At 33.7% G+C, this 121,896-nt stretch overlaps 2 protein-coding genes across 3 annotated transcripts; one reads left to right on the top strand and one right to left on the bottom strand.

Moving 5' to 3' along the window:
- Positions 1–895: 895 nt before the first annotated feature.
- On the bottom strand, positions 896–40,131 carry LOC132751348 (uncharacterized protein YfbL-like). Of its 2 annotated transcripts, none has more exons than XM_060741508.1 (8): positions 39,982–40,131; positions 30,794–30,981; positions 29,853–29,961; positions 27,905–28,033; positions 20,888–21,060; positions 17,449–17,740; positions 3,771–3,920; positions 896–1,623 (listed from the first exon to the last, which is right to left on the bottom strand). In XM_060741508.1, the coding sequence occupies exons 1-8, from the start codon at positions 40,025–40,027 to the stop codon at positions 1,541–1,543; spliced, it is 1,170 nt and encodes a 389-aa protein (XP_060597491.1). In that variant the 5' UTR covers positions 40,028–40,131; the 3' UTR covers positions 896–1,540. The 2 variants fall into 2 exon arrangements, with proteins under 2 accessions (XP_060597491.1, XP_060597493.1); XM_060741510.1 differs by lacking the exons at positions 896–1,623; positions 3,771–3,920 and adding exons at positions 14,201–14,316; positions 14,913–15,062.
- Positions 40,132–56,635: 16,504 nt separating this feature from the next.
- Positions 56,636–81,537, top strand: LOC132751347 (thiamin pyrophosphokinase 1-like). The gene is made up of 8 exons (XM_060741507.1): positions 56,636–56,746; positions 69,159–69,239; positions 69,929–70,006; positions 70,687–70,829; positions 72,361–72,450; positions 72,979–73,128; positions 76,892–77,003; positions 80,189–81,537. The coding sequence occupies exons 1-8, from the start codon at positions 56,683–56,685 to the stop codon at positions 80,350–80,352; spliced, it is 882 nt and encodes a 293-aa protein (XP_060597490.1). The 5' UTR covers positions 56,636–56,682; the 3' UTR covers positions 80,353–81,537.
- Positions 81,538–121,896: the final 40,359 nt, after the last annotated feature.

Genomic DNA, 121,896 nt, shown 5'->3' with positions numbered 1-121,896 from the left:
TACACTCTTAGTGTGTTAATCAATCTGATTAAACTCAGCTCCTCATTAATGATCTGACGGTCACAAATAGGAGTTCACTTTCTTGCAGTTGTGCCCTTTTATAGGCGAACTTTCAAAACTTTGAAAGAGATACGATTTCTAATTTTAAACGCTGAAAAACCAATACTGAGTAGGTAATTTTCACAATTCTAACTAAAAGAACAAACATGACGTTGTCCATATAGCCAAAAGGTAAACTGGCAAAAATAATCTTGCCCATTAAAAATTGAGTCTATTATTTCGAGACCTTTTTCTTGCAAATTACTTCAAACATTCTTTCTCTTATAAAAATCAACAAGGACATCGAACACAATAGTAAGTATACATAGAACGGATACGGTATTTCGGTCTAACCTACGCATGTAAACAAATAGTAATTTAACGATGGGAGTTTTCTACTAAGTTTATTCCAATGTATCTACTCAAAGTCCACCTAAATTAAGTTAATTTAAAAATATAAATGTGAACAGTTCATAGTTATGGTGGTAGAAACCGAAAGTACAACATATGTACAGTTGTCATTTATTTGGATATGTTTATAATTGTAAATCAGTGAGCATTTTTATATTCATTATGATTGTCAGACATCTTTTCAAAAACTATTTTAGCGAAATAGACTTAAATTTCCTATGGATATCAAATACATATTTACATTCGTTAAACATTATCAAATAGTACACTCTCTGTTTTCGTTTAAATCTAAATCCACGTTGCAGAACAACTTTCGATCCGTATTAAGTCCGAGGTTGTTATGAATAATAACCAAGTCGTTCCGATTGAATGCATGGATAAAAAAAACATTCTCGGGAAATCCGAATCATAATAAAGGCGATAATCAGAAATAACTTAAGTCAGATTGTCGTGTTCATTTATATGAAACATATTAAGAAAAGTATAAAGAGCAGATGATACAAGACACAAAGGCTTAAAAAAAGATTGAAAAATAACATAAACACAAAAATAATTAACGTGCATCATACGATTTCAGACGAATGTGTAAATGTGTAAAGCTTTCACGAATATTATTATTGACAAATTGACATTAGCAAAACAATACTCTTGTACTCTGTTGTGTTACATCAAAAATATGTGACAAATGTTTAAATGTAACAAAGCTTTCATGAATTACTTGTATTGAAAAATGCCATAAACATATCGTGTACACACTCTTTCGTGTTACATTATAAAATATGTGACGAGTGTTTAAATGTATAAAACTTTCATGAAAGAATAGAAAAAATTGTCATTAACACAATGACAAATCATATGCTCTTCTCTTTCGACTAATGTAAAATGTTTAAATGTGTATAGTGTGGCAAAGGATTGAGAAAGAAATGTAAATTTAATAAACGAATCTACCATACATAATACACAGGTAACTTAAAAGCAAAGCGTCATATTTTTTACCATTGATTATGCTAATTAAACAAACATTCATCAGTAACAGCGTTTGCAACGAACGCTATACTCATCACTTAAATTACTTTTTAATTATGTATGATCATATTATAAAACAAAAAAGGCCAACACCATCAAAAACAAAAGTCACACGGCTTAGAAATGCTCCGGTACATCCACTTGTATCTGCAATAAAAAAAGAAATGTTTTAACTCAAACTTACAAACTATTGAAAGTTATAAGAATTTAGATTTACACATTTTATTTTTGATAACCTTTTATAAAGACAGAGATTAAAAACTTGATGGCCCACAACTTGAAAGGACTCCTCTAAATTTAAAATTTATACACACAATTTATGACATTTTATACCACTTGCGTTTATGTACTGTTCAATAATTCAAAAATAACTGCTATCATATTTTCGTGTTGTTCAATCTTTTTCTCTCAAAACATATAATATTATTCAATAAATCCTATGTTTATTTGTTAAAGACGTTTTCGGTAGTTTTCTGTGCGCATCGTTATGCGCATCCAAGAAAGATAATCACGGATAATTACTCTTCAAATGAATGTAAAGTTGAATAGTATTCGGATAAGTGTTTAAATTTCGGCTATAAGCAAATAGTGAGTAAATAATACAGAATAGATATTTCTAAATGTTCAAAAGGAGATTGGTTCAAAAGAATAAGAATGTCGTTTAGACAACATCACATAAAGTATTTCTCCAAGCATTAGTACGAAAGCATTGATGATAATTCTGCGCGCGTTACCCCACCCACTTGTGGTATAGTGACAAAAGTGCGTCGCGACTTGATTACTGGCAGACAACTTGGCAAAGAAGTTTAAAATGATATATTTTAAAAGTGTTGAATGAAAAACAAAATTAATATCCAAGAAATGTTCAGAATTTCATTATTTTCTTTGTAAATTTCTGAATACTTGCTTACTGTTCGGGTACATGTTAGTCGAGTGAAAAAAATAATATGGCCCTAGATATGTTTTAAAAAAATATTCAGTATCATTTTCTTAATGTAACATCAAAAGAAAAAGAAATTCTTATTACAACATGTTTTATATTTGACAATACATTTAGTATAACACTGATATTTCTTAAGAAAGCGTGGTAATTTTGTCAGTTGGCATACTGTATGCGGTAACCATGGAAACTGCCCGTTTACAAAAACTAACACTTCAACATATATACTTATTTCTATTCTTGAATCCACAATCAAATGTTACTTGATATATCAATAATCTATAAAATTCTATAAAAGAAATTTCTTGATAGCTTTAATTTTTTACAGAAAATTTTCATGTTTATTTTTCTCATTTTTTTGTTTAGTTAAAAAGCATGAAAACTCATTTTTTAAAGAAATATGTCCAAATTATCGTTTGTTTTTATACAGAACCCTAAGATAAAGCAAGCTTTGTATAAAATTATGTTTATTGTGAGTGTAATAAGCTATTTTATACATTATTATAATACAGTTTGGATATTTTGACAATTTTGAGATATACGGTTACCATGGAAACTGCCATTTTTCAAAAAATCCAACACGCCAACATATATTTTTCTTTTTCTTTTTGAATTTGTCATTAAATTTTACACAATATACAAAAAAATTAGAAAATTCTATGAAACACTTTTTTCAATATCTCTAATTATTCTTAGAATTTATGTTCATTTTTCTCATTTTTTATTCGGTTGAGGAACATGGAAAACTCATTTTTTAAAGAAATATGTTCAGATTATCATTTGTTTCATACAGAATCATAAGATAAGGTTATCTTTGCATAAAACAATGCTCGTTGTGTGTTTTAAGCTATCTTATACATTTTCTATTCGTAATAACACAGTTAGGCTATTTTGACAGTTTTTAGAAATACGGTTACCATGGAAACTGCCATTTTACAAGAAATCCAACACGTATATTTTTTTTTTATTTTTAAATTCGTCATTCAATTTTACTCATTATACAAAAAATTTAGAAAATTCTATGAAAGGATTATTTTTTCATAAAACTGTAGAAAATGTCTTTAAAGGAATAATTTACGTAATAGTCTTGATTGTATATTTCATGTTTTGTAAAGATAATATTTTGCTTTGTGCAATTTCAAAATAAAATCACAGAACATCATCTATCGAGAGACATTATTTCGGTCAATGTGATTGTTGTAAGAGAGAAGTGTTGGTTTACAAAAGTTAAATATTTGCTGACGTGTATTTAAGACGTGAAAAATTAATACAGTTGCCGTACAGAGGTTATTGGTCGACCTCTTCAGAGATAACATTGTGACTACCATGTTCTCCTTAAGTAAAATAAACTTACCGGGTTTGGTTGGCTCTGACAATTCATTGATTGATCTTGCAATGGCATCTGATGTCTTCCCAAGGAAGTTAATGTTGTCCTCAGTAAGCATCGTAGCTAGATCATCACAAGGATTGTGGTAGCATTCCACCATATCTCCACGGAAATTTGCTGTATAAAGAAACCATTGCACAATGATATAAACAAACCGCGATGCAAGTAATAGTTTGTGTATATCTCCCTAGGCAAGGATGTCATCAGTATTTTGAGCTTTGTTAAAAAAAATGACAATAGTGATGATGATGTTGATTATCATGATGATGATGATGATTTTTGATATATTACCATGGAAAAGTCCTGCACTAAAACATCAAATACGTAAATATAAAGCAAAAGGTAGGTGGATAAATTCCTAATTTGTAGCAATTCGAATTTACTGGTAGGACTCGAGTTCGCGGCCGTAAAGGACAAGTGATTCGAAGACGACTACGTTGAACACCTACCGTGGAGGCAAAACCCAGTAATTTGTCTAAGATTTTTTGAATAACAAAACAAATACTACATTGACATTGCGTGAATGATTTCCTTCATGTAATGTTTTATAGCTATACTTTATTACTGAAGTGTTTTTTTCTAAAACAAATAATACCAGAACAAAAATCAATTGAAATAGCTCTCTTAAAGTGTAAATCAAATAAATTCGAAAATTTCTCAATTTTTTTTTTATTTCGCACGCCTCCAAAACGTTTAAAAAATAAACAATTTTCAAAAACGGTTCAAGAGTTTTAAGAAATATGTAAATATTAACAATCCACATAACCTGGGTGAAGTGTGACTAAATTTAGATTTAGTATATTTACAGTGCATATTTTATCATATGTACATGATGTCATGTCATACTTATAAGCCCTTTATGCTAGCTTAAATTACTGTACAAGTAGGTTAAAATATATAATAAGGTTTATCGGACCCACCCAACCACTTTATTAAGCTGAACCTGTATACTTATTAACTAAATTTATTTTTCAAATTCTACCTCAAATTAATTTTGCATATTTTTATGTACATGTTATGATCATGTCATAAAACTTGTTGCTATTAACATGAATAAATAAAAGGATATTGGATAGTATAAAATCAACAAACTACTTTTAAACGTTTTATCTTTAATTTAATGCAAACAACTATGGTGAAAAAGAAAATAAAACACTGTTCATTTTTACTGTAAATGTAGATATTTAACTTAAGAAGTAACACTAATATAAATTACATTTGACAATTTCTCTCTAAAATATCGAGACCTCTAATAACGCTCATCATCTTGAAAACCTATCTGCATGAAAATACCGATATACATTATATAAAAACGTCCGAACTCAGTAGATTATGTTCATTGTTCATGATATTATATGATAATTGATGCGTTCAATTGATTTGAATCTCGTGATTTTCATGCATACATCTATGAATATTAATTAAGCACATATTATGTGCACATGAATACATCAGTATAAGATACAGGACAGTTTCATTTAGACACATATCTACAATGTTTTCAAGATCTAACTATCAAATGCTATGTAAATTGTGGTAAAAGTATATGCAGCAACTGAAAATTTACACACGTAATTTATTCTGTCATTATAAAACAAACGCTGAGCTAACATATCTACAACGGAATAATCTAATTATGCAATTAAAAGCAGGTTTACTTCAGATTAAAGATGCTTGTCGTTATGTACTGAATGTCATTTTAGATTTAACAAAAAACTTAAACAATTATAGTTTAATCAAAACGAAATTTGAAAAGAATGTTCATAAATGCGAACGGTTTAATGGTATAATAAATCATAATAACTTCAACGGATTAGCAACACATACAGAGGGAAATACTGATCAACACTGCAAATAAAAACAAGGAATTTCATTAATTAACTTTCTCATGAAATATTATATTGTAACAATGGACAGAAAAATCAATGAGGGGTTCTCAATCTTGACAAAACGGAGCATTGTGAGATGTATAAATGAACCTTCATTAAGTTAACTTAATTTCTTACAACATCTATACGCAGGCGATAGGCAATAATATTTATAAATACTTGATTAATATGCACAGTATATAAAAAAAACTTGATTAATATCCATAAAAATATGAAAATTATGAACAGTATATCATTTGAACACATCAATGATCATATTATACATGCATATTGAACACCATACATGTATACTGAGGGTACTTGATAAGCACGGATGTTTTTGTGTGTTTGTGCATGAGTAGGATCGGTGGTCTCCTTATTTTTGACAAGATTAATAAGTTCTTGTTTAAATAAACAAACTTCTTACGTCACTAAAATATGTACTAAGATATAACACTGTGGGTAAGCAACTTTGGTCATGTGACCACAAAAGTCAACGTACACGGCCAAAATAGCTCGGCTAAGGTAAGTTTTTTAGTGATTATTTTTCTGTCAAGCCTTTTTAAAGTATGCTACATAGCCTACCGACCGCGGCTGTTCCGATGCTTTCTAAAAATGTATTTAGTTTCGTCTAACGTTTTGTATTTTATGAGAACATTCAAACAATATTTGCAAATTGTCGATGACAACGTACACACTATTGTGTGAAAGTGTTGATGAAAACTTAATAAACGATACGCTTGTCAGTTCTAAGCAAAATTTCAGATCTTAAAATATATAAGAGGATTTTTAAATAAAAAAAGAAGTGGTTTCCTGCTGTCATGTTTTGTATTTATTTAATAATTGACCAACTTACAGAAATGTCAACGTACACATACAGTCTAGAAAATGTTAACGTACACACTCCCAATTTAGTTTGATAGTGGTCTGAACATGAGGCTGCAACTTCGGAGTAGGTAGCTTTTTCTTACAAAAGTTGGCTTTCAAATTTAGATTGCCCTCTCAAACTGTATATAAGTACAGGTTTTTACAAAGGAAAAAAGTTGCAAGTATATTCATATCATCACAAATAAGCTTAAACAACCTTTAACTTTTTTATAATGTTATTTATTTGTTCTTTTGTGATTTTCTTTTAGAAGAAAAACTCCAGTTACTAAGACAGGCTAATGATTTGCTGAAACAGCAGTTTTATATACTGTATTAATTTAGATAATTTTACTGTCATTTAATAACGAAAACAGCCAGGATAAGCGTCTCTTGTTCAACCAACCTAGTGCCTTCTGTAGCACCAAACGTTTCCGTTGACAATGACGCCGAGTGAATTACCGGTATTTCAGCAGTTATGTCACTTTGACCCTATGATTACATCACGAACGTTCTATTAACATTATATTTTCAATAATATATCTCCTTGCACTAGTTATGTAATTGCCACATGTTATTGACATAGTTATTTAATACATGGGCTAGCTTAATAGACATGATATGTATTTTTGCATTTTCTTTGCCCTTTTAGTTTAACTGCAAATTTTGCAAACCATGTCTGCTAATTTACAAGTCTATAATATCATATGTATTCAACAAAAATGCTCAAGTGCCATACATTTTAATAATTTGCATTGCAATCAAAATTTTAAATTCAAGCAAACCATTTTATTTGAGCAAAATATCGATAAAATGTCTGCATTGTAACAATCATTTCAATATATATTGTGGCATTTCTATGATTACTAGTAGGTCATATGACTGTTGTACTTGATATAACTTTTTAAATGTTTAAACAATGTCATTGATTCATATCTATAGCTCATACATTACGCACAAAATAAGATATGTAAATTTATAACTAGTAACCATTTTCCAGTAACTGGTTTCTTGAGCAGTAAAAGCATTTTACTAGAAACTTGGTACTAGTAACTAACCATTTAACAAAAGAGTAATTTGTTGCCTTAATCAACTTATAAAATTGTGAATTGTTTATAAGATATTTTTTCATAAGTGCAAGTAGATATATTCTTGATGATATAATAACCATTTCTATTTTAAAAAGGGAATGTCCACTCATTCCCAATTCACGTACCAATTATGGCCAAATTACACTACAAAAAGGATGCCCTTTTTTACCATTTTTGAGAAAGAAAAGAACAAAGACAAGCAAAAAATCAACATAAATGTATTTGTATCTTTTAATTAACAGTGATTTAATTGACATAACTCAGTGTTAAGCCAGCTTAACAAAATCAAACAAGCTCTAACCTTGACAACAGTAATTTAATTATGAAGAATTGTTAAGCTGGCTTAACAAATAATAAAACAAAGCTACATACTAATAAATTTGTGAAAAAAACACAACAATAACTCAACTGATGTTAACTGAAGAAAAATGTTACGCCGGCTTAACAATATCTTATACGATATAAATAACAAAATTTATCATTTCATAAGATAAAAATTAACCAGATAAAATGTTATGCCGGCTTAACATTATCAAAAATCACTTTCACAACATAAAGAAAATGTTACGCCGGCTTAACAATTTCTCAAATCAAATAAATATTTCAAAGAAAATTTCAAACTGTGAGACAAATTGTTATGCCGGCTTAACAAAATGGAAAATATTTTTAATTGTAAGATAAATAATTCCATTAGATGAAGAAAAATGTTACGCCGGCTTAACAAATATTGAAATCCAAGTGGAATTACAACACAAAATTTCAAACTGTAAGTTAATTTGTTACGCCAGCTTAACAAAATCAAAAAATCATTTTCATTAGATGAAGAAAAATGTTACGCCAGCTTAACAAATTCTCAAATCCAAGTGGAATTACAGCACAAAATTTCAAACTGTAAGTTAAATTGTTACGCCAGCTTAACAAAATCAAAAAATCATTTTCATTAGATGAAGGAAAATGTTACGCCAGCTTAACAAATATTCAAATCCATGTGGAATTAAAGCACAAAATTTCAAACTGTAAGTTAAATTGTTACGCCAGCTTAACAAAATAAAAAAATTATTTTCTTTAGATGTAGAAAAATGTTACGCCAGCTTATCAAATTCTCAAATCCAAGAGGAATTACAGCACAAAATTTCAAACTGTAAGTTAAATTGTTACGCCAGCTTAACAAAATCAAAAAATCATTTTCATTAGATGAACAAAAATGTTACGCCGGCTTAACAATTTCTCAAATCAAATAAATATTTCAAAGAAAATTTCAAACTGTGAGACAAATTGTTACGCCGGCTTAACAAAATGGAAAATAATTTTATTTGTAAGATAAATAATTTCCATTAGATGAAGAAAAATGTTACGCCGGCTTAACAAATTCTCAAATCCAAGTGGAATTACAGCACAAAATTTCAAACTGTAAGTTAAATTGTTACGCCAGCTTAACAAAATCAAAAAATCATTTTCATTAGATGAAGGAAAATGTTACGCCAGCTTAACAAATATTCAAATCCAAGTGGAATTAAAGCACAAAATTTCAAACTGTAAGTTAAATTGTTACGCCAGCTTAACAAAATAAAAAAATTATTTTCTTTAGATGTAGAAAAATGTTACGCCAGCTTATCAAATTCTCAAATCCAAGAGGAATTACAGCACAAAATTTCAAACTGTAAGTTAAATTGTTACGCCAGCTTAACAAAATCAAAAAATAATTTTCATTAGATGAACAAAAATGTTACGCCGGCTTAACAATTTCTCAAATCAAATAAATATTTCAAAGAAAATTTCAAACTGTGAGACAAATTGTTACGCCGGCTTAACAAAATGGAAAATAATTTTATTTGTAAGATAAATAATTTCCATTAGATGAAGAAAAATGTTACGCCGGCTTAACAAATTCTCAAATCCAAGTGGAATTACAGCACAAAATTTCAAACTGTAAGTTAAATTGTTACGCCAGCTTAACAAAATCAAAAAATCATTTTCATTAGATGAAGGAAAATGTTACGCCAGCTTAACAAATATTCAAATCCATGTGGAATTACAGCACAAAATTTCAAACTGTAAGTTAAATTGTTACGCCAGCTTAACAAAATAAAAAAATTATTTTCTTTAGATGTAGAAAAATGTTACGCCAGCTTATCAAATTCTCAAATCCAAGAGGAATTACAGCACAAAATTTCAAACTGTAAGTTAAAAGACCATTAGTGATGTAATCACAGCTAGGGATCAAGTGACGCAACTGCTAAAAAAACGGTAATATAAAATTGTAACTCGGCGTCATCGTCAATCTTGGACCCTTTTGCTGCCTCGGAAGGCACTACGTTGGTTGAGCAAGAGACCCTTATCCTGGCTGTTTACGTTATTAAGATGACTGTAATTACGATCTATATTGTAATACGATCTATATTAATCCAGTATAAAATATAATCAAAGGGCTGCAAGCTCTGTGGTATTTTCTGATCTTTGCAATCTAAATCGTACTGTATATCTGTATTTGTTTTCCTGTATAAGTTTATTTTGGCGTCCTCGGCGCGGCGCCTCTTTTGGAATGAGAAAGGGCGACAGCAACTTCTCGAGCCTTTTAGTCGGACAGAATAAAAGCCGTTCATTCCGACCAGTATGAGGGTGCTTGATTCCCTGCGGTCTGGAGACCACAGGGTATTGGTACGCGTTTAACTTTTGAGGCATGGAGGAGCACGTGACCTGTTTTCGGTACATGGAGGAGCATGTGATCTGTAAACCGTACATGATTGGTTAATTGACCTTTTCGGAAACCTGGATAAATACCGTTTGCTGGTACGTTACGGATAATCCTCTAGGGAATTAGACACCTAATTAAGAACAAAAAAACTATTACGTGATATTTTTAATTTTCTATAATTATGTTACCGTTTAAGGTGGAAAAACTTGAATGATGTGTTTGAAAATTATCAATGTTTATTTAATATGTATCTCAAAATGTTACAAACAATAAATTGTTTATACTGAAAATCTACAAAATTAAAATATTCGTAGTGGCATCTGCCATCATAAATACTTGTGTGTTTACTTTATTATTTTTTTTTCTCGGAATTATTCATAAAATGGTAAAAATAAAATCGCCCCCCCCCCCTGAAAATAGTTAAATGAAATATATTTATATCATTAAAAACGTTCCCCGCAGGAAACCATTTTACTTGTTATTAATAAAAAATGAAATGTCGCGATATATACAATGAATAGCGAACTGGAGAATTTCGCAATGCAAACATTTTCAAATGAAATAACCTTTTCCGTCAATAAATCGCGCTCTTCGGGGTATTTTTATTTATCATTTTGTAGTACACAATTGGTTATTATGGTTCATGTATCCGAAAGCTGAATAGAATGATGAGTTGATGACCTAAATATTCCGAAAATCTATTTATAGAGGGATGTACTCTTATCGGTAATTCCCGGTCTCTCCTGGTCTATTTTGACCGGAATTTACTAGTGACCGGTGAATAGTACCACACGTTTATTGTCCGGTCTCTCCCGGTTTTCGAGTAGATGTTTGATATCGTTACAGAACAGAACAAATATTTACAGTTATATAAGTTTTTTTTTTCAAAATGAATGTTTGTCACTTTAGTTTGGTTACAATAATTAATAAACAACAGATCAACTCTCAAAATTTATTGATAATTATTATACATAAACATACAATTCGAAAAAAAAAACCCAACAACAACAATAACATGTTTTATAAAACATGATAAAACACTGATGCGTTTGTATCAGATAAAAACATAAATATGTACAATAATTGAGGAAAAAAGGTACATTTTTATGGTATTAATATGACACTATCAACTTTGAAACATTTTATTTAATTTGTTATTCGTGTTTATTAAAGATGCCCAGGAATTATTCAAAGTTACAAATTAGATTTTATGAATTATTCAATTGATTGATAATTAAAAAAATGATAAAGAAAAATACAAATGTACATGTATTATATGATTTAAGAATAAACAATATTATATTATATTAAAAGTTTAACCATAATTTACTGACTTTTTTCAGTTAAGTTTTTACTTAATATAATCGTCGGTCAATATGACAATTGAATTCTTAAAATAGTAGTAAACGTAAAAACTCAGTATTAAAATAGCACATAAAACACAAAAAAGAAAAGAAAACAATATTCATAAAATCTGTATTTTTTTATTACAATTATTGTATAATAAACAATTATGCTCAACATGATCAACATGGTAATGTAACCAGTGTCATATTGTTAGTAAGTGTGAACAAGTCTTCGCTAATAGTGATAACATATTTAAGGGACAAGTGTGATGTTGATCATTCATTACACATATGGATTATAAATGATTGTATACATGTATATCCGTTGCTAAAAAATCATTTATGTTCATTTTTTATGATAGCCACACTTTATCCTTGCATATCGTGGCTATTTCCAACAAAGACACTAAAAAAAGAATTTAAAAAAATGTTGACTCGACTGGGATTTGAACTCCAGACCTCTCACACGTGAAACGAGCGCGTTACCCCTGCACCACGGAGAAGTTTTAAATATATTAGCTGAATAAAATCAAGTTATTCGTAATTTATAATTTCCATTGCATTTCGGGTTAATGTAATTTCGAGGTATTTTGTTCAGGGTAAACCTGTTGTTTAAAATTGAAGTAAATAATTTAGCAAAAATCTTCTCGCCCAAACAGTCCAACATGTAGAAACTATATATTCTACTACTCGACAGTCAGATTTATTTGTGTAGTATTCGGTCATCGATATCGCTAAAAATAGCATTTTCATTGATTAAAATCATATTCATCCGCGTAATTTGTGAGTGTGCATTTTTTGACAATTCTATAAGCCAACGCTACTTTTAAAGTTTGAATGTGTAGTAATTTGTTGGACACTTGTAACAAAAATTGTTCTTTCTTATAAATTGCTGGTTTTTAAGCAGTTTTGAGTGAGAACTACATTGCGTTGTTAAGACTGTTAGGAAATGTTGTGTCAGACCGTGGATGTGAGCTATGTATTTATCGGATCTTGCGATCAGAAAATACAAAAACGGCTGTTTCAGCTAATCATTAAGCAGTTTGAGTAACTGGAAATTTGTCTTCTAGAAAACATAAGTACATAAATAAAAAAGTTAAAGGTTGCTTAAGCTTATTTGCGATGAAATGAATGCACTCTAAACTATTTCCTTTGTAAAAATAATAGTAATTATATACAGTTTAAGAGGGCAATCTAAATTGAAAGCCAACTTTTTGTTGAAAAAGCCACCTATTTCGAAGTTGCAGCCTCATGTTCAGACCACTATCAAACTAAATTGGGAGTGTGTACGTTTACACTTTCTAGACTGTATGTGTACGTTGACATTTCTGTAAGTTGGTCAATTTTTAAATAAATACAAAAAATGAAAGCAGGAAACCAGTTCTTTTTTCATTAAAACATTCTCTTATATATTTTAAACCTGAAATTTTACTTAGAACTGACATGCGTATCGTTTATTAACATATTATCAACACTTTTACACAATAGTGTGTACGTTGTCATCGAAAATTTGCAAACATTGTTTGAATGATCTCATAAAATACAAAACGTTGGACGACATCAAATACATTTTTAGAAAGCATCGGAACAGCCGCGGTCGGTAGGCTATGTAATTAATAATTTGAATTGGCTCGATAGAAAAATAATCACTAAAAAACTTACCTCAGCCGAGCTATTTTGGCCGTGTACGTTGACTTTTGTGGTCACGTAATCAAAGCTGCTTACCCACGGTGTATAAACGCAGTGTAAAATGTCTTGTGGGAGGAAGAATTGTTAAACAGAACTTAAATTTCTGGAAACTTAAAGAACTATCCTGCACATTTCATTTTAGAACCACTCGTGACATTTTATTTTATAAAGGCAATAGTTATCTTTTTTATTTTATTTTAGAACTTTCCTTAACATTTCATTTTTGAATGTTAAAATCTATCATTAACATTTTATTTTAGAATGGCCAAAGAGATTCCTAGATTTCAGTGTGTACTTTTAAAATGACCAATGAACCCGATTTTAGAAATAACCCGAAATAATTAACGTGCATCATACGATTTCAGACGAATGTGTAAATGTGTAAAGCTTTCACGAATATTATTATTGACAAATTGACATTAGCAAAACAATACTCTTGTACTCTGTTGTGTTACATCAAAAATATGTGACAAATGTTTAAATGTAACAAAGCTTTCATGAATTACTTGTATTGAAAAATGCCATAAACATATCGTGTACACACTCTTTCGTGTTACATTATAAAATATGTGACGAGTGTTTAAATGTATAAAACTTTCATGAAAGAATAGAAAAAATTGTCATTAACACAATGACAAATCATATGCTCTTCTCTTTCGACTAATGTAAAATGTTTAAATGTGTATATTGTGGCAAAGGATTGAGAAAGAAATGTAAATTTAATAAACGAATCTACCATACATAATACACAGGTAACTTAAAAGCAAAGCGTCATATTTTTTACCATTGATTATGCTAATTAAACAAACATTCATCAGTAACAGCGTTTGCAACGAACGCTATACTCATCACTTAAATTACTTTTTAATTATGTATGATCATATTATAAAACAAAAAAGGCCAACACCATCAAAACAAAAGTCACACGGCTTAGAAATGCTCCGGTACATCCACTTGTATCTGCAATAAAAAAAGAAATGTTTTAACTCAAACTTACAAACTATTGAAAGTTATAAGAATTTAGATTTACACATTTTATTTTTGATAACCTTTTATAAAGACAGAGATTAAAAACTTGATGGCCCACAACTTGAAAGGACTCCTCTAAATTTAAAATTTATACACACAATTTATGACATTTTATACCACTTGCGTTTATGTACTGTTCAATAATTCAAAAATAACTGCTATCATATTTTCGTGTTGTTCAATCTTTTTCTCTCAAAACATATAATATTATTCAATAAATCCTATGTTTATTTGTTAAAGGAATAATTTACGTTATAGTCTTGATTGTATATTTCATGTTTTGTAAAGATAATATTTTGCTTTGTGCAATTTCAAAATAAAATCACAGAACATCATCTATCGAGAGACATTATTTCGGTCAATGTGATTGTTGTAAGAGAGAAGTGTTGGTTTACAAAAGTTAAATATTTGCTGACGTGTATTTAAGACGTGAAAAATTAATACAGTTGCCGTACAGAGGTTATTGGTCGACCTCTTCAGAGATAACATTGTGACTACCATGTTCTCCTTAAGTAAAATAAACTAACCGGTTTTGGTTGGCTCTGACAATTCATTGATTGATCTTGCAATGGCGTCTGATGTCTTGCCAAGGAAGTTAATGTTATCATCAGTAAGCATAGTAGCTAAATCATCACAAGGATTGTGATAGCATTCCACCATATCTCCACGGAAATTTGCTGTATAAAGAAATCATTGCACAATGATAGAAACAAACTGCGATGCAAGTAATAGTTTGTGTATATCTCCTTAGGGCAGGATGTCATCAATATCTTGAGCTTTGTTCAAAAAATGACAATAGTGATGATGATGATGATGATTATGATGATGATGATGATTTTTGGTATATTACCATGGAAAAGTCCTGCACGACAACATCAAATAAATATAAAGCAAAAGGTATGTGGATAAATTCCTAATTTGTAGCAATTCAAATTTACTGGTAGGACTCATGTTCGCGGCCGTAAAGGACAAGTGATTCGAAGACGGTGACGTTGAACACCTACCGCGGAGGCGAAACCCAGTAATTTGTCTAAGATTTTTTGAATTACAAAACAAATACTACATTGACATTGCGTGAATGACTTCCTTCATGTAATGTTTTATAGCTTGACTTTATTACTGAAGTGTTTTTTTCTAAACAAATAATACCAGAACAAAAATCAATTGAAATAGCTCTCTTAAAGTGTAAATCAAATAAATTCGAAAATTTCTCAATTTGTTTTTTATTTCGCACGCCTCCAAAACGTTTAAAAAATAAACAATTTTCAAAAACGGTTCAAGAGTTTAAGAAATATGTAAATATTAACAATCCACATAACCTGGGTGAAGTGTGACTAAATTTAGATTTAGTATATTTACAGTGCATATTTTATCATATGTACATGATCATGTCATACTTATAAGCCCTTTATGCTAGCTTAAATTACTGTACAAGTAGGTTAAAATATATAATAAGGTTTATCGGACCCACCCAACCCCTTTATAAATCTGAACCTGTATACTTCCTGACTGAATTTATTTTTCAAATTCTACCTCAAATTAATTTTGCATATTTTTATGTACATGTTATGACCTTTTCATAAAACTTGTTGCTATTAACATGAATAAAAGGATATTGGATGGTATTAAATCAACAAACTACTTTTAAACGTTTTATCTTTAATTTAATGCAAACAACTATGGTGAAAAAGAAAATAAAACACTGTTCATTTTTACTCTCAATGTAAATATTTAACTTAAGAAGTAACACTGATATAAATTACATTTTATTATTTCTCTCTAAAATATCGAGACAACTAATAACGCTTACCATCTTGAAAACCTATGTGCATGAAAATAACGAAATACATTATATAAAAACGTCCAAACTCAGTAGATTCTGTTCTTAAATGATAATTGATGCGTTCAATTGATTTGAATCCATACATCTATGAATATTAATTAAGCACATACTATGTGCACATGAATATATCAGTATAAGATACAGGACAGTTTCGTTTAGACACATATCTACAATGTTTTCAAGATCTAACCATCAAATGCTATGTAATTTGTGGTAAACGTATTTGCAGCAACTGAAAATTTACACACGTAATTAATACATTGTACTGTCATTATAAAAATGCTGTCATTATAAAACAAACACTGAGCTAAAATATCTACAACGGAAAAGTCTAATTATGCAATTAAAAGCAGGTTTACTGCAGGTTAAAGATGTTTCTCGATATATACTGAATGTCATTTATGTTTTTAAAAAATACTTAAACATTTAAAATTTAATCAAAACGAAATTTGAAAAGAATGTTCATAAATGCGAACGGTTTAATGGTATAATAAATCATAATAACTTCAACGGATTAGCAACACATACAGAGGGTAATACTGATCAACACTGCAAATAAAAAAAGAATATCATAAATTAACTTTCTCATGAAATATTATATTGTTACAATGGACAGTTAAATCAATGGGGTTCTCAATCTTGACAAAACGGAGCATTGTGAGATGTATAAATGAACCTTCATTAAGTTAACTCAGTTTCTTACAACATCTATACGCAGTTGATAGGCAATAATATTTATAAATACTTGATTAATATGCACAATATATATAAAAAAAACTTAATTAATATCCATAAAAATATGAAAATTATGAACAGTATATCTTTTGAACACATCAATGATCATATTATACATGCATATTGAACACCATACATGTATACTGAGGGTACTTGATAAGCACGGATGTTTTTGTGTGTTTGTGCATGAGTAGGATCGGTGGTCTCCTTATTTTTGACAAGATTAATAAGTTCTTGTTTAAATAAACAAACTTCTTACGTCACTAAAATATGTACTAAGATATAACACTGTGGGTAAGCAACTTTGGTCATGTGACCACAAAAGTCAACGTACACGGATTTTAGACCGCTTTAGGCCGACAAATATGTATAGTTAATATTTGAAAAAAAAATATGATTTCATTTTGCGTTTATTTAAAGTTGCTTTCATTTGAAATATATGCATGGCTGTGTGAATTTTTATTTCAATTAATTACATAACATACCTGAATCTGTCAAAAATATCGCTGGTATATTGTCAAGCCAGAAGTTTCTGTGGTCACTACGGAGGAAATTTCCAAACAAACTCATCAAGGTCTGATTCAGGGAACTTACATCTACAAATGGTAAAGGAAACGATTCTATTTCAAACTGAGGGCGCTTCTCAGCTGCCCAGGACTTTGTCATTGAAGTTGCCAGTGAGTCATCCGCGGTTCTGCGATATATCAAAGTCAGAAAATCTCCTTGGAAGTTGTCCGAACTCATACTTTCGAACGCCTTTGGAAATAGTTGATGAAACTGTAAATTTGAAATAGCAACGTCATACATATATGAGTTAAAAATTACCAATCGATATATAAGAAAACAGTAGTAATGTATACCGGCACCGTAAATTTGAAAAATTTTAATTAAAGGGTTTAAACGCGGGGAAAGGGGCGAAAAAAAACCATTTTTTTCTACGCCCATTTTTTCATAGAGGGGCTTGTTTTAAAGTGCAGCCCTTTATTTGTATTTTGTCAACTTTTTGGGGAAATTTCCCAAAAAATTTTTAATTTTATATGTATAATATATATAAAAAAGTCTAGATGAATATAAATTCGGCTGCAAAGCAGTTGAGTCTTAAATGCTTTTGAATAAGACGCCTGATTTACTGAGGAATGACACGATTTATTGTGCGAGTTGTCCATACAAACACAGGTACATAAAAACATTTGTATCATAGTTTGGAGACCTTTCTGTTGAAAATATGTCAGGGTTTAAATCGTATAACATATACATGCACAGTGGCGTTAACTGGAGTGCGGGTATTAGTTTACCCGCACTCCAGAGCAATGCCCATTGATTGGCTCATTTTTTGCTGGGGTTTACATATTGTGACGGCAGAGAAAGGGAAAGCGACAGAAATATCATATTCAGATGTTTGTTCATTGGTCCATTTTTGCCGGGGTTTCATATTGTGACAACAGGGAACGTGTTTTTATGTTTGACTATGAATCAAAAGAGAAAGAACACCAAAACACTCGGCAATCTGATTAATACTCGTACAAATCAGATAGCCTCGTTTTTCGGTGCTCTTTTTACTACTAAACACATTCACATTCATCAGCTTTAAACTTCATGGCCAATTTCAAATTTCTGGCTTTGTTGAAAAACATTTGTACATGTATTTTCATTTTCTTCAAATGGAAAGACAATGGTTTTTTTATCTCCCAATATAAATAATGGACTGTGCATTTGTTTGTATTTTACCGAGATTTAATATCGTGGATTCACCAGGCTAAAATTAAATCATTGGTAAACACGTGGTCACCACCTTTAGTGGAACTGATTCGCATTTAAACAAAACGTATTTTCGTTAATCGTTAAGAATGTATGTAATATTTCTTACTTTTGTGTAAATATTACATACTTAACGATTAACGAAAATAAAAGCATATGTCGTGCTTTGAGGGTACCTATGTGTTAAAAATGAGAGGGTACCTGTGATTCAAAATTCAAATGAAGAGAGGTAGCCCGTGCCGCTGCAAAACCGAAAGTAGGGTGTTTTTATGAATTTTACATTCATTTTTGACAATATACTGCCATTTGTCCGAAGATGATATGTATATGAACATATTGAATATGTATGATGCATATATAATCAAGCCACAGGTTCATTTCAGCCCGAAAAATATGTCGAGGTGATGGGCGAAGCAAGACATGTCGATTTTTTGTAGCTTATTGTGAAGTTGCAGTACATGAAAATCGGGTACATGATAAATCAGCACATAAATATAACATTCTAGTGTTCCGTGGTCTTTTCCACGTGTCATACCTCCTTTCCTTATTACAATGAAATTTTACTGTATTGTTATTCATCGCTGGTTTGTTTTTAGCAGAGAATGACCTGTGCATGTTCAAAGAGGGTACCGTTTGAGCAGATTTCGCAAAGAGGGTGCCGATATGGATATGACCCGTGAGTCATTTTACGCGTGCGTAAAACCTCGCTTGTTTGTTAACTTTATGTTTATGTTTATACAGATTTGGAATGCTAATCGTATTGAATTAAATGCATATTCGTGAATAAAAACAACAAACTACAGACATAATGATACTGTATTCATTAGGTTGAAGTTGTATCTTATGTTGCTTTGTCATTTATTGGTTGCTTTGAACAATTATTTGTTTATTATTTACAATATACATGTATCATTTATTATGCATTTATATACATATATCATAAAAACATAGCAGAAATCAAACAATAGTTATCAGTGACAGTGATTTACCCCTATAACACGTCTCTGAACATAACTTAGAATTCTTGGCCGAAAAATGCAAACATTCTGTCAAAATGTTGGTCGGTGTTATAGAATTTGTACAGTGATATCGTACACAAAGATATGTGTCAAATTTCAATCTTATAAAACAGATTGGGTAGTTTCTAAACTCACAACAGAGGTGTGGTACGCGCTTAAATATTACTCTTTATATTATATGTACAAAAGGCCATAATTCTGCCAAAAATTTGCACAAAACACCAACAATATCCCTTGATATCAATGCTTTTGTAAAATTTTAGTGCAAAGCCATTGAGGAAGGCAGTAGGAGTTGAGACAAGAAAGGTATTTCTCTGTTGTTGTTGTTTTTTCTTTCTTTAAATGAGTGGCAAAAATCCCGCCAAAGGCAACAGTTTTAATCATAAAACCACGACAAAGTGCACTAGGACACTTAATGACAAAGCTTAAAAGAAAGTTAAAAGTAGGAGGAGTTAAAAAAAAGAATGGTATTTCTCTGATGTTGTTTTTTAAACAAAGGGTCATAAATCCACCAAAATAATCTGAATAAAGAAAAATCTGAAAATAAGCCGAAGTAAACTAAATGACATAGATGTTGTGAAAGTATTGTCAAAATCGCTTAAAAATGCGTTTCTTTGTGGGTTTTTTTTTGTGGATTTATATGAATTATTTTTAAACAAACGAATAGGGCCACTAGTCCGCCAAAAATGTTTGAAACGTAAAACACCGATAATTTTCGCCACGACACTTGATAACAAAACTTCTGTGAAGATGTGATCAAACTCATTTAAGAAATGTAGGAGGAGTTGAGCACAGAAAAAATTGTACACGCCCGCCCGCCGAAAATACTCCATTCTTATACCCAGTTTTTCCTTCGAGAAACCCCTTGTTTATAAAAATAGTAATTTGTTCCACCTTTGTATTGCGTATTCTTCTTTCTGTTCTTTATTGACTTTATATTGTTTTATACAGTGTTCTACTTTTTAATGGTAAAACCTTAACATGCATACATCCTACTAGTTAAAAATATCATAGAAAATACTGCTTTTACTATTTAATAGTATTTATCTATAAAGATGTCTTTTAGCCTAACCTTGCAAAATAAAAGCCTCTTTTTCATGACAGAACGGCATTGTTACTTTAATCAGAAAATGAAACATGAACCTACAGCAGCCTCAGCTCCAGGAGGTAATTTCTGAGAATTACCGGATGTATTATATTCCATTACCGTGTCCAAAATAATTATTCCATGAGGCTGTATGGATTTGGCCGCTTCATTATAATGTTCGGATAGCCATGGATCCAGCCATTCAGTTATAAAATGACTGCTACCTATTAAACCTGTAAATGTATTTGTACATTGTATATTTACTACTTTTATAAACTATAAATGTATATTATCTTCCTATAATGATGTAAATGTTAATTCGCTACTTACGTCGTATATGACACGTACATATATATTTGCTACTTATATAATCTGTAAAAGTATATTTGCTATGACATGTAAATGTATACTTGCTACCTATATCTTATGTAAATGCGTATTTGCTTCACAAATAACATTTAAAAGATAATGTCGCTACCTATATATATTGTTAATTTATATTTGTGACATAACGAACTGGTAAATGTACATCGCTACCTAAATAGCCTGTAAAATGTATTCGCTACCTATATAGCTGGTAAATGTATTTTCGTTACATATATAGCTTGTAAATACATGTATATATCGCTACCTAAACAATCTATGTAAGTAAATTTGCTTTATCCGCTACCTATATAACACGTAAATGTTTATTCACTACCTATATAACCTGTATAAGTACATATGCGCTACCTTTGTGACATGTAAATGTATATTAGCTTCCTATATCTTGTGCAAATGTATATTTGCTACCTTTTGTACTGTTAATGTTGTAGCGCCGATATATGTCCAAACGTCGAAAAATGTCCAAACGACGATAAATGTCCAAAAATTGACAATAAATGTCTCAATCGCCGATAAATGTCCAAAACTCCTTTAACGATAAATGTCCAAAAATTAACGAAAAATGTCGCAACAAATTAGGTGCTCATAAATGTCGCAAATCGTTAACGATAAATGTCTCAACTTTTCAATATGTTAATTGCACTTTATTTCTATGATCAACAATAATGCATCAGCAGTTATAAAGGTTTCCAAAGGGATTAAAAGTACCGATTTAAGTAGCGTTCTCACCAGCATCCCGGCAAAGCCCAGGACCAACGCCCAGACGATCCGGGAATGAAAAATATTGGTTGCAGTCTCAATTACCCCCGCGGCGTAAAACTACGGCGATACCCAATTTCCATACTTATAAAACCAGGATGAACTCCGGGCATCCATGCAGAGTCCAGTTGAAACTACGGATATTACAGATAGCAAGTGGACGACGGATGACCTAGACACGATATTCAAACGCTGTTAAGTCTTCGATCAAAGAGATCATAAAAGCTGAGATCCATGCTAGCACAGCCCCGGATGATGTCGGCAGAGTCCCGGTACGGTCAGATAGAGTGCCGACAATCACCAGTAGAGCCCTGGCAGAGCCCTTGATCATCCCGGACGTTGCCGACAGAGTTACGGACGTACCCCGGTCGTTCCTGGATCACCCGACCGGCCACCGGGACTCTAGCGGGATGCTTGTGAGATTGTTAAAAAGTTTAAAAAATGTATGTATTTGAAAATAAGTTGAATGTTGGATACAGTCTATCTCCCTTACTATTAAAAGGGAAAAAAATAAGTTAAACCGAGGTGCATTGTACTGGTGCTTTACACCGGGCACTTAAAAGAACCAGGGTCGCCTCTGTAACGGGGCGTCTTCTGTATCATGCACTATCCCCCGAAAAATAATATACTAACAATCTTCAGGGGACGTTGATCATATGGGCACCCGGTACCAACGATAAAAAGTCAAATACAATAAGTTATTATGCCCCCCTTCGAAGAAGTGGGGGTATATTGCTTTGCCCATGTCGGTCGGTCCGTCGGTCCGTAGACCATGCCATTTCCGCTCAATAACTAGACAATGCTTTGGCTGATGGTCCTCATATTTGGTGTGGAGGTTGGTCATGACTAGTAGATGACCTCTAGTGATTTTGGGGTCAGTAGGTCAAAGGTCAAAGGTAAAGGTCACAGTGACCTCACCATGAAAAGCTTGTTTTTAGAAGATATTTTGTGTGTAACATTGTCTCATTGACAACTACAGGGTTTACTCAATTCATGGACCCATGGGCCATATTGGTTCTGCCCCATGGCAATGATATACATGTATTCCATAACAAATTTACTATGCATTTGTTATACACATTTAAAAATCTAAAGTTATAACATTAAATTGGCTGTGTTTAAGGGGGCATACATGCTTGTTAACATCTGCATTGCGCTACTCTACACTTATAGCTATATTCAGTCAAGGTGAACTCAAGTGTAGAATTGGTATTCATATTTGAAAGTCTTCCTCGACTTACCCGAGGAAGGTTTGAGTAGCAAATCACCCGTAAAATCACTGTTATAGGTGATCTGTTCAACATAAAATATACAATTATACATGTAATTACATAATTCATTATGTATATCAATTGGATTTCCAAGATAAGTATTGATTTGAAAGTATCATAAATATGAGTTTGGTACAGACAGTCATTTTTGTACATTTAGTACTTTGAAAATGATTTCCAGAATAAAACGTTGACTAATGAGCAAGTGGTCTGTGTACAATAATAGTTCATCTATATTTAAATTATATTCTTGCTTCTACCATCAAATTGCTGAAGTCTATCGACAGAATTAATTTATTCTACGTTTTTTGAGAATGAATAATTTAGGTTTTGAGTTATTTTCACGACTAAAGCGCAGTTTGATTAATAGTGAACACTAATATAACTTGAAAATGTGAAACATTTTTGGACAGAAAATGAGATATGCTTATTCTAAAAACCGTAATTCATTTATTCAGTTTGATGCACATAAACTAATAATTTTCCTTAACAGTTGATGAATTTGTCTTTACGTACAAAAAAGGTTGTTACTATTACATGTATTAGATTGGTACTTTTTTTGAATATTCATAGAATTGTGTCTTGAAATCTCTTCTGATGATGCTGAAACGTCAACGACACTGGGATGCACAGGGGGGTACATATCATATCGATTATATATCACATACGTTACACACAAACACCTATTATTCATTGACAACATTGTGGATAATTTCAAATAACGTTTGTCGAATGGAGAAGAAATGTTAAAAGTTTTTGTTAACAGATTAAAAATAAAATGTTACACAGTATTCGAATAGTAAACATTATAATTGCTATATGATGGTGTCATTTATATTATTATACCCTCAATATATCCTTCAATGTAAAACTCCCATAGGGCTAGCAATGTGTTCTGATCGAATATCACCCTCCTAGAATATATTCCCCGGGGGAATATTTCTTATATCACCTTGGAGCACAAAAACTCTTACGTAACTCATTCATAAGGGCGATAATGCCTTTGTACCCAGTTACATAATTATTATTTATTTCCTAGTCTGTCTGTCTGTCTCTTGTTTTATATATATACATTATAACTATTTTTGTGTATATCGAACATTTACAGATCAAAATCGCTATAATTGTGAGATGATGATCTGTATTTTCTTTCAGGCAAAGACTGCTGACCTAAGAGGTTTTTTTTTCGGTATAATAGAAATAAATAACACATGGCTGTCGGGGTGATAGAGGATATTGCCAACCCTTGAACTGGCATATTACCCTCGGCTGCGCCTCGGTGTTATATACCAGTTCTCGTGTTGACAATATCCTCTATCACCCCGACAATCATGTGTTAATTATATATTATTATACCTCAATATATCCTTCAATGTAAAACTCCCATAGGCCTACAATGTGTTCTGATCGAATATCACCCTCCTAGAATATATTTCCCGGGGAATATTTCTTATATCACCCTGGGGTACATAACTCTTACATAACTCTGTATTGATAAAAACGATAATTGCTTTAGTAACCAGTTAGCATAATGCAAAATGACAGCCATGTGTTATTTATATAATATTGTTAAGTTAATATTTGACATATAAGTAATTTTTTTTAAATGTACATGTTTGTATCCAACCAGCACAGCAATAAAACATACTATTACGTCAAGTGTCTAATTAGCGGTGGCACAGATGTGACACATGGGTGTCTTATTTATCTTGTTCACAAACGAGAATATTATCTTGTTCCCACAAGATATTATCTTGTTCCCACGAGATATTATCTTGTTCCCAAGAAATAATTTATCTTGTTCCCACGAGATAATATCTTGTTCCCAACGAAATAATTATCTGTTCCCCACGACATAATTATAGCCAATCAGAAGCTGTAAAATGGTAATATAGCGTTACTTTTCCCCTTATTAAATTGAAACATTTACTTGATTATAGTATACATTATATTCATGTATAACCCATGTAGGTTGATCTTGAAAGTGCCACACTGTAGGGACATACAAAACCTTAACGACCCAATTACTGTGTTTAATAGCGCATACCCTCATCTGGTGACGCATTTTGCGTGCAAACTGACCTGGGTCGACACTGGAGGGATACATGTAAGTAGCCTTTCAAAAACTCTGTATTTATAAGGTGGTGGCCCCACAGTGGCGTTCAGTCCACCACGCGCGAATGAGTAATAATCAAATACAAATGTCTTAAATCAATGTAAGCATGAGAAGGACCGTCTTCGCAGCTTAAGAGAAAAGTCACAAAACCCATTTAACACGTGTTGCGTATATGCTTATAACGACCATTGTCGAACCATATCCCCCGACAAGCAAATGCGTCATCCTGTCAAGGTCGGCACTTTGAATCAGTAAGTCAGATTTTAACTATCAATGCAGTTAACCCCTTGATTAGCTCACATGGTTTATAAAGGTTAACTGCTTTGTTTGCCAGATAGAGTTTGCATATTTTTCTTAACTTTTGTCCACTTGACAGTAAAGGAATATGCAACTCTGTCCACGCCCCTATACCGTTCACAAACTTTCGGGACGGACACTTAGTCACTCGGACGGACAATGGCAACGCTATATGGGGTACAAAAATATTGAAGAACACAAACAATGCTAAAACGTATTGCTTCGGTGAGTTAAGGCACATTACCCCCGCGCCCCATCCGGATCTGCAACTGGCCATGCACAATAATGTATGATACATTTTACGTCGGGGGTAAACCAGGGTTAGTTGGATAGACTGTTACAGTATCCAATACAATAAATTACAAATTAACATATGAAAAGTTGAGACATTTATCGTTAACCGATTTGGACATTTATGAGCACCTACTTTGTTGCGACACTTTTCGTTAATTTTTGGACATTTATCGTTAAAGGAGTTTTGGACATTTATCGGCGATTGAGACATTTATCGTCAATTTTTGGACATTTATCGTCGTTTGGACATTTTTCGACGTTTGGACATATATCGGCGCTACAAATGTGCATCGCTACCTGTATAACCTGTAAATGTATATTCGCTACCTGTATAACTGGTAATTAACCTATAGCTCTTCAGCGCTTCTTATGTAAAATTCTTCCAAGTATAATTTCCAATAAGTAATAGATATACCATTGCTGCGTTGAAGATTTCTGGGTTTGCGTAAATTATACCATAATCACGTGACCTTTCTTATGCCTTAACCTCACGAGACGAAGTACATCGCTACCCACATAACCTTAAAAGTATATTCGACGTAGTTGCTACCTATATAACATGTAAATGTATATCTGCTACCTGTATAACCTGTTAAAGTATTTTCGCTACCTATATATTCTGTTAAAGTATATTCGCTATCTATATAACGGTCAATGTGCATCGCTATAAAATAAACAAGTATATTCGCTATACCTGTTCGTTATCACTATAATCTTTAAATTAATCAGCAACTTGTTTATTGGCTATTTAACACCGGTATGGGGTTTTGCTGCGTACGAACTGATCACGCAGGCCATTGGCCTGACTGGTTTTTTTGCATCAAATGGTGTCCTTTATATTATTATGTTTTTCTACAAAAAATATTTAAAATGTAAAAGAAATGTGTATAGGGTTTTTGTAAAACCTAGGATATTTTCACACGACCTTTTTTTTTTATCTAATCGGAGCAAGTTTGTAAGAAAATACAGTGGAATCCCTCTATTAAGACCACCAAAGGGACTGGACCAAAGCGGTCTTAATTGCAGGGTGGTCTTAATTGCGAACATTACCATCAAAGCATATATATATATATTTCATGACCACTCTATTTTAATTATTGTGCATAAACATGTTTAAACAATTAAATTATAACCTTCAAATATTACTAAGTATAAACTATTGATATAATATTTTTTCTCATTTGAACATAAGTCTGAAGAAATTCAATTATTATATTAAGGAATAAATTTTCGTAGGCCTTGTTTCATGTAAATAATTCACCTATTAGACAAGAAATTAATTCTCCAAAAAATAAATGTGCTGAAAGTAACATTTAACCACTTGAAGTTTATTTTCTCACCTAATTTTATACAACTCCACAATCATAACAGTTTTAACACCTTGTTTCATCAAGTGCCATGCTTAAGAGCATTCAATCAGATAGGTAACAACTAACTTGTGATCTAAAAAGGTGTTGACTGGACTATCAGTGATCTAAATAGTTGGGTAAGGTAAAGAATAAAATAATGAATTGGGACTGAAACTGGTGGATAATTGAGGTGATCTTAATTGTGGATCATGATACCTCTAGCATAAAGGACAGAAAATTTCGTTCTTTTAAAAATGGTCTTAATAGAGGGATGGTCTTTATTCCGGGGTGGTCTTAAGTAGGGATTCTACTGTATATCATTATTATGCATCGCATATATATATATGAGCCACTTATGAAAAGATACGAAAGTGTTTAAATGTTTACATTACATTGGTTTACTTTGTTTTCTTGTTTTAATGCACTTTGATAATTCAAAAATTATAATTATTTATACATTTTATCACAGATAACACTTCTTGTACTTTCATACTTTGATATTTAAAATTTTTTCACACAGTATAACATGAAACATTTTTATTTCACCAGACTAACATTAACTTTTAATCATTTTCGAACTACTTGATATGAAATAAAATGATTTTACCTTGTTCCTCTAAGTCAAAAGACACAAATATAATTGTGTTTTTGCGCTTCACTCCTTGTTTGCTTTGGCCTGTTTGTTGCTTAGCAACTTCCAACATGGCGGCTACACCGGCGCCATTATCATCAACCCCTGTGAATTAATATGTATTTAAATTTAAAACACATTGTTTTTTTTATCCGCATTCAAATATTCAGTCTTCAGTGAAATTTTCAGTAGACAGTGAAATTTACATTTTATAATTTCACTGTCTACTGAAAAGCATGTTATAGCGAGCTTTACGGTAACGCGAGTACCTGCTAGATAGTGATGGTTTTGAAAACTTTCGTCCGAAGTACTGAATTGACGCATCGCAATTTTTCGAATTTCGATTACGATAAAAACAGATGTATTCTGATTGAAAACGGAAGCGTGGACTGATGTCCTGCGCACTTATTTGGGAACCATAATACGAGAGCAGGTACGTAAATATACGTACCTGACGAGAGGGAAATAGAATAAACGGAAGCAGTTCATAAAATACCGAATGGCGATTTTAAAACTGAAAATGTAAAATAAAATTGAACGATTATTTTATAGTATTTCACGGTAAAAGAAAATCGTGCTCGCTTTGAGGCTTTGCCTTTTTGGTTTAAACAGAATTTATTTTTGTTCGATTGTGTATGAAGCTATAATCTTATAGACACATTTTCGAATCTGTTCCTGGCACCAACCATTACTGAGCATTGATGGCAAAGTTTCTTGCTCAAGGAAACAACTATTTGACCCTGACAGGTTTTGAACCCATACGGCTAGCGATCATTAGATAACTAGTCCGACGCATTAACCACTCGGCCATGCCGCCACTTTGCCTTTTTCATATTAATATCACATATTGAAAACATTTTCAAAGAACAGCGAAAGTATTTCTGCTAAAACCTGAAAAGTTCCATTTCAGTGTGTTAAAATATTGTAGAAGCAGTTTCCTTTTACTAATTCATGACATAGTAAAAGTAAATATGAAATATACAATACAACAACAACAACAACAATACACTGGGATTCAGGTGTTGATATTTTTGTGCTTATTCATAACATACGCGCTATTTCATACTCGTTCATGTTTTTGATAATATCAACACAGAAGCACATAAAAAATTGACAAACTGGAATCCAGGCTAGCATATGGTGTGAATCGCCTTCAATTCTTACAAAGCTATCAGCCATAGCTAGGTATCTATGGCAAACAATAAAGTGACGACCCGGTGTTACGTTAATTTCGCACGCGTGGTAATATTACGCCCGTGTGATTATTACATGACTCCGGCATATATAACACACCTGCAGTCTGACCAGACACTTTTTACAGGCGCCTCCATGGCCGAGTGGTTAAGGTCGCTGACTTGAGATCACTGGTCCCTCACCGCTGTAGGTTCGATCCTCACTTGGGTCGAAATCTTTCATGTGAGGAAGCCATCCAGCTGGCTTACGGAAGGTCGGTGGTTCTACCAAGGTGCCCGCTCGAGCCTGAAATAATGCCCGGAGGGGCACCTGGGGTCTTCCTCCACCAATAAAAGCTGGAAAAAAATCGACGAAAAAATCTCGGCGGGACGCTCTAGGATGGCCCGACTTGAGTGTACGGTCGCCCATATGGGCTTTCCGGCGGCGACCTTAAATAAACGCATTAAAAAAAAACCAGACACTTTAATCACGCAGACTCATGTTTTATTATTTTTGAAAGGCCGAATTGTTAACGTGTTAAACTAGTATTAATCTAAGTTGGTTCAAACCCCGTCAGTGACAAGCAAGTGTTTCTTGTGAGCAAGTAACTTTACATTTATTGTTTAATATTGGTTGGTTCCAGGGACTTGCTCAAGGGTGGGTCTATAAACTCACAGCTTCCTAAACAAGCGAACTTAAATTCTGTATAAACTACATCCGACAAGCTTCTCACATTAATATGAAATATTACCTTTCGTCTGTTGCACAGTGTCATAGTGAGCACCAAGTCCGATAATTTTATCACTTGCTTTTCCAAAGTTTGTACCCTTTAGAATGCCAATGACATTTGCAAATGGTTCCTGAAAACATGGAAAAAGAATATATGTTGAAATCTTTGCAATGTCATTTTATTTGAATGATTGTTTTATTATTTTTATTATAATTATTATTTTTATTATTATTATTATTATAATTATCGTTGTTGTTGTTGTTGTTATTAGTATTATTATTGTTGTTGTTATTATTTATGTTGGTGTTATCATTATTATATGTTTTATAGTCTGGACATACAAATTAGTTTACTGTTCAAATACGAAAATAGTTCGGATGAAATGACATGTAATGTACGATAAAAAAAAGTCATTTTTGTCTAGTTGATGATTTCAGTATAATGTATATTGCTGAATTATCTAGAACAGCAATACAGAACATACGATTTATATAGTGTCCTGAATGGCTTGCACATTATAAGACATCTTGCGATTTTCATAAAAATTCTTCGTTGACTTAATTAGATTTTGACCTACTATTCCTTTCAATGACGAAAACTTGCCGTCACCGTAGAAACCGATGCGGACTGGCAAGAGTGCTAATAATATGAGACTTCTGGTTAATTACGGCGCAACGTATAAATTAACTATAAAAGAAAAATAAAAACAAATATATGAGTTAATTTTCATTTACGTTGTAGAAAATAATCGAGCAGTATTCATATTACATTAGTTTTAAAGATTTATCCAGGGATCTGACCGTCTCAAAACTGGTTGTTAATTTGTTATTTAGCTTAACAATCATTTATACTGGATACATCACTTTTTAAAAATCTTCAAAATTAATATCATTCCCGACTGCTAGTTGTAAAGTAAAGCAAGCACGAAAATGGGATAATAAAATAGAACCACAAATACTTACCGAAGAAAAGCTGGTGTAACTGAAGTTATGATAGTAGGTTTCAAGTCCGAATCGTTTAAACTCGTTGTATATAAATTCCTTGGAAGCAATTTTGTTTGTATTGTTAATCACGTGGTTTCGGTTGTCTGAGAAGTGTTTGGTAATTGTTGATCTCAAGTAATCGATGTCTGCTGCGTGGATCACTTGAGCTAAAAAAATTAGTAGAATGAGATAGTAAGGCATACGTGTTAGTATTGTGCTTAATTTGTGCCAAGTCGTATTTTCGCTCCGCGGAGCGTCAGACGAGAAACCGAAAATACGACAAGGTGACAATTTGGTCGCATTTTCGATCCCCGGGCGTAAAGACGACAGAATGTTGACTTTGTCGTATTTTTGTGCATCCGTCCAGAGTCCCACGGAGCGACATTACATTAGGACACAATCAGCAACCATAGTTAGACATTACTGTGCAGAAATGCAATTCTTACAAATAAACTGTATTCATATTTCAGGGGTATTGGTCTCCGAGGATTAGTCATTCAAAATAGGAACAAGGACCGCAAAGGGTTCATAAGTGCGTAGATATTACATTAAAGTTTGATGTTGGGAAATGACAAGTGCTGCTTGCCACTAGACAACACGAGTTTATAAACATAGGGAAATAATAAACAAGATTAAGAAATCTATAACAATAATAATATATAGTAGTTTGAATAATTTGTGTAAACGTGTAAAAACATGTGCATTTCACAATTCAAAGGGCACACTTTTTGATGACAAATATGACAGAAGAACTATCTGAATTCTAAACTTGCTGCAGTAATACATGTACAAAGGGTTGGCCATATTTCGTATTAGATTATGTTGATTTTATTCCAATAGTTTCAGCCAATTTTTGTTCACACGACGTCAAAGTTAACCATCAACATGAACATGACGTCATTGCGTATTGTTGGCAACTGTTATTGGTATCACTACGCCATAGGCGGATAAAATATATCTAAAATTCTTCAGCATCCGACGGAAATTACTTTTTTTCTTTAAGCTGATATATAATTTATCATTTTACGCCGAATAATGTTTGAAAATGGAAAGGAAATTGTCAATTTTGTGTAAATTTGACGTTTAGTTTAGCCGCATTTTTCGGCTTCAAAGCGGCTTACTAAAATTTCCTATTTTTCGCTTTACCATTCGGATAAAAGTCATGCTATCGCAGGGCGTTTGTTATTTTGTTTGTCATTAAAAAGATCGCCCTGTGTCAAAATCCCGCTATAAACGGCATTACGCGCCAGTATGACCACTGCAGAAAATATATGGATACAATGGTACGGAATTGCGTACATTATAGATAGACAAGTGAAAATAAATGAAATTTGAAATACGGAAATGTACGGATCTGTATATCAGGCAATATGTATATGACTAATATCGATGAACTAAAATATGTATTTTAAGTTTCCATATTTTAGTTTTAGAAATTAAATTTTCACTGCAAAGTAAAGGGCAAGAATTTTTACAAATACTGAAAAAATCCACAAGCAATCCACAAGGTGCATAATTACACATGGTGACCAACATTCTTTCAGGCCAACTTGACAAATACTTTTTGAGCTATGCATGAACAAATTGAAAATTGCAAATTTATACAAAGTCAAGGGCAATAACTCTCACAAAACTGAAAAAACTCAACATGCAAAACCCAAGCTGCACAACTTTACATGCTGAGCAACATTCATGAAAAGTTTCATGACTCTAGGTCAAATAATTTTTAAGATTATTTCGACACAAGTTAAAATTTCAAATTTTTGAAGTAAAGGACATTAATTCTACAATACTGAATAAATGCACACGAACATACCCAGGTGCACAACTTCACACGCTGATCAACATTCCTGTAAAGTTTCATGACCCTAGGTCAAATACTTTTTAAACTACATGCGACACAAGTTGAAAATTAAATTGCATTTTTACCAAATCAAGGGCAATAACTCTGACAAAACAGAAAAAAACATAAGCAAAACCCCAGGTGCCCATCTTCACATGCTGAGCAACATTCCTGTAAAGTTTCATGACTTTATGTCAAATACTTTTTGAGCTACGTGCGACACAAGTTAAAAATTGCGAAGTTTTACTAAGTCAAAGGCAATAACAAATCCTGAATAAATCCACACAAAAATACCCAGGTGCACAACTTCACATGCTGAGCAATAGTCCTGTAAAGTTTCATGACTCTATGTCAAATACTTTTGAGTTACGTGCGACAAAAAATGAGAACGGACGGCGGACAAGGGAAAATATTAATCCCCTGATATGTGAGAAGTTAGCAGTGAACAGTGAGCTAAGCAAAAAGGCATTTCAATTTATATAGAGAAGGTAATGATCTGCTGTAATGCTCAGCTGTTTTGGGCATCTAGCAGGGCATTCCTAAATATAGTGTAAAAATGCTCTGCTGCAATACTCAGCTGTCTTGGCAATCTAGCAGAGCATTCCTAGCTTTAGTGAAAAAATGCTCTGCTGGAACGCACAGCTGGCTAGGCAATCTAGCAGTGCATTACTAAATATAGTGTTAAAATGCTCTGCTGGAATGCTCAGCTGGCAAGCTAAGCTAGCTGCTCCAGCAGGCGTTCTAAATAGGGCATTACTAAATATAGTGTAAAAATGCTCTGCTGGAATGCTAAGCTGGCTAGGCAATCTAGCAGGGCATTCCTAATTATAGTGTACAAATGCTATTCTGGAATGCTAAGCTGGCTAGGCAATCTAGCAGGGCATTACTAGATATAGTGTAAAAATGCTCTGCTGGAATGCTAAGCTGGCTAGGCAATCAAGCAGGGCATTCCTAAATATGGTGAAAAAATGCTCTGCTGGAATGCTAAGCTGGCTAGGCAATCTAGCAGAGCATTACTAAATATAGTGTAAAAATGCTCTGCTGGAATGCTAAGCTGGGTAGGCAATCTTGCAGGACATTACTAAATACAGTGTAAAAATGCTCTGCTATTCCGGAACGCTAAGCTGGCTAGGCAATCTAGCAGAGCATTACTAAATATATTGAACAAATGCTTTTCTGGAATGCTAAACTGGCTAGGCAATCTAGCAAGGCATTCCGAAATATAGTTTAAAAATGCTCTGGTGGAATGCTCAGTTGGCAGACTGATTCTGAGTTCCAGGATTTATTGTTGCCAAAGTTTTATTGACATTTTCGACTTCTAGGCAATTCTGAGGCACTTGCAGACTTTCAGGAATTTTTGGTGCAAATAGAAATAATGATATTTTTGACTTCTAAGGACCTTTAAGAGACTATTTCATTGTCCTGCGACTTTTTGAAGGACACTCGCAGACTTTCAGGAATTTTGGTGCCAATGCTGATATTGACAATTAAGACTTCTAGGGACCCTCAAGAGTCCATTTCGGTCGTCTGCGACTGATTCTTGGACACTCGCAGACTTTCAGGAATGGTTGGTGCCAATGGAAATATTCATATTTTCGACTTCTAGGGACCTTTAAGAGTCCATTTCATTGGTCTGCAGCGTATTGTTGGACACTCGCAGACTTTCAGGAAAGTTTGGTGCCAATAGAGATGATGGCAATTTTTACTTCTAGGGACCCGCCAGAGTCCATTTTTAATGGTCTGCGACTGATTCTGGGACATTCGCAGACTTTCAGGAATCTCTGGTGCCAATGGAGATATGGACATTTTTGACTTCTAGCGACCCACCAAAGTTCATTTCGCTGGTCTGCGACTGATTTTGGGAAACTTGCAGACTTTCAGGAATTTTGATGCCAATGGAGATAATGACATTTCTGACTTTTAGGGAACCGCCAGAGTACATTTCTTGGGTCTGCGACTGATTCCTTGAGACTCGCAGACTTTCAGGATGTTAAGTGCCATTGCAGATCATGACTTTTTTACTTTTAAGGACCACTTAGTCATAAGCAGAGCATTTTTACCCTAAAATGTCATTATCTGCATTAGCACCAAAAATTCCTGAAAGTCTGTGAGTGCCCTATAATCAGTCGCAGACCAACGAAATAGACTCTGGATGGTCAAAAATGTCATAAATTGTAATTATCTCTATTGGCACCAACAATTCCTGAAAGTCTGTGACTGTCCAAGATTAAGTCGCAGACCAAAAAAGTAGTAAAAAATGTCATTATCTGCCTTGACATAAAAAATTCCTGAAAGTCTGTGAGTGCCTCAGAATCAGGCGCAGACTAAAAGAATGGATTCAGAAAGGTCCCAATAAGTCAGAAATATCATTTTCTGCATTGACACCAAAATTCCTGAAAGTCTGCGAGTGACTCAGAATCAGTCGCAGACCAACAAAATAGACTCAGGAGGGTCCTTTTGAAGTAAAAATGTCATTATCTCCATTGGCACCGAAAATTTCTGAAAGTCTGCGAGTGTTCCAGAAACATTCGCAGACCAACGAAATGGACTCTGGATGGTCCTAAAAAATCACAAATGTCATTATCTGCATTAACACCAAAAATTCCTGAAAGTCTGCGATCGTCCCAGAATCAGTCGGAGACCAAAGAAATAGACACTTGAGGGTCCCGTAGAAGTCAAAAATGTCATTATCTGCATTGGCACTATATATTTCAGAAAGTCTACGAGTGCCAAAAAATCAGTTGCAGACCAACGAAATTTATACTTTATTTAAGAATGCCCTGCTAGTTTGCCTAGACAGCTCAGCATTCCGGCAGAACATTTTTACACTAATTTTCAGAATGCTTTGCTGGATTGCCTAGCCAGCTGAGCATTTTTAACACTATATTTAGGAATGCCCTGCTAGATTGCTTAGCTAGCTAAGCATACCAGCAGAGCATTTTTCGCACTATATTTTGGAACGCTCTGCTAGATTGCTTAGCCAGCTGAGCTTGCCAGCAGAGCATTTTTACACTATATTTAGGAATGCTCTGCTGGATTGCCTAGCCAGCTGAGCATTTTTAACACTATATTGAGGAATGCCCTTCTAGATTGCCTAGCCAGCTGAGCATTCCACCAGAGCATTTTTTCACTATATTTTGGAATGACCCGCTAGATTGCTTAGCCAGCTGAGCATAACAGCTAAGCATTTTTACACTATATTTAGGAATGCCCTGCTAGATTGCTTAGCCAGCTGAGCATACGAGCAGATCATGTTTACACTATATTTTGGAATGCCCCGCTAGATTGCTTACCAAGCTGAGCATAACAGCAGAGCATTTTTACACTATATTTTGGAATGCCCCGCTAGATTGCTTAGGCAGCTGAGCATAACAGCAGAGCATTTTTACACTATATTTTGGAATGCCCCGCTAGATTGCTTAGCCAGCTGAGCATAACAGCTGAGCATTTTTACACTATATTTTAGAATGCCCTGCTAGATTGCTTAGTCAGCTGAGTATAACAGCAGAGCTTTTTACACTATATTTTGGAATGCCCCGCTAGATTGCTTAGCCAGCTGAGTATAACAGCATAGTTTTTTTACACTATATTTTAGAATGCCTTGCTAGATTACCTAGCCAGCTGAGCATACCGGCAGAGCATTTTTACGCTATATTTTGGAATGCCCCGCTAGATTGCCTAGCCAGCTGAGCATACCAGCAGAGCATTTTTACACTATATTTAGTAATGGCCTGCTAGATTGCTTACCCAGCTGAGCATACCAGCAAAGCATTTCTACACTTTATTTTGGAATGCTCTGCTAGATTGCTTACCCAGCTGAGCATAACAGCAGATCATTGATTTCCCTATATAAATCGTTATGCCTTTTTGCTTAGCTCACTGTTAACTGCTAACTTCTCACATACAATCCCCTGTCCCCTAAAGTGGGGCACAAAAAAGAGAAAAGTATATAATAAATAGAAAATTCAAGTTTTTTACTTTTAATACAGGATTTCTTTTCTTCTTGTGGTATGAAAATTATCATATTTTACTGGTGCCTATTGCCACTCGTGAAATATTGTTGAAAATAAATCCTGTATTTGTAGAAGAAACTTGAATATCCTTTATTCATTTTGTACTCAATAATTGGTTGCAGTTTATTTTTAAGCTCAATGTAAATTGTGTGTTGTTGTTTTTTTTAATTATATATTTACTGAATGTCATTTAAACTTTAAACAGAATCGCTTAAAAAGTTCAAGTTTAATCAGGACAAAATTTGAAAAGGAAGTTTTGAATCCACGGATTTCCAGCACGTGCAGAGATAAATACTGACAGTCGTAAGATATATGTTCTAGATGATTATGGACTTTCTTATTTGTAAAAGTAATGATGGTTTATCTGTTAAACATCTCCAACCTATATTTAAAACTAGAACAATTATTTTAAACAAGAATGGTTTGGAGCAGATAGCAGAAATAGTACTCATATAGCAAAAGATCCTTTACATATGAAAAATAGTTAGACATAGTACCTTATAATTTAAGTTTTTGTATTTTCTGATCGCAAGATCAGTAAATACATAGCTAACATCCACGGTCTTACACAAATTTTCCTAACAGACCTAACAACGCAAAGTAGTTCTCACTCAGAACTGCTTAAAAACCAGCAATTTAAAATATAGAATAATTTTTAATGTAAGCATTTAACTAATTACAGTGCATTAAAAGTTTATAGTAGTCAATAGAAATATGAGGTTACAATCACAAATTTCGCGGATAAATATCTTTTTTACCCAATGAAAAATATTCCTTTCATGACATAGAAGATATTTACCACTTTGTATGTATATGCCGAAGTAAACGCACATTAGTAATTTAATAGATAAACCATGAAGTCAAGCTTTAAATTAATGACGCTTATTTTGTGGGACACGTAAACAATGTGTGCTCAGACTTTTAGAATGTACAACACTCACAGTATATAAACAAAATCATTGTACCGTATCTTGTGAGCCCATATACATGATATAATTTAATGTGTACCATGTCTTGCGAGTAAAAGTATTTGTTACTTCCGATCACTGTACCCTACTTGGGACATATTTTAACTTGTACCTTACTAACGATTGTTTATAAATATACTGTGACACTGGTACTATGAATGCCGTAAAAGTTGAGTAAATGTATAACAATTTCGACAAAGAATGTGGGTGGGTTTTTTTTCATGGCCATCGAAGATATTTTTTAACTTATCAAAATTAAAAATTTTTAATTGCAATATTTCTTATTTACAAAAATAGAAATAAATCTCGACGCAGATAATGACGCGTGCACATGACTCGAAAATTGATACCAAGTGTGAACAAGTTAATGGGTTTACTCAAATAGTTAAAGTTTCTAGCGTTATTACTTTAAATTGCTATTTTGTGTTTGAAATAAGTTGTCTAATTCAACACTTAAAGTCATATAGGCACAATGAGCCTCAGAAATGAATACATTTGCCTTCTGTAGACAGGACAAACATGTGTAATGATAAATATAGAGCATATTATAATTGAATGATAATAACTCGGAGAATGTGATATATGTTTCATAGATATACAAGTTGTGTTTTGTTTTACTTCCATACAAAATACTAAATCATTATTAATGTACAAATTCCCATATTGCAAAGAATGTAAAAGATGATTAATCTATGAGACCAATGCATGACGTTTTGAAAACTACATGTATGACAGGACACCAAAAATTAAGCTTTTGGAAAATAAAAATATAACATTTCTGAGGGTTATAGGGACTCCACTGAGGTTGTTTTGACATGATGGGACTGAAACTATTTTTTTCCAGATAAATGTGATGTATGTTTAGACCACTAATCTTTGTGCAAAATTTCAGATCATTCGCGCACTTCGTTTTTCCGGAATAATTATTCAAATTATAAACAGATGACACAAAATGAAAGACGTTTAAACGCTTTTCACTCAAAACGGGCTAAGAAAAGCATAAAAATACGATTTTCAATTTATTTCAAAGTATAGGGGCCTATTTCTATCTTTTCATATATTTCTATTTAAAGTGCCCCAGCTCATGTATGTAAGAAATTCAAATGTTATGTTTTTAGGCTTTTAAACCTCAGTGGAGTCCCTTATATTGTACCATTAATTGAGAAACCTAAAGAGATTTGAGCCGCGTCACGACAAAACCAACATAGTGCGTTTGCGACCAGCATGGATCCAGACCAGCCTGCGCATCCGCGCAGTCTGATCAGGATCCATGCTGTTCGCTTACAAACCCTATTACAAGTAGAGAAACTGATAGCGAACAGCATGGATCCTGACAAGACTGCGCGGATGCGCAGGCTGGTCTGGATCCATGCAGGTCGCAAACCCATTATGTTGGTTTTGTGATGACGCGGCTCAATTATTCTTTAGATAACCTAGTATTAAAATTTATAATATAGCCATGTTTGTTTGTTGAAGTTTTATATCCCTGAAACAAAAATGGCGATATATCTTTTATGTCAAAACGCTAAATAACTATAGAACGGTGGCGTCCGTGAAGTTCCATGTATTCATGACATGTTAATAAGTATATTTTCTACATGTATTCTAGTGCTATTTTATGCAAAATAAAGATTATGTTATGTTATTTTTTATGTGTTATGCAGTCGGTTATGTAAAAGCAATCAATATATTTTTGTTCCTGTTTTATTTTTGCTTATTTCCCAAGCAAAGTCCTTTGAAAACTTTAATAAGTGGACCGCAAATAATAGAATAAAATTAGATACGGTATTTATTTCTTCCTTGTTTCGTCTTATTTGCATGTAACAGTTAAAACCCTGTTTAATCCGCTTTAACTCAGTATCACCGAACCTATATATCTTTATAATCTACTTTTCAAGATTGCAATATGATAAAAATACAAAGTTTATTTCGCATTTAACGTTGATATATAGGGTATAAAGCTATATCTAATGAAATATTTTTACGGTTAACATATATTGTTTTCCAAAATCTTACAGAGTTGTTACATAAAATGTCTCGGCTATAATTCAACGTGTGTAAACAGAATAAAATGTTACGAAATGCAAAATTATGCGTCTATTTTAAGTAGGATTTTAAATAGTTTGCACGCGCTATTTACTCTAAAGAAGGTATACAAACATTTTCTATGTTAGAAGGTAATCTAGATTTTTTTTTCGTTCTTAATTCCAATAAAAATTGTAAACTGCAGACAACATACATAATACAGTTTTATAAATACCAAAAAAAATGAAAAGAAAACAACAACACATACAACTAATACTTTCCTATTCGTGCAAATAGATAATACAACTGTCTACTCACATACAAAAAGAGAAGCGTAGATAATAAATCCTTGCCAATTCAACATTGTGACAGTGTTATAAAACCAAATCCAGCGCGTTAGTGACTCAACCAACAAACGTTACATCAAATGATTATGTAGATGACTACTATATGTAATATGATATTTTAAAGTTACACGATTAAATATTTATCACGGCGGTGTACTGATTCGAACGGTTGGTTAAACTGGCCTTTCAATTTTTTAGTAAATCATTATTCTTGGAATAATTGCTATAAAGAGGACAATTTAATCGAAATGCTGTATGTTTTACAGCAACCTCATGTCTAGATTTGTTACTAAATTTATCCCAAGAGGGGTATTAAATGTACATTTCATCTTTTTAATGGCAATTTAAGCGTTTACTTTTTAGTTTGAGTATTTAAATTTTTATCTTAAGTATACATTTTAGATTTATGCGGGCAATTTGTTTTCAATATTGCCTGTTATGTTAATATCCCATAGGCCACTGAGACTAATTATACTGTTAATGCAAGTGTACCATGTGAATAGTACATTTGTACATATACAGGGTAACAGTGCTTTTAATCAGTACTTAATCTGGTCGTGTGGTCTATTTGCTATAGCAAATGAAATAAAATGGCCGCCAGTTCAATTATTATCGCTGTTCCTGGACGGCGATATATACAATTGACAAGATTTGAACAGTTCTTCCTGTACACCACCTGCCTTTAGACAATCAAAGCAAATAATTTAATATCACATGATTACAAGATGGACGTAAAAAAACTTAAATGACGGGTGCTTAAATGGACTCGCCCAGCCGCCATATTTGTCTTTAAATTTGGTTAATTGTTCGTATAACTGAAAAATACCATTATCAATGTACGAACTTAGTACCAGTCTTCGGTCTCTTGCAGGATAAACACAGCATATTGCAATATTTATTTTTGCTACATGTCATTTCTGATAAGAGAATATAGTCTAAATAAGAGTATATTTTGTTTTCTTTCCAAAACTTGCACTAAAAGAATGCTTTCTTCCGGGCCAGCATAGGTCAGTTTTAGTCCGTTTTAAACGGAGTATAGAAATAGAATGCATGAATCAAAACATTCACAATGTAAGGCTTCACACGAAGCGAATAATTTTTGCCGATTGATGCACTAATTAAGTAGCGCATGTAATGTAACTAATTGTATTTTGCGTTTAGTAAATCTCAAAACTAGTAGAATAAATCAATTATTTTGTTGACTTTTTGTGTTGACCATATACAATAAATATATTAGGCAAGAAATGGAATGTTATTTCTATATTCATGGCTGAACGGCGAATCCAAGTATTTTTGGAAATGCTCATGAATACTTGTGTTACAGTTAGACTGAGCTTCATCACAGTATTTGTTCGGGGTAATAGAATAAATAACACATGGGTTTGTGAGTAACAGTAAAATATCATTCCTCGTAAAAATGTTTCTCCTCGGCTACGCCTCGGGTAACAGTATTTTCCTCGGGATGATATTTTTACTGTTACCCACAAACCCATGTGTTCTTTATATGTTATGTTTTTAACATAATGATTATCTTGAAACAGCCGACAAATGCAAATATCTTGGTGTTATTTTTCATGAAAAACACAACTCAGCTACAAGTGTAACTGCAAAAGTGCTAATCGGGCTCTTGGTAGTATTATTACCAAAGAAAAATGGTCTAAAACATAGCGGATTTAAAACGTTTGAACAGTTATATTACACGTATGGTGTTACTATTTTTTTTATTATTGTGCTTCCGTTTGGGGTTTCAAACATTTCAAGAAGCGGATAATGTACAAGAAGGTACAGAAGATGGATTTGTATTGTCCGGTATAGAAAAGACTGGTTAATAAAGTTATGATAGGATTACAGAACGGGTGTTTAATATGGATTACAATAACTCAAGCGCAGCAAGTAATTTGTAAAGACTTATTCACCCACTTTTAAATGAAATGAACGCTCAATCTATGCAAGTTTTGGTGTTGAATTCCGTCGTTGTGTTTAGAAACCGGAAGATATGTCGCCAAATCAAAGACTCTAAACTTTATACCAATTGCGATCAACTGAAGATGAAGCTCATTTCTTTAGTGTGTGCCCGCCCCGGAAGACATGTTATTAATGATATCATTACAAACGATGTATTTCAATGAAAAAGTAGTAATAACCAGAACAGAATGAAGTTATAAAATGTCTCATTAAGCATTAATGTATTGGAGAAATCTGCTTACTGACATATAACTTGCAAATAGTGAAACATGATGATATATTGACTGTACTTGATCAAGTCTGAAATATGAAATTTGCGTGTCCAGCAGCAACATTGATCTCATTTAAATGTTCCGTTTTCACAATGTATTGTTTATCGTTTATATAGTTGTACAATTAATATAATAAGGTGACTTTTATGTCTAATGGGCCGGGTGTTTTTGGTAATTATTCTTATCATGTGTGTATGTTTTATATACATATATATAATGCCACTAGAATAAATATTTTGCTCACATAATAACATTATAAAACATCTATGAAATTGTCTCACTATTTACACTACAAAAGATGCCCGTAATTTTCATTTTTTTATTCCAATTTTAGGACAATGTTAGCAAAAAAAGGTGCTTTTGCAAGAATTCTGTTAATTGATTTGTTTTGGACATATCTTAGATTCGTTTTCGACGTAAGTTTGTTAACAATCGCACAAACTCGTTAGGGATTCCATATTTCTCTATTTTATTCCATTTGAACGATTCGGTAGTAATTGTTCTTGTTTCGTTTTTCAGATTTTTGAAGGGTAATTTATTTTTCCACAAGTATGACATCCATTTATGTCCTTCGCAAATGCTTAAAGCTGCTTATGAATAATTGGTTATTGTTAAAAGGTTTGATATTGATTGTTGAGGTTTACTCTTGAATTTGTAAGAGATCTTAAAAGTCCTTCGCTTTGTTAGGAGATAAAGATAGTTTGTTCAATATTTTATGTAGACTGTAGAACTACAGAATTGACCGTCATTGTTTATTAAATCATCAGGAAATATGATACATTTTATATAAGATTATTATAAAATAATTGTTGTGCCGCCGACCTTCACTGAGATGTTAATTCCAATTTATTTCTTGTACTTTCGCATAGAACATGGTATCGAAACATTGTTCCGAAAAGGATTGTAAATTCTCGATATTTGTTTTTATTTTAAATAAACTCTTGGCCTGATTTAGAATAAAATTACATTTACAATTATCTGGCAAAGAATATTTATTATATTGTTGTGAAAATCGGAGACATTAGCACAGAGTTTAAGTTTAAGTCTTTAGAGATTTTCTGTACCACCCAGGGTAAAAGAGGATGGGTCATCTTCGTATTGTGAGATAAGGAGTTCCCAATACCTATTTCAATACTAGCAATTCTACCATATATTACGTATCAAGATGACCAATATCTCTGCATAGAACATAACAAATCATATACAAAATATACAGAGATAATTGGTCCCCTTATTTACTACATTCACCCTTGTACTAAAAAGAATAATTCAGATATTTGCCCGTTTGCTTGACAAAAAAAGTTACGTTTGACTTGAGACTTTCCTCTTAAATAAAAGTATTCCCTTTATACATTAATTTTTAAATCGTAAAAAATGGTATCAAATTTATTTATTTTATGGATAATATTTTAATTATTTCTATCTTTAAAAAATATGCAAGCCTTTTTACAGATGAATATCTTTCAATATTAAACAAGAGGAAAGCCTTTAAGTTATAAATTTTAAAGATAATATTTTAACTTAAATTTAAACCTTTCCTTGATTTGATTGAGCTTAATAAAAAAAGTTTATGTTGTTACAAACTGAAGATATTGGGCCAGAATTGTTACATTGATTTCCCATTTGTACACAAGAAAAATTAAAATATATGGTCATGTATTAAAAAAGCTTTAAAAAACTGCAAGTTATTACCCATTACATGGTGAGCATATTCAAATTTAACCTTATTAATTCCATAAATTTGATTTTAAAGGGTATTTTTATACTTACAGTTAAATACTGGTAAATATAAATATGATTACAATAAATGAAAAAGAATTTTATTTCAATCTTGAGCTTTAGCATGATGTCATGTAAAATGTTAAAACTGCTGATTTTAAAATTTACTTATTTATTTTCACGAATATGCCATAAGTCCCCAAAGTGGGTGGGAAGTTTAGTGTGAAGTCAACTGTATATAGTGTATTTTAATTGGTTAATGATCTCGTAGAATCGACTTAGCTATCTCGTGGCCACGACATAGTATCAGAGAGCCCCAGTAAAAACTGTTGTTTTTTTGTTTTGTTTTTTTTTATCTTTTCTAGAGAGGGAAACACGTGTATTATAATATTGAAAAAGATTATTTGGAATATTTGAGATACTTATAATCTGAGGAAAATAGCGCTAAAAATAGAATATTTAAAAATAAAGAAAGCAAAATACAAAATAGTTTATCACTATAATTGCCATGGCAAGAAGAAACCAAATATGGCTCAGAGTTATGGCAAATTAGTAATGCTGTGGAAATTGCAACAAGCTGATAAAAAAATATTTAAAAAATGAAAATAAAGAATAGCTTTTTTGGCTTAAACGAGGTGTATGAAGTATACTAGTAACTGATAAGCTCTACATAAGTCAGCTTGATGTGTATTTTTTAATAGTAAACTCAGCGGTCAGGTCTCTGTCGACTTGCACTTGCGCGATGACTTCGAAATTCCATATCTTCTTATAACTTGAAATGATTGAAATAAAAGCTTATTTCCTTTAAAGAGTAACTTTTCCTACCTTTGAAACCAAATTTTAAAAAATTGGTGAAAAAATGTGGATTTTTGGGAGTTAAATTTTAAAAGATGGTGCTGAAAATGACGGAAGTTGCAACCTTTAAAAATATATTTTTGTGGAAATAAAAGGAAATAAAAAACATATACCAAATATCAAAACATGTTTCAAATGAAAAATACTTAATTTACATGGTTATGAGAGGTAGGAGGGTGTAGAGTGGGGGGGGGGTGGAGTGACCAATCAACACGCCGATCACCTATGGGGCCGATAACCACTTTCATCTTTTATTTACCTTTTTACTGAGGATCAATAGAGCCTTACGTAAGCAGTTAAATTCGCTTATAGAAATTAATCAAAAACGTTTTTATACATAGAAAGCAAATGGAAATTTTTAAAAGGTTTTATAAAACTAAATGGCATTTTTTGATTAAGTATTACATGTTATAACCACGTACATTGTCTGAAATGACAGGTGAATTGACATCGTTGTAACTGTTGCTAGATACTTCATAATGGGCTAAAGTAATATTCACTGTAAAAATGTTTGATCATTTTTTAAACTGCACATTTGTTTTCGATCGTTCGATTATTTTTTTTCGCTTGTTATACGTCTATTAAAATCAAAACTGTATTTTTATCATTAATATCAGAAAGAAAAGTTTGAAAGCTGGAGTAAAGATGAAATGGGGTTGTATTATTTTGTTGTTCGCATTTTTCCTAGGTAACATTACACACGTGTCGTGTGTTACTGCAGTTTCCTTCAGAAATCTATCACCTCCTGACACTGCGTTACTTCGAATTATTACCGGAATTTCTATAAATCAGTGCAATTTTGAATGTTCTATTCGATCTGGTTGTGATTCTATCGGGTATAAAACTGTTATAAATATCTGCAAGCTTTATATTAGCTCTGACCTGCTGCCGACCAATGAGGCTCGTCTGGTTACTGTATCAAAAACAGACATGGATGCTGATAAGGTAAATTCGACCATTTTGATATCAATTACAGGTTGATATCTACATTTTATATTCATTACTTTTTTATATTAAGCACAAAGATGAAGGGAGGGCTAGAGATAAAAACATTGTGTTGTGATTTTTTACTTCATATTTTACATTGTGTTTTTTTTTATTATTATTTAAATTTAAAATTCACTTTCAGTCGTTTTCTGATAGCTATCCTTATTCAATGTTGACCAATTTTTATATTACTCACAGGAAAGGTTCTTAATTAGTTCTTACATCGATCACCTGTTCGTATATTATTTATAGATAAAAACTTAATTTAAATGTTTATTCATTTTAATATGACTGAAAGGGGAGGGGGAGAAGATCAGATATTTTCCTCGTTACTTTTTATTTGAAGACTTTCCTGTGGTAAAAAAAATCCTAGAATTTATTCAAATATATAATACATGGAAAGGTTGTAATTTACGGTATAACGGAATATATCATTGACATAACAATTTTTCCAATAGGATAATACTGATAAACTATATTTATATGAAAATGATGTATAATGTTCCCATGCTCGCTTTAATAATTTGTCATAATTTACAGAAATAATGCTGAAAGATTATCCAATGTAATATGTTACCTAAAACGGCTGCTTTAATAATGTGATTTACATTTTAATATTTAAGCATTCTTTTTACATATTAACATATTCTCCTTTTAAATGTATCAGTTAGTATGTCTTAAATATAAATAAATGACTAATATTTCTATTTCTTAATCAAGTCAAGTTCTCTTCAAAAATAGCGGACAATGGTAAACAATCAGTTCGTTATATGTAAATCTGTTCGCTATAAAAACTCCTGATACAAAGAACTAATTCGCTATATGCTTACAAGGAACTCCGGAAATAAGGAACAGGTTTTGAATGTCCCAGTGAGTTCGTTATAAGCGGAGTTTACTGTATTCTGCTCGATTCCTTTTTTTTTTTCATTTTCGGATGGATGAATTCAAGTCATGCACGTGCTCGAATCGGGAGGTGTGTAGCATAAAAGGAACAGCAATAACCTGCTTAAGAAAATGTAAAGCATGCGTCGTTTTTGTTTGTTTCTTCCTTTTTATATAACATATTTTCCTGTGTAAACGATTAAATGTAGAGTATACATGTAATATTGATTCTGCGGGGCGCGGGCTATAATGAAGCTTTGTTAGCCACAATAGTAAGAGACCCCGCTACCTTCCTGGTGTGGAAGGAGCATGGTTACAAATATTTGGTGCATGATATAATATATTGTCATTAAATGAAAACGACTGCTTTAGGACAATATGTTTTACTTGTACAGAATGCCCTCCTGTGTCTATATATGGTGGCAGATTTATCGGTAACAGTCACATGATTGGCGCCGTGCGACTTATGCGATGTAACTATGGAGTCACCATGGGACAAAATAAAACAAAAATGCAGTGCTTCAGCAACGGAGAATGGAGTGAAAGTTTGAAGTGTGTACCGGTTGATAAGTAATTTATTGGGTCTATTGAAACGTGTAATATATGTTACGACCATTAGCACGTAGATACTCCCCAAGGACCAAAATAATATATAAAATGCTGGACAACTTCTTAGCTGCTTTACAGCTGCACTTATTAAATGCTTTGGTTAGAATAAATCTTCTTTTGAGTTATTGTTTATGTAGAAACTGAGTAAATTCTTTTATAAAGTCAGTCAATATGACTTACATTAAAGATTGGCTTAGGGTTAATATGGACAAAGCTATTTTTGCCACCAACGTGAATGGCTAGTTTAATACTAGTACATGAAATTTCCAAACAGTTGTAGCTACATTCACTTTTCAATAAACGGAGAAAAGGGTTCTCAAAAAAGTATTTTTGGTGTTGGGTTTACGTCGCATTAACACAGTATAGCTCATATGGCGCCATTTTAGATTTAGATGCGGGAGAGGACCTCAGGTGCCTATTAGTGCCTGAAATAAGTACCACAGTAGAACCACCGACGTTCCATAATCTAGCTGGATAGCTTCCTCACATGAAAGAATCCAAAATCCCTGTCGGGATTCGGACACAAAGCGGTGTGGGGCAAGAGGTTTGAAATCAACGGCCTTAACCACTCGAAATATGAATACAAGCTTTACAATGGAAAATATTAATGTTTCAATGTCTTATATCACTTGTCCGAAGGAGATACATAAAAGTATTAGCACTTACAATCATGTTTTGAATCGCCATTAAGTCGGATATTCGATTATTTATCATGAACAAGTGAGAGAGTTAATGCTGTAAGACAAAATTTCCGAATATTAAACCTGCATGAGCGTGCACGATGGCTTCGAGCTTCATACATGAAGATTGTGGTGGTGTTTCTGTCGGTAGGTCCCCCCTCAGGATCACGTCAGTAAACCACTTTGAATTTGGCTTATGCCTAGGTCACAAATAAAACGGGCGCCGTCCGATTAAACGATTTTTATAAAATCGGCAGATTTTTTGATGTCGTGGACGCCGGGCGATTTTAAATCTGATACCTTGCGTGGTCATGAATGAAACAGTCGTCGGGCGATTTTTTGCCGAGTGGATTTTACAGAAAGAATTGAACGGATCAGGCGGTCGCCGCCCGATGTCCGTACGGCGCCTGTGCGATTTAAAAGTGAATCGGGCGGTTGCCGCGCGGGCGCCGGGCGACAATGACTTTACATTTAATTACATGATAGACATCCTAGATAAATCAGCCTGATGTAATTATGCCAGCAAAGAAGTCAGCTGCCAAAGCCAAGGGGAAGGCCAAGGAGTTGGTCCGTGTTGTTGACAACGAGTCACCAACGGCCAGTATCGAGGCCGTAGAAGGCGAAAATCAATCAGACATTCGCATGGACATAGAAGGAAAAATTCATGTTTACTAGTATTCAAAAGAAATTCACAAATATATTTTTGAGGCAATTACAACTTCTTCAAGCTGAAATTACAACAAACACAAGCAGCCCGGTCGCCGGATGACAAAAACGATGACCGCCCGGTGCCTGTTCATGAATCGTCCGGGTACCGGACGATAATCGTTTGACTACTTGTCTCTATTCAGGCACCGGGCAGGGCCCGGCCGGTGTCCGCCCGGACGCCTTTTAAATCGGACGCTGTTTTAGTAGAACAAAAAATCGCCCGATCAAAAAATCAGCGCCCGGTCGCCGCCCGACGACCGAGCGATGTCCGCTCGATGATATTTATACTCAGTGATCCCAAAAATTATCGTCCGGCCGCCGTTAGCTTTTAAGTATTACTTAAAACTCGAAGGCGCCCGCCCGATGAGCAAAATTTTCAGCTGCTGCCGTCCGATAGTCAATGAACGAGAAAATACTAGTGTGTCGTGTCTAGGCTCGGGTGATTGGGAGACCGCACAATGTAACATAGGTAAAAAGATGTTTTATGCATAGAAACACAAAGCGAGCTTTTTCAATATTTATGTCAAATATAATTCTAAAATTTTAGGTAGAGTGGTCATAACAAATAGAAATCAATCGAGATAAGAGACAATTAATATACACGTGGTTATATGGTATCTGTGCATTATATTCACAATAACTAACATATTACAAAGCTGTGTTAAAGCGTTAGTCACTCTTAATCTAGCTTCTGTTCTTAGAAGAATTGCCAACATCCAAACTGACTGTACGGTACCAGTCTATTTTACAATGAAGAGTGTACCCGTTCTCTTAGACGTCATGTTTTGGTAATACGGCATTTTTACGTAATTTCTTTATTTCTTTATCAAATATGATTTAATAAAGGGAATGCTTAGATAAAAGTTGTAAATCATAAGTGCATGGTAATTATGTTATGATAGATTGACAATTTTGGCCCGAAAACGTGAAAATTATATCACCCTCCCCTCATGTTTATACGGAAAGAAAGACATTAGGGGAAGGTATTGTTTCCCCATTTTCGGGTCAAAACTATCCTATCAAAAGAATCTATACCATTTACATAGGATACACAACAGGTACTTGTTTCGAACATTTTTTTTTTGCAATTTTACCGCAAATTGACGTCAAAATCACGTGAGAAGAAACATGTGCATGGGGACATGCTTTAAATATCTTGCTGGGGGCGGGGGGTAAGCAACGATATATCAGTTTCAATGAGGTGTTTGTTTAAAAATAAAACATTTTTAACATTTTCATAAATGTGAAAATAATTGTTTTCAATACAATGTAAATAGAAAATTATTTGCTTCTTGTGATGTCATGTGACATATACCAATCTTACAACCAAACAAACATACTGATTTAAAAGAAAATATCATCTTTTTTAGAAACATTTGTGTAATTTTAGTCTCGTGTTCTTAAACAAGCTGAGTCGTCCTTTGCTTCTTTTATGTTTCAACGATAAGTATAGTTACAGTGTTATGGTATTTTGTAAGGAAGTCAAAATACACCACTTTGCAATTGTTTACATGTACATTTTTTCCTTTCTTCTGAATCTCTATGTGCCCCTAATTGATAATGTATCATATCATGGCTTATATGTATACCCGTACGAAAACTTCCGCCCTGAAAAAAGCAGAAATTCCTCCTAGCTACTAGGCGTAATCCGTCTAAGGCATTTCAGGTTTACATATCACAGATTCCTCCTATAAGCAGGAATACGCTGCGAAATATGCAAATTTTCTTAGGAGGAAAACAGTTAGGGTAGAGGGAAAAAAAAATCCGCCCTAGGAAAAATTTAACCAGGAAAAAATTCAGCTTAAGGAAAGCACTAGCAGGAGAAAAATTCCGCCTTAGGAAAATTCTTAGCCGGAAAAAATTCCGCCTAAAATATTTTAACCAGGAAAAAAATACCTACTTATAAAAATCACTAGCAGGAGAAAATTCTTTCTAAGGAATACTAGCAAAAAAATCCGCCTAAGGAAATGAAGTTATTCAATTTTGTGATGGTACACTAATAAAGCTGAATTATGGATGGATACAACATTATTATTTAGCTGCATAAGAATAATTGGAATCCAAAATGTACAGACAGACAATAGGTGATCACAATTACAAAGCTCTTAAGTTATCTTTGTGAGCTTTACCATATCTTTTCTAAATTAGGGTGCATGTACAGTACGTAAAAGAGTCACACAAAAAAAACAGAAACACGAGATATCATTTCTATTGCACTGCTATTGTATTGTTTAATCCATGGCAAATTATTTCATTTTATTTCACTGTAAATGTTTTCTGTTCAGCCAGTTGTTTTCATTTTTATTCCAAGCATAACTGATCTGCTTTGAGTTATGCGGCATCGTTAATATCCTTGTCTCCTCCTCTCCCATTCTTTTTACACCAGTTTGAGACATATCCTGAAACACAAACAGTCATCAGTTAAAAACACTGCCACCACTAATATCTTATATTATTGTTTCTTGTCATTGTATGCAGTTATAATTATACATGCATTTAAACTATAATTCATTACAACCAACCTTAGTGTTACAAATTTACTCTCAAACTTAATGCAAAATTATTTATATATTTGAAATATATTTTTATTGTTTAAATGTATCCAAAAGTTACTTACCTGAATTTTTTATGATATTGGTATTTATCTTCTTGTCCAAGGTCATAATGTAGCATTCAAAATTCCTTTACAACTGAGCATATCAAGATTATTGTCATTTTAATTCACAAGGCTAAGTCTTAATTTTTTTTTTTTGAAAAATTCAAAAATATTCAATCCTTACACTTTAAACAAAATATTATCTCAAAAATTGCTTATATATTATCACCACAATTTTTAACTATCAATAAAATCCTTTGTTATTTGCTTTATTTCCACTGTCTCAGCTTCTGCTGACCCATATTTCCTAGCTAGATTTCAAATTATGGACAAGTCCATGATATGATGGTAAACAGGGATAATCCAACCCATCGTTTTATTTTTTCACAATTATATAAACATACCAGAAAATAAATGGAAAAAGAATCCAAAATTCATAATAAATATTTTAAAAAAAAACTTTGCAAAGTCCTTCTTAACAGACTCTTCATATAAAATGTACTAAGTAACTGTTGCTTCCCCCAAAATAAATCACATGGAACAGTCTGGACTGTAGCAGAATTTACGATCTGATCTGTGTGTTATCAGGTCTGTGGTGTAAAATCATAGTAGAGTGGTTACTAGAGGCATGAGTATTTATTTATTTATCCTGTTGATAAGAAATTTTCAGGGATATTACTTATTTAATTATATTACATTAAAAAGCTTAATATACGAGTTTAGTTTCATACCCAAATTTAACACAGTGAAATATATTCTATGCAAAAGTCACCACAAAATCATTATATATGTTCTAAGTTTTAGTTTTGTAGTGGAGTTTTTTTTTATCAATTAATGATTATGTATATTTATGTTTGTACAAACAATATTTTAGTTTTGAAAATTAACAATGAATAAAAGCAGCAAAATAATTGTTGATCACTTATTGGATTTATAATTTACCTGTCTTCTGCAGAAATTTCTCTTAATTCAGAAAATCTGTCTAGTAAAAATTTCTAAGTTCAATTTCTGGTTAACAAAAAAGTCTAAGTACATAATTCCTGTTAACAAATAACTGACAAAATTCTAAGTCCTAAAACCCGCCTAAATTATTGCTCATCCCATATTTTCCGCCTAAGCCTTAGGCGGAATATGAAAGTGCTTAGCAGGATTTTTTACAAAATTCCGTGTCCGTCTTAAATTAGCAGGAAAATCTTATATACACGGAAATTTTAAGCGTTTTCCTGCTTATATTAGGCGGAATCCTGCTATCTTTTTCGTACGGGTAGTTACCAATGTTTTTATCTCACAGTTTGCCCTTCAAGTACCGGGTGGCTGAATTTGACAAATGGTTTTAAGATACAATTTCCTGGCATAAATAAAACATTTGAACTTGCAAGTGAGGCGTGTAGTGCAGCTGGAAAACGGGGACTTTTAAAGCTGAATGAACAATGGAAAAAGATGGTTCTCAAAGAGGTACTTACACGTTGCCCAAGTAATGACGCGGCTCATATGATGTATAGTTATGCAGGCGACGCGATGCGACAAATACTATCAGCTAGCACAGTCATGCCAAATTTCCTTCTAGCATGTTTTGTCTGTTTGTTTTTTCTTTTTATATGTATCCACATGCTTAATTCCTCATTTTTCTTTCGCTGAAATATAATCTTCGCTCAAACATTATTATAATTTCTGTTCCAGAATACACTAATGTAGGGTACTGGGTTGACGGAACAGCAGGTCCAACTAATCCAATATGGCATTTCTCGGACGGTGCGCCTTTTAATTTTGATGGTCCAATACAGTGGTATTACAACCGACCAAAATATAACACTTACGATAAAGATGCATGCATGTCACTTCATAAGGACGTGCTTTGGGCTGACAGATGGTGCCGTCGATATATGTGGTTCATTTGTGAATTTTGATATAGAATTAAATCTATTTTGAACTTACTTTTTGTAAAAGTACATTCTGAAACAATGCATTAGCTTTTTTACCAGTACACGTGCATCAACCAATCATTTCCAATATTTCGATTGGAGGTATTCAAAATCAACATAATAACATCATTGTATACTTAATAAACAATCTTTTACTGAACTTTTGACTGTCTGGTCCCTAAAACATCTAACGTGGAATTAATTTTGCACATTTTTCTTTCTTTAAAAAATGTAAATGTTTATTACATGTATACACTTATAAATGAAATATTGAGAAATATCGATGAAATAAATGAATATTTTCATTTTTTCACATTTATTTTTCACAGTGCAATGAAACACATTTTCCGTATTTTGACTGTTGTCTTGCCAGACTATTTTCTAATAAATTAAGCTGAAACACAAAAAATTTAATCTTTCAAATTAAAACGTAAAAAAAAACACAACAGAAATATATCAAAATATCAGAAATATCATCCCATCAAAATGGTCATCCTCCAAAAATAAACTCCCCTGGATCAAGGTCAACCTCAAACGTCTATATAGGAAAGGGACAAAGCCTACAAGCAGTACAAGGGCCATAACTCAAATAAATCTAGAGAAAAATATCTCAGCATTAAACATCTCTGCAGAAAAGAAACTAAGTTAGCCTATCAAAATTACTTGGAAGATATACTAAACATTAACAACAACATCTCTGAAGAACATGAACAAACACAAACCAGACCAAACACCAAAAAGCTATATTCACTACTAAAACACTCAAAACAAGACTCTTTTGGCATTGACTCACTGAAAAAACACAATAAACTGTATACATCAGATCAAGACAAGGCAACAGTACTAAATGAACAATTTCAATCAGTTTTCACTTCTAAATCCCCTGTTTCTCTTCAATTCCTTGCTGATATGAAGGTACAGGATCAGGCAGATACAGGTAGAGAGGTTCCCTACACATCTTTTAGCCCCCATAACCCCATGTGTGATATTGATATCTCTGTAAAAGGTGTTGAGAAGCTCTTAAAAAACCTCAACTCCCATAAGGCTGCAGGACCTGACCAAATTAGACCCATTGTGCTGAAAAATACAAGTAAAGAATTAGCCCCTATAGTGTCCAAACTTTTCCAAAAATCACTGCAGTCCAGCACTCTACCAGACTTCTGGAAAATGGCAAATGTGGCCCCTGTCTTTAAAAAAGGTAGCAAGTCAGACCCAGCCAACTATCGCCCTATCTCTCTTACCTGTATCTTGTGTAAAACCCTGTAACACATTGTCTCCTCCAGTATAACAAAGCACTTTACTAGATCAAACTTGTTCTATGAATTGAAGCATGGTTTCCGAGAAAAAAGGTCATGTCAATCCCAACTATTAATGCTTATAGATGATATCCTACAGTCAGTAAATCAGAGAAGCCAAGTAGACTTAATCCTTCTTGACTTCTCTAAGGCCCTTGATATGGTCAACCATGAAAAACTTCTGTATAAGCTGCATTTCTACGGTATAAGGGGTCAAACTCTTAAATGGATCAAAGGTTTTCTTGACAACAGGTCACAGTCCGTGGTGGTAAATGGCTCCACATCCAGCTCCATACCAGTCTCCTCCGGTGTTCCCCAGGGCTCGGTCCTCGGACCTCTCTTATTTCTTATATACATCAATGACCTTCCTGTATATGTCCAATCCTCTAAAGTCCGACTATTTGCTGATGACACGGCCATCTATCTATCTCTGACTGTCGCTTCTCATTCTAGCTTACTGCAAAACGACTTACACCAACTTGAACAATGGGAGACAAAATGGGACATGCAATTTAATCCGTCAAAATGCCAGGTTATCCAAATCACAAAACGAAAAACAGTCATTCCAACACAAAACATTCTACATAACACCACATTAGAAACAGTTCCATCTGCAAAATACCTTGGCATTACAATATCAAATGATCTAACATGGAACAAACACATAAACAACATCACCACAAAGGCAAATCAAACACTTGGTTTTCTACGCCGAAACATCAAGGTTCACTCAGAAAGGTTAAAGTCAACTGCATACAAGACACTTGTCAGGCCCCAGCTACACAGGAACTCTCATTGACCAGATAGAGTCCGTCCAGAGAAGGGCTGCTAGGTGGGTCAAACATGACTTTGGCCGTATGTCGAGTGTCACTGACATGTTGACTTCCCTTCAATGGAGGCGCCTTGACCTTCGGCGTATTGACCAACGCCTGGTCATGTTTCACAACATCTTGCATGACCAGGTGGCTATCCCTTTCCCAAAATATATCGTCCCTCTTACAAGATCATCAAGAACATCCCATCCTCATGCATTCCAACAAGTCCAAACTAAAACTGATTACTATAAATATTCATTTCTCCCAAGAACAATAGTCCACTGGAATGCTTTACCACCTGATATCATGAACTTGTCTGGCCCCGAGTTCAGTCTGGCTGTAAGCCGGATTGAACATACGTCTCCCTAAAATACCTTCTCTATTTTTAACCTGTTTTTAACAATATACTCATTTCCATTACTTTTATATTCTTTTATTTCAGCTCTTTTACTAACATTCTTGTCAGTTGACGCGCGTCAAGTCTAGGTTTGACTATATGGAAGATAGATAGATAGATAGATAGATATGTACATGTATTTATTAAACAGAAAATTCAAGTTTTTTTTTTATATAAATACAGGATTTAAATACATCTTGTGATATAGAAAATGACTCGTGGCTTCCACAACTCAGGAAATATTTATTTTCATACCACTTGATGAAAATAAATCTTGTATTTATAGATTTTTAGCTGTTTAGCCGAAGGCTCAGGGTGAGCTATTAGTATCAAAGGGGAATGCTCCGGCGTCCGTCGTCCGTCGTCATGCGGCAATAATCGTCTTCTTCTCTGAAACTACTATGCAGATTTACTTCAAATTTGGTCTGTAGCATCCTTGTGACAGTCATACTTAAATTTGCTCATGTCATTTCAATTGGCCCCTTTTAGGGGTCAGCAGAGCTAAAAATAGAAAAACCTTTAAGCATCTTCTTCTACAGAACTAATGGATGGATGATCACCAAACTTTGTCGGTAGCATTCTTGGGTAGTCTTTTACATGAGTACGCTAAATGTAGTCTATCGTTATTGCGCTTTTGCCTTACGCAGAATGCGCATGCGCAAAACGCAACATCGGTTGCTATGGAAAAATCGTATTGTAAAAAGGTCCGTCTTTTTTCTCAATAACAACAACAAAAATATATCAATGAAGTATATAAATATTGCTTCTAACTAATTTCATTCAAATATTACTTAATAAAAGTCAGTTATAAATGTACACCAGCTCTATAACTTTAACTATGCTCAATCATTTTAAACTAAATAGCTTATCGATATTGTCCGCGTTTTCCCAATATGTTTAAAATGTTCGATTAAGGCGTCCGCGTTTTAGACTATATCCTAGTTTTATAAATGTGAGTTGTTCCCCTTAGATGAAATCACTCCATTTGTTCAGTTTTTTTTCTTATCTCGAGCATGGTCACGGAGTCCAGCGAAGTGAGTATACGCGTTATGTTATACGTTTTGCTGAAATATTCATAATGTTTGCAATTAAGGAACGTATTTCCTTACTTTTTACAAACTGACAAATTAATTTCTGTTGGCGAATGTTTTTTGATGATAGAAATCTATGTTGAATTTTGGATTTTAAACAATTTATGGGAAAATAAGTTCTTCCAAAAACTTTATAAGCCGCTCTGTTACATTTTTGTTTTTCATCTGCTGCGGCATGTAAGTTTTTGATTAGACCAGTTACGAAACCTAACCAGAATAACATTGGTTGATATAACATTATTTTTCATTTGAAAAAAGGCCTACCCTAGTCCAACTAATTGTACTGCGCGACGAGATATTGTGCTATTTTCGTGTCTGGGCAATAAATCGCCTCGCGAGATTCTGCCCCAGAACGAAAATTTCTCGGAATCAAGCTTTGCACGTCAATATATTTTGACTAAAAATACCCTTGTCCCAATTCTAGTGTAGTTTGTGATAAAACAATTATTTTAATATTTAAAGTATCAGAACATTAATACCGTCATCAAAATTGCCGATTTCACTGACTACAGTCGGACATGACATGTAGGAGCTACGCGAGACCTCATATGACGTAATTCGCGGGAACCCATTAGAGTCGAGTTGTGTACTATATTTAACATTTTTGTTGACATTATTTCAATATTTATAATTCAAAAGAACGTTTTTATTTATTTTCTTTAATTTTTTAGTACTTAAATAAAATTATATTGAATACAAAGGACAGTACATCATCTTTTTCATTATCTTTAAAAAAAAGTAATTTCTAAAAAAGTTGAAAGCACATGGGTTCTGTTTTCTCAACTGTCCCCGCAAATTAACCCGTAAAAGTCAATCTCGTAATCACGTGGTCAAACATTTTGGCAACATGGCGGCCAAGTGCTGATTATTTTTACCTCTCGGAAACTATTAGGTAGTTTATGTTTATAATAAGTTTTTGATGTGTCCATTTTTGGCTTATCAACAGATTATACATAGTTTTATCAAAGTATGCTTTACTTTACTTCATGGCAGGGTCAGTAAATGAATACAAGCCTGTCAGTTTCTTGGCACGATTATTGGTGGACTTTCCCTACAGGTCTGTCTATAGCGTTCACATCATGTCATAATATATAAACCAGGGCTCATCCGGAAGGGCGATTCAGGCGAAAACTTCGCCGTGTATATTCCAATTTCGCTCTCCCGATTGATCAAAGAGAAGTCAACATCGCCGATAAAATCTTAATTCCCAAATAGTAATTACTTAGCGATGTAAAGAGCAGAGATTGTATCCGCCCATATGACGACCGCTAATTATGATTATCCAATCAGAGCGTCGCTTTATACTACCCTTCTACCTGTAAGCAAAGCGATAGACCGCCTACTCTAAACAGTAAATAATGAGAGCATTGGCCCGAAACGGTATAATTGTGTGATAGTTTTGCGAGTTTAATACGGGATTTGGCGATAATTATAGATTGTTTTTTCCCCCGATTATCTAAACACGTGCAATATTCCCTAATTGATATACGCGATGCACTTCGATGGCGGGTTTTTAACCCGAGTAAAGGCGATGTGCAATGGATTTTTCACGGCTATCACAAAACTGTTAGTCAATTAAAAATAATCAATTTCATTAATGATCAGCGACCGGATTAAAAACTTAATCATAGTTTTGAATGATTTCAGTCTGTTAACATCAATTTTTACTGTAAAATTGTTATGTCGCTCACGTCATGGCTACAAGGCGAAATGCCGAAACCGAGCAACTTAAGAAAGTTACTGATTCTGATAGTTACACCTACGCGAAAATTTAAGAAAGCCAATTTGCAAAAATCTTGCGATTGGTATGTTGTAGACAGTGGGGGTGTTTGGCATTAAATGCCAAATTTGACACAGTTTACGCACGTGGGCACGACATCCCGGCTAAACTACATATTGGTCGTATATCATGTAACGTATATAACAACAATTTGTCAGGAAAGAAGTGTTCTTTTTGTTTCAATATATATATTTGTTTTAATGTCGTAAATATGACGCTCAGATTAAGATTTATCAATATTGTAAATTTTAAAAAGCATTTTTTATAAAGATATTACCGAATTTAACATTTCATGAAAATAAAGGGAGGTAATTAGAAATTAATTTTCTACAATTTCTCAGTCAATTTTTCAATAAGAAATGAATGTATGTAATTTTAGTGATCAAATATAATGTGCACAAATGTTTGCAGTACATATTTTACATATTCTTTGATGTTTGAAAATTGTTTTATAAGCATAATTATATGCATATAACTGTGACATTACAACAGTTAGGAATTTGAAAGAAATTTCTGTTACCAGAACAGAATAGAACAGATATTATTAATCAATATCCAATGTGACTTCAGTGAGGAAAGTAAAAAATATAAAAAAAATTTTATTCATATTTGCAGCTCAAAAACATTTAGATGCCATTGCCAGATCTACTATTAATTAATCTACTATTAATTAATACTACTATTAATTAATCTACTATTAATTAATACACTGGAGAAATATTATATGTGATGTTAATTGTGTTTATATTACAATTAAAGGATGTATAGCCATGCATGTTAATGCATACACATTGGGTTGTTTCCATTCTCCCTAATTTTCGCGAGGAAGTCACTTCTCCCTAAAATTTCCCCCCAGGATGAGCCCTGTAAACACGTACGCTGAAGACCTTAAGCTGTTCCTTTTCTATTGGATTAAAGGTGTCATGTCTTGCACATTTCTGCATAAATATAAATTTTACCAACAGATAAATTTATTCATGTCATGTCTACTAATACATATTTTATAAAGTAGTGCATGCATACAACATCTGAAACATGTATGTAACAGATGAGTACTAGAAGATAAGTAAGGTAAGATGGCTTATAGGCATAGTCACAAAGCCTAAGGATACAACTAAATGGTGACATTGTCATGTTTTTTCCTGGCGCCCAACAGATAGATAATACGACCTTGCAAAAATCAAAAATCGATCTATAATTTGGATATTTATAGTTATTTTTAAGTTTGTTTGAAAGGGGGCCAAGTGGGCTCAGGTTCCTTGAGATAGGGGGCCATTTTAAAAATTTTGGGGCCAAGTACAAAAACTGAAATAAATCATTATTGTGAAAAATGTCAAATTTTGATACCAACGGTGTGATCATGATACATGATTATGTATATTCATTTGAATACTTAATCGATTTTCCACGTAGAATTTACCAGAAATGCACTAATTCATCAGGGATCATTCTGGTCAGGATTTTTAGTGAGAGATTGTCTCTCATTTGAGAAATTTTAATGAGAGAAATTAGATTTTCTTGAGAGATTTAATTTTCATGATGGGAGAGGTTAAAATATGGAAATTTCTAACTTTTTAAAATCACTGTACATATAAACATGGTTTATCTAATGAGGATATAAGAAGATGTAGCTCTGTTTGTTACAGTGATTTTTGTTTTCACTTTTTAGCTCGACTTTTCTATGAAAAGGGGAGCTATCCTACTCGCCCCGGCGTCGGCGTCGGCGTCACACCTTGGTTAAGTTTTTCGTACCACCCCACTTTATTTCAGAAGTATTACAAGTATGGCTTTGAAACTTACCATACTTGTTCACCATCATAACCTCCATCTACAGACAAGAGTACATAACTCTGTCAAGGTTTTTGACAGAATTATGGCCCTTTTTTGACTTAGAAAGTGTATTGAGCTTGGTTAAGTTTTTTGTACCACCTCACTTTATTTCAAAACCATTGGAGGTATTGCTTTGAAACTGACCATACTTGTTTACCATCACGACCTTCATCAACAGACAAGAGGACATAACTCTGTCAAGGTTTTTTGACAGAATTATGCCCCTTTTTGACTTAGAAAATACATTGAATATGGGTAAAATCCACTTATTGCCTTAACCCTTTGAGATATTGCTTTGAAACTTTTAATGCTATTTCACATCATTACCCCCATCTGTACGCAAGAGAAGGTAACTCTGTCAAGGATTTGTTTTTAAAAATTAAGGCCTTTTATCGACTTAGAATCTTGGTTAAGTTTTTAGTACCAGTCCACTTTTTGACTGAACTGTTTGAGATATTAATTTGAAAGTTGGAATACTTGTTTACAATCATGATTCCCAAACATGTCCAGGAGAAGGTAATTCTGTCAAAGATTTTATTTGAATTATGGCCCTTAACTGTCAATGTTTTGTATTATAGGCAAGCAGTGTTCAAGGGTATCACACAATTCAGTAAAATAATTCTTCACTAAATATCTTAATGCTCATGGCCATTGTTCACTTTAAAAATACAGAGATTCTTGTATTGCCTTTTACTGCAAAAACTTTTTTTATTGGCAAGCAATAAAAAAGTCGAGCGCGCTGTCTTACGGACAGCTCTTGTTTTATTCATTCTATGCCTTTTCTTTTGTGAATTTTTAAACATAATAAAATTCTAATTGTGAAAAATAAATATAACACTTTCATTCTGAAATATAAAAGAATTATACATGGATATCCGCTACAACTATTATTTGCAGCCAATGTTCCTAATGGACAACACTGTACTGTACAGAAGTGATTGTTGAGATTTGAAGAATATTTTTTATAACCTTACATTTTGTTTTCTATATGATTCTCTTCACACACCCACAGGTGCTCGTCCAGTCTTGGTGCCCATATAAAAAAATGAAGTTTAAAAAAAAAATTGAAAAAAAAAAAAACATCAAAATAACTATTTTGGGTTGAGTGTAAGAAAAAAAAAATTTGAAATTATTTTTTTTCCCTATACAGTAAAAACTCGCTAATGAGACCAATGAAGGGACTTTACAAATCTGGTCTTAATAGCGGGTTGGTCTCATTAATGAGTTTGGTCAAACAGAAAACCAGGCAATATATTAAGGGATACCATGTACTGTACACATGTTTATTTCTGGACTAACCTTTTTCAAATGAAAAGATATAAAGCATACACTATTATTTTTTTTATTTTCATTTATTTTATTTCACTTTTTAACATTATAAAATTTTTTAACTTCTTTTTAGAGGTACAAAATATATTATGAATGTCTTTAAACACAAACATATTTTTACATTCTTGTTAAAAGAGTGACACATCTTACTCAATAAAATCATCATTTTACTACAAAGCACACCGAACAATTAACCTTTAATTATTTTCACAGTTTTCATCGCCGATAACAACTTCAAAAACCTAATCGTATCATGTTTGTTTGTTTAAATTATGGAACGAAAGAGATAATGATAGCAGCAACAACTCTAAAAAACTTATTGAAAGTTTTCTGTTCAATATTTTGTTGTTTTAATCCTCCAGTTATGACATTAAAAGTGTGAAATTAAGAAATTATCGACAATATTATTGATAATTTCCGGATTTGATACAAAGTAACCTTGACCTCTGCCGTAAATTGGATGTCGTTAAATGTCGTAAAACTAGGACAACTGTTGTTTACATCACGTGTCAAAAAGATTTTAGCAATATACATGCATGTCAATATCAAGGTGAGAAAGTGCCCGCGGTCGTATTAATGGGTTTCCAAATGTACAGAATTTACGAAATGGGACTGAATTTACTGGTCGTATTACGGAATAACGGGTGGTCTCAAAATCGGGGTTAGCGACCATTAAAATAAAGAATAAAAAAATCGGGTCTTTAAAAAATCGTTCGTATTAGCGGGTTGGTCTCGAAAACGGGGTGGTCGTAAAGCGGGTTTTTACTGTATACCATTACTACGAAAAGGTCACCTAGTCGCCGTAACGCTATGGAGCTTTACTAGGACACGCTGTGGAACAACCACAATGTCGAGTTCTGTAACAATACAAGCTATTTTGCTACTCTTTACACATCATGCATTTAGAAAATTGTTTACATTCTTCATAGAACTACATTACATACAATCTTAAATACACGGTGATAGGGCGATTACCACAACTTTTCCGCGCAACGTCAAAATATCTTACTTCTGTCCGAGACACCGTATATTTCTGTGGTACAAAATGGACAGCAAGCCTGTAACCGAGACGAAAACAGCAGATAATTTGCTCAAAACAAGGTTAAATCATCATTTTTTCTTTTTCATCGAATGTGCCATTTAATTCGAAACTTATTTATCTTTACTACATGCAAAATGCTTCATTAATTAAGTCAGGATAGTGAAAACATTTAGGGCATACTGAAAAAAATCTTGCTTTGATTACGAAATATAACGTATTTCTAGTCAGTTCAGTTCATATAACTGGTCAAAATACACTATAAATATGTACATTATTGTCGTATGAACAAGTTACAATACATAAATAACCCGTTTTGTGTATATTTGGTTGATTTTTATGTTTCCACGTGTGTATTTTAAGGCACCGCACAACTTTGTCAATCATAAGATTAGGGCACCGCATTATTCCTCCATAAAATCACCGCATTTTTCTGTTTTTAGCACCGTTTATTTTTTATATTAATGTTTGCTTTAAGAAAAAGAAGACGTTCAAACCTATGTCTGAACAAGCCAAAGCTACGTGCGAAATTGACAAAGCTGCAGATACTGCAGCAACTGGAGAGCGCCCAACTAAGTCTTCTGATATCAGCAGTACGCCAATGGATCAGCGCCTCCCTGTATTTCAGGACGATATGCTTAACGCACCACATAAGAAAAAGAATATGAAGTCAAACTTTCGCAAAAGATTGTTTAAAAAAAGCACATTGGAGACCATGACTGAAGAGATTATGGAAATATTGCCCGGGTTCCTGCAAAAACTACACCATGAAAATTTGTGTTATGACTTTTGCAACTTTATCAAATTAGTATGCAATAAGAAATTCCCATTAACAAATATTTCATTCCTTTTGTTTCTCGATGTTGTTAGATGGTATAGTCTGCCAAGAACTTCAATCTTTCCATGTGGGGTTTATCAGTTTGAATAAGTTCGAAAAGGAAAAGACATCCTTATCTATATATAGATACCATTGCACTTATCTAAGTGGTAGTATTAACACAGATCAGACCTTCAGAAATATTCCATAACATAACGTATGATATAACAGCAACATAACATAACAGCAAGTAAACAATCTTTCATCAAATAAAACATATTTGCAAGAAGATTGTATAATTCAAAAGAAGACGGTGCCAGTATTTATCGGTTTAACGGAAAAAGAATGCGGGGTTTGAATTCAGTGTTGTACGGTGCTCCAATATTCTGGTCAGTAGGCCTTTGTTCAACATATATTCCCTGAAATTTACGATAGAAACACACAATTTTGTATGGAACTTGAACTTAGGGTTAACCATAATAAATATACGAGCTCGTTAGGTCATAGAACAAAGACATCGTCGTTATAAAACATGTTTTTGTGACAAATACGAGTCATGTTGAGGTACACATGATCTTTTGTAAACACTATTTCTTCGAAGTATGTGTTTTTTGTGAATTGTATTGTGCTAGATTAACGATAAATTGTCTCAAAAATTCGATGGAATACTTAAACAATTGGAATAATCTTGCAATGTCCAGCAGTAAGATATTTTGTAAGCTATTACCTGGAATTTGTTTATCCCGCCATTAATATTTTGTCCAGAAATATACGGTGTCTCGGTCAGAAGGATAATATTTTGACGTTGCGCGGAAAAGTTGTGGTAATCGCCCTATCACCGTGAAATAACTTACATTTTAACTCGGACACTCCAATTGGGTCGTCCGTCCGTCCGTAAACTTTTACTTTAAATGACATCTCCTCATAAACCACTAAGCCAATTTCATCCAAACTTCACAGGAATGTTCCTTTGGTGGTCACCTTTAAAAATTGTTCAAAGAATTTAATTCCATGCAAAACTCTGGTTGCCATGGCAACCGAAAGAAAAAACTTTAAATATCTTCTTTTAAACAACCATAAGAGCTAGAGCTTAGATATTTGGCATGAAACATCTTCTAGTGAGTGTCTACCAAGTTTGTTCAAATAAAAGCCCTGGGGTCAAAATTGGCCCCGCCCCGGGGGGTCATTGATTTTCCCTATATGCATATAGTAAAAACTTAAAAAATCTTCTTTTAAAGAACCCAAAGAGCTAGAGCTAAGATATTTAGCATGAAACATGTCCTAATGGGTGTCTACCAAGTTTGTTTAAATAAAAGCCCTGGGGTGAAAATTGGCCCGCCCCGGGGGTCATTGATTTTCCCTATATGCATATAGTAAAAACTTAAAAAATCTTCTTTTAAAGAACTCAAAGAGCTAGAGCTTAGATATTTGGCATGAAACATCTTCTAGTGAGTGTCTACCAAGTTTGTTCAAATAAAAGCCCTGGGGTCAAAATTGGCCCCGCCCCGGGGGGGGGGTCATTGATTTTCCCTATATGCATATAGTAAAAACTTAAAAAATCTTCTTTTAAAGAACCCAAAGAGCTAGAGCTAAGATATTTAGCATGAAACATGTTCTAATGGGTGTCTACCAAGTTTGTTCAAATAAAATCCCTTGGGTGAAAATTGGCCCCGCCCCGGGGGTCATTGATTTTCCCTATATGCATATTGTAAAAACTTAAAAAAATCTTCTCTTAAAGAACTCAAAGAGCTAGAGCTTAGATATTTGGCATGAAACATCTTCTAGTGTGTGTCTACCAAGTTTGTTTCAAATAAAAGCCCTGGGGTCAAAATTGGCCCGCCCCGGGGGGTCATTGATTTTTCCCCTATATGCATTATAGTAAAAACTTAAAAAATCTTCTTTTAAAAACCCCAAAGAAGCTAGAGCTAAGATATTTAGCATGAAACATGTTCTAATGGGTGTCTACCAAGTTTGTTCAAATAAAAGCCCTGGGGTGAAAATTGGCCCCGCCCCGGGGGGTCATTGATTTTCCCTATATGCATATAGTAAAAAACTTAAAAAATCTTCTTTTAAAGAACTCAAAGAGCTATGGCTAAGATATTGAGCATCAAACATGTTCTAAATAGGTGTCTACCAAGTTTGTTTCAAATACAAGCCCAGGGGTCAAAATTGGCTCCGCCCCGGGGTCATTGATTTTCTTTATATGTGTTTAGCAAAAACTTTAAATCTTCTTTTGAAAAACCCCAAATAGCTAAGGTTTAGATATTAAGCATGAAACATCTTCTAGTAAGTGTCTACCAAGTTTGTTCAAATAAAAGCCCTGGGGTCAAAACTGGCCCGGCCCTAGGGGTGTCATTGTTTTTAACTATATGTGTATAGTAAAAACTTAAAAAAAATCTTCTTTTAAAAAGCCCAATGAACTAGAGCTTAAATGTTTAACATGAAACATCTTCTTATGGGTGTCTACCAAGTTTGTGCAAAATAAAAAGCCCTTGGGTTAAATTGGCTCTGCAACGTTGGGGGGGGGGGGGGCCTATATACAGGTGAGCGACCTCTGGGCCATCATGGCCCTCTTGTTGGTATATGGTATCATCTATGGGTCCTCTACCAAAGTTGTTCAAATTTTGTCCCTAGTGTCAAAATTGGCCCCGCCCCGGGGGTCATAGGTTTTTCCTTATATGTATATAGTAAAATCTAAAAAAATCTTCTTCTCTGATTTGGCAAAGGCTACAGATAAGATATTTGGCATGAAACATTGTGTAGTAGACCTTTATCAAGATTGTTGAAATAATGGCCCTAGGGTCAAAATTGGTCCCGCCCCGGGGGGTCATTGATTTTCATTACATACATATAGCGAAAACTTGAAAAATCTTCTGGTCTGAAAGTAAATGGCCTAGAGCTTTGATATTTGGTCTATGGTATCATCTGAAGGTCCAATACCAAAGTTGTACAAATTTTGTCCCTAGTGTCAAAATTGGCCCAACCCCGGGGGGTCATAGGTTTCTAATATGTATATAGTGAAACATAAAAAAATCTTCTTCTCTGAATTGGCAAAGGCTACAGGTAAGATATTTGGCATGAAACATTGTGTGGTAGTCTTCTACCAAGATTGTTCAAATAATGGCCCTCGGGTCAAAATTGGCCCCGCCCTCGGGGGTCATTGATTTTCATTATATACATATAGTGAAAACTTGAAAAATCTTATGGTCTGAAAGTAAATGGCCTAGAGCTTTGATATTTGGTCTATGGTATCATCTATAGATCCAAAACCAAACTTAAAAAATCTTCTTTTAAAGAACCCAAAGAGCTAGAGCTAAGATATTTAGCATGAAACATCTTCTAATGGGTGTCTACCAAGTTTGTTCAAATAAAAGCCCTGGGGTCAAAATTGGCCCCGCCCCAGGGGGTCATTGATTTTCCCTATATGCATATAGTAAAAACTTAAAAAAATTTCTTTGAAAGAACCCAAAGAGCTAGAGCTAAGATATTTAGCATGAAACATGTTCTAATGGATGTCTACCATGTTCGTTCAAATAAGAGCCCTGGGGTCAAAATTGGCCCCGCCCCGGGGGTCATTCATTAGCTCGACTTTTTTTTTAGATATATACATATTATATATATACATACATATATATATATATATATATATATATATAGACATGAAAAATCTTCTTTTAGAAAACCCAATAAGCTAGACCTTAGATGTTTAGCATGAAACATCTTCTAATGGGTGTCAACCAAGTTTGTTCAAATAAAAGCCCTGGGGTTTAAACTGGCCCGGCTCCGGGGGGCCTATATACAGGTGAGCGACTTTGGGCCATCATGGCCCTCTTGTTTTAATCATGACATCGCGAAAATATGTGACAAATGAATATTTGTCTGTTTTCCGCTGAAACATTCACAATTCTATCTGTTGCTGATTGCAATTATATAAGATTAAATATTTTTGTTCAATAAAAGAATATTTATTATCAGCTATTTCATCAGGAATCGTAAAACAAAATTTTTAAATTTGTTCTTTACGGCAAAATTTACCGTGGTTGATGTGACATTTAGAAGATAAATTTTACCAGTATTTGTTTTTTGACATGTCCATTTTTATGTTAGTCTGTGTCAAACAATTTTTTTTAAACAATTATAAGTGTTTTGTGTAAATTCTCGACTTACAGATAGATAAAGGTAAGCCATCATACCGTATTTCTGTACGGTGAATTTGGGTTTCCGATCGGCAATTATTTTAGCCTAAATTTAGGCTAAATAATTCAAAGTGTTGGACTACTTTTTGGAGTTTTTTACACCGATTTCATTAATAAACAATTTGAAATTAAATTCTTGGTGGGAATCGTAAATTTTTCATCATATTTTTGTGTGATTTTAGCATTCTTTAGATTGTGATTAGACATTTTCCGGCTCAAATTGCTGTGCGAGATTTTCTCTCATTTCACAAATTTCTCTGCGATTTTGGTGATTTTTTGCGAGAAATCGCCAAAATCGCCCCCTAGAATGATCCCTGATTCATGACCAATTCAGAGATGAGGTTCAATAATACAACCGGTCGGCTTTTACTTACAAGCAGAATATGCAGCAGGATAAGTTAGGAAAGTGTAGTCTGCTTGTCTTATCTGATGAGTTGTGTCCGCTGGCATGTACATAATTTATATTTTTACCTTTTACAAAAGAAAACTGGAAACAAGCCGATATTTTGGGCATGTCTAAAACACTCACTACCATTTATGCTCCCATCATCTTCAACTAATACAATCGCATCTTCTCAGCCCTTTTCATCGAACTTCGAAATAAAGACCTCAAACACAATATAGTAAGAAAGTACGGAACGAATACTGTTATTCAGTTCAGAAAAAAAACATGTAAACAAATAGCTACTTAATGCTGGGAGTTGTTGACTAAGTTTTTTCCAATATATCAAGTAAAAGTCCATTTTAGAATTAAGTAAAATTTATAGATATCAGAGTAAACTGTACATTACTTATAAACTTATGAAAACCAAAAGTAAAAAACGTGTACCTGTCCACATTAATTCGGATTTGTTTATAATTGTTCATCAGTGGGTATTTTTAAATTGATAATGTTTGTAAGACATATTTTCAATCATACCTGTACCAAAACATACAGTATCAAGGGAAGTTTTGAATCACCTATTTCATTAGGTAGCCATTTAATATGAAAAATTGATATTGCTGTTCTTTCTTTTAACAGTAAGTGACAACAAGAAATTCAATAAGTACACTTGTCTTGTCTTGTTACTTAAACTTAATGTTCAATAGTAAAATATCCTTTCTTTAGAAATTGGGAGAAAATAGCATGTTGGATTTAAAGTCACACCAAGACTGTTAATGGTCTTGTAGTGACTTCTCAAGGAAGTCTTGATGAACTCCTTTGTGCATCATTTAAGGCATGAGGGAAAAGTTACTATAGCACCATTTTACTAATGCTCAGATTCTACAAAGACTGTGCAGTTTATTCTTGTGATATAATGGTTGTTTCAATATCTGTTTCTTTCATAGATTATTTATTTGTATTTGTAATTTACACATTTCAGGAATCTGTGGACCCTCCTTGTTAATACAAATCATGGAAACCTTGGAATGGGAACTTCTACATATCTTAAAATCAGACAATTGTAAGTAAACGTTTTTGTATTGTTTATTACTTACACTGCTAAATATTTAAAATGGCCTTGTCCTGATCTTTCAATAATGACGAAATTGTTTATTATTATAATAAGCATAAATTTCAAAATATTTACTGACTGAAAAGGGAACTGTGCAGACCCTGATCGGATCATGCAGTACTTTTTAACGGCCATTTTGGGGACCATTCCCCTATCCAAAATTACATATTTTCCTCTATTTCAGAAAAAAAAACTTGTCTCCTAAAGTTGTAAGTCAAAGGATTTTTTTTCTGAGTAATAGTGGGACAGTGAGCGACATTGTAGTTTGAGTAGAATATTGTATTATATCACAATTTCTTATTAACATTATTTAATGTTTCATACATAAAATTTCCCCTATTTTCTGCTCAACAAGACAATTGAACCCACCTTAGGGTTCGCCACGATTGCATTAAAGTGACAATGCTAATTTATTTATTGATATTGGCCACTGGCCCATTACAACAATACATACATTATGATATGATTACTTAAAATAACTGATAGCCAGTTAACAAATAACTTTTCCTGTTTTTCACAAGCAAGTGGCAATTTCTCCATACAAATATTTTTGAACAGTATAAAAACTGTTGCAACTTTGCCGTAATTGCAAAATGTAACTTGAAAAAGTGGACTTAATATTATAATTGTTATTACAGGCTCAAAGTTTGCCTTGCTTATTTTGAATCAGCCCCTTGAACCAGAACTTGAAATTTTCCATAAACTGTGGTCTAAAGGTAAGTTGTACATTTCTTAAAATTTCTATCTAAATTTTGTGTATGTTTCTTTTATTCACTTTTGTTTCAAGGCTAGTTCAAAATGTTTATTGTATTAATTTTGGTATAAAGATTATATCATGTAAGATGTTTGTTCCTGAAATTTTGGTTTCAATGTTTCTATATATAGAGAGTAACAGATGACTGGTGAATGAATAGGGTCAGTGATAGTGGATTATTTCCAGTTCCTTACCTATTGAACTTGTCAGATCAATGACTCACATTTCTGCACTTACTTTATATACCTTGCGTTCAAGGCTACAGTGGACCCAAAACATTGTTGCCCCTGTTTGTTATGTTACAAGATGGTTGCTTAGTTGCAATATCAAACTTCTGACAGCAACAGCTTTGTTGTCGTTTCTTCTGATACATTCAAAGCTTTACTAATTGGTGTTGTGAATATTTATTATTTCTTAAACTATGATTATATTTTTCTCAAGCCTGATTTTACTCATCTTTAGTGTGTTGTGTCATTCAAATAAGAATTGTGTAGACTAGACATGTTTAGTATAAATCTTGTTGAAATGACAAAGTTCTTTTGTAAGAGCCTGTACAGTCATTGTACTCATTACACTAAGTTTAAGACAAGTATTATTTGGGAATATTATATTGTTTCAAATTTCAATGTCTTTATAACACAGCTGTATATAAGGCATGTGTAGATGGAGGGACCAATGAGCTGTATGATACACTGGGAGAACAAAGAGGGGAACATGTGCCAGATATCATCACTGGTGACTTTGATTCTGCCAGGGCAGATGTCTTACAGTTTTATAAAGATAAGGTGAATGTTTACTTACATTATTGCATCAGACATTTACTAGGGCTGAAAACTCATCACCTTGTCAGGACAAGCAGACTTGTCTGAATGACAAGTATACATGGCTGAACTATTTGGTTTATACAGAATTTATTTTAGTATGATTGTGTAGGAAGCTATAAGCTTATATACACACTTTCGAATCCGTTCCTGGAACCAACCAGTACTGAGCAATGAGCGTTAAGTTTCTTGCTCAAGGAAACAACGACTTGCCCCTGACAGGGTTTGAACCCATGCGTCTAGCGATCATTAGATTACTAGTCTGACAGGGATTTTGACAGAATTACTGTAAAATCACTATTATTCGTGGGGCACGAATTTTCGTGGTTTTCGTGGGTAGGTCAATCCACGAATTTAAGATCCCACGAACTTTTCTCCCAACAAATACCACTTACCCAGTCTTTGTTCTATATATTACAAACATGCGTCGGCTCTTTTCCGGCCGATATTTCGTGAAATGGATGTATATACAGACAGATAATCAGGTTAGTAACATATTAAATCCGTTTACAATATTTAAGAAATTTGAAAGATAACTCGATTATAATGTCCTCAATTTACTGTCACAAATGTCGCATATACGTACTTGATCGTTGTAGTCTACTAGCAACAAGAATACTTGACATAATCGAGTAAATATGGGAACCCAGGCAGTGCAATAATTAGCGCTAATAAAAAGTTTGCTCTTATTTATTAAAAAAAGTCTTTGATATTAATGTCGTAAATACACAAAACTATATAAAAAATACGATCGCTAAAACAGATTTATTGTACATTCTTTTGTCATTTTAAATGATCCAGTTTATATGAATTTTAATCTGTATTTGTGCGAATGCTATTCCGTAAACATCAAAGACGCCACCGACTTTTACAAGATACACATATACTCGTATTATTTACCGAGATTAATTTATATGCATGTAAATTTACACAGTCGCTGTGACGTTGCGTGTAGTTACTGTCAAATATGTTAAGACCAATTCAGGGTGTAAACTTTTAAACTCGCTGGTTAAAACCTGTCAGGTGTCGTATAAATTATGCGATGTTTACATTGGCGAATTACAGGGGCAGTGTGTCCAATGGAGGTGCGTATCATGTCACATAAATGTGTTAATTGCAGTCAATTATCGGCAGTAACTGTGCTATATAATTTATGCCCAGAGGCAAGGATTAAATTTATTGACAAGCGCTGTGTGACAAGTAAAGATATGTACATGTTGTAAGTAAAAATGTTCGGCGATTAAGTTTAAGATTATTTTGCATTAGGTTACTGATTTTTTTTTAACAAGAAAATGAAAATCCACGAATTTAAGAACCCACGAAAATGCCCTTTTTGATAAAACCACGAATTTTCATGCCCACGAATTTAAGTGAATTCGCAGTATGGCTCTTTTTGAACTTTAAAATTCTACATTAAACTTCTATATTTTGAGTATGTAATAACAAATATTGAAAGGTTTATATATATGTTGACTTATGTATCTTATATTTTCAGGGTGTGGAGATAATAAACACACCAGATCAGGATGATACAGACTTCACAAAATGTTTAAAACTTATATTAGAACGGAGGAAGATGCACCAGGTGAATATATCTTGGCACTCTGACACTACTAAGATAATATTGGGACTTTTGAGTTTTCTGGTGAGGAAGTCCTCAGATTTCCTATGGTGCCCCCCCCCCCACCCCCCCACCCTCCACCAGAGTAGAACCACCAAATGTTTGTAAGCTAATTGGATAGCTTTCTTACACGAAAGAACAGTCCCTGACAGAAAGTCCCTGACAGAATTCAAACTTGGTCAGACATGCATGATTTAATTTTGCCAGCAAGATGCACTCATTTCCCTAGGCCTGATATGAAATTGATATGTTTATGATTTTAATTAATATGTTTATTAATGGTGAATTTCTATGATAATGCTTTATATTTAAAGTTATCAATGCATTTTCCTCACTACAATGGACCTTATAGGAGTTAATTAAGCAATGTTATTGTAAGTTTTTGTAAAAACATGATCTCTGGTATAAATTTTGCAAATTTATAATGTGATGGAAGTAACCTATGCACCATAGATATAAACTTTTTTAAAGTTGTTTCCTTCAAAATTGCAGATTGAGTGTGTCATTGCACTAAGTGCATTTGGAGGTAGACTGGATCAGCAATTTGCCAATATTAACACATTATTTACAGCCAGTCAACTTGCTGGAAGTGTACCAGTCTATCTTTTGAGCAGCCAATCTATGACCTGCTTACTTCAAAAGGTAAATTTATTCAGTGTTTGAATATTATCTTGATTGTACCATGCAATTAGCCGGACAGGATGAGTGTTTAACTGTGCATTGGGTGATCTCTTTTTGTTTCCTGGAAAGTGCAGATAAATTTCCTTGGTTGATGATTTATGAAATCCTTTTTGGTCATAAATACTGTACCTCTGCTCTAGCATGTACAGATGTGATTGCAGTTTCTTTGTATAAGTGAAGGCATCTAGTTCTTATAAACTGCTGGACAGCCTGTCCAGGAATGTTGGTGTGACAGAACTGTGCTCTGGCTTATTCAAAGTGGCTTACTTCTTTGATCTAAAGAGTATACTATAAAAACCACCAGTACTTTCTTGATTACTTTTTTGCTGAAACAGAAATAACTTCAGGTAAATAATAGAAATTTACAGGTACATATAGACACAGAAATTACTACAGATGATGAATTATTTATAGCTTGAAATTATTATTAATATGATTTTTCTAATTTTTTTGGCAAACTTGTCATTTATACTCTTTCTGATAGCACCAAACTTTACAGACAGGCTTTATGTTGTCCTACAATATGTGTGTTACATGTATATTATAGCTATATCCATTTGTTTATAATGACTGACAAATCGTTCTAATTATGCCCCCATTTCGAAGAAAAGGGGGTATATTGCTTTGCACTTGTCGGTCCGTCGGTCCGTCAGTCCGTAGACCAAATGGTTTCCCAGTGATAACTAAAGAACCCTTAGGCCTAGGAACTTCAAACTTGGTATGGTGATTGGTCATGACCAGTAGATGACCCCTATTGATTTTGGGGTCAAGGGGTCAAAGGTCAAGGTCACATTGACCTTGTAAGCAAAAACGGTTTCCGATCAATAACTAAAGAACCTTAAGGCCTAGGAACTTCAAACTTGGTATGGTGATTGGTCATGATCAGTAGATGACCCCTATTGATTTTGGGGTCAAGGGGTCAAAGGTCAAGGTCACATTGACCTTGTAAGCAAAAACGGTTTCTGATCAATAACTAAAGAACTTTAAGGCCTAGGAACTTCAAACTTGGTATGGTGATTGGTCATGATCAGTAGATGACCCCTATTGATTTTGGGGTCAAAGGTCAAGGTCACATTGACCTCTTGGGTAAAAACGGTTTCTGACCAATAACAAAAGAACCCTTAGGCCTAGGAACTTCAAACTTGGTATGGTGATTGGTTATGACCAGCAGATGACCCCTATTGATTTTGGGGTTAAGGGGTCAAAGGTCAAGGTCACATTGACCTTGTAGGTAAAAACGGTTTCCGATCAATAACAAAAGAACCCTTAGGCCTAGGAACTTCAAACTTGATATGGTGATTGGTCATGATCAGTAGATGACCCCTATTGATTGTGGGGTCAAGGGGTCAAAGGTCAAGGTCACATTGACCTCTTAGGTTAAAACGGTTTCCGATCAATAACTAAAGAACCCTTAGGCCAAGGGACTTCAAACTTGGTATGGTGATTGGTCATGACCAGCAGATGACCCCTATTGATATTGGGGTTAAGGGGTCAATGGGCAAGGTCACATTGACCTTGTAGGTAAAAATGCTTTACAATCAATAACTTAAGAACCCTTAGGCTTAGGAACTTCAAACTTGGTATGGTGATTGGTCATGACCAGCAGATGACCTATTGATTTTGGGGTCAAGGGGTCAAAGGTCAAGGTCACATTGACCTTGTAGGTAAAAATGGTTTCCGATCAATTAACTAAAAACGCTTAGGCCTAGGAACTTCAAACTTTGTATGATGATTGGTCATGACCAGCAGATGACCCCTATTGAGTTTTGGGTCAAGGGGTCAAAGGTCAAGGTCACATTGACCTTGTAAGTAAAAACGGTTTCAGATCAAAAACTTAAGAACGCTTAGGCCTAGGAACTTCAAACTTGGTATGGTGATTTGTCATGACCAGCAGATTACCCCTATTGATTTTGGGATCAAGGGGTCAAAAGTCAAGGTCACATTGACATTGTAAGTAAAAACGGTTTCTGATCAATAACTAAAGAACGCTTCGGCCTAGGAACTTCAAACTTGGTATGGTGATTGGTCATGACCAGCAGATGACCCCTATTGATTTTGGGGTCAAAGGTCAAGGTCACATTGACCTTGTATGTTAAAACGGTTTCCGATCAATAACTAAAGAACCCTTAGGCCTAGGAGCTTCAAACTTGGTATGGTGATTGGTCATGACCAGCAGATGACCTATTGATTTTGGGCCAAGGGGTCAAAGGTCAAGGTCACATTTACCTTGTAGGTAAAAACGGTTTCTGATCAATTAACTAAAATCGCTTAGGCCTAGGAACTTCAAACTTTGTATGATGATTGGTCGTGACCAGCAGATGACCCCTATTGAGTTTTGGGTCAAGGGGTCAAAGGTTAAGGTCATGACCAGTAGATACTTGATAACCCTTATTAATTGTTTGATCACTGGGTCAGAAGTCATGCATAATAACCTTATCACATGACTAATTGGCTGCAGATAGGGGGCATACATGTTTTACAAACATATCTTGTTTAAATTAGATATTAATGTGATGATGGCCAACTTTCCAGATTTTTAAATTGAATTAAGGTCTAGTTAATGTAATTCTTGTTCCCTCGGCATTCATAAGTGCACGTAAGAATCTAAAAGAAACAACAATTCTGTGTAGATTTACATTTAATTGAATATTCTGAAGTGAATTTTTGTAATTACTTTTTTGCATATTAAAAACTTATTTTTCATTTTTTTAGGTTTTGGAAACTTCCTGAATATATAAATGTACAAGAATATTATTGTCCAAATAGAAATATTTCGTTGTTATCAAGTTTTGTCAACAGATCATATGGCTATCATTTATCCTTAACCTTCTGAAATCAAAAGTAATTAGCTTTTGTCACTAGTTGAGTGCCAGACTGGCCTGCATATTTGTTTAGTCTAACCAAGCTCTTTACTGTTGGTAGCTGAATGTTGTATTTTTATATTGTAATCCCTTTATCAAATGGCCAGTTCCAAATTCAATGCTGGCGAGATTCATTAAGCAAGTTGGCACAATAATTTTATTTCGTTCAAACAAATAAATTTTCGTCTAAAATGAGATAACATCCGCAGCGCATGCCCATCAGTGTGCTTCCGTTCGCCTCGGCGATAACACATTTTTTGTAGTTGTGCGAAGTGCAATTAGATGCTATAATTTAGATTTTTCAATGCGCGTAGCGTATTGTTTACTTTGTAATAAGTTTATAGAAGGTTTTTTCTATTACGTGTGGCGTAATTTTACGAGTTACAATTGGGAAAAAAATTTTTATAACCAAATTGTGCACCGCCCGTAGGGTGGTGGGGTATTACTACTTCAGTTTTTTTAATTAGATTGTGATATAAAAAAAAAAATTGGCGACTTTGTCGCAAGACATGCAAAAAGAGATAAAGACAAAAGAACAAAAAATGAAGAAAAAGGAAAGTCGAGCCAAAATGGGAAAACTCGTCCAAAAAAACAAAGTAATGAACCCGAGTGCGAGAGTTCAAATGAAAAATCACGGAAAATGATAGAGATAAATTATAATCAGGAGTGTATGATGGATTTACTAAGATCAATTAAAAATGATCAAAATTTTTTAGTAAATCGTTTAGATTTGTTGGATGGTCGTATTCATAATCTAAAAGATTCTAGTAATGATCAGTATTGTGATTACTACAATGAGAATTACGAAGGTGATGAAATGCAAGATAGTTATGAACAATACATAATTATTGTGTATGTTTCAGGGATGCCACAGATTGAAGGTGAATTCTGGGTATGAAGGTGATAGTTGTGGTTTGGTACCAATAGCTGGTAAATGTAACTGTATATCAACTACAGGACTCAAGTGGAATCTAGGTATTATAATATAATCTTTGTACATTGCAAAGAACAAGTAACTTTTACTGGAAAACTTGTTAAAGTTTTTTTAGCTCACCTGTCACAAAGTGACAGGGTGAGCTTTTGTGATCGCTTTTCGTCCGGCGTCCGTCCGTCCGTCGTCAGTCCGTCGTCCGTCCGTCCGTAAACTTTTGCTTTAAATGACATCTCCTCATAAACCACTGAGCCAATTTCATCCAAACTTCACGGGAATGTTCCTTTGGTGGTCACCTTTAAAAATTGTTCTAAGAATTTAATTCCATGCAGAACTCTGGTTGCCATGGCAACCGAAAGAAAAATCTTTAAATATCTTCTTTTAAACAACCCTAAGAGCTAGAGCTTAGATATTTGGCATGAAACATCTTCTAATCAGTGTCTACCAAGTTTTTTCAAATAAAAGCCCTGGGGTCAAAATTGGCCCCGCCCCAGGGGGTCATTGATTTTCCCTATATGTATATAGTAAAAACTTAAAAAATCTTCTTTTAAAGAACCCAAAGAGCTAGAGCTAAGATATTTAGCATGAAACATGTTCTAATGGGTGTCTACCAAGTTTGTTCAAATAAAAGCCCTGGGGTCAAAATTGGCCCCGCCCCGGGGGTCATTGATTTTCCCTATATGCATATAGTAAAAACTTAAAAAATCTTCTTTTAAGGAACTCAAAGAGCTATGGCTAAGATATTGAGCATCAAACATGTTCTAATAGGTGTCTACCAAGTTTGTTCAAATAAAAGCCCTGGGGTCAAAATTGGCCCCGCCCCGGGGGGTCATTGATTTTCCCTATATGCATATAGTTAAAACTTAAAAAATCTTCTTTTAAAGAACCAAAAGAGTTAGAGCTAAGACATTTGGCATGAAACATCTTCTAGTGAGTGTCTACCAAGTTTGTTCAAATAAAAGCCCTGGGGTCAAAACTGGCCCCGCCGCGGGGGGTCATTGATTTTCCCTATATGCATATAGTAAAAACTTAAAAAATCTTCTTTTAAAGAACTGTAAGAGCTAGAGCTTAGATATTTGGCATGAAATATCTTCTAGTGAATGTCTACCAAGTTTGTTCAAATAAAAGCCCTGGGGTCAAAATTGGCCCCGCCCCAGGGGGTCATTGATTTTCCCTATATGCATATAGTAAAAACTTAAAAATCTTCTTTTAAAGAACCCAAAGAGCTAGAGCTAAGATATTTAGCATGAAAACATCTTCTAATGAGTGTCTACCAAGTTTGTTCAAATAAAAGCCCTGAGGTCAAAATTGGCCCTGTCCCAGGGGGTCATAGATTTTCCCTATATGCATATAGTAAAATCTTAAAAAATCTTCTTTTAAAGAATTCAAAGAGCTAGAGCTAAGATATTTAGCATGAAACATCTTCTAGTGAGTGTCTACCAAGTTTGTTCAAATAAAAGCCCTGGGGTCAAAATTGGCCCCGCCCCGGCATACTTCCCGAAATACGTCGGTCCGACGGACATGTCCGATAAATTTTGATCAGGTCCGACAATCTTTTATTCCGGATCGGTCCGAATGTCCGGCTTTTATCCAAACCGCATGTATACAAAATGGCTAAAGCTGCCAAACCTGGGAAAAAACGAAAATCTAAGTCAGAGGAACGCGAAGAACAGCAAAAGGATGAAAAGAATAGACCTGAGACAAAATTTAATGAAAAATGGAAGCAGAACCATGAATCGTTGGTGTATGATAGGGAGGAGATGAAAATGCACTGTACGGAATGTGCCCATTTTTACGGCGAAAAAATTAAAAACAAAAAGAGTCTTAGAAATACAAACACAAGTTTTTCTTTGATTTTGATCAGTTTTATTTGGTCTGACAGATTTCGTTTCAGTCCGACAGATTTTCATGGTTTGTCAGACCGAATGTCTGACAGTTTTTTTTAACTTTCGGGAAGTCTGCCCCGGGGGGTCATTGGTTTTCCCTATATGCATATAGTAAAAACTTAAAAAATCTTCTTTTAAAGAACCGTAAGAGCTAGAGCTTAGATATTTGGCATGAAACATCTTCTAGTAAATGTCTACCAAGTTTGTTCAAATAAAAGCCCTGGGGTCAAAATTGGCCCCGCCCCAGGGGGTCATTGATTTTCCCTATATGCATATAGTAAAAACTTAAAAAATCTTCTTTTAAAGAACCCAAAGAGCTAGAGCTAAGATATTTAGCATGAAACATGTTCTAATGGGTATCTACCAAGTATGTTCAAATAAAAGCCCTGGGGTCAAAACTGGCCCCCGCCCCGGGGGTCATTTATTTTCCTTATATGTGTATAGCAAAAAAACTTAAAAATCTTCTTTGAACAAACCCAAATAGCTAGAGTTTAGATATTAAGCATGAAACATCTTTAAGTAAATATCTACAAAGTTTGTTCAAATAAAAGCCTGGGGTCAAAACTGGCCCTGCCCCAGGGGTGTCATTGTTTTTAACTATATGTGTATAGTAAAAACTTAAAAAATCTTCTTTTAAAAAAACCCAATGAGCTAGAACTTAGATGTTTAGCAATTGAAACATCTTCTTATGGGTGTCTACCAAGTCTGTTCAAATAAACAAAATAAAAGCCCTTGGGTAAAAATTGGCCCGGGGGGAGGGGGGGCTATATACAGGTGAGCGACCTCAGGGCCATCATGGCCCTCTTGTTTAAAATATCCATCTTTTCAAAAAAGTCTAAAATATACCTTTTTTTTGTTGGCATATCATATGTTGGCAAATGTTGAAAAATGTTAAATTGATGAAAATCCAGACATAAGAGAACTATCTCAGTTTGTTTGTTTGTTTCATTTTACGCCTTTTTCCAACAGTATTTCAGTCATATAAGCGGGTAGTTTCCTAACCATCGTTCCTAGAGAGTTACACCAGTACTAGACTACCTTCCTTCCTCCGTGCTAAACTACCAAAGCATCTCCCGGGGATCGAACCCACGCCAGAGAGGTAACTGGATTAGAAGTCATCGACTCTAACCCCTCGACCACAGAGGAAAGAAAATTACAACTTATGCTATAAATCATGCATTTTCCTTTTTTCTAAATTTATTCAAAATAGTCAAAAACTTTAAGGTATTAATATTGATAATCTGCTTTATTTTTAGAATCTGATTTTAATAATATGTACATTCAAAAAGGAAACTTTTGTTATTTGTAGTGTACATTGTATCTCTCATTTTAATTAATAACAGACAAACAGGCGATGAGTTTTGGGGAATTAATCAGCACATCAAATACATGGAATGGAGACAGTGATGTAACGGTTGAAACAGACAATTCTTTGCTGTGGATGATGAATGTAAAGCTTCAAAAAGATGAGTGCATGCCGTTATCAGAATATAATAACTGGTCATAATTGAATTGTTTTGATATGCATGTATCTGTTATGAATATAAAGAAGCTCCACTGTGATTCAAAGGCTTAAAATATACAAAATTTGAAATTCACATGCAAAAGGTATCAAAGAGATTATTCATGACTAAATTGAAAATAAATTTTAGCGCGATTTAAAGCCAGATTCGAGTTAAAAGTGTTTAAAACACTTCATTTTGGGGTCATTTTGAAAAAAGCAAATAAAATTTGAAATTATCATTCAGGGAAAACTTAGTGAGCAAATGATCATAAATTTTTCACACAAACATCAAATGATACACCTATCTCAAAAAGATATTTCCAGTCCTGTTTTGTCAAAAAACAGTGGTGGAGCCTCTTTAAGAATTTATATAAGAAAGTGCTAAACTAGATCAGCGAACAGTATAGAGTCTGGTCAGACTGCATTAATTTTCAAATTTGGCTAGCAGTATACAAAGTCTGTCGTTGTCCTAGGGAAGCATTCTGAAAGTTGATAGTACAGTCGTTACACCGTGAAATAGTGGTGTGCTGCAAGGTTATGTATTTTTACTTTTAGTTAGCTGATTTAAAGTGACATTATGCCAATCTTCAAGTAAATGGTGAGTGTTCAATTAAAATCAATTTTAAGATAACTACATTTTGTCACATTTGTTTTCAATTTTATAATAAAAGTCACCTTTGTCCCAAAACTCCCGTGACCCACATAATATCTTTAAATATCCTTCGGAAAGTATAAGTATTATTCAATTTATAACTGTCCTTATATATTTTAGACAGTTTTAGTATGTTTTCCTAAAATTTTAGTATGTTTTCCTAAGCAATTGTGGTTATCAATTATTGTTCAATCACCATTGAAATAATCTTTTGAAAAATGCAACTAATTTATCTCAGCTTGACAGTAAACAAGAAATGAACATAATGTCACTTTAATAGTCTAGATTTATTTCAGTTTTAAGCTCACTTTTCACTTTTAAGCCAAACACTAAAAATGTGCAAACACAAGTGAAAAACACTTATTTATTAAAATTATTAGATTTAAAGACAGGTATAATTTTTCTCACATCTAGTACTTTGTATGTTTTGTGACAGATACCTGAAATCACTTTATTACTTCCCCTTAACTTTTGTATTAAGGGCTATTATTATCTATTTTTGTATAAGCAGAAGAATTAAACAGATAACTTATTCAGATTTATACATAGTTATAATCTTACATACATATAAACACATATTTTGTCAACTTGATACACAGTAAGTTACAATTGATGTTTTACAATAATGTTTGAAATTTGGCATGTTAAAAGTATTTTAAGCCAGTCTTGCTATTTGTATACAGTTACTGTATTCTTAATATTTTTTAAGTCTTTGAACATTTTATAGATTTTTTCGAAAATACATTGTAGCATTTGTGTTAAGATGTGAATCTATTTGTTAACTCCTAAAATTGAAAAGTACTTAATAAAGCTACATCAAGTGGGCATCTTAAGGTCCTAAGAACAGGATTCCATTGGCTTTAAAACTATATTAACAACTTAACCTTTTTAGTCCCCTACCGGTTTACCGGAGGGGACTTTAGGTTTACCCTCCGTCCGTCTGTCCGTCCGTCTGTCCGTCCTTCTGTCTGTCAGTCCGTCAGTCTGTCCGTCCACAAATGGATCCCGCAATAACTTGAAAAGTACTGAAAATATTTTTATGAAACTTGTTATGTGGATAGATGGCTGTATGGAGATTATGCACGTCTTTTTCTTTTCTTCCTATGTTGAAAATTCTGGTTGCTATGGCAACAAATAGGCTGAAAATATGGCAAATTTTACACATAAACTGGATCCAGTGATAACGCAAAAAGTACTGGAAATATTTTTATGAAACTTGATATATGGATAGATGGCAGTATGGAGATTATGCACGTCTTTTTCTTTTCTTCCTATGTTGAAAATTCTGGTTGCTATGGCAACAAATAGACTGAAAATATGGCAATTTTTACACATAAACTGGATCCAGTGTTAACGCAAAAAGTAATAGAAATATTTTTATGAAACTTGTAATATGTGTAGATGGCAGTCTGGAGATTATACACGTCTTTTTCTTTTCTTCCTATGTTGAAAATTCTGGTTGCTATGGCAACACATAGACTGAAAATATGGCAAATTATTATGGCACATAAACTGAATCCAGTGATAACTCAAAAAGTGCTGGAAATATTTTTATGAAACTTGACATGTGGGTAGATGGCAGTCTTGAGATTATGCATGTCTTATCTGTTCTTTCTATTTTGAAAAAATATTGGTTGCCTTGGCAACAAATAGGCTTAAAACATAGCAAATATAACAATATTTGTGATTAGTCAAAAAGAGCTGAAATTTTTATGAAATTGCATCTTTAATTCCAGAGTTATCTCCTCTTTCAGAATTTTGCTTTTTAAAATGTTATATTTTGGTAACAGGGATGTTTCAAATATTAACTTTAGAGTGTCCTTCAGTCTGTCTGTCTGTCTGTTCATAAAAACTTTTTCCTGTGATCACTTTTAAAGAACATTTCCAACAAATTTACTTAAAAGAGACAAAAATTTAAACATTAGTGAATGGCCATTATGGCCCTTCAGAATGCTGATGGGGCTCTAACCGGTAGGGGACTTATGGATTGCTTGCAATACTATGATAATTGCTTGTTGTTACATCACTTGATAAATTCATGTGATTTTCTTTTACAATTTCCAAATGAAAATGAAAGTATTCTTGAATTTGTTTTATAATACTGGTGCTGAAAAATCAACCAAGGTGCTAATTATAATTGAAAATGAAGCGTGATGCTATTAGGACAAATAATTTTATATATAATGGTTTAAAACAAGTTTTGATTGAAATTTAAGCAGTTGCTATGTATGCTAAAGACTATTAATTTTTCTGTAGTTTCCATCCAGAAACAGATTTATTGTGCTACATAAATGTGTTGGAAATATTCATATCCAATTTCTTTAAGAAAACAATAGTTTCTGCTGAAACTGCTATTTTCTCTGTTCCTATTTTTTCCTTTTTCTCAAACCTGAGGTCAGTCTGCTTTACTATCTCAGTAGTGAAGTGATGGTTTATGACTTTTTGTCTTGTCATGTTTTGTGACATCTTGCAAAGATACTAGATAATTTACCTACAAAGACTGACTTACATAATTCCAACGGTTTACTATAAATGTGTTTTTAGAGTTTTTAGCTCAGCTGTCACAAAGTGACATGGTGAGCTTTTGTGATCACTTTTCGTCCTGCATCCATCCGTTGTCCATTCGTACATCCGTCATCCGTAAACTTTAACTTTAAACAACATCTCCTCATAAACCACTAAGCCAATTTCATCCAAACTTCTTCTAGCGAGGGTCTATCATGTTTTGATCAAATAAAAGCCCTGGAGTCAAAATTGGCCCCGCCCATGGGGTTGTTGATTTTCCTAATATGTATATAGTAAAAACTTAAAAGATCTTCTTTTATAAAAACCGAAAGAGCTAGAGCTAAAATATTTGGCATGAAACATTGTCTGATGAGTGTCTACAGAGTTTGTTCAACTATAAGCCCTGGGGTCAAAATTAGCCCACCCCGGGGGTCATTGATTTTCCTTATATGTATTATAGTAAAAACTTAAATCTTCTTTTATAAAACTGGAAGAGCTAGAGCTTAAATATTTTGCATGAAACATCTTCTAGTAAGTGTCTATCAAGTTTGTTCAAATAAAAGCCCTGGGGTCAAAATTAGCCCCACTCGGGGGTTCCTAAAATGTATAAAGTAAAAACTTAAAAAATCTTCTTTTAAAAAAACCAAAAGAGTTACAGCTTAGATATTAAGCATGAAACATCTTCTGGTGAGTGTCTACCAAGATTGTTCAAATAAAAGCTCTGGGATCAAAATTGACCCTGCCCCGGTGGTTCTTTAAAACCCCCAAAGAGCTAGAGCTTAGATATTTATCACGAAGCATCTTCTAATGGGTGTCTACCAAGTTGGTAAAAAAAAAGCCCCTGGGTTAAAATTAGCCCTGCCCCAAGGGCCTATATACAGGTGAGCGATTCCAGGGCCATCATGGCCCTCTTGTTTTAAATTTGCTGTCTTTCAAGTTGAGCCCCTTTCTTTCTTTGATCTTTTGTCAATATTGTTTTATCACTAGCAGAATGATTTTCAAAACTTTCCAGGCATCAGCTGTAGACTTGTAATACTTGATTATCATGGCAGTAGACATTATCCTAAAATTGTCGGCCTGAAGGTTTTTGTTTTGTTCCAAGAGTTTCCGAGCTGTCACAAAGTGACATGGTGAGCTTTTGTGATCACTTTTCGTCCTGCATCCATCCGTTGTCCATTCGTACATCCGTCATCCGTAAACTTTAACTTTAAACAACATCTCCTCATAAACCACTAAGCCAATTTCATCCAAACTTCTTCTAGCGAGGGTCTATCATGTTTTGATCAAATAAAAGCCCTGGAGTCAAAATTGGCCCCGCCCATGGGGTTGTTGATTTTCCTAATATGTATATAGTAAAAACTTAAAAGATCTTCTTTTATAAAAACCGAAAGAGCTAGAGCTAAAATATTTGGCATGAAACATTGTCTGATGAGTGTCTACAGAGTTTGTTCAACTATAAGCCCTGGGGTCAAAATTAGCCCACCCCGGGGGTCATTGATTTTCCTTATATGTATTATAGTAAAAACTTAAATCTTCTTTTTATAAAACTTGGAAGAGCTAGAGCTTAAATATTTTGCATGAAACATCTTCTAGTAAGTGTCTATCAAGTTTGTTCAAATAAAAGCCCTGGGGTCAAAAATTAGCCCCACTCGGGGGTTCCTAAAATGTATAAAGTAAAAACTTAAAAAAAATCTTCTTTTAAAAAAACCAAAAGAGTTACAGCTTAGATATTAAGCATGAAACATCTTCTGGTGAGTGTCTACCAAGATTGTTCAAATAAAAAGCTCTGGGATCAAAATTGACCCTGCCCCGGTGGTTCTTTAAAACCCCCAAAGAGCTAGAGCTTAGATATTTATCACGAAGCATCTTCTAATGGGTGTCTACCAGTTGGTAAAAAAAAAAGCCCCTGGGGTTAAAAATTAGCCCTGCCCCAAGGCCTATATACAGGTGAGCGATTCCCAGGGCCATCATGGCCCTCTTGTTTTAAATTTGCTGTCTTTCAAGTTGAGCCCCTTTCTTTCTTTGATCTTTTGTCAATATTGTTTTATCACTAGCAGAATGATTTTCAAAACTTTCCAGGCATCAGCTGTAGACTTGTAATACTTGATTATCATGGCAGTAGACATTATCCTAAAATTGTCGGCCTGAAGGTTTTTGTTTTGTTCCAAGAGTTTCTGGTATGCTAGTAAGTGTAGTACCCATTGTGAATTAGGCTCTCCTAAATCTTGTACGTAAGAATACCCTTGTGTTGATAGTGTGCCTTTTTAGCTCGACTATTCGATAAGAATAAGTAGAGCTATTGCAGTCACCCGAGCGTCGGCGTCGGCGTAACCACTTATGTTAAAGTTTTTGTAATAGTTCAAATATTTTCAAAGTCCATTGACATATGGCTTTGAAACTTTGCACACTTGTTCACCATCATGACCCCAATCTGTAGACAGGAGGAGGTAACTCTATCAAGCATTTTGACAGAATTATGCCCCTTTTATGACTTATAATTTACCTTAAAGTTTTTGTAATAGTTAAAATATTTTCAAAGTCCATTGACATATGGCTTTGAAACTTTGCACACTTGTTCACCATCATGACCCCAACCTGTACACAGGAGGAGGTAACTCTATCAAGCATTTTTAACAGAATTATGCCCCTTTTTTGACTTAGAATTTACGTTAAAGTTTTTGTAATAGTTCAAATATTTTCCAAGTCCATTGACATATGGCTTTGAAACTTTGCACACACTTGTTCACCATCATGACCCCAATCTGTAGACAGGAGGAGGTAACTCTTATCAAGCATTTTGACAGAATTATGCCCCTTTTTCGACTTAGAATTTACGTTAAAGTTTTTGTAATAGTTCAAATATTTTCAAAGTCAATTGACATATGGCTTTGAAACTTTGCACACTTGTTCACCATCATGACCCCAACCTGTAGACAGGAGGAGGTAACTCTATCAAGCATTTTGACAGAATTATGCCCCTTTTTCGACTTAGAATTTACGTTAAAGTTTTGTAATAGTTCAAATATTTTCCAAGTCCATTGACATATGGCTTTGAAACTTTGCACACTTGTTTACCATCCTGATCCCAACCTGTAGACAGAAGGAGGTAACTCTATCAAGCATTTTGACAGAATTATGCCCCTTTTTCGACTTAGAATTTACGTTAAAGTTTTTGTAATAGTTAAAATATTTTCAAAGTCCATTGACATATGGCTTTGAAACCTTGCACACTTGTTCACCATCATTACCCCAACCTGTTAACAGGAGGAGGTAACTGTATCAAGCATTTTTTTACTATCAAGCACTTAGAATAGTCGAGCGTTGCTGTCCTACCGACAGCTCTTGTTCATAATACTGCCAAATATGGCTTTCCTGTGACTGAAATTGTCCACTATGGTAACTTGAAGTTGCAATAGTTCTTGCAAAATTATCATTAGAGCATGCAGTATCTACACTATGTACTCCTTTATCATTCTCTCGCTAATCATATCTTCATACATCTTTCTTTGTGCAACAAAATGTTTACCCAATCAGTTACTTTTCTTGATCAGTCACTTACTATATAACAAAGTACTAAATGATTGCTGCTCATTAACATTGCTGCACCATACTTGCACTGACAGGCAATTTTATAATAAGAGAGGCAGCTCAAATGCTTAAAAAGGTTGTCATTTTTTAGTAAATTTTACTATGTCTAATACCTGGTAGTCTATTTTGTGAAGTTCATTGGCCTGCACTTGGCCATACAACTATGAAAGTCTCCATAGAGTAGTGCATCAAACATAAGTGAGAGAATTAAAATTTATTCAATTTAATAACAGTAAAAAATATATTTTCATATATAAGGGTATTTCATTTTAATAATTTACTAATAAAATGTTGATGAAAGAGATTGTTTAGATTTGTACAGACATAGAAAGTCTTGGAACATTGTAAAACACACACAATCACGCTCGCATAACGTTTACCGTTTCAAAAGACTTTCTGCCAGTGCTTTCAGGATGGAGTTTTTTCACAAGCAATAGCAATCATCTGCCTATTGCTCTCCTTTACAGCCTCCAAACGCCTATTTGCCTGTTCAGTATATGAACAAAACCACTCTTGAGGGTCGGTGGTCCTCTTCCTGATTGGTGTCTCTACAACTCTACTTTCTGATGGTGACGGTGATACTGTAAGTGACATTGCTGGGTTTAGAGGTGATGCTGGTCTTAATGATGGCAATCTCCTTCTTACGGCAATGAAGTGGTGGCAATGGTGGCTTACTTTTGCTTACTTCCACTCCATAAAAAGATAAATACATATAGTCTAACAATTGCAGTTTTATCTCAACATGTAAATGAGTATTACAAATGCTTTACATGAATGAATTATATCCCAAATGCTTTATATTTAGCTTGACTATTCCATAAGAATAAGTAGAGTTATACTAGTCAACAAAGCGTCGGTGTCGGCATCGGTGTCAGCGTAACCACTTAAGTTAAAGTTTTTGTAATACCTTAAATATTTTCAAAGTCCATTGACATATGGCTTTTAAAGTTTGCACACTTATTCACCATCATGCCCCCAATGTGTACACAGCAGGAGGTCAAGCATTTGACAGAAAATTTTTCCCTTTTTTTGACATAAATTTATGTTTAAAATTTTTTATAAAAACCTTTTATAATTTACAAAGGGCCATTGACATTGGGTTTGAAAAATTGCAATTGTTTTCATCATTTTTCTCCAATATGTACACAAGTGGAGATAACTCTATCAAGCATATTGACAGGATAATGCCCCCTTTTCCGACTTAAAATTTACATTAAAGTTTGCATACCTCCTCAGATATTTTCATATTCCATTATAATCTTGCTTTAAAACAAGTTGAAATTTATACACTTCTTTGAGAGCAAAATAAGTCTGACTCTCCAAGGCCTATAACTGTAACATTGATTTAAAGAAAAATTTGGCCCTTTTGTTCACTTAGAAAATTTTACATTATCAAGGCTCTTTTACTATCAAGCACTAAGAATAGTCGAGTGTGATGTCCTATCGACATCTTTTGTTTATTAAACTGTCTTTTTCAGTTCTCTTTATCACTTTTTGATTTTTCCTTGAAGTAACACAATAAATATTAATCAGTTCCTAAGAAATGTAATTCAGTATTCCTTTAATGAGTAAAGGACGAGAGAAATCTATATAAACATTTGCTAATAAGTATCTTATGTATTTCGTGTAACTTATGAAATCAAAGAATGTATTTATATTACGCATGTGGCAATATCCTGGAAACTGTAAGACAATTGTGTGAATGGAACCACTTAGAGCAATTATGATGAATAAATGTGCATATACCACACTATGTCCCATAATGTTCCTGTTAATTATAGCTTGATAGGTACCAGATCATAGAGTAACGTACCACACCTCAAAATGTAATATGCATGATTGTATTCTTTTCCAAGATAATTGGTAATTTTCCTAAAATTAAGAATTGCAAATATAAAAGTAGTCAACCGAAAGCTCACTTTTGGCATTTTCTGCAGAGTCCATCACTTATACAGGCCTCTCTGCAAGGTCACCAGCTAAAACCTCATTCATTGCATCAAAATACTGCCAAGTTCGACGTCCACGCTCACTGTACAAAAGAAAATTGAAAAGCAGTATTTTGATAAAAAAAATTACGAGGTACATGTACCTTACAATTCTGTATGGCCAAAGTTTCCCATAAAATATTTTGGTGAATAGTTTTTAATATTACACCAATGAAAGTATATAAACTAATCAAAATATATATCAAAATATATATTTTATGAGGGAAAGAAACAAAATCATGAGCAATGTAAGTATTGAATATAAAGGGCACAGTCAAATTTAGGACATCTAATGACAAAAAGTTAAAAAGGATTCTATGATTTTTTTTCACATATTTAGTGATCTAATGCATTATATACCTTTAAAATATGCACAATTTAAAGAGTACTTACAAATTTAAGAATGTTTTTTCCTTCATTGTCCATAAATTTTATTTTATTTTGATTTTTTTTTAACAAAGTTGTTGTTGTTTTTCTCCATTTTGATATTTCAAATATTTGAGTAATTCACCAAAGTTAACACACTGTGTGAAGGCAAATATATCTTGTATATTTTTGCAAGTAAATCTTCTTATAAAAGTTACCTTAGGAAGGCAAAATTACATTTTTATGCCCCCACTTCAAAGAAGAGAAAGTATATTGCTTTACATTTGTCGGTCCGTCGGTCTGTCGGTCCGTAGACCAAATGGTTTCCGAGTGATAACTAAAGAACCCTTAGGCCTAGGAACTTCAAACTTGGTATGGTGATTGGTCATGACCAGTAGATGACCCCTATTGATTTTAGGGTCAAGGGGTCAAAGGTCAAGGTCACATTGAACCTGTAAGTAAAAACAGTTTCCGATCAATAACTAAAGAACGCTTAGGCCTAGGAACTTCAAACTTGGTCTTGTGATTGGTCATGACCAGCAGATGACCCCTATTGATTTTGGGGTCAAGGAGTCTAAGGTCAAGGTCACATTGACTTTGTAGGTAAAAACGGTTTCCGATCAATGACTAAAGAATGCTTAGGCCTAGGAACTTCAAACTTGGTATGGTGATTGGTCATGACCAGCAGATGAAAGGTCAAGGTCACATTGACCTTGTAGGTAAAAATGGTTTCCGATCAATAACTAAAGATCGCTTAGGCCTAGGAACTTCAAACTTGGTATGATGATTGGGCATGACCAGCAGATGACCCCTATTGATTTTGGGGTCAAAGGTCAAGGTCACATTGACCTTGTAGGTAAAAATGGTTTCCGATCATTAACTAGAGTGCTTAGGCCTAGGAACTTCAAACTTGGTATAATGATTAGTCATGACCAGCAAATGACCCCTATTGATTTTGGGGCCAAGGGGTCAAAGGTCAAGGTCACATTGACCTAGTAGGTAAAAACGGTTTCCGATCAATAACTACAGAACGCTTAGGCCTATGTACTTCAAACTTGGAATGATGATTGGTCATGACCAGCAGATAACCCCTATAGATTTTGGGGTCAAGGGGTCAAAGGTCAAGGTCAAATTGACCTTGTAGGTAAAAACGGTTTTCGATCAATAACTAAAGAACGCTTAGGCCTAGAAACTTCAAACTTGGAATGATGATTGGTCATGACCAGAAGATGACCCCTACTGATTTTGGGGTCAAGGGGTCAAAGTTCAAGGTCACATTGACCTTGTAGGTAAAAACGGTTTCCAATCAATAACTAAAGAACGCTTAGGCCTAGAAACTTCAAACTTGGTATGATGATTGGTCATGACCAGCAGATGACCCCTATTGATTTTGGGGTCAAGGGGTCAAAGATCAAGCTCACATTGACCTTGTAAGTAAAAGCGATTTCTGATTAATAACTAAAGAAAGCTTAGGCCTAGGAACTTCAATCTTGGTATGATGATTGGTCATGACCAGTAGATGACCCCTATTGATTTTGGGGTCAAGGGGTCAATGTCATATTGACCTTGTACTTAATGATGGTTTCTGACCAATAACTCAACAACTCAACTTGCCTTGGATGATATTTTTATATTAAACTAAAAATGCTTTTCGTATACACATTTGAAGGTCTTATGTAATATAACAACTTGGCTGTCATTAATGAGGCCTACATGATTCATAAAATTTATGCATATATTATTTGGTAAGATTTGTTATAACTTAAATTGCTGCACACAACCTATGGGGTCACAATAATTATTACCTTGTGACTAGTCATGACCAGTAGATACTAGATAACCCTTATTAATTGTTTGTTCACTGGGTCAGAAGTCATGCATAATAACCTGATCACATGACTAATTGGCTTCCGATAGGGGGCATACATGTTTTAAAAACATATCTTGTTTTTGTAAAAAAATAATGTTCAACTTTCTCGACCGTCATCTTTGTTTCATTCACGAACTACCCTCTAAAACTGTTAGCTATTGGTCCAATAGCTATTGGTCCAAAACATTTGCCGCCAACATACCATTCAATAATGGCCGTTGGCAAACATTTATCATAACTGAACGCGCTAAGGAAGTTGATTATGCATGTCTTGCACAATGTACATTTAAAAATGATACATGTTCACCTGTACACTTGCCAAAAATTTGTCCTAATCTGATATTTTGTTCATAGTTTGTTCTTTTTCCACAAGGTTTTTGATTCCTTTACAAAAAACTTAACAACCTGGATAAGTTTACAGTGGTATGACCAGCCTTACTCCAGCTGCCAAACGACCATGACACCACATGGTGAATTGGCGATAGGCAGCATGTCTGTTAGCCTTGGATATGTCATCTTCATTTGGTTGTACCAAAACCTCCCGTCTATATGTCCGGGCTATAGAGAGAACCTCTTCATCTAAGATATAATGTTCCATATCGTACAAGAGTATACAGACATTGTACTGCATGTAATTTTATAATGTAATAGATAGCATACAGTTCTTATATATTAATGGATGACAATACAGGTGAAAAACTTACATTTTATAAAACTCATTGAACAACAATAATTCAAATCAGTTCAATAAATCCCCCACCAAACAAAATTAACAATAATAAATCACAGAATAATAGGGAAACTTTAGTTTACAAAAATTTATAAAAATTACCTAGTTAAGACATAAAAATAACCTTTGCAGCAAAATGATGTTTACCTGTACACTTGCCATAAAATTGTGCTATTCTGATATTTTTTTTGTTCTTAGTTTGGGTTTTCCCAAGGTATTTGATGCTTTTACAAAAAAACTAAACAACTTGAATAAGTTAACAGTAAAGTGTCAAATCATAAGTTTTCAGAAATAAAAAATTAGTCTGGCCTACAATTCAAGGTTTGTCTAAGTACAGAAAGTTATGCAAGTATGCTGGGAATAAAACCTGTATACTGGCCAAATATGTCTGTGGATATTTGTCTCTTATAAGCCAGACACAACGACTTGGTATGACCAGCCTTACTCCAGCTCCCAAATGGCCATGACACCACATGGTGAATTGGCGATAGGCAGCATGTCTGTTAAGCTTGGATATATGTCATCTTCATTTGGTTGTACCAAAACCTCCCGTCTATATGTCTGGGCTATAGTGAGAACCTCTTCATCTAAGATATAATGTTTCATATCCTACAAGAGTATACAGACATTGTACTGCATGTAATTTTATAATGTAATAGATAGCAAACAGTTCTTATATATTAATGGATGACAATAAAGGAAAAAATTGCAACTTACATTTTATAAAACTCATTGAACAACAATAATTCAAATCAATTCAATGAAACCCCCCACCAAACAAAATAAACAATAATAAATCACAGAATAATTTGGAAACTAAGTTCAAATTTATTAAAATTACCTAGCTTTAGACAGAAAGATAACTTTTGCAGCAAAATGATGTTCACCTGTACACTTGCCATAAAATTGTGCTATTCTGATATTTTTTGTTCTTTTCCTCTTTTCTCCAAGGTATTTGATGCTTTTACAAAAAACTTAACAACCTGAATAAGTTAACAGTCAAGTGTCAAATCATTTAAGTTTTCAGAAATAAAAATTTGGTCTGGCCTACAATTCCAGGTTTGTTTTAGTACAGAAAGTTATGCAAGTATGCTGGGAATAAAACCTGTATACTGGCCAAATAAGTCTGGGTATTTGTCTCTTATAAGCCAGACACAACGACTTGGTATGACCAGCCTTACTCCAGCTCCCAAATGACCATGACACCACATGGTGAATTGGCGATAGGCAGCATGTCTGTTAGTCTTGGATATGTCATCTTCATTTTGTTGTACCAAAACCTCCCGTCTATATGTCCGGGCTATAGAGAGAACCTCTTCATCTAAGATATAATGTTCCATATCGTACAAGAGTATACAGACATTGTACTGCATGTAATTTTATAATGTAATAGATAGCATACAGTTCTTATATATTAATGGATGGCAATGCAGGTAAAAATTGCAACTTACATTTTATAAAAACTCATTTAACAACAAAAATTCAAATCAGTTCAATAAATCCCCCACCAAACAAAATAAACAATAATAAATCACAGAATAATTTGGAACTTAAGTTCACAAAATTTATTAAAATTACCTAGCTTTAGACAGAAAGATAACTTTTGCAGCAAAATGATGTTCACCTGTACACTTGCCATAAAATTGTGCTATTCTGATATTTTTTGTTCTAAGTTCTTTTCCTCTTTTCTCCAAGGTATTTGATGCTTTTACAAAAAACTAAACAACCTGAATAAGTTAACAGTCAAGTGTCAAATCATTTAAGTTTTCAGAAATAAAAAATTTGGTCCGGCCTACAATTCCAGGTTTGTTTAGTACAGAAAGTTATGCAAGTCTGCTGGGAATAAAACCTGTATACTGGCCAAATAGTCTGGTATTTGTCTCTTATAAGCCAGACACAACACTTGTATGACCAGCCTTACTCCAGCTCCCAAATGACCATGACACCACATGGTGAATTGGCGATAGGCAGCATGTCTGTTAACCTTGGATATGTCATCAGGGTTCGACACTAACTGTTTTAACAAGGGATCCCATAGGAATCCCTGAGATTTAATTCAGGGATTCCTCCTAAATGTCAGGGATTCCTCAGATCAAAGTAGTAAAATATAAGGGCGAAGAATAACAAGGGAGTGCAGCAATCCGATTTTCAAATTCTTTTTTTTAAAGACCACATACATGATATATTGCCTTGTTTCAGATGCAGAAAATGTAGTTTATGAGCACTTTGGGTTTTTTTGTTTGCTTGGATTTTACGGCATGTCAACACATAACTGGCCATATGAGCCCTTTGGAAATATTGTTGTTTAAAGTTTTAAAAGTGTTTCAAAGTGTTTACTTTATACTAGTATATATATAATTGGACTGCTAAGATAAGTAAAACATAATACATTTTTTTACATGCACGTAAACAGAATAATATTAAGCTCACCCACTGAAAAAGAGTTCGATTTGAAAATAAAACCTGTTTCTCCACTGGGTTGATAATTGTGAACCAGTTTCTGTAAATGAAGTATAATGCAAGTGACTGGGCAATGGGACTTAGGGTTTGAACTTTTGAAGTTAAGTAGGAACTGGGAAACATTTTCCCAGATAGCTTAGGGTCACTGAAATAGAGCCAACATATCATCTGTAGATCTTTAAAAACTTACAGGTAATAATTAGGCTCCATATTCCAGTAAGTTCTGGTATGGATAACTTTTGGAAATATTTACTTTCATGTCATTTTAAAAAAGAAATTTTAAATTATGATCACTTTGAAAAAATTAGTGATTTTCAGCTTACTGTACACTTTTGTTGTTTAATAGATTGTTGAAAAATTAAATATTTTGTTAAATATTTTACTAAAGCTAAAATATCAAGAAAAAAGTTTTTGTTTGCATTACAAGTAGGGTACCTTCAAATGATTTCGTTTTTAAAAGTAAAAAGGTTGCCTCCAAGTCCATGACAGGAATGTGTAATATCCAAATTTATTGTTCTCAATTTTTACACTGAAATGTCCGATTTTTTCCTCCTGTGTGTATTGATTTTTTTTTAAGTTTTGAACATATGCCACATCAAAGGCACTCACCGCATACAGCAGTCATGTAGTTCAGAACACTGATTGGCCCAAAGAACTGTCAGATGAATTATACGTCATTTGGTGTATGTTTCACCTAAGGATTTTTCTATTTTTTTGACGGTAAATTATGCGTGACCTTGATTGACCTTTAGAACACTTCAGTCTTTAGTTAGACAAATATTTTAGCATTTAAGGCTGCAGAGTTTCAAATTTATGATTTTAAACTGAAAAGTATGGATTCCTTTTTATTCTATTTATTAATTAATTTTAATTATACTTTTGCTGTACTACAGGGAGAAAAAAATACATCAGTAATCTTTTTGTTTTTTCACTTTTTTTACGAAAATTTACAATGATCATAAATGCCAAATTTTGGCACACAAAAAAACAAACATGTACATTTTTGTACTTGTTAACTTCGTAGCTACCGCCGGCAAAGCCAATCTGCACATATCTGAAGTACACACCGCTCGTGTAAAAAATTATACGATAATTATATTTCTTTCTTGAATGTTCACAACTTAATATTATGAAGTCAATGCATGATATAAAATTATTTAAGAATGTTTCTTTAGCCAAAATATTTTTCATTATATATCGCAAATAAGTTGATAGCAGTCACTGCACAAAGGAAATCTGACGTACATGATTCAAGAGCGTAGATAATCTGGTTCCCAGCGTACTTCTGCAAGATAATGAAATGGTAAGGGCAGGTAACCAGGCTAGAGCGTAGATTTTACCGGCGGGATTTTTCTTTTCTTTCTTGAACATTGCAGTTGTGCCAGTCTTTATTACACTTTTCTTGAATATTTGTGACTCAATGATATTAATTCAGACAATTTCAAAAATTTACACAGCAATTTTTCAGGGATCCCAACGGAATCCCCAGCTAGGAATCACAGAGATTCCTCCCGACTTTTTGGGATCCTCGGAATCCCGGGATCCCGTTAATGTCGAACCCTGGTCATCTTCATTTGGTTGTACCAAAACCTCCCGTCTATATGTCCGGGCTATAGAGAGAACCTCTTCATCTAAGATATAATGTTCCATATCGTACAAGAGTATACAGACATTGTACTGCATGTAATTTTATAATGTAATAGATAGCAAACAGTTCTTATATATTAATGGATGGCAATGCAGGTAAAAATTGCAACTTACATTTTATAAAACTCATTGAACAACAATAATTCAAATCAGTTCAATAAATCCCCCACCAAACAAAATAAACAATAATAAATCACAGAATAATTTGGAAACTAAGTTCACAAATATTTATTAAAATTACCTAGCTTTAGACATAAAGATAACTTTTGCAGCAAAATGATGTTCACCTGTACACTTGCCATAAAATTGTGCTATTCTGATATTTTTTGTTCTTTTCCTCTTTTCCCCAAGGTATTTGATGCTTTTACAAAAACTAAACAACCTGAATAAGTTAACAGTCAAGTGTCAAATCATTTAAGTTTTCAGAAATAAAAATTTGGTCCGGCCTACAATTCCAGGTTTGTTTTAGTACAGAAAGTTATGCAAGTATGCTGGGAATAAAACCTATATACTGGCCAAATAAGTCTGGGTATTTGTCTCTTATAAGCCAGACACAACGACTTGGTATGACCAGCCTTACTCCAGCTCCCAAATGACCATGACACCACATGGTAAATTGGTGATAGGCAGCATGTCTGTTAACCTTGGATATGTCATCTTCTTTTGGTTGTACCAAAACCTCCCGTCTATATGTCCGGGCTATAGAGAGATCCTCTTCATCTAAGATATAATGTTCCATATCGTACAAGAGTATACAGACATTGTACTGCATGGAGTAACATTTTGTAATACAAATTGCATATGATAACATACAGTTCCTATATTTTAATGGATAGTAGTACATGTAAATGTAAAAGTTGCAGTACAATTTATGTAAACTCATGAGAGCCTTTTTTAACAACAAGAATTTAAATCAATGAATCCCAACCCCCACCAAACAAAATAAAAATAAATAAATCACTAGATAGTATTGAAACTAAGTTCTCTTATAAAACTTTACTGAAATTCTCCACTCCTTAAGATATAAAGGTAAATTTTGCAGCAAAATGATGTGCTGAATATTTTAAAAACAACTAGTTACTGTTAATATAGATAAAAGTTATGTACTCAGCATTACTATTTACTCGGATATATAGCATCTGATAATTTAACAAAGATATTTACTGTTGACAATGACAGTGTTCTGGCAGGTACCCATGGCATACCGGCTCTTCTGCTGTTGGCGTTTCTCTGCAGTATGAACAGTAGCATCATGAGGGCTTGAACTCCCAGGCTGAGGATAATATCCGGTCTGACCCTGCCCGATATCAACTCTGTCTAGAATATTAATCAAAGTGCTGAAGGCACTGCAGTTGGGACGTATGAAGGATCAAATAATTTTTTTTCTTTTCGGGCAGAAAATTAAATGATAAAGGGGTTTTCCCGGTTGAAAAATAAAAGTGACAATTCATAAATAAAGTAGTTGATAAATTTTTCTATGCACACATGTTCAAAAATAATATTTAGGTTTACATGTACGTGTAGGTCGATCATTGGCCTTTTTTGACAAGAGCAACAAGTGAAATTAGAGCTACCAGAAAGGAAACTGCAAGCTTGACTATTTTTAACACATGACATAATAAAGGGAGACAAAGCTATGAAAAAAATAATCAATTGTGATATATATCAAATTTTCTGTATCCGTATCAAGTAAACCACTCAAATGGTCAATATTTTTTGCATCACATTATATGAATGTGACCATGTTTATTAGAACTTATAATGGCCTTTGTTTACTGCAATTCTCATGCTAATCTCTTTCACTGTAATAACGTTTATAAAGTTTCAATCAATTCCTTTCAATATTTTAATCCTCTCTCAGAACAGTATCATGAAATTATACGGAGATAATTTTTTTCCCAAAAACTAGGTAATGTAGAATTTTGGTTATTTGCACACAAGACTTCTGCCCTCACTAAGTCTCTACAGTACAGCTGTATTTAGTTTTGAGATGTGATATCATTGAAAAGATTTAATCCAGACAACCATTATTAAAAGTTGTTGTACATGTATTTTTAAGAGATGATAATTGTAAAATTAAGCTAGAAAACTAGAAACTCCGCGAGTCAGATGTGTCGCCTTGTGAACAAAGTAGTTTAGGAGAAATGGCCAGGACAAAATGAAATATGAAAAATAACAAAGGCAATAAAAAAAAATAATAAGTTCAGGCAGCAGTTTCTGAACACTGCACTTCTTATCAATAAGATCTATCATACTATGATAGGTTCAAGTCCATAGTTTCATACTTGAGGGAGAAATGACCAGGACAAAAATAAAGAAAGAAAATCAACAAAGGGCAATAACTCAAAAAATAAAGAAATGCAGAGTACCAGTTCTTGTGCACTGCACTTCTTCTTAATGAGATCTATCATCCTATGAAGTTTCAAGTCCATAGCTTTTATACTTAAGGAGAAATGGCCCGGACAAAATTAAAGTATGAAAATAAACAAAGGGCAATAACTCAAAAAATAAGAAATGCAGAGTAACAGTTCTTTGTGCACTGCAACTTCTTCTTAATGAGACCTATCATCCTATGAAGTTCAAAGTCCATGGCTTTTATTCATTAGGAGAAATGGCCCGGACAAAAATAAATATGAAAATTAACAAGGGCAATAACTCAAAAATTTAGGAAGTACAGAGTACTGGTTCTTGTGCATCTGCACTTCTCTTAATGAGATCTATCATCCTATGAAGTATCAAGTCCATAGCTTTTTAGTTGAAGAGAAATGCCCAGACAAAATTTAAAGTATGAAATTAACCAAATAAGGGCCAATAACTCAAAAAATAAGAACTGCAGAGTACCAGTCCTTTGTGCACTGCACTTCGGTTATTAAAGGAAGCATGCATACCAAGTTTGAAGTCAATCAGGACTTAAGTGACTGAGTTATGCTCCGGACAAGCTTTAGGGGACGCCGACAACGACACAGACGCCGCCGACAAAAGTAAAGTTTTTTTTTTTCGGTTCCCATGGCAACCAAAGTTCAGCATGGAATTAAATTCTTTGCACAATTTTTAAAGGTGACAGCCAAAGGAACATTCTTGTGAAGTTTGGATGAAATTAGCGTAGTGGTTTTGAGGAGATGTCATTTAAAGTAAAAGTTTACGGCAGGACGAAAAGGGATCACAAAAGCTTGACCTGTCACTTTGTAACAGGTGAGCTAAAAACTAAGGAATGGAGTAATGGTTCTTTGACACCTTGGAAAAATTCGAGTCGTTCAAGTTGATGTAGATTCAGTGATAGTTTGGAATAAGCATTTTTAACTTAAGGGATATAATTAAAACATGAAGCAAGGTAGAGTTATGTTTCTTGAACATTGCACTTCCTTCTTAAAAGTCTCTATCACTTTGTGAAGTTTACATAAAATCCCCTTTCAATACATATCTAGTTATATTCATATTTCGGACAAAGAGTGTGAAGGACAAATGTCTTTCCTAAGTACAGACTATGTTTTTTTTTCCTTTATCAACTAAAATCTTCAAAAAACACCATTAAAAACATATTTTCCTCCATCAGCAACCTTTTTCTTCAAAAGTACAAGTCTGTATGGAATGAACACAGATATTTATCCAGAATATTACTTGAGTCCATACGACAGATGGTTAAGGACCGCAACTATATTTCTCCCTTTCAGGAGCATAAATTATAATAACATGCTAAATCTCTGTATAGTTCTATATCAGATACCAGTATGATGAACCTTACTTTTGTACCATTTAAGTTATAGCAAAATTTCAGCTTTTCATTGACATACAGAAATGGGTCAGCCTTTTTAGTCCCCTCTTAATGAAAATAGAAGGGACTAATAAACAACAATTTATTCTCATAGTTTCAATTCTCAGGTTTTATTACTTATCATTACACCAGGGCAAGCTAACACATTTAAAACCCCAAGCACTATAATACCACATTTACCCATATACGCTCATAATACTATATATAAAGAATAAAAGGTCCTACGAGAGAAAAATATCATGCAAATCAAACCACAAGAACTGTTCGGTAAAAATACACCAGATCACTATTTTATCTTTGTGGTTGCTCTAGGAAAATGTATCCTATCATAAACACTTTTTACTTCATCGAAAATCCTACAAAAATGCTCCAAAATACGAGCAAGTTTCCAAAATTTCACATGAAATGTCATTGCATGTCGTTTTTCGACGTCCAAGCCATGCGTGTAAAACAAAGGTTGAACTCTGGTCAATTTCTACAAAATCAACGAATAACTGTTAAGATTTCGACATACTTTCTTTAAGGCAACTTGTATACAGTCAAACTGTGATTCTTTACTTCACAACTGTCCGACGATAACCCACTAACAAAGCTAAAAAATTAAAAATAATTGACAGCTCCGTTCCAGGAAAGTAACCATTTCCTACATTACCGCACTGAATATAAGGTAAAGTATGATTGGTTAAGCAGGAAAATCGTGAGTTTTAACATTTTCCTTCAACACAATGTTCATTGACTGGCCTTTTACTATTGACAGTGTTAATGGGTGCCTATACAGTTATGATCACTAACATCTGGAAACTGGAGATTCCCACCGGTGTGCATGCTTATCTTCATTCGCTTGACAGTGACACATGTCCCCTTAAAAAAAAAGCAATAAAAATTATATGAAGTGCAATAATTTGCAAAAAAGGCTTATCTTATTTGTCTCTTCTTACATTTATAATGCAGAGCACTAGATTTGTGTGTCTGTCATACAAAATGACTTTCAATAATACTATTTAAATATATTTGAAATACAATTTCTTTAATAAATACTCATAGTAATACTAAATTCCTTTTTTGTGATATTTTTTCTGACATATATGTGCAGACAGTACATTGTGTACACCGGTCTTACTGACCTGTGTGAAACATTCTAAAGCATGATGTCAAGAAAATTTTGGACTTGTGAGAGGCTGTAAATGAACCCAGATTGATCATAAGTAACGTGTAAACCAACGCTGAAAAGCATTTGACTATATCTCAATCCATTGAGAAGTGGCATCACTTGAAATCAATTTTGATTGAAAAAATCGAGGCAAAATAGTGATTTTGGGCAATTTTGAGATGTCCCCTCGTGCCATGGTAACAGAAAATTTAAGCCTGAGCATGTTGTTTGCAAGGGCAATGGTCCAGTCAACATTTTTGTGCCAAGTTTGATTAGTGTTGAAGCAGTTTTTATAGTATTATAGCAATTTGAACTTGTAACGGAGACTTTTCAATGAAAAACAGCCATTTTTCACAAAATGCTCATGAAGTAATGGTTAAGAAATTTTGCATCTTGATTGGGAAAAATATTTAGTACCATGTACAAAGTTGTTAATCCAACAAATTGTATATCATTCAAAGCGTAAAAAAATACATAAAAAATACATAAAAAATTGACAATGGAATGTGTTTTTGAACATCATTTGTCTGGTACCATATTGGATTGAAATGGGAATGAAGAAAAATTGTCAGCTTTGATAACGGGAATTTTGACTTATGATTTTTTTCTAAACTTGGAAAGAAAAAAAGCATATTTGGCATTATTTTGCCACTGGAATGGGTCTGTTAATCTGACCCGTGGTGACACTGGTAAAAATGCATGTTTTCATTAATTTTTTTTGAAAACAGTTTGGTTTGTGAAATATACATAAATATTATATAAGTACCTGTTGTTTGTAATAATCGTCTTGTCTTTCTTTAATCTTATACTGTACTTTTTTCTAGCTACATGTACCAGCCTTTCCAAGTGAATATTAAAGTAAATAATCTTTTATTTCCCTGAAAATATCAATTTAGAGATTTCATTTTCAAAATCATCCAATACTACTCTCCTTAGTGTGTGTATATACAGAGACATATAAATTACATTTTATGTATTTTAACGTCTCTGGTATATACAATGTATATATGTGTCTATACAATGTATATATATATGTAAACACTATAATATGATTGTGTACAGCATGTAATGACATAATTAAAATTTGAAAAATTTATGATAAAATATTAATAATATTTCTTCATATTACTCCACAGTATTACCACTAAAATAGAAAATGTTCTATCATTTTATTATGATATCTATTTTTTACATGTAGATTTGTGAAAAAAATGTGAATATCAGTACTGGACAGGAACCAGTTTCCGGACAATACCAGTTTCCGGACAAGTATTATAACGGCTTAATTTTGGCTTTATCGATGACGATCGGTATTATATGTCATGAAGATGCTTGGTTTGATTGTTTGAGAAAATAAACTTTCTTCCAAGTTGATACATCATTAAAATTTCGTGAGGATATCTTACCTGTGTTTTAAAAACAGCCTTATATCCCTTTGGGGCATGTAATTTTTTTCTGCGCATGCGCAATATTTTGTTTATTTCGGGATATAATTTGGGTAGCAATTAATGCACAATGTACTTCATTCGAAGTTCATGTGGTGTTATTCCTCAGAGCTAAATCTGTAACGTATCGGAAAATGGTGTTTAGCTAGGTTTACTCCATTTTCGCACTTTAATTGCTGCCATACACACAAAAATATCCGTTTCACTTTTCAGTCATTTTGAGACCCATCATGTGATCGTTCTTTTTCCTATCATAAACATTTTTCAGTAAATCAGCTTAATTATATAAGAAAGCTAATATGTGAGAAGAAATTTGTTGTTATATTAGAGTAATTATCAGTTAAAAACATATATAAATAGCAGCTTAATATATGTCCGGAAACTGGTTCTGCAAGAGTGAACAATTTACACTTTTGATGACCTAATTTAACCCTTCAGTTTGTACATTGCTTACGTCATCAGGCAGTGTTAATTGTGTTATTGGAGGTAGTTAGAGCTCAGGTTTTTGGTATGTCAGTTTTATTAATGCATCTTTATTATTAAAAAATAGACAATTAAAAAAAACTCGAATTCTGCCCGGAAACTGGTTCCTGCCCAGTAGTGTCAAAAATTGTTAAATCATATAAAATGTCTAATTAACACTGATAAATTACTTCAACCATGTATTGAGAACAGGTATAGATCATTTCCAACAGTCTTGCTGTTGTGTTGACATTTTCGCGACATGGTTGTGTGTCTGCCTTGTAATCAAGAGGTCTGGGGTTCAAATCCCTTTAAGTGCCTGAAGATTTTTCAGGTTAACAATTATCAAGGTGGCAGTGATTTTTTTTTCCAACTTTCAAAACAACCTGTGGCTTTATAAATGGGAAACTATAGCTTGATTAATCAGAAAAGAGGAAAAATTTCAACCACTGAAAATGGAATTTACCCATACATTTAAAAAAAGTGTAATTCAATTTAAAGGGTTCCATTGAGGTATTTTGTCATGATGGGACTGAAATATTTTTTCCAGATAAATGTACCATTTGATGAATGTTTAGAACACTAATCTTTGTACAAACCTTTAGATCATTTGCGCACTTCGTTTTTCCAGTATAATTATTCAAATTGTAAAAAGATGACCCAAAATGAAATGGCTAGACTTTAAATAGATATATATAATAATTTATAAAGGTCAAAATAAAATTATTCTGAAATATTCAAGAATGTGCCCCATTTGGTAGAGACGTAACGGCCGTGACAAGACAAAGAAATTTGTAGGCGTATATGCCGGTTTTCCTGTAAAAGGCAGACATCTGTGTAATATCAATTTTGTAAAATCTGTTGGTTTTGCAGTCTAAGTATGATCGAAATGTCTTGGGTACGAAAGACTCGAGATCTCCAAATTACTTCGAAATTATTTACGAAAGTTTTAGTCCTTGGAAACAAATTGGCATCATAAAAAAAACTTAATATTATTAGTCGTCAAATTCATAACATTATTTTGCTTCTAACATACCTTATGAGCTTAACAGGCTGATAATTATGCTCGTGAAAGTAGGTAGAAATTATACCGGAAGTTGTCGGATTCATTTATCCTAATTATCGGGTAATTAGAGACGAAAAATTTTCTACTCTCGGCTAAATTTATTTTAATATCCATTGCAATTATAAACTAAAAATTTTTCCATAAATAAAAGTTTTTTTTAAAAATTCTGAATATAAAAAAAATGTAGGATGAGTAAGTTAAAATTTAACCCTCAAGCACTATGACCCTAATTTACTATCCATTCAAAATTTTTGTGACCTTTTAAATTAATCCGTACGTTTTTTAATACCCTAATTTAAAACTCAATTGCACATTTTTTTCCCAAAAAAAATTTTCTCCACTTCGTTCGAATAAATGAAGTTTTTAGAAAATTTGAGAAATATTTTTTCATCGCGGCGGTTTGCGTTGTATGGGGCGGGGGGATACTATGATTTAGCTTTCCTTTAAAATTTAAAATACAATTAGCTTTAGAGGGCGAGAAAAGTCACAGCAGTGGGGGTTACCCTGTATGGTTGGAAATTTCGGGTTTGTAAGTGCACTAGTTGGGACTACGTCCCAACTAAAAATGAGACTTGGGACTACGTCCCAACTAAAAATGAGACTGGACTGTTTTTCAATCACTTTACAAAGTGCCTCCCTTTACTCATACACTCACTTTTCCTAACAGTAGCTAGCAAAGTTTCAACTTTTATATATTTTATATATGGGAAACAAAAAATTGTTTAAATAAGAGGTATTGTTACAGTCATGTTGGCGTTGCTGTTGCCGTCCACAAACTTGTACCTTAGATATAACTTTTTAAGTTCTTTGTGTATTGTCTTCATGATTAGCTACGAAAACCCTTTGGACAAGACCCCTAAAGAGACCAGACTTACCTTGACCTTCATTGATAAATGACTGACCTTTAAGGTCAGATGTCTAAATATTGTTTCTCAGAGCTTTGTTTTTAAATTTGCTGAATTTTGCTATAAGTGGCTATACTTTGTTATTTTTAATGGATTGTCTTTAAACTTGAACATAAAAATCTTTAATTATATACCTTTAAGTTAACCAGACAGACTCTGACCTCTGCTTATAAATGACATTTACCTTGAAGTTCACAGTATTGAAGTTTTCAAATTTTTTTTGCTGTAAGTGGCTATTGCTTTGATCTTATTGAATGTATTGACTTCATATTATATCAATATTGAATGGATTGACTTCATATTATATCAGAACATTCTTAAGAATAAGACCTTCATGTATATTAAACTAAAGTTGACCTTGACTGTTTTATGACCTTAACCTTGAATGTTAAATTATGGAATTTTCACTGGATTTTGCTATAATTTACTGTAACTTGGTAATTGATAAATGGATTATCTTACTTTGACAGAACAACGTTTTGGACAAGACCTTCTAGAAAGTTGATCTGACCTTGACCTTAAGCATTATAAGGGACCTTGACCAGCAAGGGTCAAATTATTGAATTTTGGTTAAATTGTCATAATTTTGTTATTCATGTACTGATGTGCTTTAAACTTGGACAAAACAAGACTTGCTACCAAACAAACATATTGAATAATATAGAATTGACCTTGACCTTAAATTGACTTTGACTGTCAAGGTCAAATTAACTGGCTATAACTTTGTTATTTATAAATGGATTAACTTCATATTTAGACACATCTTTTTGTGAAGGACTTAAATGTATATAAAACTAAAATTGACCTTCATTCATGTATGACCTTGTCCTTGACTCATGTATGACCTTTACCTTAAATGTCACATTATTTCATTTTCACTGATTATCGCTACAATTGGCTGTAACTTTGTAAATAATCAACAGATAATTTTCATACTTGGGCAAACCAACCTTTCTGACAAGGCATTCTTAAAGGTTTAACTGACCTAGACTTTAAACTTTAGATAACCTTGACTGTCATGGTCAAAATATTGGATTAGAATTCGGTTGTTATAATTTTGTTACTTATGTAGTGATTTTATTCATATGTGGACATAACAACACCAAACAGACATGTGGAATGATTTAGATAAGACCCTGTCCTTTAAATGATCTTGTCTGTCAAATGATTGAATTTTGATTATATTTCCTTAACTTTGTCATTTTCTCATGGAAAGGATTCATACTTGGAGGACAAAACAGCTAGGGTCACTAGACAGACCTGTTAAAAATTAAAAAAGGAAAAACTTAATTTTGTTTTAATTTTCTTTTTAAAGATATATTTAAACTGTTTGATTGTTTTTAGAAAAAAATGAAGTAAGTCGAGAATTGCCCACACCCGCAGTGGCTCTTTTTTCTTCTGTTCAAACGGCGCCAACGTTCATACTGGTTGCCAATCACAATTCTGGTTTTCTGTTCCCTCATGTCTCATTCTCTTTTCCGTCTTTTCATCTCTAGCAAGCTGACTCCATAATTACAGACTTTCTTATTCTTGCTTTCTTGAATAGAGGCTCGGCTTCTGCTATTTTGGTTTTTAAACTGCACTGAATCACGTGACTTCGATGTGATAATATTTTTGGCACAGGAGCTGTTTTGAAAGTAACCAAAGGCCTACATAATTTGTTGCTTGATAGTGGGACAAAAATTTTGTATTGGTACTATTGGCATCTCTGTCTCACTATCTACTAAGGGATACTATAAAACTCTTTTCTGATGTAGTTTCTTGACGTGTTGTTCCATTACATTTAAATAAAACAAAAACAAAACAAAAAAAAACACGCTAGAACCATTTCTAACTACATTTACTGAAGATCAGCCAGGAAAGGTGAATAAGAGATTTCATGTATGTAACTATTCTGGGTCAAATAATCTGTTAAGATTACTAATTCCTAGATGGGTTCTTAGTTGAGAATGTCTCCTGTACTGGTGTCAGACTTTTCTTTTCTTAAGATAAATATATGTTGCCAACATTGCGTCCCTGGATTTTTGATATCATCTGAGACACAGGTCACAGATCGATTGCTTGTTGCACAAGACATTTTTCTAGAATGATAAGAGTTAACACCTTTAAGAACAGCAAGTTGACAAATTTCTTTCATAAAAACTTTATTACGAAACTTTATCCAAGTCTACACAACATGCTTTAAAGACTTAGGTCTCCTTTCCTTTGAAATGAAGTTCTCAGTAAAAGTTCTTGATCTGTTCTAAGAGGATTGTAAGAATATATGAGCCGCGTCAAGACAAAACCAACATAGTGGGTTTGCGACCAGCATGGATCCAGATCAGCCTGCTCATCTGCGCAGTCTGATCAGGATCCATGCTGTTCGCCGTCAGTTACTCCACTTGTAATAGAGTTGGTAAGCGAACAGCATGGATCCTGATCAGACTGTGCGGATGCGCAGGCTGGTCTGGATCCATGCTGGTCGCAAACACACTATGTTGGTTTTGTCGTGACGCGGCTCATATAAATTCTTGAACTGTTCAAGAACTTTCTATAAGAACATTTCTAGATTGTTTCAAGGATATCTGATGTTCTTGATTTGTTCTTAAAGCAGCACGCCTTCAGATACTGTACTGTTGCAGAAGGTGCATGTGTCACTGTTGCAAGGAGTGAGTGGGTCTCTGTTTCAGTAGGGCTTAAGTCATTGTATCAAGGAGAAGGTGTGTCACGGTTTCAACGGGTGCGTGGGTCACTGTTTTTGAGACCTAATAATAATAAAATAATTAAAATACTACTCATGAAAATATTTGATGAAGCTACTGCATTTGACACAACTTAGCTACAGAGTTATGAATATTGACCATGTTAATGAAATATATCATATTTAATTTTAATCTTTACAGCAGCACACCTACAGATTCATATTAATTGTCATGAAAGTTTTAGAAATGTATTTGAAAGTAAAATATTGTGAAGTGAACAAAAACAATAATTTACATATTGCAATCGGCACTTACAATCTAAGAATATTACAAAAAAGTGCTTTTATAGGGATACTTTTTCTACTGCAACTGACATATGACGGATATTATTGTTCCCAAAAATCTCATCATATTCATGTTGTGAACAGGCGAGCTTATAATGCTGAGTGTCTATATGCTTAATCATTATGTGACAACAAAACCCATCCATACAAGCACTATTTACATTATTTAAACAGAGCATGCCCATATCTGTTTGGCATTGAGACAACATATGCAACATTTTCATTTTCAGAAGTTTTCAATATTTGTTTTGAGTTGAACTCGTCTGATAAAAACATAAATACTTGTAACAGCAGAGTAATGATTAGCAACACAGGCTCCAAGAATCTGTATAGTTAGTGTCTGTGTTGTTATTTTTGATACCCCCAAAAACGAAGTTTGGGTGGGGATATAGGAGTCACCCGGTGGTCGGGCGGTCGGTCGGTCCAGACGTCCGTTGCATTTTCCTTGTCCAGAGCATAACTTGAAAACTAATGGTTGGAATTCAATATAACTACATACAATGGTCAAGCACATTGAGAGGATGTGCAGTGCACAAGAACCATAACTCTATCTTGACTAATTACAGAGTTATTGCCCTTTGTTACTTTTCCTTGTCCGGGGCATAACTTGAAAACTACTGGTTGGAATTCAAAACAACTTCATACAATTGTCAAACACAATAAGGGGAAGTGCAGTGCACAAGAACCATAACTCTATCTAAAGTAATTACAGAGTTATTGCCCTTTGTTGCTTTTCCATTGCTTTTTTTTTGTCCGTTGCATTTTCCTTGTCCGGAGCATAACTTGAAGACTAATGGTTGGAATTCAATATAACTACATACAATGGTCAAGCACATTGAGAGGAAGTGCAGTGCACAAGAACCATAACTCTATCTTGACTAATTACAGAGTTATTGCCCTTTGTTACTTTTCCTTGTCCGGGGCATAACTTGAAAACTACTGGTTGGAATTTAAAACAACTTCATACAATTGTCAAACACAATAAGGGGAAGTGCAGTGCACAAGAACCATAACTCTATCTAAAGTAATTACAGAGTTATTGCCCTTTGTTGCTTTTCAATTGCCTTCTTTTTTTTTGTCCGGAGCATAACTTGAAGACTTATGGTTGGAATTCAATATAACTACATACAATGGTCAAGCACATTGAGAGGAAGTGCAGTGCATAAGAACCATAACTCTATCTAAAGTAATTACAGAGTTATTGCCCTTTATTACTTTTCCTTTGCTTTCTTTTGTCTGGACCATAACTTGAAGACTAATTGTTGGAATTCATTAAAACTTCATACAATGTTCCATCACATTGAGAGGAAGTGCAGTGCACAAGAACCATAACTCCATCTTGACTAATTACAGAGTTATTGCCCTTTGTAACTTTTCCATTGCTTTCTTTTGTCCGGACCATAACTGGAAAACTTATTGTTGGAATTCATTAAAACTTCATACAATGGTCCAGCACATTGAGAGGAAGTGCAGTGCATAAGAACTTTAACTCCATCTTGACTTATTACAGAGTTACTGCCCTTTGTTACTTTTCCTTGTCCAGAGCATGACTTGAAAACTACTGGTTCGAATTCAAAACAACTTCATTCAATGGTCAAGCACAATAAGGGGAAGTGCAGTGCACAAGAACCATAACTTCATCTTGACTAATTACAGAGTTATTGCCCTTTGTTACTTTTCCTTGTCCAGAGCATAACTTGAAAACTACTGTTTGGAATTCAGTACAACTTCATACAGTTGTCAAGGACATTCAAAGGAAGTGCAGTGCACAAGAGCCATAACACCATTTTGACAAAATACAGAGTTACTGCCCTTTGATACTTTTCCTTGTCCGGAGCATAACTTAAAACGTACTGGTTGGAATTCAAAACAACTTCATACAATGGTCAAGCACAATAAAAGGAAGAGCAGTGCACAAGAACTATAACTCTATCTTCAGTATTTATAGAGTTATTGCCCTTTGTTCTTTTTCTTTCTGGACTTATTACAGAGTAATTCAATTAAACTTCATCAATGGCCAACCACATTGAAAGGAAATGCAACATACATGAACCACAATTATCTTAAATTGCCCACAACCATAACTCTATGTTTCAATTCTTTTACAAGGTATTCTGTTACTAGTAACATCCTCATTTTCGAAGCAGACTTGTGGGGGTATTAATCACATTTAGTGATAGTTCTAGTTTGTTTTGGATATTACTGCATACACAATGTTATCACAAAAAATGACGTGCTTAATGGGACCAACTTCATTATTGCCATACATCACAACACTACAAATTCTTGTCTGCCATTGACTGTACTGGTAGAATAAAATATTGTTTCATTAACAATAACTGTTTGCTGACATTGTTGGGCACCATGTTTATTTTGTTTGATTACTTCATTTTCAATTTTCAATTTGGATTGGTTGCACAGACTGTACTGCATTAGCAACATTAATGTTTGCAGATTCATGTATTAATTTTCTGCTTACTGTCCTTTTCTAGTCTAATACTTTTCTGTGGATAAATAACTGTACCTGTCCATGCTTGATTAGTTGTTTCAGTGCTTGTTTAAGTGCCTGTTCTATGACCTCCTTGGCAAAAGGTACCCAATATTGTGAAGACCACCAAAAGGCAATCCATCACCATACAACCTCTGAAAAGAAGCATTTGTTGTGAGTTACTTTAAAATCCTTTAATGCATGACAAAGTTACAGTCTGGAAACAAAGTTGGGTAAGTGGGGACGCATAGATGATACAGTTTAATTATGCTGCCTTTAAGGGATATAAATATGAAAAAACAATAAATTCATTAAGTAAAAGTTCAGTACTCAAACTAGCAAGCCTACCATTTAAGTAGCATTTTAATGTAAAACAACTTGAATAAGATTACTCAGCATTGATACCATACAAAAACCAAAAACACATTCAGTTTTGTCAAACTTGCATACAATATATACCATGATTAACAATAGCAAGAAAGCTACTTTGGCGGTCATCATGTGGTGTAGAACTTGATGCTGTTTTCCTTGGTGTGAAAGGAGATTGTGGCTGACTTGAATTACAAGGAGTTTCTGCAGCTATAGCTTGGGGTATTGTGTTTTCATAGGCATCACTTGCATTTCCCGAGGTCGGATCAGGAATAGTTATCTCAAGACATTTAAGTGGTCCTGTTGATTTGGGTAGATTACGCCCAAATACTTTTACCTTCATTGTCTTCTCAAATGCTGACTCTTCATCCTAGGAAGACATCAAATGCAAACTGTGGAAAAATAGACCTTCTAATTATATAAATATCATGAAAGAAGAGCATTTCTCAGATATAATAATATTTACAGATAAATGAATAAATCTCTGAATGTGATTGCAAGTTGTGTAGAACATTCTGTATAATCTAGTTTTGTTTTCAAGTTTTAATATTAGTTAAACTTTTTGTCTCATTGCTACAATATAATGAAAAGTATAGTAAATAATGTAGGTTACTTCAGTTATTAAGAAAAGTTAAGTTATGAATATTTACATTTTATCATCTTCCTTTTTGGTGTCCTATAGCTGTCTTCTTTGAGGTCAGAGTCACCAGCGGTCTCTAAATCAGACAGTAATTCTGCCTCTTAATTTACTCCTAACCTTTTGGTAAAATTCTGTGAAAAAAGTGTCTCTTAATATCATCTAATTAATATTCATCTTTTTCAAATTGTGTATTTATGCAGTTATTCTTTTCTGTCATGTCAGAAGCAAAAACAACAGACTTTCACATAATTACTTTTACAATTTGAGTTTAACATTTCTATTTGTAACAATAAAATACTTTAAAAAAAAGCGGACTCATACTATCGTTTAAGTCCCCTTACAGGAAAAGCTTCCCAATTATCCTCTGGTATCTTTTTAGTCCCCTACCGGTTTAACCGGAGGGAACTTTAGGTTTACCCTCTGTCCGTCTGTCTGTCTGTCTGTCTGTCTGTCTGTTAGACAGACTGTCTGAGCCCGTCAGTCCGTCCGTCCACAAAACTGAATCCCGGGCTAACCCAAAAAGTACTGAAAATATTTTAATGAAATTTGATATATGGATAGATGGCAGTATTGAGATTATGCACGTCTTTTTCTTTGTTCCTATGTTGAAAATTTTGGTTGCTATGGCAACAAATAGTCTGAAAATATGGCAAATTTAACACATAAACTGGATCCAGTGATAACTCAAAAAGTACTGAACATATTTTTATGAAACTTGAAATATGGGTAGATGGCAGTCTGGAGATTATGCATATCTTTTTCTTTTCTTCCTATGTTGAAAATTCTGGTTGCTATGGCAACTCAGCCTGAATTTCAAGATTTCTGATTTAAATTTTTCAGCTTTTTCACTATAAGTTCTATATTTCTTAAGGCGTTTACTTCAAAATTTAAATATAATTTTCTGGTCATCAACCGCATCATATGTGACAATTAAGGTTTACAACTTTAGCACAAAAATTGTCAGTATTACCTCCCTTGAACTTTGAATTTTTATGAAAAAAAAATGTTGTCTTTTTTAAATAACTTCTTTATTTCCTAATGTATCTACTTCAAAATTGATATATATGTTTCTTATTATCACTCAACATTTTTGAGAAGGTTAAATACTCTAGCAAGAATATTTCCAGAATTATGTCCCCCTTGAACTTTTTTTTCGAGAAATTGGTATTTTTTACTCCAACTTCTTCATTCCTTATAGGATTAACTTTAAAATCCCACATCGTAATAATATGACAAGGTTGTTTAAACATAATTTCCTTACTAGGCAGGGAAACTTAACACATTACTGTGATATAGACAAACTTATAACTCAGAAGATTTAAGTTCATTCATTTCATTCATTTACTGGTAAAATTTAATGGCCAATGGCCCATCAGAATGTTGCTGGGGTTCTAACCGGTAGGGGACTTATGGGTTGCGTGCAATACTAAGATATTGCTTGTTTGTCATTTAAACAGAGGGCAAGCTGCAAAGTAGCCAGTCATCCAATTGCTTGGTATAACAGAAATTTCTCTCTGTTCTGTAAACTCAACGAGAATGTACATTACTTCTGAAGATAATCAACTTTGTGTTTAAGCAAAAAGAAAAGTTAATTGACAATAACATTTAAATGACATTGACTTTTAAATTATTGATTTTTTATTATATCTTAACTTTATTTATTTATGGATGTGCATGTTAATGGACAAAACATCAAGTATGACAAGACAGACCCTGTAAAAACAAACAAAGCTTTTCAACAACCAAAGTGATGGACATGATCGATGCTATCAATTATCATTCCAGACATAAGGATTTAATTTCAGCTCTAGGCCAAAGGTTTTTCTCCTCTTATTTACTTAAATTGCATTAAGGATAATCCGGCCTGAAAGGACTTAAACAGTGGATAAATACTCACATTCTTATTTTAAGCTATTCTTATCATATGCTATTTACTGATTTAACAGAATTATAGTGTATATTTATAGTCAATGATAAAGTTTCTGTATGAATTGAAGAATAACTCCATTGTATTGTTCATATGAGAAAAAGTGGGACATTTTTTAGCGTCTAAACTAGACTTCAGTGAAGGTAATATCTATACACTATTAAAGAAATTATTTCATTACCTTCTACGTCATTATTCATGCACTCAGGCTGGTGAAAGACACACCATAAATTTACTGAGATTGAAAGGTTATCAGTCCGCTGTTATTTAATGTAGCTGCAGAAAGCTATTGGTTATCGATTGGTTGATCTTCCCTGGAGCTCTCTGAATGGTGGAAGTCTGAATGTTGGAACTATGTGGTTTTACTTGAAGGAATGGCAGTGACATCAGCTCATGCAGAAGTTGTGAGTCTGAAAAAGTAAAAATCCAGTGACCGAAACATACCATATAAATAATTCATTTCTTTAAAAATGTATATTATTTTCTTTATCCGAAATAAATATCGTAGTTTTAAAAAGTAGCCACATATGATATATAAACTTATGTTTTTTCCTTACCCTTGTAAATTTTTCCTAAAACCATTTTCGTGATCTCCAAAAAAACCTGACATTTGTTTGGGAAATTTCCCAAATTTTAGTCCACCCTTTTTGACCCCAAACCCCCAACCCGAAATTTTTTTGCCCCCCCCTTAATTTTTAAAAATGAAAATTTTGGGAACAAAAAAGTACAAGAAAAAAAGGTTTTTTTTAAAAAATTTTATGAAATTTGGGGTTTCTAAATTTTAAAAGGGGCATCTTAAACCCCTTTAGTTAAAACCAATTATTAGAAAAATGATTTCCATTATTTAAAAAATGAGGCCCCCAGGGCAAACGTTGACATGCTGACACATCATTTTAATAAAATCTTAAGTTAATAAAATAAATTATGTTTGGATTGTATTGCACCTTTCCAGCTTAAATGGTAAGCTATAACATACTTGCATCATGAACTGCTGATTCTTTTGTCGGTATAGTTGAACCAATTTTCACATTGGGAGTTGTTGCCAATGGTATACGCGGTGATGGTTTTAGAAGAGATGGAGAATTTTTTTCTTCTTTATACCCCCAAAAATGAAGTTTGGGGGGTATATAGGAGTCACCCGGTGGTCGGTTGGTCGGTTGGTCGGTCGGTCGGGTGGTCGGTCGGTGGGTCCAGACGTCCGTTGCATTTTCCTTGTCCGGACCATAACTTGAAGACTAATGGTTTGAATTCAATATAACTACATACAATGGTCAATCACATTGAGAGGAAGTGCAGTGCACAAGAACCATAACTCTATCTTGACTAATTACAGAGTTATTGCCCTTTGTTACTTTTCCTTGTCCGGGGCATAACTTGAAAACTACTGGTTGGAATTCAAAACAACTTCATACAATTGTCAAACACAAAAAGGGGAAGTGCAGTGCACAAGAACCATAACTCTATCTAAAGTAATTACAGAGTTACTGCCCTTTGTTACTTTTCCATTGCTTTCTTTTGTCCGGACCATAACTTGAAGACTAATGGTTTGAATTCAATATAACTACATACAATGGTCAAGCACATTGAGAGGAAGTGCAGTGCACAAGAACCATAACTCTATCTTGACTAATTACAGAGTTACTGCCCTTTGTTACTTTTCCTTGTCCGGGCATAACTTGAACACTACTGGTTGGAATTCAAAACAACTTCATACAATTGTCAAACACAATAAGGGGAAGTGCAGTGCACAATAACCATAACTCTATCTAAAGTAATTACAGAGTTATTGCCCTTTGTTACTTTTCCATTGCTTTCTTTTGTCCGGACCATAACTTGAAGACTAATGGTTGGAATTCAATATAACTACATACAATGGTGAAGCACATTGAGAGGAATTGCAGTGCACAAGAACCATAACTCTATCTTGACTAATTACAGAGTTATTGCCCTTTGTTACTTTTCCTTGTCCGGGGCATAACTTGAAAATTACTGGTTGAAATTCAAAACAACTTCATACAATTGTCAAACACAGTAAGGGGAAGTGCAGTGAATAAGAACCATAACTCTATGTAAAGTAATTACAGAGTTATTGCCCTTTGTTACTTTTCCATTGCTTTTTTCTTGTCCAGAGTAAACTTGAAAACTACTTGATGGACTTCAATACATCTTCATACAATGGTCAAGCACATTAAGAGAAAGCGCAGTGCACAAAAACCATAACTCTATCTTGACTAATTACAGAGTTACTGCCCTTTGTTACTTTTCCATTGCTTTTTTTTTGTCTGGAGCATAACTTGAAGACTAATGGTTGGAATTCAATATAACTTCATACAATGGTCAAGCACATTGAGAGGAAGTGCAGTGCACAAGAACCATAACTCCATCTTGACAAATTACAGAGTTATTGCACTTTGTTACTTTTCCTTGTCCAGAGCATAACTTGAAAATTACTGTTTGGAATTCAATACAACTTCATACAGTTGTCAAGGACATTAAAAGGAAGTGCAGTGCATAAGAGCCATAACTCCATTTTAACAAAATACAGAGTTACTGCCCTTTGATACTTTTCCTTGTCTGGAGCATAACTTTAAGCGTACTGGTTGAAATTCAAAACAACTTCATATAATAGTCAAGCACAAAAAGAGGAAATGCAGTGTACAAGAACTATAACTCCATCTTCAGTATTTATAGAGTTATTGCCCTTTGTTCCTTTTCTTTGTCTTTCTGGACTTATTACAGAGTAATTCAATAAAACTTCATCAATGGCCAACCACATTGAAAGGAAATGCAATATACAAGAACCGCAACTATCTTTAATTGCCCACAACCATAACTCTATATTTCAATTCTTTTACAAGATATTCTGTTACTAGTAACATCCTCATTTCCGAAGCAGTCTTGTGGGGGTATTAATCACATTTAGTGATAGTTCTAGTTTTTTTGAAGACAGTGGTGATGAGGTTGAAACTTAAGGTGTTGGTTGAACGTCTTTCAGGGACCTTTTTTTGTCATTTCACTACGCAATACTTTAACAGCAGTAAAGTCAGATCCTTGACTTCTGCATCATTTTCAGAAGAATTAAACATTTTTTTTTTTTAAACTTTACCCCTTTACTAATTAGACATGATAATTCTTTAATATTTATTGAAATAAAGGGTAAATATTAAAGATGATAGTAGGGATGTTGTTGACAGTACCTATAATCAATGTACTGTATTTTTTTGCCAGACAATTTTTAATTTTTAGCTTAATTAAATAATTATATAAGTAACAAATTTTGTAACAAGTACTATACATATGTACATCATGACAAGGTACAAAAGAACAAGTTTCTACATGCACAGCATAGAAGAAAATTGACTAAAAGAGATATGTTGTCATAAAATGAGCCACGTCACGACAAAACCAGCATAATGGGTTTGCGACCAGTATGGATCCACCCAGGGAGCGCATCCGCGCAGTCGCAGTCTGATCAGGATCCATGCTGTTCGCTACCAGTTTTTCTACTTGTTATAGGGTTTGTAAGCGAACAGCATGAATCCTGATCAGACTGCGCGGATGCGCAGGCTGGTCTGGATCCATGCTGGTCGCAAACTCAGGCTGGTCTGGATCCATGCTGGTCGCAAACGCACTATGTTGGTTTTGTCGTGACGAGGCTCAAATGTGTCTTTAACAATAAAGTATTATAAATGTGGTTTAAAACAAACATTTCATATAGGTCCTGGCCATAAAGTTGCACTGCATGTTGAATTAAAGATAAGAACAAGTAAAAAAAAATAATACAAAATAATTGCTGCTTGTGAATGGGAATTCAGCAACAACAAAAGGCAAATTCAATAAAAATAATGTTAGTTTTTATATTAAAATATAGGTATATTCAAGTTAGTGATTATTTCTAGAGCAATGAATTGGTTTTGTACATATTGAAAAATGATGCCATTGAATACTATTAACAAACTGTAGAATTTTCGTTTTGAAGGTGACACTGGCCCTAAATGACACGTAAATGTACAATACAAAAAAACAATATCGGTGTGTACTCAATACATTTGAGATAAATAAGTATGTAAACATACTACATGTAAATTGCTATGTTGTTAACATGTGGGATGTCAACAAAATGTTGTTTGGCCATCCTTTAAAAAAATATTTGTTTGCAGTAACCTGACCCAGAATTTTCAAGGTGGGTAGGTAGGTGGAATTTTTTTTTTTTTTTTTTTTTTTTTTTTTTTTTTATTGAACTGTACTCCCAAATAAACATGGAATTTCAAAATGCTGGACAATATACATGATATATGCTTTGATAATCTGGAAACAATTAATAAATTGATGAATAAATTCTAATTTAATAAGACCTACATTTTATTTCTTCTATTAACCTTTAAAAGAACGAAAACAAAGCACAAGGCATAACTTTATAATTCAAAAAAAAAATTTTTTATCCAGACCATGAAAAAAAAATTTGAGTAGGGGCAAATTTTGTGAGTCGGTCGTGTTACTGCAAACGAACATTTTTAGCTCGACTTTTCTATGAAAAGGGGAGCTATCCTACTCGCCCCGGCGTCGGCGTCGGCGTCGGCGTTGGCGTCACACCTTGGTTAAGTTTTTCGTACCACCCCACTTTATTTCAGAAGTATTACAAGTATGGCTTTGAAACTTACCATACTTGTTCACCATCATAACCTCCATCTACAGACAAGAGTACATAACTCTGTCAAGGTTTTTGACAGAATTATGGCCCTTTTTTGACTTAGAAAGTGTATTGAGCTTGGTTAAGTTTTTTGTACCACCTCACTTTATTTCAAAACCATTGGAGGTATTGCTTTGAAACTGACCATACTTGTTTACCATCACGACCTTCATCAACAGACAAGAGGACATAACTCTGTCAAGGTTTTTGACAGAATTATGCCCCTTTTTGACTTAGAAAATACATTGAATATGGGTAAAAATCCACTTATTGCCTTAACCCTTTGAGATATTGCTTTGAAACTTTTAATGCTATTTCACATCATTACCCCCATCTGTACGCAAGAGAAGGTAACTCTGTCAAGGATTTGTTTTAAAAATTAAGGCCTTTTATCGACTTAGAATCTTGGTTAAGTTTTTAGTACCAGTCCACTTTTTGACTGAACTGTTTGAGATATTAATTTGAAAGTTGGAATACTTGTTTACAATCATGATTCCCAAACATGTCCAGGAGAAGGTAATTCTGTCAAAGATTTTATTTGAATTATGGCCCTTAACTGTCAATGTTTTGTATTATAGGCAAGCACTAAAAAACTTAAAAAATCTAAAAAAATTCATTCCTATCCACTGAACCTGCAGTGTTCAAGGGTATCACACAATTCAGTAAAATAATTCTTCACTAAATATCTTAATGCTCATGGCCATTGTTCACTTTAAAAATACAGAGATTCTTGTATTGCCTTTTACTGCAAAAACTTTTTTTATTGGCAAGCAATAAAAAAGTCGAGCGCGCTGTCTTACGGACAGCTCTTGTTTTAAGGATGGCCTTACTTAAATTCTTATAATTTTAAGTTGATTATAGTAACTTAAGATTAAGAAACTGAAATGTTTTTATACTTTATGTTAGCATTATTGATTAAGGAATGTTCATATGCATTATGTAAGCATTATTGATAACCTAAAAGGTATTTAAGATTAAGAAACTATTCATATAGGTTATATAAGCATAATTCATTCATCATTAAAGGTTATGAACTGTTATTGTATGTTAATTGTTAGCATAATTTATTTGAATTTATATATATATTAAAGATGTTGAATTTGTGCTGATGCATTCTCTTCTACAATTAAAGTTGTATAAAATGTTAATTGTATAAAATGATAATTGTATTGAAAATAAAAAATAATGAAATTGAACTTGTTCTTTATTTATTATTAAGTCCATGGTATAAATGCTAATGAAGTGTCTTGTTGTCAAATCTGAGAGCTTATAATAGAAATAAGAGGGTCATGATGGCCCTCATACCGTTTGCCTGGCTATAAAAGCTTTTAATGACGAGGAACAATTAATATTGATATTAGCTATGTATCAAAAGCATGTTTATTATCTTAAAGTGATATCATGCCAATTCAAGGGTAAACAGAGAGTGGACAGGTAAAAGTCAAAATAAGTTTTTATATTACCATAATTCCTTTTAATTTAAAAATTTACTTCATATAAACAATATTTAAAAAAAAAACGGATCAAAACAGAATTTATGTAAATATTATCAATTAGTGTTAACCTGAAACGTTTAGTTTATAAAAAGAGGTGGGGGGTAGTCTTGCCTTAGGGATTTTGCACTTATTCATTATCCCTCATGTACAGACTCAATCAAACCGTGTCTGCAATTCTTATGTAACTTTGTTGTGATTAATGCTCCCGAGGGATCACTTTGTTTCCAGATTTTTATATTTTATGCAGATTTAAATGTTGTCCTAAACATTTACCAAAATAAACTGTTGGTCCAACCAGGTACGCATGTTAATATACGTACCTGGTCCAACACCATTTTAACAGTCAATCTTTTGAAATAAAAAGTCAATTCAGCTCAACTTGACGATGAACATTTTAGTATAATGTCACTTTAATCTTATATTGACATCACAACGTTCATATCTATATCTGTAATAATGCAAATGTAAACAAGGCTGTCGATATTTGCGCTATGTGACTTGGTTGTTTAACCCCAAATGACTCACACTTGATCAAGCAAATATCTATACAAGGTTTTAAGAAAAAATTCAGGATATTTCGGCTGAAAATGTAATCTCTAATGTGCTCACAAGGTTTTTCTTTATTTGATCCGTGTGACCTAGTTCTTTATCCCAGATCAACATAAAAATCATCAGAAAATCTCTTCTGACAAATTTCAAAAGTATTTGGCTGAAAATGAAACCTCAAGAGTGTTATCAGTTTTTTTAAAAATATTTGTAGCCTATGTTTTGCCCCAGATGATATATATATTCGACGTTGTGCTACAAAACCTCTTGACAATTTTTATGCCCGCCTTTAAAGAAGTGGGGGTATATTGCTTTGCATTTGTCTGTCTGTCTGTCGGTCAGTCTGTAGACCAAATTGTTTCTGATCAATAACTTGAGATTAGGCCCAGGAACTTTAAAATTAGTATGAGGATTGTTCAAGGGGTCAAAGTTCAAGGTCACATTAACCTTGTAGATAAATATGGTTTCCAATCAATAACATGACAACCCAGGCACCCTTGGCACTCAAACTTTGTAGGTACATTGGTCTTGGCAAGTAGATGACCACTATTGATTTTGGGGTCAAGAGATCAAAGGTCAAGGTCACATTGACCTTGTAGGTAAAACTGGTTTCTGATCAATAACTGAACAACCCATTTGTTGTTGACCCTCAAGCTTCGTAGGTGCATTTGTCTTGGCAGATAGATGTCCCTTATTATGCCCCCCTTTGCACTTGTCGGTCCGTCGGTCCGTAGACCAAATGGTTTCCGAGTGATAACTAAAGAACCCTTAGGCCTAGGAACTTCAAACTTGGTAATGGTGATTGGTCATGACCAGTAGATGAACCCTATTGATTTTGGGGTCAAGGGGTCAAAGGTCAAGGTCACATTGACCTTGAAAGCAAAAAACGGTTTCCGATCAATAACTAAAGAACCTTAAGGCCTAGGAACTTCAAACTTGGTATGGTGATTTGTCATGACCAGTAGATGACCCCTATTGATTTTGGGGTCAAGGGGTCAAAGGTCAAGGTCACATTGACCTTGAAAGCAAAAACGGTTTCCGATCAATAACTAAAGAACCTTAAGGCCTAGGAACTTCAAACTTGGTATGGTGATTGGTCATGACCAGTAGATGACCCCTATTGATTTTGGAGTCAAGGGGTCAAAGGTCAAGGTCACATTGACCTTAAAAGCAAAAAACGGTTTCCGATCAATAACTAAAGAACCTTAAGGCCTAGGAACTTCAAACTTGGTATGGTGATTGGTCATGATCAGTAGATGACCCCTATTGATTTTGGGGTCAAGGGGTCAAAGGTCAAGGTCACATTGACCTTGTAGGTAAAAACGGTTTCCGATCAATACCTAAAGAACCTTAAGGCTTAGGAACATTAAACTTGGTATGGTGATTGGTCATGATCAGTAGATGACCCCTATTGATTTTGGGGTCAAGGGTCAAAGGTCAAGGTCACATTGACCTTGTAGGTAAAAACGGTTTCCGATCAATAACTAAAGAACTTTAAGCCTAGGAACTTCAAACTTGGTATGGTGATTGGTCATGATCAGTAGATGACCCGTATAGATTTTGGGGTCAAGGGTCAAAGGTCAAGGTCACATTGACCTTTTAATTATAAAACGGTTTCTGATCAATAACAAAAGAACCCTTAGGCCTAGGAACTTCAAACTTGGTATGGTGATTGGTTATGACCAATCAGATGACCCCTATTGATTTTGGCTTTAAGGGGTCAAAGGTCAAGGTCACATTGACCTTGTAGGTAAAAACGGTTT

The sequence above is a fragment of the Ruditapes philippinarum genome, unplaced genomic scaffold (assembly GCF_026571515.1).
Source record: "Ruditapes philippinarum isolate M1 unplaced genomic scaffold, ASM2657151v2 ctg468_1_1_1_1, whole genome shotgun sequence".
In the NCBI taxonomy this organism is placed as follows: Eukaryota; Metazoa; Mollusca; class Bivalvia; order Venerida; family Veneridae; genus Ruditapes; species Ruditapes philippinarum.
The sequence above is the reverse complement of the archived record's forward strand: the minus strand, read 5'-3'. Positions and strand labels throughout refer to the sequence as shown.

Bases quoted from the DNA above. Each gene is read 5' to 3' on its own strand.
- LOC132751347 (XM_060741507.1), top strand. From the start codon at position 56,683: ATGAAATCACTCCATTTGTTCAGTTTTTTTTCTTATCTCGAGCATGGT. The intron at 56,747-69,158 runs GTGAGTATACGC...TACACATTTCAG, and splicing joins TGGTCACGGAGTCCAGCGAA to GAATCTGTGGACCCTCCTTG. The intron at 72,451-72,978 runs GTGAATATATCT...TCAAAATTGCAG, and splicing joins AACGGAGGAAGATGCACCAG to ATTGAGTGTGTCATTGCACT.
- LOC132751348 (XM_060741508.1), bottom strand. From the start codon at position 40,027: ATGTTGAATTGGCAAGGATTTATTATCTACGCTTCTCTTTTTGTAT. The intron at 30,982-39,981 runs GTGAGTAGACAG...TAATTTTTTTAG, and splicing joins CTACGCTTCTCTTTTTGTAT to CTCAAGTGATCCACGCAGCA. The intron at 21,061-27,904 runs GTAAAATCATTT...ATACATTTACAG, and splicing joins TTTTGACTTAGAGGAACAAG to GTTTAATAGGTAGCAGTCAT.